Genomic DNA, 118268 nt, shown 5'->3' with positions numbered 1-118268 from the left:
TTGACCTTCGACGCCTCAATGCTAAAACCAAGACAATTGAGAAACTGATCCTAGAGGCCCTCTTTGCCGACGACTGTGCCCTCATGGCTCATACAGAATCCACCCTCCAGCTCATTGTCGAAAAGTGTGCTGAGGCATCCCGCCTATTTGGCCTCACCATTAGCCTGGGAAAAACAGAAGTGCTGTTCCAGCCCAGTCCTCTCACAACAGACCACCGCCCATCTATCTCTATCGAGGGAACAGAACTGAGGACTGTAGAGGAATTCAAATACCTCGGCAGTGTCATTTTCAGCGACGGCTCCCTTGACAAAGAGATTAACGCCAGGATCTGTAAGGCAAGCCAATCCCTGGGCAGACTGCGAGCTCGTGTGCTGAACCAACACAACATCCAGCAGTTTACTAAGCTCGGGATCTACAAGACAGTTGTCCTCACCAGTCTCCTCTATGGTTGTGAGACCTGGACCCTATACAGAAGACACATCAAACTGCTGGAGCGCTTCCACATGCGGAGCTTGCGCTCAATCCTGGGCATCAAATGACAGGACATGATCACAAACCTTGAGGTCTTGGACCGTGCAGAAACCACCAGCATTGAGGCTATGATTCTCAAAGCCCAGCTCAGATGGACGAGGCATATCATCCTAATGGACAGTGACAGAATCCCAAAGCAACTCCTCTACGGAGTGCTCAGTAAGGGAAAGAGAAAGCAAGGCAGGCCACTGAACCGCTTTAAAGACTGCATCAAGGCCAAAATCGCCTACACTGGCATCGCAACAAAGCAGCTTGAGGAGTGTGCACAGGATCGCACTGGATGGCGTGCATGACATGCGAATCAACAAAAGCCTTCGAAGCACACCGGCGAGCCAATGTCACTGAGGCTCGCGCTAAAAGGAAGGCAGCAGCAGAGACACCCAAACCTCCAGGCCAGTTTCCCTTCTCCCACTGCGGACGTGTTTGCCGTTCCCGCCTTGGACTCCTCAGTCATCAACGAACCCAGCCACGCACATAGACGTCATCATCGAAACCGATGGACCACCGATGATATTACATAATCTGAATTCTATTGGTTAGCACACCTTAACCGCAGTCACTTGACTATTTATATATTTATCATTGTATATTAAGTTCATCAGTATTCTAAAAAAGCAATTGTGCAGAGCACTTGATCTGTGCACGCATTACTCTATAGTAGTATATATTGAACCCTAATACACAACAAGGTGTTTCGGAACGCTTTCACTTCCTTATCAGATTCAGAGTTAACCAATTCCTGGACTTTTAATTGAGGTTTCCTATGCTTTATAATCAACAAGTTTGAAGAATGTTAATAACCTGATTGTGAACTGATTGACTGAACGGACAATGTGGAGAAACGAAACTCAGAAAATTCGCTTAGCCTGACGGGAGGAAAGAAATTCGTCACTAATTTTCATATACCTGGGATTTGTGGCAAGTGGACCTCTCGTCTTCAATACTTCACAATACCTCCACATAATGTCATTACATCAGTGCAAATGATGCATAGAGAATCCTGGTTGCCAAATCTTAGATGATAATTTAAGTTACAGTTTTAAGCCTTCTTTTTAACATTATTCTTATGTATATGTGCACGATCCTTCGCAGTAAAGCACTATTTAAGCAATAGTGAAAATCAGACCTGAAAAAAATTCAGGCCTGTACGGGATTCGAACCACTGACCTCTGCGATACTAGTGCAGCGCTCTAACAATTGAGCTAACAAGCCAACTGCGAGCAGGCCATCAAATTAATTCGACATAAACCCGTAGATGATAAATCAAACAACAAACATATGAAATACATATATATGAACTGCGGTTATGAAACGTATATGTGCACGATCCTTCGCAGTAAGCACTATTTAAGCAATAGTGAAAATCAGACCTGAAAAAAGTTCAGGCCTGTATGGGATTCGAACCACTGACCTCTGCGATACTAGTGCAGCGCTCTACCAATTGAGCTAACAAGCCAACTGAAAAAAATTGCGTACAGGCCTGAAAAAAATTCAGGCCTGTACGCAGAGGTCAGTGGTTCGAATCCCGTACAGGCCTCAATTTTTTTCAGGTCTGATTTTCACTATTGCTTAAATAGTGCTTTACTGCGAAGGATCGTGCACATATACGTTTCATAACCGCAGTTCATATATATGTATTTCATATATTTGTTGTTTGATTTATCATCTACGGGTTTATGTCGAATTAATTTGATGGCTTGCTCCCAGTTGGCTTGTTAGCTCAATTGGTAGAGCGCTGCACTAGTATCGCAGAGTTCAGTTGTTCGAATCCCGTACAGGCCTGAATTTTTTTCAGGTCTGATTTTCACTATTGCTTAAATAGTGCTTTACTGCGAAGGATCGTGCACATATACGTTTCATAACCGCAGTTCATATATATGTATTTCATATGTTTGTTGTTTGATTATTCTTATGGTTACGCGAACAATGAATCAGTCCATCCCACTAAAAGTTACTTTCAACACTTACATTTCATAAGTCTTCGCTGTCGTTAAAAAAACAAAAACAAAAAAAATTTCAGACAGTTCAGTGAAGTAATTCATGTTGCAGGCGGTTTTTATGCATAAACTTGAGAACGTTAACATAAGGCTACTCTTCTTTTACTGGTTTGTCGGTATGAATTGTATTGAAGGTTATCAGCTGAAGAAAAGTTCAATTTATTTGCTTACTGAGGTAGGCCTAGTGCAGTTGAAGTTCAAATCATTTCCTTGCCGTTCCCTCTAACGTAGACAGCATCCTATGCCTCCGTTCTTACTCTCATCACAGTGCGTTTTAGTTAGCAATGATGGCCCCTGAAAGTGTACCAGTTGACTTCATTAGCATAAGAGGCATGGGAGCTGTTGAGATACAATCCGTTCAGATTGGAGTAATGGCGCTTAGCGTACCACCAGGCTCCATTGTAAGGTTGGGCGCAGCTCACCAAGTTAAGAAGATCCTTGTCTTGATCTTTTTTAGAAAAGGGCATGTTACTGAAATGAAACAAATTTTCGTGTAAGCATCTCTGCACCATACGTATGTAGGGAAATTTTTGTTCAAAATCTATGCACCTTATTGTAATAGAGTTACTTGGAGGAATTTTCATTGAGACAGGAGCGATATGGACCCAGTAAGAAACACAAATAGACAATATAGGACTCTACTCCCTATTTTAAAAATCTTTTTTGTTTCTCAGTCTATTGTATTTTCAAAATCAGCTCGCATTGTAATAGACTCTTTATTTTGTTATTTTTGTATTTCAGCTTTCAAACGGCTATATAAAACCCATTCGTTTAAACGTCAAATTTTAAACAGCCGTATGGCTTCTGTTTCAATAGAAATATCTTGAAATTTCACAACATAACATCTTTTTCTTGACAATTCAAGGAAACTAGAGTTTTTCTCATGATGATAGGCGCAGCAAAAAGGAAACCAAATACAGCGGAGATAGAGAGAGAGATAACCTGAAAGCCGTGCAGTTTTTTGTAGGGCGTAAATCCCCGGCACGTAGTTGTAGTTGCAATTTTCGAAATTGTCTGGAAATTAAATGGGAGACATGAAACTTCCAAAATAAACATGACTTTTTGTGCGAACGTAAAATCTCTTCAGGTACACAATAGCTGTGATTACACTCACCTCTTTCCTGAGTTAACCCAGTGGTTAATAATCTTGGGTTGGGATGGGTTTGGGTTTCCGGTTAGGTTTAATCCTCCGGTTACGTCGCAAAAAATTACCAGAGGTCAACTTTTGACCTAGCAGTGTTTGGCGAGAAATTAATTCATCATGGAGAACACAAACCGCGAAACTTATGGTTTTTATCGGAGTATTCAGTGCAAAGACGAGTGAAACATACTTAATGTGAACCTCGAAAGTTGGCCATGTTTGATGCCGCGTGTCTTGAATTTGGTACTTGCGAGGATATTTGCCGCGATTTCAGCGCAACACCACAAAAATGCCCAGCATGTGCTGTGGTTTCCGGATTTACTATTTTCTTCCATCCGACTGGTTGAACTACTCTTGTGGTTAGATAAACCACTGCTAAACCCTACGACTTGGTTCGGGAAACGTCATGGGTAATTCTTTTGTTCTTTTTTATGTATCCATAGCGATTTCCCATGGGCAGTTTCACTGCGGGAATAGAGGTCACACACAAAACACAGACTTCCCGTGGGTAAGGTCTCACATTCTCGTGGGCAAAAGGTCTAGTGTAACCACAGCTAATAGCTCTGTAACCACAGCTAATAGCTGTCGAAATCGCTGTGGATATGGTTATTACCCACAGGGTAATAACCATATCCATAGCGATTCTGTGGGTAATAACCCACGGTTATTACCCACGGGGTTACCTCGGGAAGGAGGTGAGTTAAACCACAGCTAAAACAATCGAAGCCTGATAAGTGTTTAAGTTTCCTTCGGTGTCAGTTTACTAACGATCTACCCGCTAATTACAACGTGCTCTCCTCAGCTAGTGAGGAATACTTTCTTTGTTAACATGAACACCGTTGTCATCTATGGTATGCCATTGACTCACCAGCCATACATATGACATCCACTCTTTGAGGTTCATGATTTAAATTTTAAAAATAAATTTACACTAAACTTATTAACTGAGGGTTTCTTATTGTGATGCAAATGATCCAGAATCGCCAGCCGTGCCACTGTATCCTCCAATCAAAAGTCGGTACTTATCAGCCTCGTTTGTCACCTTAAAACTCATGTACTCAGCGTAGATGACTGTGTCATCAGTCTTCCAGCTCAACTCTCATTATGACGTCATCAGCGGCCGTTAAACGATGAAGATTATCGCTTCCGAGCCAGAACTCGCCACTCAGATTTCCAAAGCCGTTTTTCTATGAATCCCATCCAAGATAGAAGTCAAAGGAGCCGGTCCATTCTCCACCATCCGTGGTCATGTCACATAGCACTTGGATTGGGCCGTCACCATCAGGATTGATGGTGTATACGCGACTGGAATTCCAACCGTTTTGAAGGATCTTGATGCAACTTTCTGGCTTTAAAGCAGCTAGATGTGCAAACAAGTAAACGTTAAGCAATAACACGAAAAAGAAAAAAAGGAAAACCTTGCTCAACGGTAGGGCGCCGGATTCGCAAATTACAACTTAAAGCTTTTCAAAGATTGTCCCTAAGATCGTGGTTTCTATCGACTCTTTACATAACAAAACAATACGAATACTTACCGTAGCATCTTAAGCTACCGCCGCCTTGATCGTCAGGGATGCAGATTCCTTTTTTGCCGCAAATATTACCACTCGTCTCACACGACCTCTCTATCTGTGTAGGCTATCCCATGGGGTCGAATAAAATTAGAGGTTAAAATTATTTGTGTTTTCAGAAGTTGTAGAAAACACACCCGATTATTTGTTATCAATACAAAGGGAAGAAGAAGATCAAAACACACGCTCTAAGAAGTCATTTCAGAGTTCACGCAGCTTCAACGAACTGTAAAAGGCAGAAATTAGCTCCATAAAATTACATTTTTGCACAACAACGCCAAAACAATGAAACCAGCCCTGCTAACAAAACGTTCGCCGTCAGTGAGTTTATAAAATTTGAGGCAAAGTTAAAACGTCTAAAGTTCGAGTAATTTTTCCCAGGGCAGATGTAAAAATCATTGAAAAATGCCCTTTGTCTCAACCATGTTACTTGCGCAACACGTTTCATTTTTGTTGTTTAGTTAATACTTGTTATCAGTTTTGTTACTTTTAAGCTTTATTATCCACGCCATGATTGCCAGGAATCAAATTTCGTTACATAACCTTTGAAATCGCTATAATCAGCCACTATTACTTTTTATCTGTTAAGTTACGGGATCCGTCGTCCTCTCGCTGTCGAAAGTTCCTAAAGCTATCTTTCTATCGATTGCTATTCGCAGGAGTACGATCAAATTCGGACCAGACAACTACAACCTCTATTTTGTCATCTATTTGATTCGCCGCTTCTTCCAATAAACATTCTGATTGATTTAACTTGATTTCTGTGGAATTATTCAAACAATCAATGTGTGTTAGATTGTTCAAGCTCCTGGGGTTAAATCCCCCTCAATTGACACTGCATGTGACTTCGCCCTGAAAGGTCACAAACCAATCCTCATTCAGTAATTTTTCCCTCTTTATGTCAAAAAAAAAACCAACTTAAAGGTACATAGTAACAGCTATGAAGTTTCACACCAAACGAGATAAAATTTGAAAAATCGACAGCCTAATAAAGTGTCCTTTTCTCCTATCCAAAAGACCTTTTGCGTAAGGAAACAAGTATTAAATATTGATTACTCAGGCGGCTCTGAAAATTGTACCGTTAGGCTTTTCTTACAGGAGATATGACTTTGGTGCTAAGATATTTTGATATTGACATGTTCATGTCTTTTAATGAAAGTTGAGTGCTAAGGCTACCAAAACTTGTAAAATATACTTCAAATCTGGTGAGACTGTTTATGAGAAATAAATAATGGCTAAAACCTTTTCTTTCTTCAATTGTTTTCTTTGATATTGTACCAAGTTACGTAATACCTGTATTCCCCAGTACAAAAATTCGTCATCTTGAATAAAATTATCCACTGCAAGAAATCGATCAGAGTCGCTTAGTTGACATTTAAATCTCCTCCAGTCTTCTGCTGGTCCAAAGTTGTAAGAAAGGCAACGGCTTTTAGCCACACATTGCAGCTGGCATTTATCTACTGAATCCACTTCTGTCTCCTCAATAACCCTTCCAATAAGTTTATGTCCTCTGACCTCCACTGCAAAGTTTATGGCATATAAATCATTTGTATTTACCCGAACAAGTCCTAATACCATCGTTGCTGGCAAAGAGATTGAGAGCCAGAACAAGAACATAGTTTGTGTTCTTTTAGTTCTTTTCAAGTTAGTAGCGTCAAGTTTGCCAAATTAGCTTAAGAAAAAACGCAGCACTTCCTCTTTCAGAAATGATTTGAGAAATTATTTTATTGATTCTTAGAGAGACATTGATTCTTTTGAGGTTACATTGCAATGTTTTATTCTATATACTCTATTTATATTTGTTTTTAATAGTTACTTTGTTAGGCTAGTTCCAATTTTAATTCTAGACTTGCACGTATTACTTACTAATCCTTAGTTTTGAGGGCCACTGGTTTGTCAGCGTAAGCTGTTATGTGCACACCCTCTTTAAATAAAGTTGATTTGCTTACTTGACTTAGTTCGATGTTGACACAACCCTCGAATTTTGCGTTTTGAATCTGTTATTCTTGTTCCGGGTGGACTCACAGGATTTATTCATCGTTAAGGTTTTCATAATGAACTGCTGGTTCACCAATCATAACTATAAAGAACTTAAACCATTCAATTTTTGAGTGTAATGTAAGGTTGCTCTATAAACACGCCACCCTCACGACATAAACCCTAACAAATGCATTTAAAAGAAGAATATGTATGTCACATCTCTTTTCAAAGCTCGTTTCTAAATTGAAATAGTAAGTTGATGAGAAAATGAACTTGGCAAGGTGCTGATAATTGTTTGTTTCTGCCAGCTGGAATCCTTAAAATCTAATTACTGTCTCAAAATAACAGAGATAGTAGACTAAATATTTCTTTTCATTCGTAAGGTTTTTCAGTTCTTTTTTTTTTAATTTTTTACTCCAACATAACTACAATTTTCTAAGCACGCAAATGAAGATCTTTCTTACGTCACATCTATCTACATTCTTGCATCAATTTGTATATACCTTTCACGAGTATAAAACATCAAAGTATAGTGTTATCACTCGCATGGCTGACACTGTGGAATGTCCAGGTGCAATTTGATTCATAACATTCTAAGCCTGTGCTTTGAAGCAGGTGCTTCAACAACGATTTACGGAAAATCATTCTCTTTGTAATTTAAATGTTAGTAAATTCTTCATTAGATATATGTATGCCGTGCACATCTAGCAAGCCATCAGCAATCTCGCCGCAATTCTTAGATCTAAAGGAACATTATGTAAAAGGCCGATCCAAGCAGTATGCAGGAAGCATGTGATATATGAACTTCATAATGGACCTTGCTTACGTACCATAGAGTCTCTGTGGCTCGGTGGTAGAGCGTTGGAGCACGAAATCCGAAGGTCTGAAGTTCGATTCCTTTTTCATGCTGAAAGTTGAAATGAATGGCTTGGAAAAATTGAATCCGAATACATAGAACCTCAATTGGAAATACAATTAATCTGGACTACTTTTTTTATTATTATTGTGTATGCCCTAGCCATTCAGTACTTTTTTTAGAATCTTTGCGAGAGACGTCTCCCAATGGACACACATACGAGACCCTCTACCATTAGTTTACATTGATAATTTGCTAGGGGTGGGTTCGTTAATAGAACAACAAATAGTCGATTATGTTTCTTCTTAACGAAGTGTGCGCACTTCTAGCTGACCCTTTTGTGATTTTGTTCTCTGATACAATTAGTATATCTATTTCTCTATAAATACGTGCTGACGCAGGTTTGACGCTAGTTCAAGTTCAAATCCTTTCATTGTCCGACCGTTTTTATTTTCATCTCGGTACGTTTTAGTGAGTAGTTATAACCCCTGAAAGTGTACCAGTTGACTCCATCAGCAAGGGAGGCATGGGAACCATTGAGATACAATCCGTTCAGATTGGACGAATGGCAGTCGTTGTACCACCAGGCTCCCTTGTAGTTTTCAGCGCAGTTGGACACGTGTTGACCAAGATCATTATCTTGGTCTTTCGTAGAAAATTGCATATTGCTGAAATGAAATGACATCTTATGTAAGCTTGTTTGTACCATATTCTTAATCTACGTATGCTAAGTTACTCTGATAAATTGCATAAAGTCAGTAACGGTAAACACTCAGTTGTAATTAACTGAAGCATCGGTATTTTTCCCATACGGCGATCTATAATGAGGAGAAAGCACCTTTATTACGCAACCCAGAACAGATTTATTCAACTTCTCATCTCCGTTATCAGCATTTTAACTGAAATTTTGATCGCTGCTAGCCATCAGCTTCAAAGTATCACCAGCCAATATTGTCTACAGTTGCACGTGGATCAGTTTAGTTTCTTTGTGACGTAGGAAAGTCTCTTTTAATTATCCGTTGACTGAATTTTTTAAAGGGTGTTCTTAAAGGCGAGGAAATGAAGAATGGGAAATGGGAAATGGGAATTAGGAGAATAATTTTTCTTTTAAGATTTACTGCTTTTTTATTCATAGTTACCTATTTCTTAAATTTTATTTCAAATTTTAAAAAGAGTGATTCGTTTAATCCATCCAGATATCTATCATGCGTTGTATAAGTTCTATGGTCCCTCTATCCACTGTGTACCTTCAAATTTCAATAACGAAAGCGTTAATGGGTTTGTTATTTATTGATACGGGGACTCCTCTCATGATAATGGTAGTTGTAACCAGAGAGTCATCTAGAACGCTGGGAGAGAGAGAAGCAACCTGGCAACTTTGCAGTTTTTGTTGGTCTTATTTAATTATGCAGAACGATTCGAACCTAACACGGAGAGGAACACCAGTAAGATGGCGAACTTCCAAACTAAACAAAAACGTCTGAGATTTTATTTTATTATTTTTCGAATGTAAAAGCTCTTCAGCTGCCAATCCAATCTAGCACCGATAAGTCGTTAAGGTTCCTTTAAAAGGTAAATTCAAACTAGACTTGGAAATTAAGGGTTTCTTACTGTGTTTGATGTGGTTCTGTACCCATAGAGTCGCCAGCAGTGCCACTGTATCCTCCAATCTTGAGCCGGTACTTATCACGTTCATCTGCCACCATAAAAGTCGTGTACTTTGCGTAGGTAATGGTCCCTTCAAAGTCCTCTAGGTCAACTCTCAAAATGACGTTATCAGCAGATGTTAAGCGATGAAGGTTGTCGTTTCCGAGCCAGAACTCACCACTCAGATTTCCAAAGCCATTTTTGTACGATTCCCATCCAAGATAGAAGTCTACGGAGCCGTCGAAACGTCTCTGAAAAACGGTCCAGCCTCCACCGTCCGTTTTCATGTCACATAACACTTGGATTGGACTGCCGCCAACAGGATTGATGGTATATACGCCACTGGAATTCCAGCCATCCCGAAGAAGTTCGGTGCAGCTTTCTCGCTCTAACAAAATACAGACAAACGAAAACTAAGAGAGGCTTACCGCATTTTCTCCATCAATTATCAACGTAGGTTTAGTCAAGAAAGTTTGTCAATCGGCTAGCTGTATCCCACTCATGAACGATAGAGCTGAAAAATTTGACCTTGTGTTAGGCACCAAACCTAGATAATAAGAAGAGGGATTACTTTATAGTCCATCTGCAACAAAACTCACAAACTATTCACCTTCGCATAGAAACCCATCGCCTTTATATCCATCCTTGCACCAGCAGCTATACGACCCTTCAGAATTGTAGCATAAGGCGTTCATGTGACAGGTATGATTTCCTTCTGTGCACTCGTCCACGTCTGCAAAATATTTTAAAAGCTACCTCTAGCATTACTGATCCGTTGAGTCAATGAAATTGAGTTTTTATATTCCCCCTCCAACCCATTTTAGATCAGGCGTAATTTGTGAAGCAACGGAGTGTTCTCCGTGTTATATTCTCAGTCGGGGGCGAGGGGGGGGGGAATTATTCATTTATTGTAGATGCTATAAAGCTCGTCAAAAAACTATTCGAAAAGAACGAAAGGATCACAGGATTCTGTAATCGGCGATGCCAAACTTATCTCTATCACTCACCTGTTTCACACTTGTCCCCAGTAAATCCCGGTGAACAAACGCAGAGATAAGTTTCGTGTTCAAAATCTGAATAACATCGTGAGTTTGGAGAACACTGAGCGGTAGCACATGAATTCTTTAATAGGATAAAAAATAAAATAATGCGTAGATTAAACAAAAAACCAAATTATTGGCCTTTTCGAAAAAATGTTCAGAGGACACTTTTTTATATAAATAAAGGAACAAAGACAGAAAAGACGGAAATAGCCTTTTCCATTGTTTGTTTTATGTTTCTAGTTAAATGTCGAACATTTTCCAAATATTATCGTGCACGCAACTCTTGCTAGGATGAGAGCAATATCTTTCATAACTGCTAAGTTTACGCTTCGTCTACCCTAGCCCAATCGCCTCTCCAAACGCTTTATGATGACCGCAAGTCACTATAGTGACCATGTTTTGGGAGCTTGAGGCAAGCAACAACGAAATACAAAGTTAGAGAAACTCTGTTGATGTAAAATAACAACGAAACTGAGCTACTAAATGCAAAATCTATCGTTGTCAAGAGGCTTCTCTGAGATATGCGAGGTTCTGAGCCATTTCTTGTCGCAAAAAAAAATCAACAAACTCATGTTATGCTTTTCTCCACACTCCCTCTCCACGATACCTTTGTTGCGTGATAGAGGAAGTCCTGCCGTGTGACCAGGTCACCTGGATCTCTGACATCATCAGAATCACTCAGCTCACACACATGATCACCCTCCTCGTTTGGACCAAAGTTGTATGATTCACAAGTGACTTCCATGAAACATTGTATTTCACAACTTTCTGCTGTCTTTGCTCTCGGTGTGCTGATCACGTGATTTAGGAGAGCCTTGTTTGCAAGTGGCTCTTGAAACTCCTTTGTTATGCATGGAACTATTCAAATTGACAACACCGAACACCTATCAATTATTGATTTCAAACAATCGTGAAAAATGTATGATTTCTTTTATGGTATCTTTATTAATAGAAACGTTTCGATTTTATTTGACAACAAGGCAATAATGTTTAAAAGCCCAAATTTCAGTTTTTGACATCTAGCCGGTGCACCGATTTTGTAAAGTTCAGAAAAAATCACCCAATCATGATTTGGTAAAAACCGGCTAAAAAGAGAAATAAAATAAAATTGAATATATTATGATTTGAGTTAAAGGTTCGCTTTCGAAAGGCCTCCTTATTCAATCTTTTTTTTATTAAAAACTACTAGTTATCATTCGAGATCAGATGGAAGATAAAAAACAGTATGCTAGTGAAAATAGATTCAAAATAATTCACAAATGGTAGCATGAAACATGAAACTCAAAAAACTAAAAACCTGTACTTATCTTTCGATCGGTATGTTGTCATCGTAGACTTAACTTTATCTATATGGAAATAAAAAGTTGTGTAGAAAAATAAAATCACGATCCTCCTACCTATATTTGAGAGGACAATCCACGAAAGCCTCTCCAAAACCACGAAAAGAAAAATTATCCATAACTGAAAACAATTCATGGAGGCAAGGATGTATTGTAAGTAGCTAAAGGAAACTTCACCTTCGTAGCCCTACAGGTTCAATATTATTCCTTTATTGCCGTAAGGCTCTATTGTGATGCATAACCGACAAGGTTTGTCTGTGATAAGACTGGCTGGTATATTAAAATTTAGTTATCATAATGATGCATTTTCTTTTATATTTCCAAGCACATTCATGCTACGCCTCCGGGGGAAACTTTACTCCCATGCTGGGTCCCTGGAAAACAAAATAAAAAAATGTATATATATTACAAAGTTTTCTTTTCTTGTCACGAACAAACGACAAAGCAAAAATTCTGAGTCTTCCTTAAAAAATCGAACATCGAGTCGGATTCCGCTCTACGATGCTCTGAACTACGGACTCTCTATAATGGGCTTGGTTATTACTAGTTTCACATTTGACGCGCGTCCAACACATAGCTACGATCAGCCATCTCGAAATCGTCATGTCTGAAAATGAAATACGAAAATCACCCAAAAACCACGAAAAATTATCTTCACTCTTAAATTGTCTTTCAGCACTCATTCGCACCAACTCACAAAGACAGTCAACTCACAAAGACAGTCAACTCACAAAGACAATCTTTTCAAAGACACGTTTTTGGCGAGTGTTTCACTTGAAAACGTCACGTTTTCGAGTGAAACACTCGCCAAAAACGTGTAGCTTTGAAATTCGTGCACTTTAAACTCAAACTCAGCGGGTCTACGCCTTTGTTGAGTAATGAGCATAAATTCTCATTCACAGGCAAATCAATACTTTGTTTCTATGAAATCTTTTCAAGCATATCTCATTAAGCTTAAACGGGTATCCCGTCAAAACTACTTGTATTTAGAATTTTAGAATTTAGAATTTAATTCATTCGCCACGGGAATGGCAGGAGAAAGGAACAGAAGTTTCGTCCCAATTGACCTTTGTACCCACCATCCACCCCAGGGGAGGACATCCACCACACAGTAATCTCGTGAGTGGGAAATTGACGTCTCCTACCCCTAACTCTGCAGGAGAAGGGACCTCCATTTATCCGTCCCTATAAATTTACCACTTGTAGTGGTAAATCCCTCTGGTAGAGTATGCATCTCTGAACGGCATTTCTATTCTGTAACTTTATGTACAGTATGGCATTTAGCTGCATCTTAGAGCCAGACTTAAAGTACGGCTGTTAATTTTTCTAACAGCATAGATGGGCGAAAATTGAACGGAAGTATGACTAAAAAAGAAACAGAAACGAATTTGGAAAGTTCTTGTTGGGATGACTGTGTGGATGAAGAGCGATGCCAGTCTTAAAAAACTTCACAGAACCATGAAGGGTGGCTCAGAGAAATTGTAATGATAACTGAGTGAGTCTGATTGATTGGCTGAATTTGTTAATTCACTGACGATGACGGTTTTAATTTACACTGGAATTAAGTTGATGTAAACAATAGAAATATAAATTGATTCAGTTTGCCAGTGACAAAACATACACGTGGATTATCCTTCTCTGGACCTTTCAGAAAACGATCTCGCGTTCAAAACAGATGTTGAGATTATTTTGCATCATTTTTTACTTGAAACAAGGGCAGACAGCTTTAGCTAAAGTCAGTTTTGCCAATTTCTTTTGGCCTAAGCTTGGAAAATACCGGACACGAACCGCTTTGGAATGAGGTTAAGTTTACTGATTGTGATCCTCACTGGTAAAAATCAAAGAGGCTACTCATATAAGACTTCACCCAGAAAACATTAACCAGGACAATGGAATAGAAATTCCTGAAGCATGGATGCCCACGATCAAAAAGCACAGCCGACTGGAGTGCCGTGCGACAGCGAACCGCCGAGGGAACGACTCACGAACGAGGAGGATAAAACGAACCGACCACAGCTGTGGAAACCAACCAATTACAGCGGAAAATCCTGCTTTATAACAAGACCCGAAACCAGTCGACTTATCGCCTGATGAAAACTAGGAGCATGCAGTCGAAACGTCGTGATTCATATCATAAGTGTCCACATCGTCACACAAGCAATGATACTTTATTATTATTGTACTTCAGCACCTTGAACAAACAGCCTTTTTTAACGAAACTTGATTCAAAAGTTTTAGAAAGAGGTTGCTGGTCATTCTATGAACGACAAGCAACATTAAAATGAGGGCGAGGGGAGATAAATAAAAGTACCAGAGAAGTGTGAACAATCGTGGAGAGTAACAAGACCTTTGCTCTCAAATTTAACAGATGAATACATGAGTGTTCTTAAGTATAGCAACTTTTGGTTTTGTTCTGATTGTATTCAAGTTTTACATTGAAATTTGGATTATCGAAACTTTACCAAGGGTGAAACAAAAAATTATAAGGCGAAAAGGGAAGGACTTTCAATTAACTTCTTAGAGATTCATTAAAGATTAATATTTCATTGGAGGTGAGCCAGCTAATTTTGCCACTCCTTGTAGATATTTTTGTGCATGAACTGCATCCAATGCGAATTAAATATGTTTATTTTAAATTATTAAGTCAAATAAATCAGCACAGAATGGCTCTAGACTTTAGAACTCACTCACAGAGAAACAAGAATAAACGTTTAGAATCGAGGTGGCCTTAATTTCATCTCAGCTTTTTTAAGTGAATAGTAATATCCCCTCCAGTGGAACTAGTTAACTCTATTCGCAAACGTAGAATGCTCACCACGAAGATAAAGACCATTGAGATTGCTTCCATGGCAGTCATTGTACCATCAGCCTCCTTTAAACGTCTGGGTACAGCTTTTTTCATACTTGTTGTTGTTTTTGTCTTTTGTGGAAAACTCCATGCCACTAAAAGCTAAAGATGAATAAAGAGAGGCTACGGTGACAACAAATGCTAACTTAAAACTGAAGAAAAGATTTTATAACTCTCAAACCTTAAATCTTGTTTTCCATTTCTCATCGAGTCACCAGTGGTGCCGTTATTGTACTTTCCCATCAAAAGCCGGTACATATCTTCCTCATCTGCCACCTTAAAAGTCTCGTACTCAGCAAATTTGATATTATATATTCCCTTCAAAATATTCAAGGTCAACTCCCAGCATGACGTCATCAGCGGCTTTTAAATGGTGAAGGTTATCGTTCTCAAGCCAGAACTCACCGCTCAAATTCCCAAAGCCGTTTTTGTAGGATTCCCATCCAAGATAGAAGTCAACAGAGCCATCCAAACGTCTTTTAAAAACGGTCCAGCCTCCACCTTCCATTTTCATATCACACAACACTTGAGTTGGATCATATACCCCACTGTTATTCTGGCCTTAGTAGTTCGGAGCAGCTGTTTAGCTCTAAAAAGAACACAAACAACCAAGAAAGAAACGAGAGATGTTCACCATGTTTACTCCATCATTTATAAACCAAGGTTTTAGCATTCGCTTGAATTGGTTATGGCATCCAGCAAGTAAAGAGAATTTTTACAAGGGAAGAAAATGGAAGTGAAGGAAGTTAGTCAGTCGGCTCACTGTATCCCGTTTATGATCTATAGAGCTCTGAAAACATTATACCAAACCTAGATAATGAGGGAAGAGATTAATTTACATTCCAACTGGAGAAAACACACTAAATATCCACCTTCACGCAGAAACCCATCGCCTTTATATTCATCCTTGCACCAGCATCTGTGCGACCCTTCAGTATTGTCACATAAGGCGTTCACGTGATAGGCATGATTTCCCCCTGTGCACTCGTTCACATCTGAAGTATTAAGTTTCATAAGTACCACTGATATCTTGAGTCAATGAAACTTTTTAATCCTCTAGAGTTTCCATCCAACCCATCTTTGATTGGGAGTGTTTTCCAATTTAATCTCGAAATCCTATAATATTCTGGGGAAGTTTTTACGCATTATTTCCAAATTATACAATGATGTAAAAAAGAGCATTTCTTCTGAAAACCAAAAAGGGGAAAAGATATCAGGTTTCTGCCATGGACGTAGTCATGTGCATTACACTTACCTGTTTCACGCTTGTCTCCAGTAAATCCTGGTGGACGTACACAGAGATCATCGTCGTGTTAAAAATCCGAAAAGCATCGAGAGTTCACAGGGCACTGGGCGGTACCGCATGGATTCTTATGTAAGATCTAAAAGAAGATAATGTTTAGAGTATATAAAGAGACAACTAGTTGGCTATCTCATGGGATGCCTAAAAGACTAGTAGACATTCATTTTGAAAATGGTGATAAAATTCATTAGTATATACTAAAACAGTGGATAGCGTTGAAGGCGCGCTCTGATTGGCTAGTCAAACTCCGAATATCCTTTGCTATTTACCTCCGAGCAACTCGGGGAAAAATGGCGTCCCGGTTTGCATCCGTGACAAGCGAACAAATCACTCAAATCAATTTTTGATGCTATATATTATCTCACTGTTTTAGTATATACTAAACAACTATTCACCTCAGTGTAGGTGGTTAGCAGTGGATATTTACCTCGCCGCTTTGCGGCTCGGTAAATATCCACCACTAACCACCTCCACTTCGGTGAATAGTTGTTAACTATCAATTGGTCAAAGATTCCAGTTAAGTGGCAAAATATCCCAATCTTAATATATACACAACTCTTGGCAGGTTTAGAATATTAGCACTATCGTCAAAAAACATCCTTGCAGTTGATAACTACGATGTTATATTATTACAAAACGTCTAACCAATCGCAATTGGCTTCTAGGCGCTATTACATGATTATATTGGACTCTGGTCTAACTTATAATGAGCATGTCACCGAACTGGTTGTGTCGAAATGCTCTGCCAGCCGACGTCAGATAAATCGAGTGAAACACATTCTTGATAAGCAGTCTCTGATAAAATTGTAAATGCTTTAGTTTTCAGTAGGCTGGATTATTGCTCATTTGCACAGTTGCAGTTGCATTTGAAACAGTTGCACTGGCTCCTAGTGCGTCAGATGCTAAGATTAAGAGAAGCTGTTATGGCCTTTAAGTGCCTCGAAGATCCAGCTCCATCGTAGGTGACCAACAGCTTTATCACAACATCGGAAATCCACGGCCGCAACACTAGAGATAAGATTCTGTTGTAGATGTTGAAGTACTGGTCATCTGCAGGTCAGCGCAGTTTCCTGTATAGAGCAGTTACACTCTAGAACAATCTTCCCTAGAATGTTAGATATACTGACTCTTTTCCAAGTTTTAAACTAGTTTTAAAGAATATTTTTAAAGAGCTTTGATATAGTTTTTAGATATAATTATTATATGCATTATAATATTACTATAATTCTTTAATTCTTTTAATATCATTTCTTACATTAATAGTGATTAAACTCGGAAGAGAATATAATAGAGTGTTATCATATCACAACTCACTACAAGAGACACGCGAATACAAAAATAAGCGTAATTTTCTTGAAATAAAGTCACGACGTAACCTTATACATGTAGTTTTCATAGCTGTCGCGAAAGTTTAATCAAACATTTCGTCTTTTAAACAACAAGAAATTCATTTTTGTACTTAAAAAACAAATTTTCCCTATTTTTGTGTTTTGCTTGAAACACACTCTCTCCATAACACCTTTGTTGCGCGATAGAGGAAGTCCTGCCGTGTGGCCAGGTCATCTGGATCTTTGACACCATCAGAATCACTCAGCTCACAGACGTGATCACCAACCTCATTTGAGCCAAAGTTGTATGACTCGTGGCTTTAATAAAACATTGTAGTTTGGCGATGGCATCATGCATGCAGGTCAATAACGGTAATTTTGCAAGGAAAAGATACGAAAAAACTTTGTCAATTGGATCGCTGTATCCCATACATAAACGATAGAACTGAAAACTTTGAAACAGGTATCAAATCTCGATAATAAGAGCAGATATTACTATGTATTCGAACGTAAAGAAAACAAACTAAGAATTCACCTTCACATTGAAACCCGTCGCCTTTATATCCATCCTTGCACCAGCATCTATGCGACCCCTCAGTGTTGTTGCATAAGGCGTTCTTGTGACAGGTGTGTTTTCCTTTTGCAAAATATTAAGCTTTCTTTAGTACCACTGATCCCATGAGTCAATGAAACTTGTTAATCTTCTATAGTTTCCGTCCAATCCATCTTTGATTAGGAAAAGTGAAAGTGAAGGTGAAAGTGAATGATTCGATACCTTAATAGCAGCATAGGCTGAATTGCTAAGGTCTACAGTGTTACTAAGGTTGAGATCGGACGTCAGCATTATCAGGCGCCTCTGGCAGCCGCTTTAGTCCATGTAACGACCTCACCTTTTCCCCCACACATCCCACCCCAGGGGAGGACATCCATCACACAGTAATCTCGTGTGTGGGAAATTAACGTCTCCTACCCCTAACCCTGCAGGAGACGGGACCTCCATTTATTCGTCCTTATCCGAGAAGACTAGAATATCTAACCATTTCATTGATGTTATAGAAAGGTAGCAAATTCTCCTCAGTTATTTTAAGACCATGAGTATTGGTCCGGCCGGGGCTCGAACCCTCGACCTCCCGCACAACACAATCCGGCGCTCTAACCAATTGAGCTAACCAGGAGGCGGAGTGTTTTCCATTTTCATTTCGAAGTCCTATAATATCCTGAATGAGTTTTTACTCACTATTTCCAAATTATAGAATTAAGTAAAAAAGATCATCCCTTTTGGAAGCCAAAAAGGGGAAAATATGTCAGATTTCTGCCATGAATGCCCTATGCATTGCACTTACCTGTTTCACACTTGTATCCAGTAAATCCTGATGGGCATACACAAAGGTAAATGTCGTGTTCAAAATCCGAAAATCATCGGGAATTCACAGGGCACTGGGCGGCACCGCATGGACTCTTATGTAAGATTGAAAAGAAGATAATGTTTAGAATATGTAAAGAGACAACTAGTAGGCTATTTCGAGGCATGCCCAAAAGACCAATAGACATGAATTTAAAAAAAAGGTAGTAAAATTCACTTGGTGGACGAAAACAATAGATATCTCATTGGCTCCTTTTGTTCGTCCACTAGCATTTGTTCCTTTCACCATTGATACCTGTGTCTCTAGAGATTGGTTGCAAAACACCTATACATCTACTATTGAAACCACGACTCTACCCAACACCGAGATTTGATCTATGAGCGAGGCAAATTGTCAAATCCTCGATATCTTTCGGCGTCTTGAAGATGCCGGCTAGTGACAAAATCAGATCAACTTCTTTTTCTGGATATGAAAACTTGCAACTCCGCAAGTGGCTTGAAATGCCTTTTTTACAACTAGGCAAGGGAACGACTTCAGATTTACAACTTCGATCTTCTCGATAACTAAAGACACAAGTTCCACCAGCGAACGATTTAAATGAACAGCAAATCTCCATGTTAGTATGTAAGATGAGACGCTTATATAACAGATCAACACGTTAACTCAGTATGTAGCTTTTTAATCAAATTGACTTTCGTAAACATTCTCTGACTTTCGCCGGCAAAGGAATCATTGATGAATCTGGACATTTTAGTTTTCTGAATACAGAAATTCCTGGAAGGTTTTTCTAGATATCATGCAAAGACGAAAAGAAAACAATCAATAAGATGGAGAAGATATATAAACTAGAACTCAGCTCTGGCTTGAGAATAGGTTTACACTAGAGGAAATTGTTCCGGATTCGTGATGAATCCGAAACGTTTTGGTACCGGATTGATTTTGCCGTTTACACGAAAGTGGACGTATCCGAAATAAAAACTACCCGGTTTGGTCGTGTCTCCGGAGATTTTGAATCCGGAATTTAAAGTGGGAACATTGAATCCGATAACTTTTTAATCCGGAAAGTGTTTTTCACGTAACCGCTTTTTTTCTCGAATCCGGATATTATTTCCGCCTGCAATCTTTTGAGTTTGCGGTGAAACCAAAATGGAGCACCCGGTGCTAACATTGCTGGCGGTCTCCGGTTGGCAACCGGCGGTTGCCTAATCTTGTTGCAGGTTCAGGCGATAAATTTTATCATACGTACCGCGGTATTTCTGAGGAAACGCAAGTTATTACTGCAAGGAAGTTTAACGTCAGCCACACTTAATCGCCGACGACGTAGATGGCTTGGCATCTGTCCAACTCAAATTTGCCTCGATGGCATCTGGATCTACCCTAGCCTTTTTTGGGGGAGGCACTTTCACTTGGTAACCATTCCATTTGGAATGTTCCCGGAGTTTTCATTGTGTTTAAACAGTCAGGAATCCGAATATCCTTTCAGCGTAAACGCTTACGAATCCGAATACTCCAAAATTGATGAATCCGGAAACATTTACGAATCCGGAAAACTCCCCTCTAGTGTAAACTTAGTCTGAATGTGTTAGAGCATGACGTTATCATCGAAACAGCTATTAAAATCCTAAATAACTATGCTAAGAGTGTTACGTTAGATATTTTTTCGAAAATTGTAGTGATTTATGCTAGTAAACGGTGGCGATAAGTAGGCATCATGTATATTTCATAGTCGCTGGCAAGTAAATTTTGCCCGTCTTTGAGCTCGTGTCACGTTAGAACAACACAAATACACATTACAGTAACTTTATAACCATCCTTTTGTATTTTAAAAGCTAAAAGCTCAGTAGGTTCTGTCATATCGGTTATTGTTAAAACTGTCATTGTTAAATATTTCTTTGTCAGCTTCAGTAATGACAGGGGATTACGTTTAGATGATAAAACAAAGGATTATGTTGTCACAAATACCGGAGGTCAAGTATATTGGTTACAAGCCCACAACTCTGGTAATATTTACGGTGAAAATTTGCATCTTCAAGCAGTCGAACTAAAAACATCATTTCTCGAAAACAAAAATATGTTTTCACAAACAAGCTACATCATAATCATTAAGATATATTTGGCTACAAAATATGAAAGTAGGAGTGAAAGCAAACTTTGGGTGACTTGCCCTGCTTGTCTGATGCTTGTTGACATTAGCTCTTAAGGTTACCGTGCACCTTCAGGGGTGTCTCGCGTGCAAGCGATGTAGCGCGTCCGGTTTAAACTGTAGATATCTAAACCCCATATCAAATTAAAGGTTATAGGACTGGCTATCAGACTATACCAAAAATTTTGAAAAACAATGAATTGTCGAATTTTTCACGACTTCTAAATGCGAGCGCCCGAATCACCTTATAAGAGCTACAAGTCAAAGGGAGTTTGTCCGATTGCTCTCAAATTTTGACAGTAGCTAGTTTTACAGATAAACAACAACCACGTGTCTCCGAAATTTTTATTTCTGAATACTTTTTTTTCAAGAGCGATTTTTGTACGATCACTCCATATTTTCTTAATCCTATTTCAAAAATGTTCTGTAACTTTTTACTGAAATTAAATATGGCAAATCGCAGACACGTTTTTTTAGAAGTCGTGAAAAATTCGACAATTAATTTTTCTTTCAAACTTTTCGGTATAGTCTGATAGCCAGTCCTATAAGCTTTAATTTTATGTAGGGGTTTAGATATCCACAGTATAAACCGGACGTGCTACATCGCTTGCACGCGAGACACCCCTGAAGGTGCACGGTAACCTTAAATAGATCAGTTGCAAGTTTCTCTGTTTTTCTGGGCATTCTTCTGTCATTTTTCACTTGAAAACTAACTGCAATTTCATTTCATAGCCCAAAATAAATACCATTCTTAAGCATTCATAAAATGTCTGATTTCTTGCCAAATTTTACGTACCTTTCCCGAGGATAAAACATAAAAGCAATGCCATCGCCAACACCTCCATCGTGGGAACTCAGGTTGGCTGATGTTAGTGAAGATTCAATTCCTTCTTATTTCTTGAATATTTAAAGCCCTGGATTTAAGCAGGTACATCAATAACGAATGAGAAAAAATCATTTACCATGTAATTTAAATTTCAGCGGCCACTTAATTAGACCTTCGCATTCAGTCTTATATTCAAAAAACAAACCTTCTCTATGTTTGTTTATGTTTGTTTTGAACACACTCCCTCTCCATGATACCTTTGTTGCGCGGTAGAGGAAGTCTTGCCGTGTGACCAAGTCACCTGGATCTCTGATACCATCAGAATCACTCAGCTCACACACGTGATCGCCATTCTCGTTTGGACAAAAATTGTATGATTCACACGTGACTTCCGTGAGACATTGTATTTGAAAAATCTTTGCTGTCTCTGCCTTAGGTGCTGATCACGTGATTTCCGAGAGCCTTGTTTGCAACTGGCTCTTCAAACACCGAAAAACTAGTTGATTAGAGATAGATTGAGTTAAAACATCAGATTAACAGTCATGGATTGCTAAGAATTGCGCAGAATATAGCCATATATGTGGTTTCTTCCAAGGCCTTCACTTGACAGAGAGCTCCATTGCGAGACAAAAAGGCTGAGAGCCTATGTTGCAGTTTTTGACGCTGGTTCATTGACTTCATGAAGTAATTTAAGAGTAACGTATAAATAGTTAGATGATGTGGCAAGAAAACCATGAAACGTCAAATAAAATTCCCACTGATACCAAAAGATAGTTAACTGAGGTAAAGGCTTAGCTTTCAAGACGTCTACTCATTTCTTTTTTCATTCGGATAGAAGATGTTATCAGAGAAAAGGGTTTGATGTGAAAGTTATAACCTGTGGCGATAAAACTGTATATTCGGTTAAATGATTTGCAAATAGTTTTCATCCGGCTTATATGGAACTCGGAAACCAAAAGCTGTACCTATCCATCGATTAGACGTTATCGTGGAGCTATGTGGGTCTATAGAAATATGTAATTGCGAAGGAAAATAAAATCAGATATCTCCTACCTATATCTGACAGACCATTCCACAAAAGCCTCTCCAAAACCACGAAAACAAACATTAAACCTAACTGAAAACGACTCATGGGATCCAGGAGCAATTGCAGATAGCTAAAGGATACCTTCCCTTTGAGGCTCTACAGGAAAAATGATGATTCTGTTATTGTCGCAAGATTTTATTATGATGCATAACCGACAACTCTTAACTGTGATATGACTCTCGTTTATATTACAAAGCATACGGAAACTGATAAATATTCAATAACCTCGACACCCTAATGGGAGATTAGATAAGAGATAAGATAAGATAAGAGAGCCTTCCGTATAGCACACAAAAAAAAAACCTTAGACATAGCCTGTGCTGCTACTACCACAAATGACATTACTTCTTCTGTAAAGTTTAAAATATTAGATAAAAATTTGGAAGCCGGTTACTTTGACCTAAGATTGCAGGTGTGATTGCCCTCGAAAATTAATTGTCAAGCACTGTTCAAATGTTATACAAAATATTTAACTTTCCTTTGCAGGCTCATTGTATACCTAGTGATTTCGTCACTTACTTTTTTTGCACTGGTATCGACTTCTACACAAAGGATTAAAACAACGATTAGAATTTGGAAAACAGCTCCAACCACTGAGGAATTTAATGAACCTTTTGGTTCAAGAAATGCAATCTGGAGCAATCTCGATGGCCTTTATTTCCGTGATAATCACTCCACTTTTACGAATCATGAAGTCAACTGCTTACACTTGAGAGGATATCGATACTCACTTATACGAACTTAAATGAAATTAAAGCAATATTAAGAGATTTTAATTTTTGTTCTGACCATTTCTCTGGATTATATATTTCAAGTTTAGATTTCCAGTGAGGAGGTGATAGTTTCGAGGAACAACATTTGCTCGAGGATGTATCTGACTAACTAGGGTGTGGACTTCTACCAGAGTATTTTCGACAATCATGCCCTCTGATATAATCAATCTATCTACCTCAGAAGTGCTCTTAAAATTTCTAAATATTGCGAATGTTTCATGCATAAGGTAATGGAAAGAAGAAACAAAAATGCAGTTAATTAGTTAATTATTAGCGTTTCTGCACTTAGTTAGCGAAGCACGAATTTATTTAACAAGGATGTAGCCGTTGGCTTTAATGTGCTTCGCTCCGTTGTCTGGTTTGAAAGCTCCTGCCTCATTTCCACATGAATGGGTACCATCCATTCCACCTCTAGTGCCACCCGAACCAAGTCCAATCCTTGAGTTACAGGAATTGCAATCTTCTTCGTTGTTACTGATAATTCCAATTCTAGTCAAAGTCGAGTCGTCTTTTGCGGTTGGATACTCCACATTGAAACCTTCCATGTTGCATTCCTGTTGAAGAGAGGATTCATCGATAAGCGATTTCCATTTATTTCGACCAAGAGTTGTCGGTTTGTGGATATTTTCTGCAATTAATGAATGCAGTGAGGTTGCTTGCAAGTCGATAGTTAGCCATTTTGTTAGCGCCGACCCTCATTCCAAGGCAAATTTGAGTGAAATTATTACTCCAGTAGCTCGGCATCTTTGTTTCCTCAAGGTCAAATCCAGTTGTGCCCGAAACTTCGGGGCACAGCCCACGCATATTTGGAAAAGGCATCTACCACGATTAAAATGTAGCGGTTGCCTTTATTTTCTTTTGCAATCGTCTGTACTTCGATTAAATCGGCCACCCATTGTTCATGAATGTCAAAGACTACCACGGGTGCAAACTCTCCTCGGCGACGCCGCGGTTTGTGAAGGGTGTAGGCTAAATTTCTTTCCAATTCTTTTTAGGCTTGACATAGGGGAATTTTTTGGGCTTTGGCATACGGTTGAATACCTTCTAGACTCCCAATATGTCCAGGCTATTCGTATTCAACGCATTCAGTTTTTGTCTTGAACTCTGCATTCCGAAATAGACTTTGAGAAGTATGAACGTCATCCGCACTTTGGCGCAGTAGTAAGTCGTCCAATACTTACAAAGGTACTGCGAGTACAGTTCACGATAGACTCTATATGTATATTTACCCCGATACCATCTCATGAATAACATCAAGTGAGACACTCTTTGCGACAGGGAAAAGGTGGTCTCACTACGTAATTGAACAAGGTAGGTTCGCATCCATGAGGAACCCACCCATACGATATCCGACTTTGTTTGGTCGTGTCTACGATATTTTTTATTCTCCGACAAAAGAAGGAGAGTAGAGAGTAATGAACGTAAAGTAGTTTCGACCACAGAGACATGTGAAACACTGATGAGATTTGTGGACGCCTTTTCTTATAATGATTCACATTATCGACGATCCCTTTCAAAGCTTGTTTTCCTAATAGGGTACCGAGTTTTCCGAATCCGGGCGCGGGACCCGATAAAAACATACTGGCTGTATATGCTATCTTATCGGTGAGAGAAGGGCCTTTCCTAAGCCATTGATTGACTTTTCTGATAGAAGCACCCCCTCGTTTTTTCTTAGATTTCCTTTTTCTTCTTCGTCTGCTTTTCCCCATGATTCGAATAAAATGACAGACAACTCTTTACAACACTCATTTTATTTATCAATCACGATACATCCAATCAGATACTTCTAAAATATCACTACTTATCTAAGATTTCTTCGTACAAGTCTAGATCGCGTTTAATACATCGTAATTCGTCTTCGGTGACGTTTAACCTACTGGATACTTTCTTAAACTTGGAAAATCCTATCAACTGTGCAATTTCAAAGATGTCTTCCTTAGTAAGTTCTTCCAGCTTAGTCGCGTTACCCATGGCATAGGCTATTTCTAGTCCCTCTTGACGATCTATAAAAATTAATCAATCAAACTGCTACACACGTGTTGACAAATAAAAAATTCAAGTCGTCTCGTAACATATGTCCTACTTGCACTCTTATGGTGATTAAATCTTAGACTTCAGTGGTGTCCTGAGTCACAGAGTCTACAGAAAGAAATACAATTAACGGGTGAGAATCGCCATGTTTCTTTCTTTGGGGAGGAATCGCCACCATTGAAATAATTTACAATAATTTCTAAGACATCGTAGATACAATTGATTGAAATTTTTTTCAGACTTGGACATGCCCAATGTAGGAGTCTCGCTGCACTCGCACTTCATAACAGCAATCTTGTCGATGGTAAACCACTCGTGACCCTGCCTGCGGCATTGGTGGTAGTAGCTGCTGAAATCCTTCAGATCCATGAAGACTGGACAATTGTCGATGGGATAGGTGTGGTAGACGTTTTGTATCCATTCTTTCTGGGAATGTACTTCATCCATTCCCACGTTATGAATGGGACAGGGGTAGCAGACTCCTACATCGGCCAGTAATTCCTCCAAAGTACCATATTGAAAATTACCTGCTTCGGATATCTCGCCTTCCTTCATGACTTCCTCTTTCCTCTGTACTTGGGGTGGTACTTGCAGCTGTACCTGGGGGCACTCTTGCACGTACTCGGGTTTAATCGAGTCCACCAAATTAGCGAGCTGTCTCAACGGTTCTTCTGATGTCAATTCAGAATTTGGGGAGCCCGAAGGATGCAATATTATAATAGGGGTCTGCATGACTGGCACTGAAGAATTCAAATCCAAGGAAAGATTTTTGACATTTTTGTTCTTTACCCAGTTTTTCTTGGGCTCTTCATTCTTAGAATGCACTCCGTCTATCGTGACGGGACCGGGATGATTCTTCCTCCGTTCTTTCTTGAATTCCGGTAGTCCTTCTTTCTTGACTTCTAGTAAAACTTCTTTTTTGCCGTAGGGATGATTTCTCTTGCCTTTGACTCCCTTGGTAGGTTTCTTCATTGGTGTTTCCATCTTGTACATCTGAACTGCTGCTTCTAGACTGTGTGAAGTGTTGGAGTCGCTCTAGCTTTGTGCACTCGAGAACAATACCTCACTATTTTGATTGACAACCATTGTTTTACAAGAGACGCGACGCTAACTAAAAGAGACGCGACGCTATCTAAAAGGGATGGAACGCTATCTAAAAGGGATGCGACGCAATCTAAAAGAGACGCGACGCTATCTATTGAGTGATTTTCCTATATATCGACTGGTACTGGAATGACACATGTCTCATTCACCATGAACCCTACTTTGGAAACGAACCCTAAACTTGGCGCGTTAGCGATGGATGAGTTGCTAGATGTCATGGAGTTTCACTCTGACGATAATTCCTTGAGAAGAGTGATTCGAGATGCCGAGCAGTACTTAATCGACTTTGCACCCGACGAGAACGATTACGATAGAAGAACCTGGGAATTACGCAGTAAGGTGATGCAGGCCTTCTTGGACTTTGTGCGATACCATCACGAGAATGACATATCCTCTTGTAAGAAACGTCTGCTATTCACGGATCAAGAAACCACGCCTACGCGTGGTTGACAGCTGGTTTTTATAAAACACTACTGCTACCTACTCTTTTAGGCATCTTTCTAGACGCTTTTAGGCATCCTTCTAGACGAAGTCCTGTCTTGTGTAGATGAACAAGTCAAGATGGATGATCTTGAAAAAATCAAATCCCGAATTCATCATTCCATGCTGTGTGATTCCTACGGTATCGGTGAAGACGAGAAACAATTCAGTAAAGTCTACAACGATATGATGACAGCTTTCCTGGAATTTGTTCCTTATTGTGAAGATAAAGCTCTCCTTAGAGATTCGTCTGACTGCAGTACTTCTGACGACGATCAAGACCGGTGATTGACAAGCTACCTCTCTATTAAAAGACTTCCCTCACAGAACCACCTATCATTTCAGAACAGACAGAGCTTACTTCAACGTGTTCGAACATTTGGAAGACAACCCTAACTGGTCTGGAGATACTTTAGATGACTTACTACGCATCGTAGAGAAAAATGCAGACTATGATGACTACTGTCGAATGCAGAGGCATGTCAATAGCTACATACAAGCCTATGAACCTACACAAGTAGTAAACGACGATGATAAATTGTTTAAACTGTAGGCAGATGTCATGAAAGCTTTCCTCACTTACACGCAACATTGTGAACAGCTATACACACATCGTTTGGCAGTCGAACAAAGCAGCGACGAAGATGAAGTGTTTGTGACACCCGAGAAGAAAGAGGACATTAAGGAACAGGAAACCACTGATCCTTTTCCAGAACATTTAATAGCCATTATGAACTCTTAAACGCACATTGTATGTGGACACGTGACGTGACAATAAAATTTGTTGTATGCAAAAACAATCTTGTACTTTATCCCTTCGCTATCTAGGATTTCTTTGTTCCCTCTGTACTTTTTTGTACGGTTATTTTTAAAAATGTGGTGCAGAAAACCCCTACGCACGAACCTACGCGATATCTAACCCTAGCCCCCAACAACCCTAAACCCCAAGCCCTACCTCTACAACCTATCCCTAAACCCCTCATGCATCAACGCGGATTTAATTATACCCTAAAAAACCCCTCGTGCACTTACGCGGTATGAATATTTAATTAGACCTCACTCGGCCGAATCACTTGAACCCAGACCTCGCGGTTGTTTCCATAAAGGCGCCACAAACTACTTGCACGCAAGTCAACTACAAGGGTTTTTGGCTGAAACATTCTCTGCCACACCTCACGGAAAAAAATCCACGCTAAAGCAAAATGAAAAGGGTTCAGCAATTACAATCAACTTTTCCTTTCAAGTCTTATTCATATTGGTAATACCTATCTCACATGTTTTTCCTGTAAATCCACGTGGACAAACACACCGGAAACTGTTGTCGACAGCAAAGTTTGGTATGCAGGTTGATCCTTCTGCACAAGGAGTACGACTTCATGGATTCTGTAATTGTTAAGAAGAAAGCTTTGTTTAAAATCTATCAACAGTGATATCAGTTTCATTCTGGCAAACTCTGACGGCATTAAGCAAAATAATGTTTCAAGAGACTGTAAGAACACAGATAGAATATGTATCTGTACCATTATTAATGGAAGAATGAAAGATAGATAACAAACAAGTTCTTTAAAGATTGAAGAATATTTGAAAATGCAGTTCTTCACCTCCGTTGCATAATAAATAAAACTTTCTGCCGCAATGAGACTCTGTGGATTTTGTTTTTCGTCTGTATCGCTCAATTCACATTTCCACGTACCACTAGCAACGTTTGGGCTGACGTTGATTGATTGGCAGACTTCATCCAAAAAAAAGTGAATCTTACAAATCTCTTGGTCGGGCACATAGAGGGTCTTGACCACATGTCCTCGCAAAGCCCTCCCTTTAATAACGGTTGCAAATTCTTTGATCACGCAACCCTCTGGAAAAAAAAAGGACTAAATATTCAATTTCTCCAACATCACTTCTAACTGTATTTTTGCTAATATCCTATTCTTCAATTTTGGTTTATTTCCAAACTCTCTCCGGTCAGTTCCACAAATTTCGGGAATGGCGGCTTCTACTTTTCTTTCTATTTTTACCAACGCGTAAGTTGAACAGAGACATTATTGGCAAGAACTGAAATCGAATCGTAGGGTATCATAAGATAGCTAGTGAATATCAGCCTATTCAATTTCAAGTAGATATGAAGCCCTATGTTTATAAACCATCTTCAAGATATAGCGGCTTATTTCCAAGAATTAAAGTGTCTATACGGCCAACAGGGTATTTACAGTTTTGGTATGTATTTAACTCGTAAAAAGGCGCAACTGTGAGAAATCTAGCAGTACGTATTGCGGAGCATTCAAATCCTACTCACACCTCTGAACCCGCAAAACACTTGCGGCAAAATCCATCACATTCTTTCACTTGGCGTGTTCCCTCCTCAGCAGAAACATTACACAAGCGTAGGATCTTCGAGGGGCTAATGATCCAACAATTCCGCCCCAGTTTAAACAAACAAGTCATTTCTTATGTCTCCAAACTTTTCCCGTCGGGAATCACATAAGATATATATGTATGTACAGACGGTCAACACTTTCAACCCTGATGATGACAAACAGCCTAAAACGTTTGGTTTTAACATTTTAATAATTTTTCTTAATCTTTTTAGCCTTGTATATATAATATATTTTATTAAGCGAACATTATGGACATAAAAAGTTATTCTTAAATAAAAATTGAATTCTGACGAATCTTCGCCGGGAAACTTCTCGCTTTTGCCACACCCATTGAAGGTGACCGTAAGTCGGGGCAAAAAAGAGATTGGGTTTAGAATGGGTCGTGACGTCAAGTCAGGAACGCGCCAAATCCCGCCAGTGGTTCATTTCACTGTTTTTTTTTAGTAAGGTAAAGAGTTTTCGGCGACATAAACTTGCCCGATAGATGTGTTGTAAAAGTACTGCGGTTGTCAAGCAAAGTAACAACACGACGCTCGAGACACTCCTGGAGTGACGTCGCTCATCACCAATCTTCCCTTACGCGCTCAACTTCATTGGGCGTGGCCGAAGCGGGAACTTTAAAGCCCGATTTTAGGGTGAAAAGGCGTCAGAATCAAAATTTTTTTTGAGAATACTTTTTTACAGGTTAAAGAGATACCAAAACAATGAAAACCCTGTTGGCCGTATAGACACTTTAAGTTTGTATTTCGTTTAGCATTTACACTAACAACGCACTATACCCTCTTAGATCGTTGAAGTATGACTAATCAGCAGCGGCGTTGTTTAACCTCGTATCACCATCAATCAATATATATAGATGAAACTTCCTTATTCATTGGCCGTTTTTCACTTTGACAAGTAACATTTCTCCCTCTTTTTGCATGTACTTTGCGAAGGAAAAGGTGTTATTCTATTTATACTGTGTAAAATTTGCACAGGGTGACTTAGCCTTTTCATTCATGTTTAAGTCACCGTATTATGCGGAATGCTTGGAATATGAGAACAATGCAACTGTTCGTTGCACCATCAGCGGTCAATTATCGCTGAATGTTTTGAGAGAAGATGTCAGCATCCATTAAACAAATTTGAAATATTGTGGCAAGTCGCTGAAAATTCGTTTTCTCTCCTACTTTCATAGGTTGTAGCCCAATATGTCCTAATGATTGTGGTGTAGCTTTTTGTGAAAAAATATTTTAGTTTTCGAGAAACGATTTTTTTCGTTCGACAGCTTTAATATGCAAATTTTCATCGTGAATATTACCCGAGTTGTGTGACCTCATGTAACTAATACACTCCACCTCCGGTATTTCTGCCAAAATAATCCTTTGTTTTATCATCTAAACTTAATCCCCTGTCATTATTGAAGGTGGCTAAAAAAAAATTTTTTTTTTTTGGTGAATATTTTTGTCCGACATAATTTTTCTATGTCGAAAAGTAGCATCCAGACAAAGACAGTTTTGACAATGACCGATATGACAAAATCTACTGAGCTTCTAGCTCTTAAGAGACAAAAGGATGGCTATGAAGTTACTGTAAAGATTTTCTTGTGTATTTGCGTTGTTCTATCTTGAGACGAACTTAAAGTCGGGCAAAATTAACTTGCTGGCGACCATGAAATATACATGGTGTGCCTACTTGTCGCCTCCGTTTACTGGCATAAATCACCACAATTTCTAAATAAATTTAATATAACATTCTTACCTTATTTAATTATGATTTTAGTAGCTGTTTCGATTATCATATTACGTTTGGGTTTTACTTTTTTCTAGCAGAAGCCCTGGTTTTGCATTGTGTTCTCCCCTCATATTATAAGCTTGTCACGCAATAATTGGTACCGACACAAATGAATATTTACCCTGTCTAAAGCATTTTGTTTATGTTGAATGGAAAATATTAGAATGTGTGCTTTTTGTGGTCACTAACCGTAGTTTCAGTGACGGTGAAGCAGTTAAAGCGGGTTGTTGCTTCAACGCTATCGAAATTTATAGTATACAGACAGGAGAGCAAAGCGAGAGGCTCTGGGAATAAAAATGTTACATGGATTGAGTTTTGTTCAAGAACGAGTTTATCCCGGTTGCCACATGATACCAGGGTAAAAATTTATTCGAAACGAGTAATTTTTTAACAAGTTTATTGGGGTTTTCATTTCAGAACGACACATTCATTCTGAGCGACCTTTTGTACCTGAATGATGTGAACGCTATACGACACTCATATCTGCAGAGAAAAAGACAGAAAAGGACATAGATACTTGTTTTTACAGGCTAAATTATCTCGCATGTAAACGCAGTACCTTAACTACTTTGCACTATCTGTTAATATTCTTTGCATTGTAATACCATCGAAACAATTATGTACAAATAAAACAAGACTCAGGATTTACAGGGAAAGTTCTCCACCAAAGATTCAATTAGCATAATATTTAGTCTCTTGCGCTTTACTTTAATAATGGAGATGTCAAGCTGAAGGGATGAACAGATATCTTGAAGGAAAAGGATGGAGAGTTTGTCCAATTTCTTGTTGGAGGCATAATCACAGAGGTTGTGATTGCCGTGCATGATTGGATGACAGATGGATATGGAATCCATGACGTCCTTCTGAAGATCTTGCAAGACCTTTTCTTTTTCCACAACCCATTGGTCTTTCTGGGTTTCAGTTTCGACATTTTGAGTGTCTTTTTCTCTGCTGTCGCCCGCGAAGAAAAACTTGCTATTTGCTGAGATGTCAGGTATTCGTCTACTTTAAAAATTGGTTCGCCACCTGGGAGTCTTGCCTTTTCACGAAAATCGTCTTCTCATTCGTTCTTGATGTAGTTCATAATCCTGTTTAAAAGTAAAGGTACACAGACATTTAAGATTTTGAAATAATTTTTCATCAAGATAAAAACGCCAAAATTTAAAAAAACATTGTGAACTCACCTTTGGGCTAGTACGAGTTTCGAAGCTGTCAATCAAGCACATATATCCATCTTTGACAGTTCCTTTACGATACGAAAGCCCCTCTTTGGCCCTTTTTTCCGTAAAATCACGTAAAAATTACCGCCTGTCATTTTCACTTTCTCTTCGGCTGACAAAAACGCTGATTTTGGAAATAGTTTAACATTTTCGACGTCCATGCCTATAACTGACCTCGCAGGTCTTGGAAACTTCAGAAAAGCTTGACCCGATAGCCTTGCTTTCGCGTACGCTTATATAAGGAACCGCTGTCCAACTAAACCACGCACGCACAACGCTATTTGTCCACATTAATGCCTTTCTTACTTATGGAATCTCAAAGAGTCACCAGCTGTGCCACTGTATCCTGCAATCAAAAGCCGGTACTTCTCAGCCTTGTCTGCTACCTTCAAAGTCGTGTACTCAGCGTAGGTGACGTTGCCATCAAAGTCTTCCAGGTCAACTCTCAACATGACGTCATCAGCGGCTGTGAAACGGTGAATGTTGTCATTTCCAAGCCAGAACTCGCCATTCAGATTTCCAAAGCCTTTTTTGTAGGACTTCCATCCAAGATAAAAGTCAACAGAGCCGTCCAAGCGCTTTTGCAAAACGGTCCAACTTCCACCGTCCGTTTTCATATCGCACAACACTTGTATTGCTTTGCCGCCATCTGGATTGACGGTAAACACCCCACTCGAATTGAGACCATCTTGGAATAGCTGAGAGCAGCTTCTCGCTTCTGTTGGCAAGAAAACGAAGAGAATTTAGAAATTGATTTTATAGATAATTAAACAATAACTGATGTCGAAACAACAAAATATCTAACTCCTCAGCTTACTGCAGGGTTTTCCCGTATAGTCATCGTCACATTTGCATCGTACGCTGCCATCTTTATAGTTGGGAATGCAGATTCCTTTTTTGCCGCATTGAAAACTGTCTTCCTCACAAGCACTCTTTGAACAAAAAAATCTTGGATTAACTATTTTTATTCCCTAAATATGAATTATAATAGTTCGAATTAGAGGCTTTTAAAGGACAAGTACGGATTCTTTTGAGTGCTTCTCAAACTTTCTTCAACTGATTTTAAAAAGAGATGAAAGGAATCGACATTTTTTTCGTCGATGAAACGTTCCAAAAGGTTGAAGCCGGGTAAAAGCGCGAAAACGCTCTCGAGCAAGATTGATGTCAACACCAAAATCAATATCAGTTCCAAAGGCCTTTTGAAGAGCGTTTTTTCCGGTTATTGTCTGGGATCTTGATTTTCATAGTTAGTTTGCATCGCTGCGGTGTCTTGCACCGCACAACAGTAGGGAATATCTGTCACATTTCGCAAAACATTGAGAAATAAAATCTTCATCTAATGGTAAACGAGGGCAGTAACCTTTGGTAGAATCGAAGAGAAAGCCCTGTCCACACTAACTGACGGCGGACTTTTCCTGTTCTCTAACTCTTTTTTCCCATTTTTCCTTTCATTTCCTGTTCCCAATGAATTTTTGGACTTTGCTTTTATTAATGTAAATTCATGTTCCCTGCTGTGGTCGCGAAATGATCTTTCTTGCGAGTTTCAATGAACATAGCCTAAATGAGGCGTGGAAACTGTAAACAGGACCAAAATGATACAAATATTAAATATTAATAACTGGGAAAGCTCTAAAAATTGTACTGTTTGGCTTTGTTTACAGAAGGAAGAATTTTTAATCTATAATCTTTTTACCGATAAGTTCAAGGAAAGTGAGTGGTACAACTTGAAAAATTGTTGAGGCATAATATCAAATCAGAGAAGATTTTTTATGGGAAATAAATGCTTGTCTGAAAACTTCTCTTTTTCTTTTCTCACTTGTATTTTCCTCCATTATGCCCAATTTTGCAATACCTGTATTCCCCTGTAGGAAAATTCGTCCTCTTGAATAAAATTTTCTAACGCAGCAAATCGATCAGAGTCGCTTAGCTGACATTTAAATATCTTCCCATCTTCCGCCGGTCCAAAGTTGTAAGACAGACAACGGCTTTCGTCCACACATTGCCACTGGCATGTGTCTTCTGAATCCACTTTTGTCTCTTCGATAACCCGCCCAATAAGCTTACGTACTCTGATCTCTGCCACAAAGTTTACAGCATGCAAATCTTTTGTACTCATCCGACCAAGTCCTGATACCATAGCTGTTGGCAAAGAGACTGAGAACCAGAACAAGAACATATTTTGTGTCCCGTTAGTTCGATCTTAACACAAAGTTCGACTTATGCGTTATGAATCCCTTATTCTAATTCCGGGCGGACCCACATGATTTATTCATCGTTGACACAGAGATTGAGATCGGAACAAAAACATGTTTTGTTTTCGTTGAGTGGGATATTGACACAACGTTCGGCGTATGCAATATGAATCATTGACTATAATTCCAGACTGCCTCACATGATTTATTCATTGTTATGATCTCAATAACTGCAGGTTCAACAATCATGTATATAAAAAACTCGAACTTTTCGTTTTTTAATCGACTTACAACGGTTTTCAAAGAATTCTCATAAGATTACGTTAGGCTACGCCCTTCTGTAGACAGAAATTTGAACAAATGCATTTGAAAGAAGTGAGATCTCTCTCTAAAGAGAATAAGACATAAAATTGTGCTATGTTCGTGAATTTCCTAATTTGAGCAACTTATTTCATGAATATTAAAGCCCAGGATTAAAGGAAATGCTTCAACAACGAATTGGAGTAAATCATTCAAAGTGTTATTTAAATTTCAGCAACCTCCTGATTAGAAAAACGTATTCCCTGCAGATATCGATCAGATATCAGCAATTTCACTGCAATTACAAACTACATGTCAATGAACATAATCGGCTTCAAAATCAAGTCGATTACAGATGGCCAAATAACTTTTATCATTGATTCTAGAATTAAATTTTTCAACAACATACAAGGTTTCAATGTTGGTTTACGTCTCTACTCAATCTTTTTTTAAGGAAATCATATTAATCAATTACCGAATAATTTCGCTCAATTTGTGCTTTCTCGAATCTTTATCTGAATACCTATTCATAGTTCAGTATTATCCACTTCTGTTTTTCTGTCCCGATTTATATTTATATTTTAGAGGTGGCTTTAATTTCCGCAACATTCTAGGTGTAACTTGATTAAAAAAAAAAAAAACTCTTTTAACTAATTTGGGGTACTATAAACGAAACATATTAATTAAGAATCCTTTCCCCTCTAAAATAATTTTAGGGAGTCTAATAATATTATGATTTTGCGAGACCATACTCACATGTAGCATGGAGCATGCTCCTTATACCTTTAAGTGCAGGTGACGTTGAAATTTTATCTCGCTTGAAATACTACAAAAAATGCATCTAATCTTAACAATACAAGCTAGAGGTAAGGGAGCTTGCATGTAGCTGGCTGTCACTAGAACGGAGTATTCCTCGCATCTTTGGCCTTGTGAAATCAATCAAAAGACATATCAGAATATCGGAATAACCTTGACGCAATTTTTATCTTCAGGTAAGAGTCGAGTGTTCAAAAGTAAGGATTATAGCATTTCCAAAGTAAAGCGCGTGCTCTGATTGGTCGATTCAGTGTCCACTATTTGGCCATAGGTGTACGCTGCTGACGTGAGCAAATGCAAGGACCAGATTCCGAGTGCTTTTTTTCTGGTCACTTGAGATTTCAGTGTTAAATAAAGGGGTACTCCTTCGCCCCAATGAATCAATGTTATGTTATAAAACAAATGGTAAACACCATAGTGTACAATATTGAGTTATAGATGCACTTGGGAGGTTTGCTCAGCGATCAAGAGGCTAGAGTCGCTGTTGGCTATTGCCTCGTGCGACTCTTACGCTTCTTTCGTGCTTAGCAACCTCCCGCGTGCACCATAACCTAATAGTGTACGCTGCGGTGTTTACCATTTGTTAATTATTGTCTGCTATCGGCATAATAGCTATTTTAATAAACATCTTCTTACAAAATGAATCAAATTACGTCAGTTATACGTGAAAGTTTTTTTTTCTCAAAAATGGCATTCTATAGATAAGGCACCTATACTATAGCGGTAAAGCAAGCCAATTGGCTTTGAAAGATCTTTTTACAGATACTTGGACTTTATCAACGCCAATAATCGGCTTTGCTACGTTGTATTGAAACGAATCTTGTTCCTCTTCCAGACAATGTTCATTTTCTTGAACAATTACTGTTACAGTACCAATACACAGAAAGAGTGCACAATTATTGTTTATTCATGATATGGGATCAGAGATTTAAGATAATAATAATAATAGCAATAATAATAATAATAATAACAATAATGAACTAAAATTTATATAACGCTTATTGCAAGCCTCTAAGCGCTTAACAATGTTTTGCGGGGGACTTAAGAGACTGCTTGCAGCAGTTAACAATTTTTTGTGGACTAATTTTTAACAGATGCCCCCAATTTCAGTGAACAGGCCAGACCACAACACCGGGAGCTACGCGTACGTTCCCTACTCTTTGAGATAAGTGTGTGGGTTCTTTAACGTCCCCTGCTAACCAGTACAGAGAATATGCAGGAGACGGGGCCTACGGTTTTTCGTCCTTATCCAAGAGTTCTAAAATGTATAAACATTTGCAGATATCGTAGCAAAGGCAGCACATTTCCTCACTTATTTTAAGACCCTGAGTGTTGGTCCGGTCTGGTGCTCGAACCCTCGGCCTCATCACACGGCAGTCCGGCGCTCTACCGCTTGAGCTAACCAGGCAGATTTAACTTTGTGCGCTTAAGTGAGTATTGAAAATTTTTAAATCGTTTCCCATAAATTCCGTGGACGCGTAATGTAAATGCCACTGTGATAGATACCGTTGAGATTGGAATGATGGCAAATATTGTTCTGAAGCACCATGCAGTCCAAACGGTCCAACCTCCACCGTCCCTGATCATGTCACACAACACTTGGGTTGACTTGCCACCATCTGGATTGATGATGTATACGCCACTGGAAACCCAACCATCTCGAAGCTGTTCGACGTAGCTCCTTCGTTCTATAATTGTAAAAATGGTAGGGGAAAAAGCCAACAAATAAAAAACAAATAAGAGACCTTTCTTAATTTTTTTCCATGCCTTAAAGGGAATCTTAAATGGATTTTTTTTGTGTGAAAAGGTCAAGTTTTCTCGGTTTTGCTTAGTTTTGTTTCGTTCTGATTTTTTTTTTCCATCCACTGTAATAATAAGTTTATGGTTCAATTATTTTTCTTTGGGTTCTCCTTCATCTCAGGGGGCAATGATACAGAAAAAATTCTAATTTCAGTCGCCTTCAGTTTTCAGGTCACAAGGAGCCAAAACAGTCTTCTCGGGTACAACCGAAGAAAACAAGTATTTGCCGCTGACCGCTAAACCTCCTTCACTCATTTTGAGTTCCTGGCAAGTCTCCGCGGGCAGCTCAGAAATAAAACTAAGAGCGACTGGAAGAAAATAGCCTTGTAAAAGTTGTATTATGTGGCTAATGTATCATAAGCTATGGATTTTATTGGTTGCATGGCGGAAAAAGCTTCTCAATTAATTTTCAAGCAGTAAAATAACGAGAAGAGTTATATCAGTCAAGGAATATGGTTTGATTGAACGACAAATTCATGAAGCCAAAAGGATGCGAAATGTATGGAAGTCAGAGGAGAGAATTTATATCTAGGGCTTGACTGGCTTACCTCTGTTAAGATCTCGTTTGAATACCGTTCGAGGTTCGGAACATAATCGTCGGGCCTGGCCTCCTTGGTGCTATTATTTAATTCACAGAACTTTTGGGTAAAAACGTTGTTGAAACTTTGACATCGGATGTCAGTGATACACTCACGGTAACAAACGTCCCCAGGGCAGCTCCCGTGATCCTCTTAAAGATGTGACGTTGGAGCATCATACCAACTTTGTAGACACCCCTAAATTTAGATTTCTACATCGAGTCAAATAAAAATCGCTTAAGAGCTGAATAGATCGCTCATGGAAAAAAAAGAAATGAAATACGCGATGGCGCTCGATCGGTGCATTACCATTAGCTGCTAACAAATGCCATTGAGTTGTTTTCCAGTTCTAAAATTTAGCATGTGCCGAGTTCATCCCGCGGTCCTCAGTTCTGCAGCTTAGCTTACCTTGGCAACTAATGATGCTCGCTTACAAAACTGTTATCTCTAAATAAATAGCGTTTTAAATAGAAAAAATAAAATCCTACTTACGTTTAATCTTCGTAATCTGCTCACTTTTTGTGTCTTGAACTTCATGTTGATACGGTCCAAACTGAGATATGTATCTACAAGGGAATGACTATTTTACCTCTGTCAATGAAAAGTAGGCGTCTGAATACATTGGTCCTGTACAGTGGTTAATATATACCTTGCAAATACAAGAATGCTTACTCATGGCGTTGTTTTTTATCAAGACCTTCGACTTACAGAGCAAGGTGAGCGAAATGATAAAATAGTCATTGGTAACCTCCTGGATAAAAAATTGCTATCGGGAAATCACTTCATCTATTCTGTTTAAAAGTTTCAATCAAAGTGACATCAAAATAGGAAAAAAGTTTATCTCTAATTTTATGGGCTTCTTTAAAAGAAGTTATGTCAACAAAGAGTTTTCAAATTAAAGGTTTTTGTACAATAAAGCTTATCCAAGACAAGTGACGTCCTTTAACCGCAGGGGTCGAAAATACAATAAGGACTTTTAGCAGTAAGGAAGGCAACGCTAAGGAAGACATCCAATATTAAAAAGTGAATTTATGTGTTTAGGTAGCATTTCGCGAATGGGTGGATGTGTTTACCGTCCGTATGCATAGGACTGCTAAAAAAATTTACGAAGTTTTAAATCGCACGTGCTGAACTTTGGTTCTGCCCATCAGACCTTTTTTCCCCGCGTCCTCGTTGCCGTCGTTATCGTGATCTGCTTAAGGTCCGTAACATTGCTAATTACAACGTCTACACTGTTATAAATCCCTCTCTTTTCCGCTCCTATAAAGTAAAAGCTAAGATAAAAAAAAAAAACAGTTAAGAAATGATGACTCTATATTGACGGTTACACTGCATTATTGCCAGTTTCCATTGTGACAGTGAGCCGTGAAACATGCTCTGAGTTATTGAACCTGTAATTCGCCTCTGCATCTTAATTGAAAATTTCACTCGGAGATATGAAATGTCCTTTCCAAGCCTGAGGATGACATGCCTAGAGACCGTTTCTGTAAAGATCAAACAGCTTGCCTGAGAAAACTGTACGTATTTATTCATTTAAGGCAAGCTTTTCTTGCTTTTGTTGTTGTTGTTTTTTGTTAAGTCAAAAGCTCTTTCGAATTTAGATTCTAACGATTAGGTTGTAAAACATCTGCCGCTTTTGGGCTGAGTTCATTAAACATTTACCTTGTTTACCCCCTTATTACAAACTGGACAAGCTAATGTAAAAAAGTCCTTATTTGTGCATCACTTATTGGCTCTATAACGTTCCATCCGTTGCAATATTAATGATGGAAATGCGATGCTTAGCCCTTCTATCAGCTGTTCCTCGTTAGTTCACAACATTCTGACCACTGCGATGACAAATATCGTTGTCAATAAGAGTAAAAATCACGCTAAACCACTGTTAATGCGTTAAATACCACACAAGTAAATATCTCCCGCGCTGATTGGCTTGCTCGATAGTCTAGCGAGTACCATTTACCTCCGAGCATCCGAAGAGACAAAATTGCGTTTCATGAGTTTAATTTCCGACCAATTTTTCGGTATATTGATAGAAATAATCTTATTTTTCGGTATCTTTGTAATATATACTAAAATAGTTATTCAGCTGCACTTCGGTAAATAATTGTTCTACGTGAAAGTTCCTCTTTTTTCTCAAAAATGGCATTGCATGGATAAGGCACTTGAAGTATAACGTAAAGCAAGCCATTCCGCTTTAAAGCATCTTTTTACAGATACTTGTACTTTATTAAAACCAATAATCGGCTTTGCTACGAATCTTGTTCCTTCTTAACACAGTGTTTGTTCATTGTCTCTAACAATGACTGTACCAGAACACAGAAAGAGTGCACAATTATTGTTTATTCATGATATGAGATCAAAGATTTATCTCTGTACTCTTAAGTGAGTATTGCAATCCTTTAAATCGTTTCCAGTAAACTGTATCGGCGTATAACGTATATGGCTCACTGTGATAGATACTTTGAGATTCGAATGATGGCAACTGTTGCAACACGAATCACCTTTGTTCCTCAAAGCACAGCGTAAAAGAGAGTGAAAAAAAATCACAGCTGACTGAACCATGAACTTAGTGAGAAGTTCTAGTCAAGTACTTATCTGTGCACCATTGCCAGCAGCACTCCACCTCCTTTCTTTTGGCAAGCGCAAAACTGCTATAAGAATTCGTTCTTTGTTGGGATAATTAATGCCTGGAATAGCCTGCCTAGTAAGGGAGAACAGGTGCACGCTAGATAACTGCCTCTATTTGGAACAAGACTTTCATAGACGTTAAGTGAACTTTAGAATATTCTTAGCTTAATATGTAAATGTCTTACAATTTTCAACCTATAGACTAATTGATATTGCATTTTAATATAGCTTGTAAATAGGTCTTAGATTGTACACGTCATTTACACTTTTTATTTATGGGAATTGTCTCGCACAGGCTTAAACTCTCGATTTCCATTTCAATAAAGAGGACTTTTTTTATTGTTATTTGTATCTCCTGAATAAATGATAAAATAATTAAGGTTAAGCTGTAATAAAAATTGTAAGGGAAATCATCCTATTCTTAGAAAATACTCCATACTCCATCAGGGGCTTTCCCATTTTGCCATTTAGTGCTTTTTATTTTTGACACCAGAACTTAAAGAGCAGAGATTTTGATCTGAACAATCGCATTGTAAAGTCATAACTGGAATACGAATTCACTTTTTTTGAAAAAAAATTGCTACGTTGGTTGTTCTGATCAGAAGCTGGTATGGGGGACCACTGACGAGTAATCCGTGCAGGTTGTCATGTTTATGATGTATTGCTTACGGGTGTCGCAGCCAGATAGCCAGGTAGAAAATAAGAGAGCCGAGAAGACTTTGTTAATCATAGAACCTATGTATATATAAAGAATAAGAAAGATGGTAAGTTTTGAGCCCGGTAAAGAAATGTAGAATGATGTTTTTTCGTCCAGCTACGAGCGTAAGACAAAGATAAAATTCTTAGTTCCCTTGAGGAATCGCGCTCCGATGCTCTACCACTGAGACAGAGACTCCATGCTAAGAAAGACGCTCATATCTGACACGCCTCTTTGCATACTGCTAAGATCGGCAATGTAGAATCGCCATAATTTGGATATATCAACAAAGTTGAAGTGGTAAATTGGCCACCGTAACGATTACAAAAGCTGACGTTTCGAGCGTGAGCCCTTCGCTCCGACGAAGGGCTAACGCTCGAAACGTCAGCTTTTGTAATCGTTACGGTGGCCAATTTACCATTTCAACTTTGTTGATATATCCAAATTATTTCGTTACTCCCATCGACGCAGCCCCGAACAGTTTCTTTCGAAACTATCAGCCTTTATATAATCGCCATAGTTTGTAACGAATAAGAAAGATGATAAGTTTTGAGCTCGGTAGAGAAATTTAGAGGGATCGATGTTTTTTTCGTCTAGTCTAGACAAGCTAGACTAATAAAAACATATTTCTACAATGTATATATACTTTTACGATATAATTCATACAACCCTGACAATTTTATTAAATAAAGTGTACTATAATCGTTCAAAGGAGCGATTCCTATAGGCAATACTCTTAAAGAGCAATTGCGTAATTACTAAGTCAAAGCCAGAACAGTTCAGTATTTTCTGATACGTTCAGAAAATAATTAGGGAAAAACTGAGAGGAACTGTGACGGGACCTTTTTGCTTTTGCACTATTGTGACGATGATAATTAAATTCAGGAGGATAAATTTGAACTTTGTTGTTTGATGAACTGTGAAGTGATTGCTTGAACAAACAATGTTGGGAAACAAACTGAGAAAACTTATTTCCATATACATATACCGGGAATCTGCGGCAACTGGATCTCGGACAAACCAAGAGAATTGTCTCATGAATTTTTTCTTACTCGTTTCATGCTTTGCAATACTCTCGAATACAAGTCAATGTAAATCCCCTATGTTAATGGGGAAGAGAGCGCCTGTCATGTGACCAAACAATGGCTGCGAAGGAGACTGCAATGCAAATGGTTGCAAGTTTGAAAAGTTAATCGAAGTTACACTTGAAGGTTTTTACGCGAGCAATAAATCCGGTGAGCAACCAATGAGCTTTGCGCACTAGTCCAGCCCACTGAAAGTCAATACATATGCGTTATTATTCAAGCGTGAGGTCAAGATGACTGGATATTGGCCGAGCTATTTTTTCGCATTTTTGTGGACCGAGACGAAGTCAAGGTCCACAAAATGCGAAAAAAAAAAAAACCAGGCTAATATTCAGCTGTCTCGAGCGAACAGTCTCGGTTAATTCAATTTTATTCATGCGTGGGATCAATGTGGGCAATCCCGAGCGGGCAAGATGGGTTCATCTTGCCCGCAGGGGTAGCCAATCAGAACACAGGATTTGCTTCATCTTGCCCACGGGCGCTGCGAGCGATGTAATAACAACACTTACAATGAATTGTATTGAAGCTATCGAAAAAGTTTAATTTAAAGGTGTCGTCGTGCATAATTATTTACTTGCTAAGATAGCTTAGTTTCTTGATCGGGTACTCTTCGATAGACATCGCCTTATATCTTGGTTTTCAATTTTATCTCGGTGCGTTTCAGTGAGTAGTAAAAACCCCTGAAAGTGTACCAGTTGACTCCATCAGCATAAGAAGCATGGGGACCAGTAAGATATAATCCATTCAGATTTGAGTCATGGCAGTCTTTGTACCACCAGGCTCCCTTGTATTGTTGGGCGCAGTTGGACACGTGTTGACCGAGATCATTGTCTTGATCTTTGGTAGAAAACTGCATATTGCTGAAATGAAATAAAATTTCATGTAAGCCTGTCTCAATCAAACTCAAATGTGTGGAGAATGTTTTCCGACTTAAAGGCTCTGCAACTTAGTCTGCTTTTAGGATTACGTGGAAAAATTTGCAGAGACAGTAGAGATAGACATCTACTGAGACAAATAGATGGACAAGGATTGATCGTTAACTTTATTTGTTTGCGATATGAAATTCGTTCAGTATATTTAGAGGTAAAATATCTTTGTAACCTCACTTATAAAATAGTAGAAAACCTATCATATCCTAAGGATGTACTGTCTCGCTAGTAAGCTATCATGATGAAGTCTCCGTTGCAGTTCACTTAAGGAAGCTACAGAACGCAGAACTTGGCCGGTTCACACAGAACTTAGCTGGTTCACGTTTCAGCTCCTCGGTATCAGAAAATTATTTTTAAAAAATTGGTGTGGGGCTGTGTAAGTGCCGATTTGTTTTTGGAAGGAAGTAATGTCATTTCGCAGTACAAATGGAGATCTTAGAATTTCGGGAGTCATACCGCGCAGTGCCTTGAACGGCCTTTGATGATTTGTTGTGCCGACCAAGCGCACGGATAAGCTCATCGTTATCAAGCTCATTGCTTGTTTCATTTTAATTTCACCAAAATTAATCTTTTCAAAAATAATCTGTATGTGGTGCCCAGTTAGTCCACACGATACCTTTCTTACCTTGGGCTTTTCATAGAATCACCAGCTGTGCCATTGTATCCTCCAATCAAAAGCCGGTACTTATCAGCCTCGTCTGCCACCTTAAAAGTCGTGTACTCAGCGTAGGTGACGTTGCCATCAAAGTCTTCCAGGTCAACTCTCAACATGACATCATCCGTGACAGTAAAACGGTGAATGTTGTTGTTTCCAAGCCAGAATTCGCTATTTAGATTTCCAAAGCCTTTTTTGTAGGATTCCCATCCAAGATAAAAGTCAACAGAGCCGTCCAAGCGTCTCTGCAAAACGGTCCAACCTCCACCGTCCGTTTTCATGTCGCACAACACTTGTATTGCTTTGCCGCCATCTGGATTGACGGTAAACACCCCACTGGAATTGAGACCATCTTGGAACAATTGAGAGCAGCTTCTCGCATCTGTTAGGAAGAAAACGAAGAGAATTTTGAGATTTTACTTAGAAGATGATTAGGCAGTGATTGATGTCAATGAAATATCTAACACTTTAACTTACCGCAGGGTTTTCCCGTATAGCCGTCATCACATTTGCATCGTACGCTGCCATCTTTATAGTTGGGAATGCAGATTCCTTTTTTGCCGCATTGAAAACTGTCCTCCTCACAAGCACTCTGTGAAAAAATAATCTCTTGGATTACCTGATCAGTTCTCCTCATATGAACTATAATAGTTCCGAAGAAAAGCAAGGGGTTTTAAAGGACATATATGGATTTTTTAAGTCCTTTTCAAACTTTCTTAAACTGATTTAACGAAGAGATGAGAGGAACCGGAGTTTTTCGTCGATAAGACGTTCCAAACGGTTTACGCCGGATAACAAAACGCGGAAACGTTCTCGAGCAAAATCTATGTCAAAAAAATAAGATCAAGGTTTGTTATTTAACGCATGAATAGTGCCATCAATCGTGGACAACACCTTGCAACTTTCTATAGGGACTTCTGCAGGGTCCTTATTCATAGATACATTAAAACATGGGTACTGAGTAACTTTTGTGAGGGGTTCAGCAGCGAATAAAAGCATGAACATTTAAGGGACAGATGGATATCGATGATCAACCAGAAGGGTGAAGCTCACCTAGTCAAGTCAGAAGAGATTTAGCGAAAGGCGTTGTCGTGTCTTTTCCCGCCAATAGTAATTATTTTAATGTAATTCATTGTTTTCTTTGGTCACGTTGATTTTTTAGTCTTTCGCAGTCAGTCACGAAATTTTAAGCTTTGCTTTGCTTTACTTTGCCTTTCGTTTTCTTGTCCTTTTGTGGAGTTGATTTAGAGTTTTTCGAGCTTAACTGTTGCGGTGGCACAGTTATTCTGAGTCGAATAAGTATAGGCCGAGTGTTCCGCTTGTGAGCGCTGAACTGGCCGATCGAGGAATAAAGAACGACAAAGAACTAGAGGTTTGTAACTGATCTCGTGTCTAAATTTACATACATCACAGGTGCCATAACATTTTCAATCCCAACGGCCTCTTAAAGAGCATTTATTACTTCTTTACATCGCGTCTTGCACCTCACAACAGAAGCAAATTTCTGTCACAGTTTGCAAAACGGTCTCAACGAGAGGAGTCGGCAGGAGTCAAAGATAAAGCCCGTTGCAAAATAATTGAGAGCAGATTTTTCCTTTTCTCTAACTTTCTTTGCCCCCTTTTCCTTTCGTTTCCTTTTCCCAATGAATTTTCGGACCTCGCCGTATCAAATGTAAATTTATGTTCCCGCTGAGGTCGCGAAATGACCTTTCCCGCGAGTTCCAACGGACTAATAGTAAACGAGGAGCAAAAACTGTAAATTTCTTTGAAGGCCGAGAACTACAGGTACGTTTTTACGAGAATTACCTCTACTCAACTTTTTAAAGGATCAATAGAGTAGATAGAATTTGAATAGAACAGAACTTGCTGGATTTTGATGTAACTTTGGCAGAATATTCGTCAGATATCAACGCACCAACGTGTGTGAGGAATTTACGACGAAGTATGAGTGCAACGGAAATATTTTCCATCGTCCAACTTTAGAATAACATCACACATTTCTTTAGCCTATCATCTGTTGAGTGATGCTGTCCAGTTTGTTTAGATGTCCGCGATAACGCGGAGGCTGGTGATTCAGTTAAGCAAAGACCGTCAGTTTTGTGTCAAAGGCTCGCGTGTGCCTAACTGTGGTTTGTTATTTTCAGAATCTACACTTTATAAGCTTAACAATACTACATAGTTTTGTACGGTTTCCTCTAAAGTAGAGCGTGTAAGACGATTTTAATTTCCAATGCCAGAAGATACCCGATTTAGTTGATAGTGAATAAAAGTTAATTTATTTCATTGAACAGTAACTGTCACTGGGACATTGTGATCGTGACAAGTTCATTTTAATTACCTTTATTCCTCTGTAAGTGAAATCATCATCCTCTGTAAAGTTAGCAAATGCAGCAAATCGATCGGAGTCACTTAGTTGACACTTGAATTTCCCTGAGTCGCCCTTAATGGTTCCAAAGTTGTAAGACTGACATCGCTCCTCATCCACACACTCAAACTGACAGGAACTTTCCGAATCCACCTCTGTTTCTCTTATTAGGCTTCCGTTCAGCTTTTGTCCTGTTATTTTGTCGGCAAAGTAAACAGCCTTGAAATTTGGTCCTGAAATACGGCTTATGCCGTCCACAACGGCATAAAGAAGGAATAGTATGCAGAGATGCATGTTTAATCTTCACCGTCAGAAAATTTATGAAGAAATTTACCCACCCCTGTTTTTAAATTTCTACTTATTGCTTGACTATGCTGGCAGGTGCAAAAAAATTGCAAATCAGTTAAGAGTGGTCGCGAAAAACGTTTTGCCTGCTGAATAATTAATTTTGAAATTGATGATAGAAATTCAAAGAAGACTAGAAAATATGAAACGTAAAATAAACCAAATACAACCGAAAGCTATCTAATCTATAACAAGATGGAGATATAGGTTTCGTTAACCAGAATTTTTAATAACTGAATCTTGAAGAAGAATTGTGCCAACTCATTAAGTATTGATAGTTTTGAGGTGCCCTTTACAAAATTTATAGCTGTTCCTTTCAGTCAGAAAAGTAAGGAAGAACAAACTGAAAGGAACTGTGGCGAGGAATTTATGCTTCTACACTACACCTTTTGCTGTTCATTACGAGAAAATACGCATTCATTTGCGTTAAAAGGCGAATAATTGCGTGAAAAGACAATCATCAGAGACAAAAAAATCTCCGTAAAGTGGTACCATCGCGCCCTTATGCGAAATTTCAATAAAAATAAAAATATAAAATGCGAATAGACGAAATACAACGGAAAGCTACCTGAGGTGGGTAAAACATGACTCAGATGAAGGTTTCGTTTTCAAGAATTTTTAATGACTGAATCTTGTAAAAGAATAGTGTCATTACTGATTAAGTATTAATAGTTTTAGGCGCTCCTTTCAAGTTTTATTTCTTTTCCTTTCAGTCAGAAAGTAATCAAGAACAAACTGAAAAGAACTGAGGCGAGAAATTTATACTTCTACACTACTATAGCGTTTATTTTCGACTGGGAGGTAAATTCTCACTTGGTTGGGTGATAACTTTGCTTAACTTGCTAGACCAAATGAACTATGTAGGGAAACTAAACTCGCTTGTATAGTAGGAAGGCAGAGAAACAAGACTAATTTTCTTATACCAGGGATCTATATTTAGCAACTGAACTTAGAATAACCCAGAAACATTTCGCTTGACTTGCTTACATTCGTCTTTACACTCCACTATACTCACGAGTGTAATTAGTCAATGTAAATACTCTTTGCAAAGTGTATGTAGAATCCTGGTTGTAAATCTCGATCGTGAATCGAAGTTGCAGCTTCAGAGTCTATCTCTTGGGGTTCTTACTTAAGGTGGCTCGTACCAGTTTTCTCGCGCGGGGAACAGGTCACTCTTGCTTGACGCGCGCGAGAGAAACGAGCGAAAGAAGCGCGAGATCAAAAGATGAAAATTCAAAACAAAGATGGCGGCGTGTGGAATTTTTTCTACTTTTGTGAGAGGTTTACCTAAGAGCTTGTATTTGATGTGTTGAGCGGCTACTGTGAATGTACGAGATAGAAACTAAGATAAAGAAGACGATTTTTGGAGAAGTAAAGGTTGCTTCACTTCACATTTAAAAGAAATATTCAATCGATATGAAATCTTGCGACGGCGAAAAAAGAAGAACTCAAGTGAAGGATAGTCTACCTGAAGTGGAAGAAGACTTTGAAACTTAAAGGAAAATAATATGATATAGCCAGAAGTCGTGTGTAGGATTTTTAAGATGAGCCCGGGAGGCTATCTTTGACAGCTGTTTAATGATTTTCTTAATTAGCACTAAACGTCTGTAAACATCAGATCGTAGGCGCGCGCGCGAGCACACGCAATTGTCAGCGGTAGCTATAACAGATCATGAGCAAATGTCGATCTTATAGAATCCAGATTTTTAAATGCGCGAGAACGCGCGCGGAAATTGCTAAACTCACGAAAGCTATCCTTGGGTTTCACCCACGTGACCAATACCTTAGCAACGGCTACTATCCGCCATCTTGGTGTCCCTCGAGCGTAAACAAACCGCATCTAACGAAGAGTTCATGTGAGAAAGAAGGGATGGTTTTATGCATTGTTGTTGGCTGTTCGAGCAAAAGTGGAAAGCATAAAGACTAAGGATTTTTTCGTATAATAATTTAATAATTTTATTATTTCTATAGCGCAAAATTCATTAGATATATGATCTAACGCGCTATACCTAAGATCATTACAAATCAAGAGGAAGAACAGGAGGAACTAGAGGCTGTTGTATGGTTCGAGGCTTGCGGCTGTTGTAGATCCTCGATTTTTTGGTCGAGATTTTCTTTGAGCTTCTTAGCCGATGAGAAATCGATGTCTTTAGCCCTCGCATACGGCAATTCATTGACATATGTCGGCAAAATCCATGAGCAATTTACCTGAGTGCAAGTAAGCTTGGGGTGTCACGAAAACTCACACTCCGAAAACATGAAACCCAAAAACTAAACAGCTGTACTTAAATTTCGACCGGTAAGTTGTCATCGTTGACAAAGTCATGCATAGACTAAACAACTTGAAAAAAAAAGCTTGTTGGCTTATTCGAAAGATGTTGAGAAGACGAACACTTCTTTATGTGAATAAAGAAAACAAAGGCAGAAAAGATGGAAGTAACCTTCTCTATTGGTTGGCTTAGGTTTCTAGTTAAGTGTTGAACACGCAACCCTCAGCAGATTAAGAATGTTAGAAATATTTCTCATATCTAGCCCAATCGCCTCTCCAAGCGCCATAAGTCACTGTATATTATTGTATTTACCGTGTTGACAAACTCGAAGTATGCAACAACGAAATACAAAGTTAGAGAACTTTTCTTGATGTAGAATAAAAATGTACTAAGCTAACATATGCAAAATCCATCGTTTTTCCAAGCTTTGAGAGGTTTTAAGCCAACATTTCGTGTCTCAAAAATGAGCAAATTCAGTCTTTATCAAAAGTAATTCTACATATTCGTGTTATTCGTTTCTCCACACTCCCTCTTCCTATCCGTGATACCTTTGTCGCGCGGTAGAGGAAGTCCTGCCGTGTGACCAAGTCGTCTGGTTCTCTGACACCATCAGAATCACTCAACTCACACACGTTATCACCATCCTCATTTCGACCAAAGTTGTGTGATACACACGTGACTTCAATGAAACATTGTATTTCACAACTCATTGCTGTCTTTGCTCTCGGAGTGCTCATGACGTGATTTAGAAGAGCCTTGTTTGTAACTGGCTCTTGAAACTCCTTTGTTATGCATGGAACTATTTAAAAATCACAACACCGAACAACTACCAATTATTGATTTCTAAGAATCGCCAAACACTGTCTGATTTCTTTTATCGCTTCTTTGTGATTGAAAACATTTCAATTTTTTTTGACAGCGAAACAATAATGTTTAAAAGCCCAAATTTCAGTTCTTGACAGCTGCTGCACCGACTTTATGAATCACGTAATCATAATTTGGAAGTGAAATTATAATGAAAATATTATAATTTCAGGGCTTCGCTTTCCATAGATTCGCTCATTAAATCTCTTTTTTTATTAAAAAAAAAAGTAATAGTTATCATCAGAGATTAGATAGGTGACGAAAAACAGAATACTTGGTAAAATAGATTTTCAATAATTTGCAGACGGTAGCCATCATTTGCATGAAACCCAAAAACTAAACAGCTGTACTTAAATTTCGACCGGTAAGTTGTCATCGTTGACTTAACTTGGTCTTTATGGAAATAAGAAGTTGTGTAGAGAAATAAAATCATAATCCCCTACATGTTTTTGAGAGGACATTCCACGAAAGCATCTCCAAAATCAGGGAAAGATAAATTATCCATAACTGAAAACAATTCATTGAGACAACGATATGTTGCAAGCAGCTCCAGGAAGCCTTCCCTTTGCAGCCCAGCAGGCTCAATAACTATTCCTTTACTGTGGTAAGGCTCTATTGTGATGCAAAAGCGACAAGCTTTGTCAGTGATAAGACTGGCTGATATATTAATCTCACTAAACATACCTAGAACGTTTAGAATAATAGTGCGTTCTCATTTTTTGTTGCTAAGCATATTCATACTAATTAATATTTGATGACCTCTACGTCCCAATGGGGAACTTCGCTCCCATACTTTGGGTCCCTGGAAAACAAAATAAAGGAAAAAACTCTCGCAAAGCAACAATTTTGAGTCCTCCATGAAGAAAATCGAACCTCCAATCGAATTCTGCACTTCGATTCTCTGAACCACAGACTCTCCATAGTGGGCTAGATTTTTATTAGTTTAACATCTGACACGTGTCCTGCTAAGGTCAGCCATCTCGAAATCGTCAGGTCTGAAGATGAACTACGGAAAACCATTCAAAGCCACGAGAAGGATGTCTTCATTCTTAAATTCTCTTTCAGCACTTATTCGCACCAACTCCCAAAGACAGTTAACTCGCAAAGACATTCCCTTCAAAGACATGTTTTTGGCGAGTGTTTCACTCGAAAACGTAGCTTTGAAATTCGTGCAGTTTAAACTCAGCGGGCCTACGCTTTTGGTGAGTAATGTGCATTCATTCGCATTAACAAATCAAATCAATACTTTGTTTTGATGAGATATTTTCAAGCATATCTAACTTAAACTGGTATCCCGTCAAAAGTACTTGTGGTGGTAAGTCCCTATGGCAGAAGATTCATCTCTGGACTGCATTTCTTGTTTGTAAACTTATGTAAGGCATTAGCCGCATTTTAAAACCAGACATAAAAGCTGTCAATTTTGCTGACAGTATAGGTGGGCGAAAGTTGGACGAAAGACTGACGAGAGAAACGGAAGTGTAAATGTCTGGATCGGAATAGCGATAAAGCAGAAGCATGAAGGGTGGCTGAGAGAAATTCTGGTGATAACTAGGTAAATCTAGTCGATTTGCTGGATTTTTTAACATCACCCACGATGAAGGGTTCTACTCACAATGGCTGAGAGGCGATGTAAACAACAGATATAAACAAACTGAGTTTGCCAGTGACAAAACATATACGTTATGCCTTGTTACCTTTGTACAATTCTTATATTTTTAAAGCGAATTTAGGGATTACTTTGTCTACAAAAACGACTAGAAAATCCCCATTATCCTTCTGTGGACCCATCAGAAAGTGATGTCGCATTCAGAACAAATGTTGAGAATTTTTTCATCATATAGTTGAAACAAGGTCAGACAACTTCAGTGAAAGTCACTTTTGGCCAATTTCTTTTAGCTTAAGCTTGGTTCATGTAAGAAAGTACCTGGTACGTATGATGAACGATCCTCGCAGTAGATAGCGCTATTTATGCAATAGCGAAAATCAGACCTGAAAAAAATCAGGCCTGTACGGGACTCGAACCACTAATGAATATGTCAGCTTTCTTGACAAGAAAACGCGTTTAACAAAATTTCATTGATTCCTTAATACAAATATTTTTTATTAAACAAATTGGCCCAAATTTTATTTTTATTCGACGGTCAAAGGTTCGAGTCCCGTACAGGCCTGATTTTTTTCAGGTCTGATTTTCGCTATTGCATAAATAGCGCTATCTACTGCGAGGATCGTGCATCATACGTATCTAATACCGCAGCTCAAAATATATGAACTTCATGATATATTCATTGTATCTCAAAGTACCTGGTGTTTGTCACAAGGGATTGCCTGTTTTGGCTAAGCAAAAAAAAAAAAACACTAAAACTCACGACTAATAATGAAAATATCTGGATCTTATTAATAAGAATATTAGAAAGGAATGAAAGGTGAACTGATTTAACGAAATACATCAGAGGGCTATAAAAGTGCAACATGATGAAGACAAAAGTTTTTTCACAGATTATTTAATATCTGCATACTATATAAAACAAATGTGTTCTTACTCATCAAGTATTGATAGTTTTGTGAATCGAAATTGGTGCTTCCATAAACCAATTAAATTACAAGTAGGGTAAGATCTCGGTTCTGACTAAATTTACCCTTCAAATAATAGAGTTTTTAGTTTTATATGAAGTTTTAGAGTTTTTTAATAGATTAAACTGGGAAGGTAAACGGAATTGATAAATATGTCAGCTTTCTTGACAAGAAAACGCGTTTAACAAAATTTCATTGATTCCTTAATACAAATATTTTTTATTAAACAAATTGGCTCAAATTTTAATTTATTCGACGGTAAGAAATCCGTTATTTTTATCAAAATTGTTCAGCCTATCAGATCGATCAGATTCGCTCAGTTGAAGTTTTATACAATTTCTTGCCGTTACTGCATTCAAAGTTGTTCGACAGACATAAACGTTTTTCAGCACTTTGCAGTCGAAGATAATTCAATAAATCTTCTTCTATTTTCCTCTTAAATCTCTAAGAAAGTTAACGGCCTCAAAGTTTACTGTTATCATTCGAGCGTCTCTGTTTATAGCAATAGTTGTCACAGAGGCTAAAAGGGGCGTTATGTAAGTACATCCTTTTTTTGTGAGCTAGTCTGATTAATGGTGGCTACAATGGCTGAACACAGCATCCATTAATTGAAATCGATAATACAAAAAACAAAACAAAACAAACAAACAAAAAAAAAACAAAAACAAAGCATCAGCCTATACCTGTTTGAGGCGCGTGTGGTGTTGTTCTCATCGGATATATACCATAGTTATTACATAATCTTAATTCTATTGGTTAGCACACCTTAACCGCAGTCACTTGACTATTCATATATTTATCATTGTATATTAAGTTCATCAGTATTCTAAAAAAGCAGTTGTGCAGAGCACTTGATCTGTGCACGCATTACTCTATAGTAGCATATATTGAACCCTAATACACAACAAGGTGTTTCGGAACGCTTTCACTTCCTTATCAGATTCAGAGTTAACCAATTCTTGGAGTTTTAATCGAGGTTTCTTATGCTTTATAATCAACAAGTTTGAAGAATTTTAATAACCTGATTGTGAACTGATTGACTGAACGGACAATGTGGAGAAACGAAACTCAGAAAACTCGCTTAGCCTGACGGGAGGAAAGAAATTCGTCACTAATTTTCATATACCTGGGATTTGTGGCAAGTGGACTTTTCATCTTCAATGGTTCACAATACCTCCACATAATGTTATTATATCAGTGCAAATGATGCATAGAGAATCCTGGTTGCCAAATCTTAAATGATAATTTAAGTTACAATTTTAAGCCTTGTTTTTAACATTATTCTTATGGTTACGCGAACAATGAATCAGTCCATCCCACTAAAAGTTACTTTCAACACTTACATTTCATAAGTCTTCGTTGTCTTTAAAAAAACAAACAAAAAAAAAATTCCAGACAGTTCAGTGAAGTAATTCATGTTGCAGGCGGTTTTTATGCATAAACTTATGAGAACGTTAACATAAGGCTACTCTTTTTTTACTGGTTTGTCGGTATGAATTGTATTGAAGGTTATCAGCCGAAGAAAAGTTCAATTTATTTGCTTACTGAGGTAGGCCTAGTGCAGGTTGAAGTTCAAATCATTTCCTTGCCGTTCCCTCTAACGTAGACAGCATCCTATGCCTCCGTTCTTACTCTCAACACAGTGCGTTTTAGTTAGCAATGATGGCCCCTGAAAGTGCACCAGTTGACTTCATTAGCATAAGAGGCATGGGAGCTGTTGAGATACAATCCGTTCAGATTGGAGTAATGGCGCTTAGCGTACCACCAGGCTCCATTGTAATGTTGGGCGCAGCTCACCAAGCTAAGAACATCCTTGTCGTGATCTTTTTTAGAAAAGGGCATGTTACTGAAATGAAACAGATTTTCGTGTAAGCTTCTCTGTACCATACGTATATGTAGGGAAATTTTTGTTCAAAATCTATGCACCTTAGTGTAATAGAGTTACTTGGAGGAATTTTCATTGAGACAGGAGCGATATGCACCCAGTAAGAAACACAAATAGACAATATAGGACTCTACTCCCTATTTTAATAATCTTTTTTGTTTCTCAGTTTATTGTATTTTCAAAATCAGCTCGCATTGTAATAGACTCTTTATTTTGATATTTATTTATTTCAGCTTTCAAACGGCTATGTAAAACCCATTCGTTTAAACGTCAAATTTTAAACAGCCGTATGGCTTCTGTTTCAATAGAAATATCTTGAAATTTCACAACATAACACCTTTTTCTTGACAATTCAAGGAAACTAGAGTTTTTCTCATGATGATAGGCGCCGCAAAAAGGAAACCAAACACAGCGGAGATAGAGAGAGAGATAACCTGAAAGCCGTGCAGTTTTTTGTCGGACGTAAATCCCAGGCATGTAAATGTAGTTGCAATTTCCGAAATTGTCTGGAAATTAAATGGGAGGCATGAAACTTCCAAAATAAACATGACTTTTTGTGCGAACGTCTAATCTCTTCAGGTATACAATAGCTGTGATTACACTCACCTCCTTCCTGAGGTAACCCAGTGGTTAATAACCTTGGGTTGGGATGGGTTTGGGTTTCCGGTTAGGTTTAATCCTCCGGTTACATCGCAAATAATTACCAGAGGTCAACTTTTGACCTAGCAGTGTTTGGCGGGAAATTAATTCATCATGGAGAACACAAACCGCGAAACTTATGGTTTTTATTGGAGTATTCAGTACAAAGACGAGTGAAACATACTTAATGTGAACCTCGAAAGTTGGCCATGTTTGATGCCGCGTGTCTTGAATTTGGTAATTGCGAGGATATTTGCCGCGATTTCAGCGCAACACCACAAAAATGCCCAGCATGTGCTGTGGTTTCCGGATTTACTATTTTCTTCCATTCGACTGGTTGAACTACTCTTGTGGTTAGAAAAACGACTGCTAAACCCTACGACTTGGCTCGGGAAACGTCATGGGTAATTCTTTTGTTCTTTTTGATGTATCCATAGCGATTTCCCTTGGTAAGTTTCACTGTGGGAATAGAGGTCACACACAAAACACAGACTTCCCGTGGGTAAGGTCTCACATTCTCGTGGGCAAAAGGTCTAGTGTAACCATAGCTAATAGCTGTGTAACCACAGCTAATAGCTGTCGAAATCGCTATGGATATGGTTATTACCCTGTGGGTAATAACCATATCCATAGCGATCCTGTGGGTAATAACCCACGGTTATTACCCACAGGGTTACCTCGGGAAGGAGGTGAGTTGAACCACAGCTAATACAATCGAAGCCTGATAAGTGTTTAAGTTTCCATCGGTGTCAGTTTACTAACGATCTACCCGCTAATTACAACGTGCTCCCCTCAGCTAGTGAGGGATACTTTCTTTGTTAACACGAACACCGTTGTCATCTATGGTATGCCATTGACTCACCAGCCATACATATGACATCCACTCTTTGAGGATCATGATTTAAATTTTAAAACTGAATTTATACTAAAATTATTAACTGAGGGTTTCTTATTGTGATGCAAATGACCCAGAATCGCCAGCCGTGCCACTGTATCCTCCAATCAAAAGTCGGTACTTATCAGCCTCGTTTGTCACCTTAAAACTCATGTACTCAGCGTAGATGACTGTGTCATCAGTCTTCCAGCTCAACTCTCATTATGACGTCATCAGCGGCCGTTAAACGATGAAGATTATCGCTTCCGAGCCAGAACTCGCCACTCAGATTTCCAAAGCCGTTTTTCTATGAATCCCATCCAAGATAGAAGTCAAAGGAGCCGGTCCATCCTCCACCATCCGTGGTCATGTCACATAGCACTTGGATTGGGCCGTCACCATCAGGATTGATGGTGTATACGCCACTGGAATTCCAACCGTTTTGAAGGATCTTGGTGCAACTTTTTGGCTTTAAAGCAGCTAGATGTGCAAACAAGTAAACGTTAAGCAATAACACGAAAAAGAAAAAAAGGAAAACCTTGCTCAACGGTAGGGCGCCGGATTCGCAAATTACAACTTAAAGCTTTTCAAAGATTGTGCCTGAGATCGTGGTTTCTATCGACTGTTTACATAACAAAACAGTACGAATACTCACCGCATGTTGGCCCTGTGTGGCCATCTTCACATTTGCATCTTAAGCTACCGCCGCCTTGATCGTCAGGGATGCAGATTCCTTTTTTGCCGCAAACAGAACCACTCGTCTCACACGACCCCTCTATCTGTGTAGGCTATCCCATGGGGTCGAATAAAATTAGAGGTTAAAATTATTTGTGTTTTCAGAAGTTGTAGAAAACACACTCGATTATTTGTTATTCATACAAAGGGAAGAAGAAGATCAAAACACACGCTCTAAGAAGTCATTTCAGAGTTCACGCAGCTTCAACGAACTGTAAAAGGCAGAAATCAGCTCCATGAAATTACATTTTTGCACAACAACGCCAAAACAATGAAACCAGCCCTGCTAACGAAACGTTCGCCGTCAGTGAGTTTATAAAATTTGAGGCAAAGTTAAAACGTCTAAAGTTCGAGTAATTTTGCCCAGGGAAGATATAAAAATCAATGAAAAATGCCCTTTGTCTCAACCATGTTACTTGCGCTACACGTTTCATTTTTGTTGTTTAGTTAATACTTGTTATCAGTTTTGTTACTTTTAAGCTTTATTATCCACGCCATGATTGCCAGGAATCAAATTTCGTTACATAACCTTTGAAATCGCTATAATCAGCCACTATTACTTTTTATCTGTTGAGTTACGTGATCCGTCGTCCTCTCGCTGTCGAAAGTTCCTAAAGCTATCTTTCTATCGATTGCTATTCGCAGGAGTAAGATCAAATTCGAACCAGACAACTACAACCTCTATTTTGTCATCTATTTGATTCGCCGCTTCTTCCAATAAACATTCTGATTGATTTAACTTGATTTCTGTGGAATTATTTCAAACGATCAATGTGTGTTAGATTGTTCAAGCTCCTGGGGTTAAATCCCCCTCAATTGACACTGCATGTGACTTCGCCCTGAAAGGTCACAAACCAATCCTCATTCAGTAATTTTTCCCTCCTTGTGTCAAGAGAAATAAACCAACTTAAAGTTACACAATAACAGCTTTGAAGTTTCACACCAAACGAGATAAAATTTGAAAAATCGACAGCCTAATAAAGTGTCCTTTTCTCCTATCCAAAAGACCTTTTGTGTAAGGAAACAAGTATTAAATATTGATTACTCAGGCGGCTCTGAAAATTGTACCGTTAGGCTTTTCTTACAGAAGATATGACTTTGGTGCTAAGATATTTTGATATTGATATGTTCATGTCTTTTAATGAAAGCTGAGTGCTAAGGCTACCAAAACTTGTAAAATATACTTCAAATCTGGTGAGACTGTTTATGAGAAATAAATAATGGCTAAAACCTTTTCTTTCTTCAATTTTTTCCTTTGATATTGTACCAAGTTACGTAATACCTGTATTCCCCAGTACAAAAATTCGTCATCTTGAATAAAATTATCCACTGCAAAAAATCGATCAGAGTCGCTTAGTTGACATTTAAATCTCCTCCAGTCTTCTGCTGGTCCAAAGTTGTAAGAAAGGCAACGGCTTTTAGCTACACATTGCAGCTGGCATTTATCCTCTGAATCAACTTCTGTCTCCTCAATAACCCTTCCAATAAGTTTATGTCCCCTGACCTCCACTGCAAAGTTTATGGCATGTAAATCATTTGTATTTACCCGAACAAGTCCTAATACCATCGTTGCTGGCAAAGAGACTGAGAGCCAGAACAAGAACATAGTTTGTGTTCTTTTAGTTCTTTTCAAGTTATTAGCGTCAAGTTTGCCAAATGAGCATAAGAAAAAACGCAGCACTTCCTCTTTCAGAATTGATTTGAGAAATTATTTTATTGATTCTTAGAGAGACATTGATTCTTTTGAGGTTACATTGCAATGTATGTTTTATTCTATATATTCTATTTATATTTGTTTTTAATAGTTACTTTGTTAGGCTAGTTCCAATTTTAATTCTAGACTTGCACGTATTACTTACTAATCCTTAGTTTCGAGGGCCACTGGTTTGTCAGCGTAAGCTGTTGTGTGTACACCCTCTTTAAATAAAGTTGACTTGCTTACTTGACTTAGTTCGATGTTGACACAACCCTCGACTTTTGCGTTGTGAATCTCTCATTCTTATTCCGGGTGGACTCACAGGATTTATTCATCGTTAAGGTTTTCATAATGAACTGCTGGTTCACCAATCATAACTATGATGAACTTAAACCATTCAATTTTTGAGTGTAATGTGAGGTTGCTCTATAAACACGCCACCCTCACGACATAAATCCTAGCAAATGCATTTAAAAGAAGAATATGTATGTCACATCTCTTTTCAAAGCTCGTTTCTTAATTGAAATAGTAAGTTGATGAGAAAATGAACTTGGCAAGGTGCTGATAATTGTTTGCTTCTGCCAGCTGGAATCCTTAACATCTAATTACTGTCTCAAAATAACAGAGATAGTAGACTAAATATTTCTTTTCATTCGTAAGGTTTTTCAGTTCTCTTTTTTATTCTTTAATTTTTTACTCCAACATAACGACAATTTTCTAAACACGCAAATGAAGATCTTTCTTACGTCACATCTATCTACATTCTTGCACCAATTTGTATATACCTTTCACAAGTATAAAACATCAAAGTATAGTGTTATCACTGGCATGGTGTTATCACTGGTATGGTGTTATCACTGGTTATCACTGTGGAATGTCCAGGTGCAAATTGATTCATAACATTCTAGGCCTGTGCTTTGAAGCAGGTGCTTCAACAACGAATTACGGAAAATCATTCCCATTGTAGTTTAAATGTTAGTAAATTCTTCATTAGATATATGTATGCCGTGCACATCTAGCAAGCCATCAGCAGTCTCGCCGCAATTCTTAGATCGAAACGAACATTATGTAAAGGCCGATCCAAGCAGTATGCAGTAAGCATATGATATATGAACTTCATAATGGGCCTTGCTCACCATATATTCTCTGTGGCTCAGTGGTAGAGCATCGTTGCACGAAATCCGAAGTTCTGAAGTTCGATTCCTGATTCATGCTGAAAGTTGAACTGAATGGCTTGGAAAAATCGAATCCGAATACATAGAACCTCCATTGGAAATATAATTAATCTGGACTACTTTTTTTATTATTATTGTGTATGCTCTAGCCGTTCAGTACTTTTTTTAAGAATCTTTGCGAGAGACGTCTCCCAATGGACACACATACGAGACCCTCTACCATTAGTTTACATTGATAATTTGCTAGGGGTGGGTTCGTTAATAGAACAACAAATAGTCGATTATGTTTCTTCTTAACGATGCGTGCGGACTTCTTGCTGACCCTTTTGTGATTTTGTTCTCTGATACAATTAGTATATCTATTTCTGTCTAATTACGTGCTGACGTAGGTTTGGCGCTAGTTCAAGTTCAAATTGTTTCATTGTCCGACCGTTTTTATTTTCATCTCGGTACGTTTTAGTGAGTATTTATAACCCCTGAAAGTGTACCAGTTGACTCCATCAGCAAAAGAGGCATGGGAACCATTGAGATACAATCCGTTCAGATTGGACGAATGGCAGTCGTTGTACCACCAGGCTCCCTTGTAGTTTTCAGCGCAGTTGGACACGTGTTGACCAAGATCATTATCTTGGTCTTTCGTAGAAAATTGCATATTGCTGAAATGAAATGACATCTTATGTAAGCTTGTTTGTACCATATTCTTAGTCTACGTATGCTAAGTTACTCTGATAAATTGCATAAAGTCAGTAACGATAAACACTCAGTTGTAATTAACTGAAGCATCGGTATTTTTCCCATACGGCGATCTATAATGAGGAGAAAGCACCTTTATTACGCAACCCAGAAAAGATTTATTCAACTTCTCATCTCCGTTATCAGCATTTTAACTGAAATTTTGATCGCTGCTAGCCATCAGCTTCAAAGTATCACCAGCCAATATTGTTTACAATTGCACGTGGATCAGTTTAGTTTCTTTGTGACGTAGGAAAGTCTCTTTTAACTATCTGTTTACTGATTTTTTTAAAGGGTGTTCTTAAAGGCGAGGAAATGAAGAATGGGAAATGGGAAATATGAGAATAATTTTTCTTTTAAGATTTACTGCCTTTTTATTCATAGTTACCTATTTCTTAAATTTTAATTCAACTTTTAAAAAGAGTGATTCGTTTAATCCATCCAGATTTCTATCATGCGTTGTATAAGTTCTATGGTCCCTTTTTCCACTGTGTACCTTCAAATTTCAATAACGAAAGCGTTAATGGGTTTGTTATTTATTGATACGGGGATTCCTCTCATGATAATGGTAGTTGTAACCAGACAGTCATCTAGAACGCTGGGAGAGAGAGAAGCAACTCGGCACTTTGCAGTTTTTGTTGGTCTTATTTAATTATGCAGAACGATTCGAACCTAACACGGCGAGGAACACCAGTAAGATGGCGAACTTCCAAACTAAACAAAGACGTCTGAGATTTTTTTTATATTATTTTGCGAATGTAAAAGCTCTTCAGCTGCAAATCCAATCTAGCACCGATAAGTCGTTAAGGTTCCTTTAAAAGGTAAATTCGAACTAGACTTGGAAATTAAGGGTTTCTTACTGTGTTTGATGTGGTTCTGTACCCATAGAGTCGCCAGCAGTGCCACTGTATCCTCCAATCTTGAGCCGGTACTTATCACGTTCATCTGCCACCATAAACGTCGTGTACTTTGCGTAGGTAATGGTCCCTTCAAAGTCCTCTAGGTCAACTCTCAAAATGACGTTATCAGCAGATGTTAAGCGATGAAGGTTGTCGTTTCCGAGCCAGAACTCACCACTCAGATTTCCAAAGCCATTTTTGTAGGATTCCCATCCAAGATAGAAGTCTACGGAGCCGTCGAAACGTCTCTGAAAAACGGTCCAGCCTCCACCGTCCGTTTTCATGTCACATAACACTTGGATTGGACTGCCGCCAACAGGATTGATGGTATATACGCCACTGGAATTCCAGCCATCTCGAAGAAGTTCGGTGCAGCTCTCTCGCTCTAACAAAATACAGACAAACGAAAACTAAGAGAGGCTTACCGCATTTTCTCCATCAATTATCAGCGTAGGTTTAGTCAAGAAAGTTTGTCAATCGGCTAGCTGTATCCCACTCATGAACGATAGAGCTGAAAACTTTGACCTTGTGTTAGGCACCAAACCTAGATAGAAGAGGGATGACTTTATAGTCCATCTGGAACAAAACTAACAAACTATTCACCTTCGCATAGAAACCCATCGCCTTTATATCCATCCTTGCACCAGCAGCTATACGACCCTTCAGAATTGTAGCATAAGGCGTTCATGTGACAGGTATGATTTCCTTCTGTGCACTCGTCCACGTCTGCAAAATATTTTAAAAGCTACCTCTAGCATTACTGATCCGTGGAGTCAATGAAATTGAGTTTTTATATTCCCCCTCCAACCCATTTTAGACCAGGCGTAATTTGTGAAGCAACTGAGTGTTCTCCGTGTTATATTCTCAGTCGGGGGCGAGGGGGGAATTATTCATTTATTGTAGATGCTATAAAGCTCGTCAAAAAACTAATCGAAAACAACGAAAAGATCACAGGATTCTGTAATCGGCGATGCCAAACTTATCTCTATCACTCACCTGTTTCACACTTGTCCCCAGTAAATCCCGGTGAACAAACGCAGAGATAAGTTTCGTGTTCAAAATCTGAATATCATCGTGAGTTTGGAGAACACTGAGCGGTAGCACATGAATTCTTTAATAGGATAAAAAATAAAATAATGCGTAGATTAAACAAAAAACCAAATTATTGGCCTTTTCGAAAAAATGTTCAGAAGACACTTTTTTATATAAATAAAGGAACAAAGACAGAAAAGACGGAAATAGCCTTTTCTATTGTTTGGTTTATGTTTCTAGTTAAATGTCGAACATTTTCCAAATATTATCGTGCACGCAACTCTTGGTAGGATAAGAGCAATATCTTTCATAGCTGCTAAATTTACGCTTCCTCTACCCTAGCCCAATCGCCTCTCCAAACGCTTTATGATGACCGCAAGTCACTATAGTGACCATGTTTTGCGAGCTTGAAGCAAGCAACAACGAAATACAAAGTTAGAGAAACTTTGTTGATGTAAAATAACAAAGAAACTGAGCTACTAAATGCAAAATCTATCGTTGTCAAGAGGCTTCTCTGAGATATGCGAGGTTCTGAGCCATTTCTTGTCGCAAAAAAAAAATCAACAAATTCATGTTATGCTTTTCTCCACACTCCCTCTCCACGATACCTTTGTTGCGCGATAGAGGAAGTCCTGCCGTGTGACCAAGTCATCTGGATCTCTGACACCATCAGAATCACTCAGCTCACACACATGATCACCCTCCTCGTTTGGACCAAAGTTGTATGATTCACAAGTGACTTCCATGAAACATTGTATTTCACAACTTTCTGCTGTCTTTGCTCTCGGTGTGCTGATCACGTGATTTAGGAGAGCCTTGTTTGCAAGTAGCTCTTGAAACTCCTTTGTTATGCATGGAACTATTTCAAATTGACAACACCGAACACCTATCAATTATTGATTTCAAACAATCGTGAAAAATCTATGATTCCTTTTATGGTATCTTTATTAATAGAAACGTTTCGATTTTACTTGACAACAAAACAATAATGTTTAAAAGCCCAAATTTCAGTTCTTGACATCTAGCCGGTGCACCGATTTTGTAAAGTTCAGAAAATAATCACCCAATCATGATTTGGTAAAAAACCGGCTAAAAAGAGAAAGAAAATAAAATTAAATATATTATGATTTGAGTTAAAGGTTCGCTTTCGAAAGGCCTCCTTATTCAATCTTTTTTTATTAAAAACTACTAGTTATCATTGGAGATCAGATGGAAGATAAAAAACAGTATGCTAGTGAAAATAGATTCAAAATAATTCGCAAATGGTAGCATGAAACATGAAACTCAAAAAACTAAAAACCTACACTTATCTTTCGATCGGTATGTTGTTATCGTAGACTTAACTTTATCTATATGGAAATAAAAAGTTGTGTAGAAAAATAAAATCACGATCCTCCTACCTATATTTGAGAGGACAATCCACGAAAGCCCCTCCAAAACCACGAAAACAAAAATTATCCATAACTGAAAACAATTCATGGAGGCAAGGATGTATTGTAAGTAGCTAAAGGAAACCTCACCTTCGTAGCCCTACAGGTTCAATCGTATTCCTTTATTGCCGTAAGGCTCTATTGTGATGCATAACCGACAAGGTTATGCATCACAAAAAAAAATAAATGAATAAAAAAAAATATATGAACTTCATATATTTATTGAATCGACAAGGTTTGTCTGTGATAAGACTGGCTGGTATATTAAAATTTAGTTATCATAATGATGCATTTTCTTTTATATTTCCAAGCACATTCATGCTAGGCCTCCGGGGGAAACTTTACTCCCATGCTGGGTCCCTGGAAAACAAAATAAAAAAATGTATATATATTACAAAGTTTTCTTTTCTTGTCACGAACGAACGACAAAGCAAAAATTCTGAGTCTTCCTTAAAAAATCGAACATCGAGTCGGATTCCGCTCTGCGATGCTCTGAACTACGGACTCTCTACAATGGGCTTGGTTATTACTAGTTTCACAGTTGACGCGCGTCCTACACATAGCTACGATCAGCCATCTCGAAATCGTCATGTCTGAAAATGGAATACGAAAATCACCCAAAAACCACGAAAAAATATCTTCACTCTTAAATTGTCTTTCAGCACTCATTCGCACCAACTCACAAAGACAGTCAACTCACAAAGACAGTCAACTCACAAAGACAATCTTTTCAAAGACACGTTTTTGGCGAGTGTTTCACTTGAAAACGTCACGTTTTCGAGTGAAACACTCGCCAAAAACGTGTAGCTTTGAAATTCGTGCACTTTAAACTCAAACTCAGCGGGTCTACGCCTTTGTTGAGTAATGAGCATAAATTCTCATTCACAGGCAAATCAATCCTTTGTTTCTATGAAATCTTTTCAAGCATATCTCATTAAGCTTAAACGGGTATCCCGTCAAAACTACTTGTATTTAGAATTTTAGAATTTAGAATTTAGTTCATTCGCCACGGGAATGGCAGGAGAAAGGAACAGAAGTTTCGTCCCAATTGACCTTTGTACCCACCATCCACCTCAGGGGAGGACATCCATCACACAGTAATCTCGTGAGTGGGAAATTGACGTCTCCTACCCCTAACCCTGCAGGAGACGGGACCTCTATTTATTCGTCCCTATAAATTTACCACTTGCAGTGGTAAATCCCTCCGGTAGAGTATGCATCTCTGAACGGCATTTCTTTTCTGTAACTTTGTGTACAGCATGGCATTAGCTGCATCTTAGAGCCAGACTTAAAGTACGGCTGTTAATTTTTCTAACAGTATAGATGGGCGAAAATTGAGCGGAAGCATGACAAAAAAAGAAACAGAAACGAATTTGGAAAGTTCTTGTCGATAAGAATGTGTGGATGAAGAGCGATGCCAGTCTTAAAACTTCACAGAACCATGAAGGGTGGCTCAGAGAAATTGTAATCATAACTGAGTGAGTCTGATTGATTGGCTGAATTTGTTAATTCACTAACGATGACGGTTTTAATTTACAGTGGAATTAAGTTGATGTAAACAATAGAAATATAAATTGATTCAGTTTGCCAGTGACAAAACATACACATCGATTATCCTTCTCTGGACCTTTCAGAAAACGATCTCGCGTTCAAAACAGATGTTGAGATTATTTTGCATCATTTTATACTTAAAACAAGGGCAGACAGCTTTAGTTAAAGTCAGTTTTGCCAATTTTTTTTGGCCTAAGCTTGGAAAATACCGGACACGAACCGCTTTGGAATGAGGTTAAGTTTACTGATTGTGATCCTCACTGGTAAAAATCAAAGAGGCTACTCATATAAGACTTCACCCAGAAAACATTAACAAGGACAGTGGAATAGAAATTCCAGAAGCATGGATGCCCACGATCAAAAAGCACAGCCGACTCGAGGGCCGTGCGACAGCGGACCGCCGAGGGAACGACTCACGAACGAAGAGGATAAAACGCACCGACCACAGCTGTGGAAACCAACGAATTACAGCGGAAAATTCTGCTTTATAACAAAACCCGAAACCAGTCGACTTATCGCCTGATGAAAATTAGGAGCATGCAGTCGAAACGTCGTGATTCATATCATAAGTGTCAACATCGTCACACAAGCAATGATACTTTATTATTATTGTACTTCAGCACCATGAACAAACAGCCTTTTTTAACGAAATTTGTTTCAAAGTTTTGGCAAGAGGTTACTGGTCATTCTATGAACGACAAGCAAAATTAAAATGAGGGCGAGGGGAGATAAATAAAAGTACTAGAAAAGTGTGAACAATCGTGGAGAGTAACAAGACCTTTGCTGTCCAATTTAACAGATGAATACATGAGTGTTCATGGGTATAGCAACTTTTGGTTTTGTTATGATTGTATTCAAGTTTTACATTGAAATTCGGATTATCGAAACTTTACTAAGGGAGAAACAAACAATTATAAGGCGAAAAGGGAAGGACTTTCAATTAACTTCTCAGAGATTCACTAAAGATTAATGTTTCAGGAGAGGTGAGCCAGCTAATTTTTCCACTCCTCGTAGATATTTTTGTGAATGAACTGCATCCAATGCGAATTAAATATGTTTATTTTTTGAGTTATGAAGTCAAATAAATCAGCACAGAATGGCTCTACATTTTAGAACTCACTCACCGAGAAACAAAAATAAACGTTTAGAATCGAGGTGGCCTTAATTTCATCTCAGCGTTTTAAGTGAATAGTAATATCCCCTCCAGTGGAACTAATTAACTCTATTCGCAAATGTAGAATGCTCACCACGAAGATAAAGACGATTGAGATTGCTTCCATGGCAGTCACTGTACCATCAGCCTCCTTTAAACGTCTGGGTACAGCTTTTTTCATACTTGTCGTTGTTTTTGTCCTTTGTGGAAATCTCCATGCCACTAAAAGTTAAAGATGAGTAAAGAGAGGCTACGATGACAACAAATGTTAACTTAAAACTGAAGAAAAGATTTTATAACTCTCAAACCTTAAATTATGTTTGCCATTTCTCATCGAGTCGCCAGTGGTGCCGTTATTGTACTTTCCCATCAAAAGCCGGTACATATCTGCCTCATCTGCCACCTTAAAAGTCTCGTACTCAGCAAATTTGATATTCCCTTCAAAATATTCAAGGTCAACTCTCAGCATGACCTCATCAGCGGCTGTTAAATGGTGAAGGTTGTCGTTCCCAAGCCAGAACTCGCCGCTCAAATTCCCAAAGCCGTTTTTGTAGGATTCCCATCTAAGATAAAAGTCAACAGAGCCGCCCAAGCGTTTCTGCAAAAACGGTCCAACCTCCACCGTCCGTTTTCATATCACACAACACTTGGATTGGACTGCCGCCATTAGGATTGATCATATACCCCACTGTTATTCTAGCCTTCTTGTAGTAGTTCGGAGCAGCTCTTTAGCTCTAAAAAGAACACAAACAACCAAGCAAAAAACGAGAGATGTTCACCACGTTTACTCCATCATTTATAAACCAAGGTTTTAGCATTCGCTTGAATTGGTAATGCATCCAGCAAGTAAAGAGAATTTTTACAAGGGAAGAAAATTAAAAGCGAAGGAAGTTAGTCAGTCGGCTCACTGTATCCCGTTTATGACCTATAGAGCTGTGAAAACCTTATATCAAATCTAGATAATGAGGGAAGAGATTAATTTACATTCCAACTGGAAGAAAACACACTAAATATTCACCTTCACACAGAAAACCATCGCCTTTATATCAATCCTTGCACCAGCAGCTGTGCGACCCTTTAGTATTGTTACATAAATCGTTCACGTGATAGGCACAATTTCCCCCTGTGCACTCGTTCACATCTGAAGTATTAAGCTTCATAAGTACCACTGATGTCGTAAGTCAATGAAACTTTTTAATCCTCTAGAGTTTCCGTCCAACCCATCTTTGATTGGGGGTGTTTTCCTATGTAATCTCGAAATCTTATAATATTCTGGGGGAATTTTTACTCATTATTTCCAAATTATAGAATGAAGTAATAAAGAGCATTCCTTCTGAAAACCAAAAAGGGGAAAAAATATCAGGATTCTGCCATGAGCGTAGCCCTATGCATGACACTCACCTGTTTCGCACTTGTCTCCAGTAAATCCTGGTGGACATACACAGAGATCATCGTCGTTTTCAAAATCCGAAAAGCATTGGAAGTGCACAGGGCACTGGGCGGTACCGCATGGATTCTTATGTAAGATCTAAAAGAAGATAATGTTTAGAGTATATAAAGAGACAACTAGTAGGCTATTTCATGGGATGCCATTTTGAAAATGGTGATAAAATTTACTATCAGTTGGTCAAAAATTCCAGTTAAGTGGCAAAATATCCCAATCTTAATGTATACACAACTCTTGGCAGGTTTCAAATATTAGCACTATCGTCAAAAAACATCCTTGCAGTTGATAACTACGATTTTATATTACAAAACGTCTAACCAATCGCAATTGGTTTCTAGGCGCTATTACATGATTATAATGGACTCTGCTCTAACTTATAATGAGCATGTCACCGAACTGGGAATTCACAGGGCACTGGGCGGCACCGCATGGACTCTTATGTAAGATTGAAAAGAAGATAATGTTTAGAATATGTAAAGAGACAACTAGTAGGCTATTTCGTGGGATGCCCAAAAGACCAATAGACATGAATTTAAAAAAAGGTAGTAAAGTTCACTATTAACTAGCCAAAGTTTTCAGTTAAGTAACGAAATATTCCAATATTAATGTATACACAACTCTTGGCAGGTTTAAAATATCAGCAATATCTTCAAAAAAACAGCCTTACATCCAATTGGCTTTTAAGCACTTTTGCAGAATCATATTGGACTCTATCTTATAAAGAGCATGCCACTGAATTTTTGTCAAATGCACCACCAGTGTAAGTCAGATAAGTCGAGTGAAATACATTCTTGATTAGCAGTCTTATAAAAGTTGTAAATGCTTTAGTTTTCAGTAGGCTGGACTGTTATTCCTCTGTATGGTGTAACACATCAAGGAAAATCGCTACAAAATTACAAAACGTGCAAAACTTTGCCGCATGTGTTATAACTAAGATTACGAAATACGATCATATAACGCCAGCTTTAAAACGGTTGGTCTGGCTTCCAGTGCGTCAGATGCTAAGAGCAAGAGATGTTGCCATGGCTTCTAGTGTCTCAAAGGTCTAGCTCCGTCGTACAGGTTTATCATTAGATCTGACATCCACGGCCGCAACACTAAAAATAAGAATCTGTTGCAGATTCAGAAGCACTGCTTACCTGCAGGTCAGCGTAGTTTCTTTTATAGAGCTGTTGGAGTATGGAATAATCTACCCGAGAGCGTCAGAAGTATTGACTCTTTTCCAAGTTTTAAACTAGTTTTAAGGAGTATTAAGGAGTACCAATATATTTTTAAATATAATGATTATGTGCATTATGATATTGCTAGAGTTTTGTTCTTTTAAAATAATTTCTTAAATTGTAATTAAATTCTGGAAAGCCTCAACAGGATAACTTGATAAAGCATTATTACATTATAGCTCACTATATTTCCCGAATTTTGCAAGCAAGAGAGAAATGAGCAAAGGCTAAATATAAAAATAAGCAAAAGTTTTCTTAAACTACACACACGACTTAAGTTTATACATGTAGTTTTCATAGCTGACAGTTAAAGTTTAGAATTTAACAATGACTTGTCAGATATAGTTAGCACTCATATTTGTAAATAGCTACTGAAAAACCTTTTTTTTTGGGAGTATTTATCATTAAAGTTTAAGTTTAAGTTTAAGCTGTCGCAAAAGTTTAAGCAAACTTTCCGTCTTTCAAACGATAAGAATTTCAGTCTTATATTCAATAAACAAATCTTCTCTATGTTTGTTTATGTTTGTTTTCAACACACTCCCTCTCCATGATACCTTTGTTGCGCGGTAGAGGAAGTCTTGCCCTGTGACCAAGTCACCTGGATCTCGGATACCATCAGAATCACTCAGCTCACACACGTGATCACCATTCTCGTTTGGACCAAAATTGTATGGTTCACACGTGACTTCCGCAAGATATTGTATTTGAAAACTCTTTGCTGTCTCTGCTCGGTGCTGATCACGTGATTTCCGAGAGCCTTGTTTGCAACTGGCTCTTCAAACTCCGAAAAACTAGTTGATTAGAGATAGATTGAGTTAAAACATCAGACTAACAATTATGGATTGCTAAGAATTGCGCAGAATATAGCCATATATGTGGTTTCTTCCAAGGCCTTCACTTGACAGAGAGCTCCATTGCGAGACAAAAAGGCTGAGAGCCTATGTTGCAGTTTTTGACGCTAGTTCATTGACTTCATGAAGTAATCTAACGTCAAATACAATTCCCACTGATATCAAAAGATAGCTAACTGAGGTAAAGGCTTAGCTTTCAAGACGTCCACTCATTTCTTTTTTCATTCGGATAGAAGATGTTATCAGAGAAAAGAGTTTGATGTGAAAGTTATAACCTGTGGCGATAAAAAAAAGTATATTCGGTTAAATGATTTGCAAATAGTTTTCATCCCTTATATGGAACTCGGAAACCAAAAGCTGTACCTATCCATCGATTAGACGTTATCGTGGAGCTATGTGGGTCTATAGAAATATGTAATTGCGAAGGAAAATAAAATCAGATATCTCCTACCTAATCTGACAGGCCATTCCACAAAAGCCTCTCCAAAACCACGAAAACAAACATTAAACCTAACTGAAAACGATTCGTGGGATCCAGGAGCAATTGCAGATAGCTAAAGGATACCTTCCCTTTGAGGCTCTACAGGAAAAATGATGATTCTGTTATTGTCGCAAGATTTTATTATGATGCATAACCGACAACTCTCATCTGTGATATGACTCTCGTTTATATTACAAAGCATATGGAAACTGATAAATATTCAATAACCTCGACACCTTAATGGGAGATTAGATAAGAGATAAGGTAAGATAAGAGAGCCTTCCGTATAGCACACAAAAAAAACAACGTTAGACATAGCCTGTGCTGCTACTCCCACAAATGGCATTACTTCTTTTGTAAAGTTTAAAATATTAGATAAAAATTTGGAAGCCGGTTACTTTGACCTAAGATTGCAGGTGTGATTGCCCTCGATAAGTAATTGTCAAGCACAGTTCAAATGTTATACAAAATATTTAACTTTTCTTTGCAGGCTCATTGTATACCTAGTGATTTCGTCACTTACTTTTTTTGCACTGGTATCGACTACACAAAGGATTAAAACAACGATTAGAATTTGGAAAACAGCTCCAGCCACTGAGGAAATTAATGAACCTTTTGGTTCAAGAAATGCAATCTGGAGTAATCTCAATGGCCTTTATTTCCGTGATAATCACTCCACTTTTAAGAATCATGGAGTCAACTGCTTACACTTGAGAGGATATCGATACTCACTTAGACGAACGTAATTGAAATTAAAGCAATATTAAGAGGTATTAATTATTGTTCTGACCATTTCTTTGGATTATATATTTCCTTGCGGGACACTCTTCAATCAGTTTAGATTTCCAGTGAGGAGGTGATAGTTTCGAGGAACAACATTTGCTCGAGGATGTATCTGACTAACTAGTTTGTGGACTTCTACCAGGGTATTTTCAACAATCATGCCCTCTGATATAATCAATCTATCTACCTCAGAAGTGCTCTTAAAATTTCTAAATATTGCGAATGTTTCATGCATAAGGTAATGGAAAGAAGAAACAAAATGCAGTTTATTAGTTAATTATTAGCGTTTCTGCACTTAGTTAGCGAAGCACGAATTTATTTAACAAGGATGTAGCCGTTGGCTTTAATGTGCTTCGCTCCGTTGTCTGGTTTGAAAGCTCCTGCCTCATTTCCACATGAATTGGTACCATCCATTCCACCTCTAGTGCCACCCGAACCAAGTCCAATCCTTGAGTTACAGGAATTGCAATCTTTTTCGTTGTTACTGATAATTCCAATTCTAGTCAAAGCCGAGTCGTCTTTTGCGGTTGGATACTCCACATTGAAACCTTCCATGTTGCATTCCTGCTGAAGAGAGGATTCATCGATAAGCGATTTCCATTTGTTTCGACCAAGAGTTGTCGGTTTGTGGATATTTTCTGCATTTAATGAATGCAATGAGGTTGCTTGCAAGTCGATAGTTAGCCATTTTGTTAGATCGCCGACCCTCATTCCAAGGAAAATTTGAGTGAAATTATTACTCCAGTAGCTCGGCATCTTTGTTTCCTCAAGGTCAAATCCAGTTGTGCCCGAAACTTCGCTAAATGTGTTCTTGTCGCTCCAGTAGTTTGAACGGTACGAGAAGGTATCCTTTCGAAGAAACACAAGATTGTGTATAAACCTTATTACTCGATAATGCAAAGTAAAAACAAATACATTTCTTCATTTAGAGACCAAATTTTTTTTGTTTTCATTTGCTTGTTTTTTCATTTCTTCATAAATAAGAACTTTAAGATATTTGATGAAATGATACATGTCGTTGGATTGGTATTACGATTTGGCGGATGGAAACAATATCGGTGGGCGACTAAATTAATGGGGACAAACAGTTTTCTGTGTAAGATGAATTCGTCAAAATGTTTCACAGTGACTGAAACTCGAAAGATATCAACATTTTCAATCATTTGTCACAACGGATATAATGGGAAGTCAACGAAAGGGAAAATGTTTCTTGTACCAACCTTGTTGCCATCAATCTTCATGACTAGCGTCCAACCTCCTCTCCCACATTCAGGAATGACATCCATATGACAATAGGTGTGAGCTACCCCTCCCTGCTCCGTTTTGAGATAATAAGCACCACTTCTAGGATCTCTGAAATAAGACATACTCATGCCTAAAATTGTATTTGGAGGATGAAATGGATATTACCTCACTTTGGACAACTATCATGAATGGTCGTAGCTACAGTTCTACTCTTTTGTCTCTAGTTGTCGTGTTGGACAATTACTTTTAGTTCTTCCAGCCCTTTCAATCGTTTTTCAATCATTCTCTTACTCCCCGCAAATGTGAATAAACTTACGGTCTGTTTGCTAAGATATCTTCACAGGAAATGGCTGGATTCTCTGCTTCATAACTTTTAGGTGCTGCCACAGCTTAGGAAAAACATTTAAGAGAGAGAGATATTAATCTCGTTACCCTTAATATGACCTCCCAAACCTTCCCTTGTTTGATTTTCTCTTTACAGTGTCTAACACAGACACTTTTACGCTATAGAATATCCTTAAATCCTTAAACGCTTAAAGATAACATGCACCCTCGGATATTGTACGTATCAGTCCAAAGGTGTAAACTCGAACCAATCTTTGTAATGACAAATCTCATTGAACAAAAGAAGAGGAGTTTCTACTGATACACCCTCTTCTTATAACTGCACGAGTAGTATGTAGTATCTCTTTTTATTCTTGCTGCGATGAAAGGTGTTGTTATATTGATGGAGAAGTTCGGGCAGGGCATCGGTATATTTCAAGGTATTGGCGGCAGTGAAATAGCGATACAGTTTAGATTTTAAGGTGCGAGTGAATTGTTCGGCGATACTCGCTTTAGCATCTCCGTGCGTGGAAAAATGGTGAATGTGTTGTGCGGTGAGCCAAGCTTGAAAGGTCTTATTGTAAAATTCTTTTCCGGCATCTGTTTGTAATTTCTGGGGTTTCCTGCCTTGTTTTACGATTGTGGTAAACGCGTCCGTCACCTCTTTCCCCGTTTTCTTTTTAAGGGGCACAGCCCACGCATATTTGGAAAAGGCATCTACCACGATTAAAATGTAGCGGTTGCCTTTATTTTCTTTTGCAATCGTCTGTACTTCGATTAAATCGGCCACCCATTGTTCATCAATGTCAAAGACTACCACGGGTGCAAACTCTCCTCGGCGACGCCGCGGTTTGTGAAGGGTGTAGGCCAAATTTCTTTCCAATTCTTTTTTGGCGTGAGATAGGGGAATTTTTTGGGCTTTGGCATACGGTTGAATACCTTCTAGACTCCCAATATGTCCAGGTGATTCGTATTCAACGCATTCAGTTTTTGTCTTGAACACTGCTTTCCGTAATAGACTTTGAGAAGTATTAACGTCATCCACACTTTGGCGCAGTAGTAAGTCGTCCAATACTTACAAAGGTACTGCGAGTACAGTTCACGATACACTCTATATGTATATTTACCCCGATACCATCTCATGAATAACATCAAGTGAGACAGTCTTTGCGACAGGGAAAAGGTGGTCTCACTACGTAATTGAACAAGGTAACTTCGCATCCATGAGGAACCCACCCATACGATATCCGACTTTGTTTGGTCGTGTATATGATATTTTTTATTCTCCGACAAAAGAAGGAGAGTAGAGAGTAATGAACGTAAAGTAGTTTCTACCACAGAGACATGTTAAACACTGATGAGATTTGTCGACGCCTTTTCTTATAGTGATTCACATTATCGACGATCCCTTTCAAAGCTTGTTTTCCTAATAGGGTACCGAGTTTTCCGAATCCGGGCGCGGGACCCGATAAAAACATACTGGCTGTATATGCTATCTTATCGGTGAGAGAAGGGCCTTTTCTAAGCCATTGATTGACTTTTCTGATAGAAGCACCCCCTCGTTGTTTTTTCTTAGATTTCCTTTTTCTTCTTCTTCTGCGTTTCCCCATGATTCGAATAAAATGACAGACAACTCTTTACAACACCCCTTTTATTTATACATCCATTCAGATACTTCTAAAATATCACTACTTATCTAAGATGTCTTCGTACAAGTCTAGATCGCGGTTAATACATCGTAATTCGTCTTCGGTGACGTTTAACCTACTGGATACTTTCTTAAACTTGGAAAATCCAATCAACTGTGCTATTTCAAAGATGTCCTCCTCAGTAAGTTCTTCCAGCTTAGTCGCGTTACCCATGGAATAGGCTATTTCTAGTCCCTCTTGACGATCTATAAAAATTAATCAATCAAACTGCTACACACGTGTTGACAAAAAAAAAATTCAAGTCGTCTCGTAACATATGTCCTACTTGCACTGTTACGGTGATCAAATCTTGGACCTCGGTGGTGTCCTGAGTCACAGAGTCTTCAGAAAGAAATGCAATCAACGGGTGAGAATCGCCATGTTTCTTTCTTTGGGGAGGAATCGCCACCACTGAAATAATTTACAATAATTTCTACGACATCGTAGATACAATTGATTGAAATTTTTTTCAGACTTGCCCAATGTAGGAGTCTCGCTGCACTCGCAGTTCATAACAGCAATCTTGTCGATGGTAAACCACTCGTGACCCTGCCTGCGGCATTGGTCGTAGTAGGTACTGAAATCCTTCAGATCCATGAAGACTGGACAATTAATTGTCGATGGGATAGGTGAGGTAGACGTTTTGTATCCATTCTTTCTGGGAATGTACTTCATCCATTCCCACGTTATGAATAAGACGGGGGTAGCAGACTCCTACATCGGCCAGTAATTCCTCCAAAGTACCATATTGAAAATTACCTGCTTCGGATATCTCGCCTTCCTTCATGACTTCCTCTTTCCTCTGTACTTGGGGTGGTACTTGCGGTTGTACCTGGAGGCACTCTTGCACGTACTCAGGTTTAATCGAGTCCACCAAAGTAGCGAGCTGTCTCAACGGTTCTTCTGATGTCAATTCAGGGTTTGAGAAGCCCGAAGGATGCAATATTATAATAGGGGTCTGCATGACTGGCACTGAAGAATTCAAATCCAGGAAAGATTTTTGACATTTTTGTTCTTTGCCCAGTTTTCCTTCGGTCCTTCATTCTTAGAATGCACTCCGTCTATCATGACGGGACCGGGATGATTCTTCCTCCATTCTTTCTTGAATTCCAGTAGTCCTTCTTTCTTGACTTCTAGTAAAACTTCTTTTTTGCCGTAGGGATGATTTCTCTTGCCTTTGACTCCCTTGATAAGTTTCTTCATTGGTGTTTCCATCTTGCACATCTGAACTGCTGCTTCTAGACTGTGTGAAGTGTTGGAGTCGCTCTAGCTTTGTACACTCGAGAACAATACCTCACTATTTTGATTGACAACCATTGTTTTACAAGAGACGCGACGCTAACTAAAAGAGACGCGACGCTATCTAAAAGGGACGCAACGCTATCTAAAAGGGATGCGACGCAATCTAAAAGAGACGCGACGCTATCTATTGTGTGATTTTCCTATATATCGACTGGTACTGGAATGACACATGTCTCATTCACCATGAACCCTACTTTGGAAACGAACCCTAAACTTGGCGTGCTAGCGATGGATGAGTTGCTAGATGTCATGGAGTTTCACTCTGACGATGATTCCTTGAGAAGAGTGATTCGAGATGCCGAGCAGTACTCAATCGACTTTGCACTCGACAAGAACGATTACGATAGAAGAACCTGGGAATTACGCACTAAGGTGATGCAGGCCTTCTTGGACTTTGTGCGATACCATCACAAGAATGACATATCCTCTTGTAAGAAACGTCTGCTATTCACGGATCAAGAAACCTCGCCTACGCGTGATTGACAGCTGGTTTTTATAAGACACTACTGCTACCTACTCTTTTAGGCATCTTTCTAGACGCTTTAGGCATCTTTCTAGACGCTTTTAGGCATCCTTCTAGACGAAGTCCTGTCTTGTGTAGATGAACAAGCCAAGATGGATGATCTTGAAAAAATCAAATCCCGCATTCATCATTCCATGCTGTGTGATTCCTACGGTATCGGTGAAGACGAGAAACAATTCAGTAAAGTCTACAACGATATGATGACAGCTTTCCTGGAATTTGTTCGTTATTGTGAAGATAAAGCTCTCCCTAGAGATTCGTCTGACTGCAGTACTTCTGACGACGATGAAGACCGGTGATTGACAGGCTACCTCTCTATTAAAAGACCTCCCTCACAGAACCACCTATCATTTCAGAACAGACAGAGCTTACTTCAACGTGTTCGAACATTTGGAAGACAACCCTAACTGGTCTGGAGATACTTTAGATGACTTACTACGCATCGTAGAGAAAAATGCAGACTATGATGACTACTGTCGAATGCAGAGGCATGTCAATAGCTACATACAAGCCTATGAACCTACACAAGTAGTAAACGACGATGATAAATTGTTTAAACTGTAGGCAGATGTCATGAAAGCTTTCCTCACTTACACGCAACATTGTGAACAGCTATACAGACATCGTTTGGCAGTCGAACAAAGCAGCGACGAAGATGAAGTGTTTGTGACACCCGAGAAGAAAGAGGACATTAAGGAACAGGAAACCACTGATCCTTTTCCAGAACATTTAATAGCCATTATGAACTCTTAAACGCACATTGTATGTGGACACGTGACGTGACAATAAAATTTGTTATATGCAAAAACAATCTTGTACTTTATCCCTTCGCTATCTTGGATTTCGTTGTTCCCTCTGTACTTTTTTGTACGGTTATTTTTAAAAATGTGGTGCAGAAAACCCCTACGCACGAACCTACGCGATATCTAACCCTAGCCCCCAACAACCCTAAACCCCAAGCCCTACCTCTACAACCTATCCCTAAACCCCTCATGCATCAACGCGGATTTAATTATACCCTAAAAAACCCCTCGTGCACTTACGCGGTATGAATATTTAATTAGACCTCACTCGGCCGAATCACTTGAACCCAGACCTCGCGGTTGTTTCCATAAAGGCGCCACAAACTACTTGCACGCAAGTCAACTACAAGGATTTTTGGCTGAAACATTCTCTGCCACACCACACGGAAAAAAATCCACGCTAAAGCAAAATGAAAAGGGTTCAGCAATTACAATCAACTTTTCTTTTCAAGTCTTATTCATATTGGTAATACCTATCTCACATGTTTTTCCTGTAAATCCACGTGGACAAACACACCGGAAACTGTTGTCGACAGCAAAGTTTGGTATGCAGGTTGATCCTTCTGCACAAGGAGTACGACTTCATGGATTCTGTAATTGTTAAGAAGAAAGCTTTGTTTAAAATCTATCAACAGTGATATCAGTTTCATTCTGGCAAACTCTGACGGCATTAAGCAAAATAATGTTTCAAGAGACTGTAAGAACACAGATAGAATATGTATCTGTACCATTATTAATGGAAGAATGAAAGATAGATAACAAACAAGTTCTTTAAAGATTGAAGAATATTTGAAAATGCAGTTCTTCACCTCCGTTGCATAATAAATAAAACTTTCTGCCGCAATGAGACTCTGTGGATTTTGTTTTTCGTCTGTATCGCTCAATTCACATTTCCACGTACCACTAGCACCGTTTGGGCTGACGTTGATTGATTGGCAGACTTCATCCAAAAAACAGTGAATCTTACAAATCTCTTGGTCGTGCACATAGAGAGTCTTGACGACATGTCCTCGCAAAGCCCTCCCTTTTATAACGGTTGAAAATTCTTTGATCACGCAACCCTCTGGAAAAGAAGGACTAAATATTCAATTTCTCTAACATCACTTCTAACTGTATTTTTGCTTATATCCTATTCTTCAATTTTGGTTTATTTCCAAACTCTCTCCGGTCAGTTCCACAAATTTCGGGAATGGCGGCTTCTACTTTTCTTTCTATTTTTACCAACGCGTAAGTTGAACAGAGACATTATTGGCAAGAACTGAAATCGAATCGTAGGGTATCATAAGATAGCTAGTGAATATCAGCCTATTCAATTTCAAGTAGATATGAAGCCCTATGTTTATAAACCATCTTCAAGATATAGCGGCTTATTTCCAAGAATTAAAGTGTCTATACGGCCAACAGGGTATTTACAGTTTTGGTATGTATTTAACTCGTAAAAAGGCGCAACTGTGAGAAATCTAGCAGTACGTATTGCGGAGCATTCAAATCCTACTCACACCTCTGAACCCGCAAAACACTTGCGGGAAAATCCATCACATTCTTTCACTTGGCGTGTTCCCTCCTCAGCAGAAACATTACACAAGCGTAGGATCTTCGAGGGGCTAATGATCCAACAATTCCGCCCCAGTTTAAACAAACAAGTCATTTCTTATGTCTCCAAACTTTTCCCGTCGGGAATCACATAAGATATATATGTATGTACAGACGGTCAACACTTTCAACCCTGATGATGACAAACAGCCGAAAACGTTTGGTTTTAACATTTTAATAATTTTTCTTAATCTTTTTAGCCTTGTATATATAATATCTTTTTTTAAGCGAACATTATGGACATAAAAAGTTATTCTTAAATAAAAATTGAATTCTGACGAATCTTCGCCGGGAAACTTCTCGCTTGGCCACACCCATTGAAGGTGACCGTAAGTCGGGGCAAAAAAGAGATTGGGTTCAGAATGGGTCGTGACGTCAAGTCAGGAACGCGCCAAATCCCGCCAGTGGTTCATTTCACTGTTTTTTTTTAGTAAGGTAAAGAGTTTTCGGCGACATAAACTTGCCCGATAGATGTGTTGTAAAAGTATTGCGGTTGTCAAGCAAAGTAACAACACGACGCTCGAGACACTCCTGGAGTGACGTCGCTCATCGCCAATCTTCCCTTACGCGCTCAACTTCATTGGGCGTGGCCGAAGCGGGAACTTTAAAGCCCGATTTTAGGGTGAAAAGGCGTCAGAATCAAAATTTTTTTTGAGAATACTTTTTTACAGGTTAAAGAGATACCAAAACAATGAAAACCCTGTTGGCCGTATAGACACTTTAAGTTTGTATTTCGTTTAGCATTTACACTAACAACGCACTATACCCTCTTAGATCGTTGAAGTATGACTAATCAGCAGCGGCGTTGTTTAACCTCGTATCACCATCAATCAATAAATATAGATGAAACTTCCTTATTCATTGGCCGTTTTTCACTTTGACAAGTAACATTTCTCCCTCTTTTTGCATGTACTTTGCGAAGGAAAAGGTGTTATTCTATTTATACTGTGTAAAATTTGCACAGGGTGACTTAGCCTTTTCATTCATGTTTAAGTCACCGTATTATGCGGAATGCTTGGAATATGAGAACAATGCAACTGTTCGTTGCACCATCAGCGATCAATTATCGCTGAATGTTTTGAGAGAAGATGTCAGCATCCATTAAACAAATTTGAAATATTGTGGCAAGTCGCTGAAAATTCGTTTTCTCTCCTACTTTCATAGGTTGTAGCCCAATATGTCCTAATGATTGTGGTGTAGCTTTTTGTGAAAAAATATTTTAGTTTTCGAGAAACGATTTTTTTCGTTCGACAGCTTTAATATGCAAATTTTCATCGTGAATATTACCCGAGTTGTGTGACCTCATGTAACTAATACACTCCACCTCCGGTATTTCTGCCAAAATAATCCTTTGTTTTATCATCTAAACTTAATCCCCTGTCATTATTGAAGGTGGCAAAAAAAAAAATAATTTTTTTTTTGGTGAATAGTTTTGTCCGACATAATTTTTCTATGTCGAAAAGTAGCATCCAGACAAAGACAGTTTCGACAATGACCGATATGACGAATCTACTGAGCTTCTAGCTCTTAAGAGACAAAAGGATGGCTATGAAGTTACTGTAAAGATTTTCTTGTGTATTTGCGTTGTTCTATCTTGAGACGAACTTAAAGTCGGGCAAAATTAACTTGCTGGCGACCATGAAATATACATGGTGTGCCTACTTGTCGCCTCCGTTTACTGGCATAAATCACCACAATTTCTAAATAAATTTAATATAACATTCTTACCTTATTTAATTATGATTTTAGTGGCTGTTTCGATTATCATATTACTTTTGGGTTTTACTTTTTTCTAGCAGAAGCCCTGGTTTTGCATTGTGTTCTCCCCTCATATTATAAGCTTGTCACGCAATAATTGGTACCGACACAAATGAATATTTACCCTGTCTAAAGCATTTTGTTTATGTTGAATGGAAAATATTAGAATGTGTGCTTTTTGTGGTCACTTACCGTTGTTTCAGTGACAGCGAAGCAGTTAAAGCGGGTTGTTGCTTCAACGCTATCGAAATTTATAGTATACAGACAGGAGAGCAAAGCGAGAGGCTCTGGGAATAAAAATGTTACATGGATTGAGTTTTGTTCAAGAACGAGTTCATCCCGGTTGCCACATGATACCAGGGTAAAAATTTATTCGAAACGAGTAATTTTTTAACAAGTTTATTGGGGTTTTCATTTCAGAACGACACATTCATTCTGAGCGACCTTTTGTACCTGAATGATGTGAACGCTATACGACACTCATATCTGCAGAGAAAAAGACAGAAAAGGACATAGATACTTGTTTTTACAGGCTAAATTATCTCGCATGTAAACGCAGTACCTTAACTACTTTGCACTATCTGTTAATATTCTTTGCATTGTAATACCATCGAAACAATTATGTACAAATAAAACAAGACTCAGGATTTACAGGGAAAGTTCTCCACCAAAGATTCAATTAGCATAATATTTAGTCTCTTGCGCTTTACTTTAATAATGGAGATGTCAAGCTGAAGGGATGAACAGATATCTTGAAGGAAAAGGATGGAGAGTTTGTCCAATTTCTTGTTGGAGGCATAATCACAGAGGTTGTGATTGCCGTGCATGATTGGATGACAGATGGATATGGAATCCATGACGTCCTTCTGAAGATCTTGCAAGACCTTTTCTTTTTCCACAGCCCATTGGTCTTTCTGGGTTTCAGTTTCGACATTTTGAGTGTCTTTTTCTCTGCTGTCGTCCGCGAAGAAAAACTTGCTATTTGCTGAGATGTCAGGTATTCGTCTACTTTAAAAATTGGTTCGCCACCTGGGAGTCTTTCCTTTTCACGAAAATCGTCTTCTCATTCGTTCTTGATGTAGTTCATAATCCTGTTTAAAAGTAAAGGTACACAGTCATTTAAGATTTTGAAATAATTTTTCATCAAGATAAAAACGCCAAAATTTAAAAAAACATTGTGAACTCACCTTTGGGCTAGTACGAGTTTCGAAGCTGTCAATCAAGCACATATATCCATCTTTGACAGTTCCTTTACGATACGAAAGCCCCTCTTTGGCCCTTTCTTCCGTAAAATCACGTAAAAATTACCGCCTGACATTTTCACTTTCTCTTCGGCTGACAAAAACGCTGATTTTGGAAATAGTTTAACATTTTCGACGTCCATGCCTATAACTGACCTCGCAGGTCTTGGAAACTTCAGAAAAGCTTGACCCGATAGCCTTGCTTTCGCGTACGCTTATATAAGGAACCGCTGTCCAACTAAACCACGCACGCACAACGCTATTTGTCCACATTAATGCCTTTCTTACTTATGGAATCTCAAAGAGTCACCAACTGTGCCACTGTATCCTGCAATCAAAAGCCGGTACTTCTCAGCCTTGTCTGCTACCTTCAAAGTCGTGTACTCAGCGTAGGTGACGTTGCCATCAAAGTCTTCCAGGTCAACTCTCAACATGACGTCATCAGCGGCTGTGAAACGGTGAATGTTGTCATTTCCAAGCCAGAACTCGCCATTCAGATTTCCAAAGCCTTTTTTGTAGGACTCCCATCCAAGATAAAAGTCAACAGAGCCGTCCAAGCGCCTTTGCAAAACGGTCCAACTTCCACCGTCCGTTTTCATATCGCACAACACTTGTATTGCTTTGCCGCCATCTGGATTGACGGTAAACACCCCACTCGAATTGAGACCATCTTGGAATAGCTGAGAGCAGCTTCTCGCTTCTGTTGGCAAGAAAACGAAGAGAATTTAGAAATTGATTTTATAGATAATTAAACAATAACTGATGTCGAAACAACAAAATATCTAACTCCTCAGCTTACTGCAGGGTTTTCCCGTATAGTCATCGTCACATTTGCATCGTACGCTGCCATCTTTATAGTTGGGAATGCAGATTCCTTTTTTGCCGCATTGAAAACTGTCTTCCTCACAAGCACTCTTTGAAGAAAAAAATCTTGGATTAACTATTTTTATTCCCTAAATATGAATTATAATAGTTCGAATTAGAGGCTTTTAAAGGACAAGTACGGATTCTTTTGAGTGCTTCTCAAACTTTCTTCAACTGATTTTAAAAAGAGATGAAAGGAATCGACATTTTTTTCGTCGATGAAACGTTCCAAAAGGTTGAAGCCGGGTAAAAGCGCGAAAACGCTCTCGAGCAAGATTGATGTCAACACCAAAATCAATATCAGTTCCAAAGGCCTTTTGAAGAGCGTTTTTTCCGGTTATTGTCTGGGATCTTGATTTTCATAGTTAGTTTGCATCGCTGCGGTGTCTTGCACCGCACAACAGTAGGGAATATCTGTCACATTTCGCAAAACATTGAGAAATAAAATCTTCATCTAATGGTAAACGAGGGCAGTAACCTTTGGTAGAATCGAAGAGAAAGCCCTGTCCACACTAACTGACGGCGGACTTTTCCTTTTCTCTAACTTTTTTTTCCATTTTTCATTTCATTTCCTGTTCCCAATGAATTTTTGGACTTTGCTTTTATTAATGTAAATTCATGTTCCCTGCTGTGGTCGCGAAATGATCTTTCTTGCGAGTTTCAATGAACATAGCCTAAATGAGGCGTGGAAACTGTAAACAGGACCAAAATGATACAAATATTAAATATTAATAACTCGGAAAGCTCTAAAAATTGTACTGTTTGGCTTTGTTTACAGAAGGAAGAATTTTTAATCTATAATCTTTTTACCGATAAGTTCAAGGAAAGTGAGTGGTACAACTTGAAAAATTGTTGAGGCATAATATCAAATCAGAGAAGATTTTTTATGGGAAATAAATGCTTGTCTGAAAACTTCTCTTTTTCTTTTCTCACTTGTATTTTCCTCCATTATGCCCAATTTTGCAATACCTGTATTCCCCTGTAGGAAAATTCGTCCTCTTGAATAAAATTTTCTAACGCAGCAAATCGATCAGAGTCGCTTAGCTGACATTTAAATATCTTCCCATCTTCCGCCGGTCCAAAGTTGTAAGACAGACAACGGCTTTCGTCCACACATTGCCACTGGCATGTGTCTTCTGAATCCACTTTTGTCTCTTCGATAACCCGCCCAATAAGCTTACGTACTCTGATCTCTGCCACAAAGTTTACAGCATGCAAATCTTTTGTACTCATCCGACCAAGTCCTGATACCATAGCTGTTGGCAAAGAGACTGAGAACCAGAACAAGAACATATTTTGTATCCCGTTAGTTCGATCTTAACACAAAGTTCGACTTATGCGTTATGAATCCCTTATTCTAATTCCGGGCGGACCCACATGATTTATTCATCGTTGACACAGAGATTGAGATCGGAACAAAAACATGTTTTGTTTTCGTTGAGTGGGATATTGACACAACGTTCGGCATATGCAATATGAATCTTTGACTATAAGTCCAGATTGCCTCACATGATTTATTCATTGTTATGATCTCAATAACTGCAGGTTCAACAATCATGTATATAAAAAACTCGAACTTTTCGTTTTTTAATCGACTTACAACGGTTTTCAAAGAATTCTCATAAGATTACGTTAGGCTACGCCCTTCTGTATACAGAAATTTGAACAAATGCATTTGAAAGAAGTGAGATCTCTCTCTAAAGAGAATAAGACATAAAATTGTGCTATGTTCGTGAATTTCCTAATTTGAGCAACTTATTTCATGAATATTAAAGCCCAGGATTAAAGGAAATGCTTCAACAACGAATTGGAGTAAATCATTCAAAGTGTTATTTAAATTTCAGCAACCTCCTGATTAGAAAAACGTATTCCCTGCAGATATCGATCAGATATCAGCAATTTCACTGCAATTACAAGCTACATGTCAATGAACATAATCGGCTTCAAAATCAAGTCGATTACAGATGGCCAAATAACTTTTATCATTGATTCTAGAATTAAATTTTTCAACAACATACAAGGTTTCAATGTTGGTTTACGTCTCTACTCAATCTTTTTTTAAGGAAATCATATTAATCAATTACCGAATAATTTCGCTCAATTTGTGCTTTCTCGAATCTTTATCTGAATACCTATTCATAGTTCAGTATTATGCACTTCTGTTTTTCTGTCCCGATTTATATTTATATTTTAGAGGTGGCTTTAATTTCCGCAACATTCTAGGTGTAACTTGATTAAAAAAAAAAAAAAAAACTCTTTTAACTAATTTGGGGTACTATAAACGAAACATATTAATTAAGAATCCTTTCCCCTCTAAAATAATTTTAGGGGGTCTAATAATATTATGATTTTGCGAGACCATACTCACATGTAGCATGGAGCATGCTCCTTATACCTTTAAGTGCAGGTGACGTTGAAATTTTATCTCGCTTGAAATACTACAAAAAATGCATCTAATTTTAACAATACAAGCTAGAGGTAAGGGAGCTTGCATGTAGCTGGCTGTCACTAGAACGGAGTATTCCTCGCATCTTTGGCCTTGTGAAATCAATCAAAAGACATATCAGAATATCGGAATAACCTTGACGCAATTTTTATCTTCAGGTAAGAGTCGAGTGTTCAAAAGTAAGGATTATAGCATTTCCAAAGTAAAGCGCGTGTTCTGATTGGTCGATTCAGTGTCCACTATTTGGCCATAGGTGTACGCTGCTGACGTGAGCAAATGCAAGGACCAGTTTCCGAGTGCTTTTTTTCTGGTCACTTGAGATTTCAGTGTTAAATAAAGGGGTACTCCTTCGCCCCAATGTATCAATGTTATGTTATAAAACAAATGGTAAACACCATAGTGTACAATATTGAGTTATAGATGCACTTGGGAGGTTTGCTCAGCGATCAAGAGGCTAGAGTCGCTGTTGGCTATTGCCTCGTGCGACTCTTACGCTTCTTTCGTGCTTAGCAACCTCCCGCGTGCACCATAACCTAATAGTGTACGCTGCGGTGTTTACCATTTGTTAATTATTGTCTGCTATCGGTATAATAGCTATTTTAATAAACATCTTCTTACAAAATGAATCAAATTACGTCAGTTATACGTGAAAGTTTTTTTTCTCAAAAATGGCATTCTATAGATAAGGCACCTATACTATAGCGGTAAAGCAAGCCAATTGGCTTTGAAAGATCTTTTTACAGATACTTGGACTTTATCAACGCCAATAATCGGCTTTGCTACGTTGTATTGAAACGAATCTTGTTCCTCTTCCAGACAATGTTCATTTTCTTGAACAATTACTGTTACAGTACCAATACACAGAAAGAGTGCACAATTATTGTTTATTCATGATATGGGATCAGAGATTTAAGATAATAATAATAATAGCAATAATAATAATAATAATAATAACAATAATGAACTAAAATTTATATAACGCTTATTGCAAGCCTCTAAGCGCTTAACAATGTTTTGCGGGGGACTTAAGAGACTGCTTGCAGCAGTTAACAATTTTTTGTGGACTAATTTTTAACAGATGCCCCCAATTTCAGTGAACAGGCCAGACCACAACACCGGGAGCTACGCGTACGTTCCCTACTCTTTGAGATAAGTGTGTGGGTTCTTTAACGTCCCCTGCTAACCAGTACAGAGAATATGCAGGAGACGGGGCCTACGGTTTTTCGTCCTTATCCAAGAGTTCTAAAATGTATAAACATTTGCAGATATCGTAGCAAAGGCAGCACATTTCCTCACTTATTTTAAGACCCTGAGTGTTGGTCCGAACCCTCGGCCTCATCACACGGCAGTTCGGCGCTCTACCGCTTGAGCTAACCAGGCAGATTTAACTTTGTGCGCTTAAGTGAGTATTGAAAATTTTTAAATCGTTTCCCATAAATTCCGTGGACGCGTAATGTAAATGCCACTGTGGGATACCGTTGAGATTGGAATGATGGCAAATATTGTTCTGAAGCACCATGCAGTCCAAACGGTCCAACCTGCACCGTCCCTGATCATGTCACACAACACTTGGGTTGACTTGCCACCATCTGGATTGATGATGTATACGCCACTGGAAACCCAACCATCTCGAAGCTGTTCGACGTAGCTCCTTCGTTCTATAATTGTAAAAATGGTAGGGGAAAAAGCCAACAAATAAAAAACAAATAAGAGACCTTTCTTAATTTATTTCCATGCCTTAAAGGGAATCTTAAATGGATTTTTTTTTGTCAAAAGGTCAAGTTTTCTCGGTTTTGCTTAGTTTTGTTTCGTTCTGATTTTTTTTTTCCATCCACTGTAATAATAAGTTTATGGTTCAATTATTTTTCTTTGGGTTCTCCTTCATCTCAGGGGGCAATGATACAGAAAAAATTCTAATTTCAGTCGCCTTCAGTTTTCAGGTCACAAGGAGCCAAAACAGTCTTCTCGGGTACAACCGAAGAAAACAAGTATTTGCCGCTGACCGCTAAACCTCCTTCACTCATTTTGAGTTCCTGGCAAGTCTCCGCGGGCAGCTCAGAAATAAAACTAAGAGCGACTGGAAGAAAATAGCCTTGTAAAAGTTGTATTATGTGGCTAATGTATCATAAGCTATGGATTTTATTGGTTGCATGGCGGAAAAAGCTTCTCAATTAATTTTCAAGCAGTAAAATAACGAGAAGAATTATATCAGTCAAGGAATATGGTTTGATTGAACGACAAATTCCTGAAGCCAAAAGGATGCGAAATGTATGGAAGTCAGAGGAGAGAATTTATATCTAGGGCTTGACTGACTTACCTCTGTTAAGATCTCGTTTGAATACCGTTCGAGGTTCGGAACATAATCGTCGGGCCTGGCCTCCTTGGTGCTATTATTTAATTCACAGAACTTTTGGGTAAAAACGTTGTTGAAACTTTGACATCGGATGTCAGTGATACACTCACGGTAACAAACGTCCCCAGGGCAGCTCCCGTGATCCTCTTAAAGATGTGACGTTGGAGCATCATACCAACTTTGTAGACACCCCTAAATTTAGATTTCTACATCGAGTCAAATAAAAATCGCTTAAGAGCTGAATAGATCGCTCATGGAAAAAAAAGAAATGAAATACGCGATGGCGCTCGATCGGTGCATTACCATTAGCTGCTAACAAATGCCATTGAGTTGCTTTCCAGTTCTAAAATTTAGCATGTGCCGAGTTCATCCCGCGGTCCTCAGTTCTGCAGCTTAGCTTACCTTGGCAACTAATGATGCTCGCTTACAAAACTGTTATCTCTAAATAAATAGCGTTTTAAATAGAAAAAAGAAAATCCTACTTACGTTTAATCTTCGTAATCTGCTCACTTTTTGTGTCTTGAACTTCATGTTGATACGGTCCAAACTGAGATATGTATCTACAAGGGAATGACTATTTTACCTCTGTCAATGAAAAGTAGGCGTCTGAATACATTGGTCCTGTACAGTGGTTAAAATATACCTTGCAAATACAAGAATGCTTACTAGTGGCGTTGTTTTTTATCAAGACCTTCGACGTACAGAGCAAGGTGAGCGAAATGATAAAATAGTCATTGGTAACCTCCTGGATAAAAAATTGCTATCGGGAAATCACTTCATCTATTCTGTTTAAAAGTTTCAATCAAAGTGACATCAAAATAGGAAAAAAGTTTTATCTCTAATTTTATGGGCTTCTTTAAAAGAAGTTATGTCAACAAAGAGTTTTCAAATTAAAGGTTTTTGTACAATAAAGCTTATCCAAGACAAGTAACGTCCTTTAACCGCAGGGGTCGAAAATACAATAAGGACTTTTAGCAGTAAGGAAGGCAACGCTAAGGAAGACATCCAATATTAAAAAGTGAATTTATGTGTTTAGGTAGCATTTCGCGAATGGGTGGATGTGTTTACCGTCCGTATGCATAGGACTGCTAAAAAAATTTACGAAGTTTTAAATCGCACGTGCTGAACTTTGGTTCTGCCCATCAGACCTTTTTTCCCCGCGTCCTCGTTGCCGTCGTTATCGTGATCTGCTTAAGGTCCGTAACATTGCTAATTACAACGTCTACACTGTTATAAATCCCTCTCTTTTCCGCTCCTATAAAGTAAAAGCTAAGATAAAAAAAAAAAACAGTTAAGAAATGATGACTCTATATTGACGGTTACACTGCATTATTGCCAGTTTCCATTGTGACAGTGAGCCGTGAAACATGCTCTGAGTTATTGAACCTGTAATTCGCCTCTGCATCTTAATTGAAAATTTCACTCGGAGATATGAAATGTCCTTTCCAAGCCTGAGGATGACATGCCTAGAGACCGTTTCTGTAAAGATCAAACAGCTTGCCTGAGAAAACTGTACGTATTTATTCATTTAAGGCAAGCTTTTCTTGCTTTTGTTGTTGTTGTTTTTTTTTAAGTCAAAAGCTCTTTCGAATTTCGATTCTAACGATTAGGTTGTAAAACATCTGCCGCTTTTGGGCTGAGTTCATTGAACATTTACCTTGTTTACCCCCTTATTACAAACTGGACAAGCTAATGTAAAAAAGTCCTTATTTGTGCATCACTTATTGGCTCTATAACGTTCCATCCGTTGCAATATTAATGATGGAAATGCGATGCTTAGCCCTTCTATCAGCTGTTCCTCGTTAGTTCACAGCATTCTGACCACTGTGATGACAAATATCGTTGTCAATAAGAGTAAAAATCACGCTAAACCACTGTTAATGCGTTAAATACCACACAAGTAAATATCTCCCGCGCTGATCGGCTTGCTCGATAGTCTAGCGAGTACCATTTACCTCCGAGCATCCGAAGAGACAAAATTGCGTTTCATGAGTTTAATTTCCGACCAATTTTTCGGTATATTGATAGAAATAATCTTATTTTTCGGTATCTTTGTAATATATACTAAAATAGTTATTCAGCTGCACTTCGGTAAATAATTGTTCTACGTGAAAGTTCCTCTTTTTTCTCAAAAATGGCATTGCATGGATAAGGCACTTGAAGTATAACGTAAAGCAAGCCATTCCGCTTTAAAGCATCTTTTTACAGATACTTGTACTTTATTAAAACCAATAATCGGCTTTGCTACGAATCTTGTTCCTTCTTAACACAGTGTTTGTTCATTGTCTCTAACAATGACTGTACCAGAACACAGAAAGAGTGCACAATTATTGTTTATTCATGATATGAGATCAAAGATTTATCTCTGTACTCTTAAGTGAGTATTGCAATCCTTTAAATCGTTTCCAGTAAACTGTATCGGCGTATAACGTATATGGCTCACTGTGATAGATACTTTGAGATTCGAATGATGGCAACTGTTGCAACACGAATGACCTTTGTTCCTCAAAGCACAGCGTAAAAGAGAGTGAAAAAAAATCACAGCTGACTGAACCATGAACTTAGTGAGAAGTCCTAGTCAAGTACTTATCTGTGCACCATTGCCAGCAGCACTCCACCTCCTTTCTTTTGGCAAGCGCAAAACTGCTATAAGAATTCGTTCTTTGTTGGGATAATTAATGCCTGGAATAGCCTGCCTAGTAAGGGAGAACAGGTGCACGCTAGATAACTGCCTCTATTTGGAACAAGACTTTTATAGACGTTAAGTGAACTTTAGAATATTCTTAGCTTAATATGTAAATGTCTTACAATTTTCAACCTATAGACTAATTGATATTGCATTTTAATATAGCTTGTAAATAGGTCTTAGATTGTACACGTCATTTACACTTTTTATTTATGGGAATTGTCTCGCACAGGCTTAAACTCTCGATTTCCATTTCAATAAAGAGGACTTTTTTTATTGTTATTTGTATCTCCTGAATAAATGATAAAATAATTAAGGTTAAGCTGTAATAAAAATTGTAAGGGAAATCATCCTATTCTTAGAAAATACTCCATACCCCATCAGTGGCTTTCCCATTTTGCCATTTAGTGCTTTTTATTTTTGACCCCAGAACTTAAAGAGCAGAGATTTTGATCTGAACAATCGCATTGTAAAGTCATAACTGGAATACGAATTCACTTTTTTTGAAAAAAAATTGCTACTTTGGTTGTTCTGATCAGAAGCTGGTATGGGGGACCACTGACGAATAATCCGTGCAGGTTGTCATGTTTATAATGTATCGCTTACGGGTGTCGCAGCCAGATAGCCAGGTAGAAAATAAGAGAGCCGAGAAGACTTTGTTAATCATAGAACCTATGTATATATAAAGAATAAGAAAGATGGTAAGTCTTGAGCCCGGTAAAGAAATGTAGAATGATGTTTTTTCGTCCAGCTACGAGCGTAGGACAAAGATAAAATTCTTAGTTCCCTTGAGGAATCGCGCTCCGATGCTCTACCACTGAGACAGACTCCATGCTGAGCAAGACCCATTACGACGCTCATATCTGACACGCGTCTTTGCATACTGCTAAGATCGGCAATGTACAATCGCCATAATTTGGATATATCAACAAAGTTGAAGTGGTAAATTGGCCACCGTAACGATTACAAAAACTGACGTTTCGAGCGTTAGCCCTTCGTCGGAGCGAACAAGCTGACGTTTCGAGCGTTAGCCCTTCGTCGAGCGAACAGGCTCGGTTAATTCAATTTTATTCATGCGTGGGATCAATGTGGGCAATCCCGAGCGGGCAAGATGGGTTCATCTTGCCCGCTCGGGTAGCCAATCAGAACACAGGATTTGCTTCATCTTGCCCACGGGCGCTGCGAGCGATGTAATAACAACACTTACAATGAATTGTATTGAAGCTATCGAAAAAGTTTAATTTAAAGGTGTCGTCATGCATAATTATTTACTTGCTAAGATAGTTTAGTTTCTTGATCGGGTACTCTTCGATAGACATCACCTTATATCTTGGTTTTTAATTTCATCCCGGTGCGTTTCAGTGAGTAGTAATAACCCCTGAAAGTTTTCCAGTTGACTCCATCAGCAAAAGAAGCATGGGGACCAGTAAGGTATAATCCATTCAGATTTGAGCGATGGCAGTTTTTGTACCACCAGGCTCCCTTGTATTGTTGGGCGCAGTTGGACACGTGTTGACCGAGATCATTGTCTTGATCTTTGGTAGAAAACTGCATATTGCTGAAATGAAATAAAATTTTATGTAAGCTTGTCTCTATCAAACTTAAATGTGTGGAGAATGTTTTCCGACAAAAAGGCTCTGCAACTTAGTCTGCTTTTAGGATTACGTGGAAAAATTTGCAGAGACAGTAGAGATAGACATCTACTGAGACAAATAGATGGACAAGGATTGATCGTTAACTTTATTTGTTTGCGATATGAAATTCGTTCAGTATATTTAGAAGTAAAATATCTTTGTAATCTCACTTATAAAATAATAGAAAACCTATCATGTCCTAAGGATGCATTGTCTCGTTAGAAAGCTATCATGATGAAATCTTCGTTGCAATTCACTTAAGGAATAGAATAAATATATGAAAATCATATATTTTGAACTGCGGTATTTGATACGTATGATGGACGATCCTCGCAGTAGATAGCGCTATTTGAGCAATAGCGAAATTCAGACCTGAAAAAAATCAGGCCTGTACGGGACTCGAACCACTGACCTCTGCGATACTAGTGCAGCGCTCTAACCAATTGAGCTAACAAGCCAACTGAGAGCAGGCCGTTAAGTTGATTCGTAATGAACCCGTGAAAGTGATAAATGAGATAGAATAAATATATGAAAATATATTTATTCTATCTCATTTAGCGCTGCACTAGTATCGCAGAGGTCAGTGGTTCGAGTCCCGTACAGGCCTGATTTTTTTCAGGTCTGAATTTCGCTATTGCTCAAATAGCGCTATCTACTGCGAGGATCGTCCATCATACGTATCAAATACCGCAGTTCAAAATATATGATTTTCATATATTTATTCTATCTCATTTATCACTTTCACGGGTTCATTACGAATCAACTTAACGGCCTGCTCTCAGTTGGCTTGTTAGCTCAATTGGTTAGAGCGCTGCACTAGTATCGCAGAGGTCAGTGGTTCGAGTCCCGTACAGGCCTGATTTTTTTCAGGTCTGAATTTCGCTATTGCTCAAATAGCGCTATCTACTGCGAGGATCGTCCATCATACGTATCACTTAAGGAAGCTACAGAACGCAGAACTTGGCCGGTTCACACAGAACTTAGCCGGTTCACGCTTTAGCTCCTCGGTATTAGAAAATTATTTTTAAAAAATTGGTGTGGGGCTGTGTAAGTGCCGATTTGTTTTTGGAAGGAAGTAATGTCATTTCGCAGTACTAATAGAGATCTTAGAATTTCGAGAGTCATACCGCGCAGTGTCTTCAACGGCCTTTGATGATTTCTTGTGCCAACCAAGCGCACGGAAAAGCTCATCGTTATCAAGCTCATTGCTTGTTTCATTTTAATTTCACGAAAATTAATCTTTTTAAAAATAGTCTGTATGTGGTGCTCAGTTAGTCCACACGAATGCCTTTCTTACCTTTGGTATATCATAGAATCACCAGCTGTGCCACTGTATCCTGCAATCAAAAGCCGGTACTTATCAGCCTCGTCTGCCACCTTAAAAGTCGTGTACTCAGCGTAGGTGACGTTGCCATCAAAGTCTTCCAGGTCAACTCTCAACATGACATCATCCGTGACAGTGAAACGGTGAATGTTGTCGTTTCCAAGCCAGAACTCGCTATTTAGATTTCCAAAGCCTTTTTTGTAGGATTCCCATCCAAGATAAAAGTCAACAGAGCCGTCCAAGCGTTTCTGCAAAACGGTCCAACCTCCACCGTCCGTTTTCATATCGCACAACACTTGTATTGCTTTGCCGCCATCTGGATTGACAGTAAACACCCCACTGGAATTGAGACCATCTTGGAACAATTGAGAGCAGCTTCTCGCATCTGTTAGGAAGAAAACGAAGAGAATTTTGAAATTTTTCTTAGAAGATGATTAAGCAGTGATTGATATCAATGAAATATCTAACACTTTAACTTACCGCAGGGTTTTCCCGTATAGCCGTCATCACATTTGCATCGTACGCTGCCATCTTTATAGTTGGGAATGCAGATTCCTTTTTTGCCGCATTGAAAACTGTCCTCCTCACAAGCACTCTGTGAAAAAATAATCTCTTAGATTAACTAATCAGTTTTCCTCATATGAATTATAATAGTTCCGAAAAAAACAAGGGGTTTACAGGACATGTATGGATTTTTAAGTCCTTTTTCAAACGTTCTTAAAATGATTTAACAAAGATATGAGAGGAATCGGAATTTTTCGACGATAAGACGTTCCAAACGGTTTACGCCGGATAACAAAACGCGAAAACGTTCTTGAGCAAAATTGATGTCAAAAAATAAGATCAAGGTTTGTTATTTAACGCAGGAATAGTGCCATCAATCGTGGACAACACCTTGCAACTTTCTATAGGGACTTCTGCAGGGTCCTTGTTCATAGATACATTAAAACATGGGTACTGTGTAACTTTCGTGAGGGGTTCAGCAGCGAATAAAAGCATGAAAATTTAAGGGACAGATGGACATTGATGATAAACCAGAAGGGTGAGGCTCATGTAGCCAAGTCAGAAGAGATTTAGCGAAAGGTTTCATAACATTTTCATAATCCCAAAGGCCTTTTAAAGAGCGTTTATTACTTCTTTACATCGCGTCTTGTACCTCACAACAGAAGCAAATTTCTGTCACAGTTTGCAAAACGGTCTCAAGGAGAGGAGTCGGGAGGAGTCAAAGATAAAGCCCGTTGCAAAATAATTGAGAGCAGATTTTTGCTTTTCTCTAACTTTCTTTGCCCCCTTTTCTTTTCGTTTCCTTTTCCCAATGAATTTTCGGACCTCGCCGTATCAAATGTAAATTCATGTTCCCCGCTGAGGTCGCGAAACGACCTTTCCCGCGAGTTCCAACGGACTTCTGGTAAACGAGGAGCGAAAACTGTAAATTTCTTTTCAGGCCGAGAACTACAGGTACGTTTTTCGAGAATTACCTCTACTCAATTTTTAAGGGATCAATAGAGTAGATAGAATTTTAATAGAACAGGATTTGTTGGATTTTGATGTAACTTGGGCAGAATATTCGTCAGATATCAACGCATCAACGTGTGTGAGGAATTTACGACGAAGTATGAGTACAACGGAAATATATTCCATCGTCCAACTTTAGAATAACATCACACATTTCTTTAGCCTATCATCTGTTGAGTGATGCTGTCCAGTTTGTTTAGATGTCCGCGATAACGCGGAGGCTGGTGATTCAGTTAAGCAAATACCGTCAGTTTTGTGTCAAAGGCTCGCGTGTGCCTAACTGTGGTTTGTTATTTTCAGAACCTATACTTTATAAGCTTAACAATACTATATAGTTTTGTACGGTTTCCTCTAAAGTAGAGCGTGCAAGACGATTTTCCAATGCCAGAAGATACCCGATTTAGTTGATAGTGAATAAAAGTTAATTTATTTCATTGAACAGTAACTGTCACTGGGACATTGTGATCGTGACAAGTTCATTTTGATTACCTTTATTCCTCTGTAAGTGAAATCATCATCCTTAGTAAAGTTAGCAAATGCAGCAAATCGATCGGAGTCACTTAGTTGACACTTGAATTTCCTTGAGTCGCCCTTAATGGTTCCAAAGTTGTAAGACTGACATCGCTCCTCATTCACACACTCAAACTGACAGGAACTTTCCGAATCCACCTCTGTTTCTCTTATTGGGCTTCCGTTCAGCTTTCGTCCTGTTATTTTGTCGGCAAAGTAAACAGCCTTGAAATTTGGTCCTGAAATACGGCTTATGCCATCCACAACGGCACAAAGAAGGAATAGTATGCAGAGATGCATGTTTAGTCTTCACCGACAGAAAGTTTATGCAGAAATTTTAAAACTTTGTTTTCAAATTTCTACTTATTGCTTGACTATGCTAGCAGGTGCAAAAAATTTGCAAATCAGTTAACCGTCAGCATATCGGTGTTTAATTTCCCCTTTTTTCACCCAGGCCCTGTTTTTGCGGAGTGAGGGTCAACTCAGTCGCCTTCTCCATGTAGTGAGCCTGGTTAGAACATAAAACGAGTTTGTTCACTTAAAAGAATGCAGCTCAACAAACAATAACATTATTCAGAGTGGTCGCGAAATACGTTTTGCCTGCTGAGTAATTAATTTTGAAATTGATGATAGAAATTCCAAGAAGACTAGAAAATATGAAACGTAAAATAAACCAAATACAACGGAAAGCTATCTAATCTATAACAAGATGGAGATATAGGTTTCGTTGACCAGAGTTTTAATTAAATAACTGAATCTTGAAGAAGAATTGTGTCAACTCATTAAGTATTGATAGTTTTGAGGTGCCCGTGTACAAAATTTATAGCTGTTCCTTTCAGTCAGAAAAGTAAGCAAGAACAAACTGAAAGGAACTGTGGCGAAGAATTTATACTTCTACACTACACCTTTTGCTGTTCATTACGAGAAGATAGGCATTCATTTTCGTTAAAAGGCGAATAATTGCGTGAAAAGACAATCATCAGAGACAAAAAAGTCTGCGTAAAGCGGTACCATCGCGCCCTTTTGCGAAATTTCAATGAAAATAAAAATATAAAATGCGAATAAACGAAATACAACGGAAAGGTACCTGAGGTGGGTAAAACATGACTCAGATGAAGGTTTCGTTTTCCAGAATTTTTAATGACTGAATCTTGTACAAGGATAGTGTTATAACTGATTAAGTATTAATAGTTTTAGGCGCTCCTTTCAAGTTTTATTTCTTTTCCTTTCAGTCAGAAAGTAATGAAGAACAAACTGAAAAGAACTGAGGCGAGAAATTTATACTTTTTCACTACTGTAGCGTTTATTTTCGACTGGGAGGTAAATTCACACTTGGTTGGGCGATAACTTTTCTTAACTGCTAGACCAAATGAACTATGTAGGGAAAATAAACTCGCTTGTATAGTAGGAAGGCAGAGAAACAAGACTAATTTTCTTATACCAGGGATCTATATGTAGCAACTGAACTTAGAATAACCAAGAAAAATTTCGCTTGACTTGCTTACATTCGTCTTTACACTCCACTATACTCACGAGTGTAATTAGTCAATGTAAATACCCATTGCAAATCGTGTATGTAGAATCCTGGTTGTAAATCTTGATGTTGAATCGAAGTTGCAGCTTCAGAGTCTATCTCTTGGGGTTCTTACTTAACATAAATTATCACGACGAAACAAACACGCGAGTTATTTCTTTTCAAAGAAGTAGTCGGATCCACTAACGCCATTAATTCAGAGAGATGTGGAAAATTTGGAAAAAAACTGACTGCTTTAAATCAGCCAAACTTACTGATTGGGAAAACAAATGGACTAAACTAAATATTTTCAAGACCTACAACTGTTAGCTTAAATAAATGTTAATCACAAAAGTGGTAATCGATCATGAAACTATTGACCACAGTTTTCAGCACCATTTAGTCATTTCCAATTTGAAGGTCGCATCTTCATCTCGGTACGTTTCAGTGAATACATATATCCTCTGAAGGAATTCCAAGAAACACCATCTGCAGGCGAATCACTGAATGGGCCTCCATGATACAAGCCGTTGAGGTTAGAATGATGACAATTGTTGTACCACCAAGCACCTTTGAACAAAAGTGCACAGTTGTCACCGCTCAGGTCGTTGTCCATATCTTTCGTCGTAAACGACATATTACTATAATCAATCAATCAATCAATCAGTCAATTAGCCAATCAGCCAATCAGCCAATCAGCCAATCAGCCAATCAGTCAACCAGTCAATCAGTCAATCAATCAATCAATCAATCAGTCAATCAGTTAATCAGTCAATTAGTCAATCAGTCAATCAGTCAATCAGTCAGTCAGTCATTCAGTCAATCAGTCAGTCAGTCAGTCAGTCAATCAGTCAATCAGTCAATCAGTCAATCAGTCAATCAGTCAGTTAGGCAATGAGTAAATTCATAACTCAATCAATCAGTCAATCAAAAATTTATTCAGTCAGTCTCCTTATCATTAATAAAGGCTGATAGTTTCTAAAGAAACTGTTTGCGGTTGCGTCGGTGGGGGTAACGAAATAATTTGAATATATCAACAAAGTTGAAATGCTAAATTGGCCACCGTTACGATTATAAAAGCTGACGTTTCGAACGTTAGCCCTTCGTCGGAGCGAATAGAGGAATTGTGGGTTGTGTGTGCTTTTAAAGGCAGAAAATGGTGCTACGTTATTGGTGGGAACATGGCAGCGAGAAAAACACGAATAAATTAGTGGAATGAAAAGCTTTCGTTGATACCTGTGGGATTTAGACTGCCGGTTTGAAAGATGAGCTTTTGTTTAAGAGTTTTACGGCTTTCCTTGCTATCTAAGTGTAAGGAAAGACCGCAGATTGCCATATGTTGTTAGAATGGTTAGGTAAATTAAAATGTCTAGTGACTGGTTTCGATGTGTTCTTGTCATTCCTCTCCACGTCGCGAAGGTGTTCTCGGAATCGTAACAGTGGCCAATTTACTATTTCAACTTTGTTAATATATTTCAATTATTTTCTTATCATTAAGTCCATTACTGTTGTATTAATAATCTCATCATTTAAACAACTAGTCCACCAGTTTATAAAATGGTCATATCCATAGGGTTAGGGTTTGATCAATAAGTCAGTCAGTAATCGATGGCAAACACCGAATTGGGATACTAAGTATTCCAGTGCACTTTGTGTTACCGACTTCACATACCTTAGCGGTTCTCCTTCAGTCATAGAGTCCCCAGCAGTACCGGTGTATCCTCCAATCAAAAGCCGGTACTTGTCAGCCTTGTCTACCACCTTAAAAGTCGAGTACGCAGCGTAGGTGATGTTCCCTTCAAAGTCTTCCAGGTCAACTCTTAATATGACATCATCAGCGGCTGTCATATGATATAGATTGTCGTTTCCAAGCCAGAACTCTCCATTAAGATCCCCAAAGCCGTGTTTATAAGATTCCGATTCAAGAAAGAAGTCAACAGAACCGTCCAAGCGTCTCTGAAAAACTGTCCAACCTCCACCGTCCGTGGTCATGTCACACAACACTTGAACTGACTTGCCACCATCTGGATTGATAGTGTATACGCCATTGGAATTCCAACCATCTCGAAGCAGTTCGGCGCAGCTTTTTCGTTCTATAATTGTAGAATAGTAGGAAAAAAAATTAAAAAGAAACAGACAAACGATACCACTTTCCTCATCATTTTGGTAACCTAGGTTTTATTATTTGCCGTTTTCCATTCATAATAGCATCATTCAGGTTGAGGTTATTTTTCTTAGAAAAAAGATACAAAGCGAAGTAAGTTTGTGAATCGGAAACTGAACCCTATTCATAAAAGACCGAGCTAAACAACTTGTTTTAAGTGCGAAACCAGTTCACGAAATAGGAGCCTATAGGCAAATTGAACAAACCTTATACCCACGCGTCAGTGCCTTGGGCTAAGAAACCTCAGACATTCAGGAAGCCAGCTTCAAATGCAAGGTAATGTTAAACGCGCTTAGCTTCTAGGCTTCAAGTTGTCTCGCAGAACCATTCTTAAAAAAGAGTAGCACTTCTAGATAGGATCTCAGGGCTCCTCTACCTCACTGTAGCTGCCTTAATCAAAATAGAATCTCTCCTTACTAGAGTAGAGACTGCTTTATACTCCAACTGGAACAAAACTTAATATTCACCTTCACATAGATACCCATCGCCTTTATATCCATCCTTGCACCAGCACCTGTATGACCCTTCAGAATTGTTGCATAAGGCGTTCACGTGACAAGCATGAATTCCTTCTGAGCACTCGTCTACGTCTGCAAAATATTTTTAAAGCTATCTCCAGGATATCTGATCTGTTTAGTCAATTAAATTAATTAACTTTTGATATTCCCCCTCCAACCCGTGTTTGATCAAGGGTGATTTCTGGAAAAACTGAGTGTTTTCGATGCCTTACTCATTCACTCAAAATGCTATAAATCTCCTCGAAAAGAAACTCTCTTCGAAAACTAAAAGAGGAAAGGATCAGAGTATTATGTAATTGGAAATGTCAAACTAATCTCTCTCACTCACCTGTTTTACACTTGTCTCCAGTGAATCCCGGTGAACAAACGCAGAGATGAGTTTCGTGTTCAAAATCTGAATAACATCGCGAATTCGGAGGACACTGAGCGGTAGCACATGGATTCTTTAATAAGGTTTAAAAGAAAGTCATGCATAGACTAGACAACTTGAAAAAAAAAAGTTGTTGGCTTCTTCGAAAGATGTTGAGAAGACGAACACTTCTTTATGTGAATAAAGAAAACAAAGGCAGAAAAGATGGAAGTAACCTTCTCTATTGATTGGCTTTGGTTTCTAGTTAGTTGTTGAAGACGCAACCCTCAGCAGATTAAGAATGTTAGAAATATCTCTCACATCTAGCCCAATCGCCTCTCCAAGCGCTATAAGTCACTGTATATTATTGTATTTACCGTGTTGACAGACTCGAAGCAAGTGACAACGAAATACAAAGTTTGAGAACTTTTCTAGATGTAGAATAAAAACGTACTAAGCTAACATCTGTAAAATCCATCGTTTTTCCAAGCTTTGAGAGGTCTTAAGCCAACATTTCGTGTCTCAAAAATGAGCAAATTCAGTCTGTATCAAAAGTAATTCTACATATTCGTGTTATTCTTTTCTCCACACTCCCTCTCCCTATCCATGATACCTTTGTCGCGCGATAGAGGAAGTCCTGCCGTGTGACCAAGTCGTCTGGTTCTCTGACACCATCAGAATCACTCAGCTCACACACGTTATCACCATCCTCGTTTCGACCAAAGTTGTATGATACACACGTGACTTCAATGAAACATTGTATCTCACAACTCATTGCTGTCTTTGCTCTCGGTGTGCTGATCACGTGATTTAAAAGAGCCTTGTTTGTAACTGGCTCTTGAAACTCCTTTGTTATGCATGGAACTATTTAAAAATCACAAGACCGAACAACTATCAATTATTGATTTCTATGAGTCGCCAACTGTCTCATTTATTTTATCGCTTTTTTATGAATGAAAACATTTCAATTTTATTTTACAGCGAGACAATAATGTTTAAAAGCCCAAATTTCAGTTCTTGACATCTGCTGCACCGACTTTGTGAATCACGTAATCATAATTTGGAATTGAAATTAAAATTAAAACATAATTTCAGGGCTTCGCTTTCCATAGATTCGCTTATTACATCTTTTTTTTTATAAAAAAAAAAAAGTAATAGTTATCATGAGAAATTAGATAGGTGACGAAAAACAGTATACTTGGTAAAATAGATTTTCAATAATTTGCAGACGGTAGCCATCATTTGCATGAAACCCAAAAACTAAACATCTGTACTTAAATTTCGACCGGTAAGTTGTCATCGTGGACTTAACTTGGTCTTTATGGAAATAAGAAGTTGTGTAGAAAAATAAAATCATAATCCCCTACCTGTTTTTGAGAGGATATTCCACGAAAGCATCTCCAAAATCAGGGAAAGATAAATTATCCATAACTGAAAACAATTCATTGAGACAACGATATGTTGCAAGCAGCTACAGGAAATCTTCCCTTTGCAGCCCAACAGGCTCAATAATTATTCCTTTACTGTGGTAAGGCTCTATTGTGATGCAAAAGCGACAAGCTTCGTCTGTGATAAGACTGGCTGATATATTAATTTCACTAAACACATATAGAACATTTAGGATAATAATGCGTTCTCTTTTTTGTTGCCAAGCATATTCATGCTGTTTAATATTTGATGACCTCTACGTCCCAATGGGGTTCTTCTCTCCCATACTTTGGGTCCCTGGAAACAAAATAAAGGAGAAAACTCTCGCAAAGCAACAATTTTGAGTCCTCCATGAAGAAAATCGAACCTCCAATCGAATTCTGCACTTCGATTCTCTGAACCACAGACTCTCCATAGTGGGCTAGATTTTTATTAGTTTAACATCTGACACGTGTCATACTAAGGTCAGCCATCTCGAAATCGTCATGTCTGAAGATGAACTTCGGAAAACCATTCAAAGCCACGAGAAGGATGTCTTCATTCTTAAATTCTCTTTCAGCACTTATTCGCACCAACTCCCAAAGACAGTTAACTCGCAGAGACATTCCCTTCAAAGACATGTTTTTGGCGAGTGTTTCACTCAAAAACGTAGCTTTGAAATTCGTGCAGTTTAAACTCAGCGGGCCTACGCTTTTGGTGAGTAATGTGCATTCATTCGCATTAACAAATCAAATCAATACTTTGTTTTGATGAGATATTTTCAAGCATACCTAACTTAAACGGGTATCCCGTCAAAAGTACTTGTGGTGGTAAGTCCCTGTGGCAGAAGATGCATCTCTGGACTGCATTTCTTGTTTGTAAACTCATATAAGGCATTAGCCACATTTTAGAACCAGACATAAAAGCTGTCAATTTTGCTGACAGTATAGGTGGGCGAAAGTTGGACGAAAGACTGATGAGAGAAACAGAAGTGTAAATGTCTGGATCGGAATAGCGATAAAGCAGAAGCATGAAGGGTGGCTGAGAGAAATTCTGGTGATAACTAGGTAAATCTAATCGATTTGCTGGATTTTTTAACATCACCCACGATGAAGGGTTCTACTCACAATGGCTGAGAGGCGATGTAAACAACAGATATAAACAAACTGAGTTTGCCAGTGACAAAACATATACGTTATGCCTTGTTACCTTTGCACAATTCTTATATTTTTAAAGCGAATTTAGGGATTACTTTGTCTACAAAAACGACTAGAAAATCCCCATTATCCTTCTGTGGACCCATCAGAAAATGATGTCGCATTCAGAACAAATGTTGAGAATTTTTTCATCATATAGTTGAAACAAAGTCAGACAACTTCAGTGAAAGTCACTTTTGGCCAATTTCTTTTAGCCTAAGCTTGGTTCATGTAAGAAAGTACGTGGTGTTTGCCACAAAGAATTACCTGTTTTGGCTAAGCAAAAAAAAAACACTCACGACTAATAATGAAAATATCTGGATCTTATTAATAAGAATATTAGAAAGGAATGAAAGGTGAACTGATTTAACGAAATACATCAGAGGGCTATAAAAGTGCAACATGATGAAGACAAATGTTTTTTCACAGATTATTTAATATCTGCAATAAAACAATTGTGTTCTTACTCATCAAGTATTGATAGTTTTGTGAATCGAAATTGGTGCTTCCATAAACCAATTAAATTACGAGTAGGGTAAGATCTCGGTCCTGACTAAATTTACCCTTCAAATAATAGAGCTTTTAGTTTTATTTGAAGTTTTAGAATTTTTATAGATTAAACTCGGAAGGTAAACGGAAATGATGAACATGTCAGCTTTCTTGACAAGAAAACGCGTTCAACAAAATTTCATTGATTCTTTAATACAAATATTTTTTATTAAACAAATTATCTCAAATTTTATTTTTATTCGACGGTAAGAAATCCGTTATTTTTATCAAAATTGTTCAGCCTATCAAATCGATCAGATTCGCTCAGTTGAAGTTTTATACAATTTCTTGCCGTTACAGCATTCAAAGTTGTTCGACAGACATAAACTTTTTTCAGCACTTTGCAGTCGAAGATAATTCAATAAATCCTCTTCTATTTTCCTCTTAAATCTCTAAAAAGGTTAACGGCCTCAAAGTTTACTGTTATCATTCGAGCGTCTCTGTTTATAGCAATTGTTGTCATAGAGGCTAAAAGGAGCGTTACGTAAGTACATCCTTTTTTAGTGAGCTAGTCTGATTAATGGTGGCTACAATGGCTGAACACAGCAGCCATTTATTGAAATGGATAATACAGAAAACAAAACAAACAAAAACAAAACAAAAACAAAGCATCACCCTATACCTGTTTGAGGCGCGTGGTGTTTGTTCCCATCGGATATACACCATAGTTATTACATAACTATGGTACTGTTTAACCTCTTCTATGGTAGTGTTTAACCTCTTCTTCGTCTGCGTTCTCATTCATGCTGTCAGAGACATCGAGGACGGAGTATATATAAGGTACAGACTGGACGGATCTCTCTTTGACCTTCGACGCCTCAATGCTAAAACCAAGACAATTGAGAAACTGATCCTAGAGGCCCTCTTTGCCGACGACTGTGCCCTCATGGCTCATACAGAATCCACCCTCCAGCTCACTGTCGAAAAGTGTGCTGAGGCATCCCGCCTATTTGGCCTCACCATTAGCCTGGGAAAAACAGAAGTGCTGTTCCAGCCCAGTCCTCTCACAACAGACCACCGCCCATCTATCTCTATCGAGGGAACAGAACTGAGGACTGTAGAGGAATTCAAATACCTCGGCAGTGTCATTTTCAGCGACGGCTCCCTTGACAAAGAGATTAACGCCAGGATCTGTAAGGCAAGCCAATCCCTGGGCAGACTGCGACCAACACAACATCCAGCAGTTTACTAAGCTCAGGATCTACAAGACAGTTGTCCTCACCAGTCTCCTCTATGGTTGTGAGACCTGGACCCTATACAGAAGACACATCAAACTGCTGGAGCGCTTCCACATGCGGAGCTTGCGCTCAATCCTGGGCATCAAATGGCAGGACATGATCACAAACCTTGAGGTCTTGGACCGTGCAGAAACCACCAGCATTGAGGCTATGATTCTCAAAGCCCAGCTCAGATGGACGGGGCATATCATCCTAATGGACAGTGACAGAATCCCAAAGCAACTCCTCTACGGAATGTTCAGTAAGGGAAAGAGAAAGCAAGGCAGGCCACTGAAGCGCTTTAAAGACTGCATCAAGGCCAACATCGCCTACACTGGCATCGCAACAAAGCAGCTTGAGGAGTGTGCCCAGGATCGCACTGGATGGCGTGCATGACATGCGAATCAACAAAAGCCTTCGAAGCACACCGGCGAGCCAATGTCACTGAGGCTCGCGCTAAAAGGAAGGCAGCAGCAGAGACACCCAAACCTCCAGGCCAGTTTCCCTTCTCCCACTGCGGACGTGTTTGCCGTTCCCGCCTTGGACTCCTCAGTCATCAACGAACCCAGCCACGCACATAGACGTCATCATCGAAACCGATGGACCACCGATGATATTACATAATCTGAATTCTATTGGTTAGCACACCTTAACCGCAGTCACTTGACTATTTATATATTTATCATTGTATATTAAGTTCATCAGTATTCTAAAAAAGCAATTGTGCAGAGCACTTGATCTGTGCACGCATTACTCTATAGTAGTATATATTGAACCCTAATACACAACAAGGTGTTTCGGAACGCTTTCACTTCCTTATCAGATTCGGAGTTAACCAATTCCTGGAGTTTTAATCGAGGTTTCCTATGCTTTATAATCAACAAGTTTGAAGAATGTTAATAACCTGATTGTGAACTGATTGACTGAACGGACAATGTGGAGAAACGAAACTCAGAAAATTCGCTTAGCCTGACGGGAGGAAAGAAATTCGTCACTAATTTTCATATACCTGGGATTTGTGGCAAGTGGACCTCTCGTCTTCAATACTTCACAATACCTCCAGATAATGTCATTACATCAGTGCAAATGATGCATAGAGAATCCTGGTTGCCAAATCTTAGATGATAATTTAAGTTACAGTTTTAAGCCTTCTTTTTAACATTATTCTTATGTATATGTGCACGATCCTTCGCAGTAAAGCACTATTTAAGCAATAGTGAAAATCAGACCTGAAAAAAATTCAGGCCTGTACGGGATTCGAACCACTGACCTCTGCGATACTAGTGCAGCGCTCTAACAATTGAGCTAACAAGCCAACTGCGAGCAGGCCATCAAATTAATTCGACATAAACCCGTAGATGATAAATCAAACAACAAACATATGAAATACATATATATGAACTGCGGTTATGAAACGTATATGTGCACGATCCTTCGCAGTAAAGCACTATTTAAGCAATAGTGAAAATCAGACCTGAAAAAAGTTCAGGCCTGTATGGGATTCGAACCACTGACCTCTGCGATACTAGTGCAGCGCTCTACCAATTGAGCTAACAAGCCAACTGAAAAAAATTGCGTACAGGCCTGAAAAAAATTCAGGCCTGTACGCAGAGGTCAGTGGTTCGAATCCCGTACAGGCCTGAACTTTTTTCAGGTCTGATTTTCACTATTGCTTAAATAGCGCTTTACTGCGAAGGATCGTGCACATATACGTTTCATAACCGCAGTTCATATATATGTATTTCATATGTTTGTTGTTTGATTTATCATCTAAGGGTTTATGTCGAATTAATTTGATGGCCTGCTCCCAGTTGGCTTGTTAGCTCAATTGGTAGAGCGCTGCACTAGTATCGCAGAGGTCAGTGGTTCGAATCCCGTACAGGCCTGAATTTTTTTCAGGTCTGATTTTCACTATTGCTTAAATAGTGCTTTACTGCGAAGGATCGTGCACATATACGTTTCATAACCGCAGTTCATATATATATATTTCATATGTTTGTTGTTTGATTATTCTTATGGTTACGCGAACAATGAATCAGTCCATCCCACTAAAACTTACTTTCAACACTTACATTTCATAAGTCTTCGTTGTCGTTAAAAAAACAAAAACAAAACAAATTTCAGACAGTTCAGTGAAGTAATTCATGTTGCAGGCGGTTTTTATGCATAAACTTGAGAACGTTAACATAAGGCTACTCTTCTTTTACTGGTTTGTCGGTATGAATTGTATTGAAGGTTATCAGCTGAAGAAAAGTTCAATTGATTTGCTTACTGAGGTAGGCCTAGTGCAGTTGACGTTCAAATCATTTCCTTGCCGTTCCCTCTAACGTAGACAGCATCCTATGCCTCCGTTCTTACTCTCATCACAGTGCGTTTTAGTTAGCAATGATGGCCCCTGAAAGTGTACCAGTTGACTTCATTAGCATAAGAGGCATGGGAGCTGTTGAGATACAATCCGTTCAGATTGGAGTAATGGCGCTTAGCGTACCACCAGGCTCCATTGTAAGGTTGGGCGCAGCTCACCAAGTTAAGAAGATCCTTGTCTTGATCTTTTTTAGAAAAGGGCATGTTACTGAAATGAAACAAATTTTCGTGTAAGCATCTCTGCACCATACGTATGTAGGGAAATTTTTGTTCAAAATCTATGCACCTTATTGTAATAGAGTTACTTGGAGGAATTTTCATTGAGACAGGAGCGATATGGACCCAGTAAGAAACACAAATAGACAATATAGGACTCTACTCCCTATTTTAATAATCTTTTTTGTTTCTCAGTCTATTGTATTTTCAAAATCAGCTCGCATTGTAATAGAGTCTTTATTTTGTTATTTTTGTATTTCAGCTTTCAAACGGCTATATAAAACCCATTCGTTTAAACGTCAAATTTTAAACAGCCGTATGGCTTCTGTTTCAATAGAAATATCTTGAAATTTCACAACATAACATCTTTTTCTTGACAATTCAAGGAAACTAGAGTTTTTCTCATGATGATAGGCGCAGCAAAAAGGAAACCAAATACAGCGGAGATAGAGAGAGAGATAACCTGAAAGCCGTGCAGTTTTTTGTAGGGCGTAAATCCCCGGCACGTAGTTGTAGTTGCAATTTTCGAAATTGTCTGGAAATTAAATGGGAGACATGAAACTTCCAAAATAAACATGACTTTTTGTGCGAACGTAAAATCTCTTCAGGTACACAATAGCTGTGATTACACTCACCTCTTTCCTGAGTTAACCCAGTGGTTAATAATCTTGGGTTGAGATGGGTTTGGGTTTCCGGTTAGGTTTAATCCTCCGGTTACGTCGCAAAAAATTACCAGAGGTCAACTTTTGACCTAGCAGTGTTTGGCGGGAAATTAATTCATCATGGAGAACACAAACCGCGAAACTTATGGTTTTTATCGGAGTATTCAGTGCAAAGACGAGTGAAACATACTTAATGTGAACCTCGAAAGTTGGCCATGTTTGATGCCGCGTGTCTTGAATTTGGTACTTGCGAGGATATTTGCCGCGATTTCAGCGCAACACCACAAAAATGCCCAGCATGTGCTGTGGTTTCCGGATTTACTATTTTCTTCCATCCGACTGGTTGAACTACTCTTGTGGTTAGATAAACCACTGCTAAACCCTACGACTTGGTTCGGGAAACGTCATGGGTAATTCTTTTATTCTTTTTTATGTATCCATAGCGATTTCCCATGGGCAGTTTCACTGCGGGAATAGAGGTCACACACAAAACACAGACTTCCCGTGGGTAAGGTCTCACATTCTCGTGGGCAAAAGGTCTAGTGTAACCACAGCTAATAGCTCTGTAACCACAGCTAATAGCTGTCGAAATCGCTGTGGATATGGTTATTACCCACAGGGTAATAACCATATCCATAGCGATTCTGTGGGTAATAACCCACGGTTATTACCCACGGGGTTACCTCGGGAAGGAGGTGAGTTAAACCACAGCTAAAACAATCGAAGCCTGATAAGTGTTTAAGTTTCCTTCGGTGTCAGTTTACTAACGATCTACCCGCTAATTACAACGTGCTCTCCTCAGCTAGTGAGGGATACTTTCTTTGTTAACACGAACACCGTTGTCATCTATGGTATGCCATTGACTCACCAGCCATACATATGACATCCACTCTTTGAGGATCATGATTTAAATTTTAAAAATAAATTTAAACTAAACTTATTAACTGAGGGTTTCTTATTGTGATGCAAATGATCCAGAATCGCCAGCCGTGCCACTGTATCCTCCAATCAAAAGTCGATACTTATCAGCCTCGTTTGTCACCTTAAAATTCATGTACTCAGCGTAGATGACTGTGTCATCAGTCTTCCAGCTCAACTCTCATTATGACGTCATCAGCGGCCGTTAAACGATGAAGATTATCGCTTCCGAGCCAGAACTCGCCACTCAGATTTCCAAAGCCGTTTTTATATGAATCCCATCCAAGATAGAAGTCAAAGGAGCCGGTCCATTCTCCACCATCCGTGGTCATGTCACATAGCACTTGGATTGGGCCGTCACCATCAGGATTGATGGTGTATACGCGACTGGAATTCCAACCGTTTTGAAGGATCTTGATGCAACTTTCTGGCTTTAAAGCAGCTAGATGTGCAAACAAGTAAACGTTAAGCAATAACACGAAAAAGAAAAAAAGGAAAACCTTGCTCAACGGTAGGGCGCCGGATTCGCAAATTACAACTTAAAGCTTTTCAAAGATTGTCCCTAAGATCGTGGTTTCTATCGACTCTTTACATAACAAAACAATACGAATACTTACCGTAGCATCTTAAGCTACCGCCGCCTTGATCGTCAGGGATGCAGATTCCTTTTTTGCCGCAAATATTACCACTCGTCTCACACGACCTCTCTATCTGTGTAGGCTATCCCATGGGGTCGAATAAAATTAGAGGTTAAAATTATTTGTGTTTTCAGAAGTTGTAGAAAACACACCCGATTATTTGTTATCAATACAAAGGGAAGAAGAAGATCAAAACACACGCTCTAAGAAGTCATTTCAGAGTTCACGCAGCTTCAACGAACTGTAAAAGGCAGAAATCAGCTCCATAAAATTACATTTTTGCACAACAACGCCAAAACAATGAAACCAGCCCTGCTAACAAAACGTTCGCCGTCAGTGAGTTTATAAAATTTGAGGCAAAGTTAAAACGTCTAAAGTTCGAGTAATTTTTCCCAGGGCAGATGTAAAAATCAATGAAAAATGCCCTTTGTCTCAACCATGTTATTTGCGCAACACGTTTCATTTTTGTTGTTTAGTTAATACTTGTTATCAGTTTTGTTACTTTTAAGCTTTATTATCCACGCCATGATTGCCAGGAATCAAATTTCGTTACATAACCTTTGAAATCGCTATAATCAGCCACTATTACTTTTTATCTGTTGAGTTACGGGATCCGTCGTCCTCTCGCTGTCGAAAGTTCCTAAAGCTATCTTTCTATCGATTGCTATTCGCAGGAGTAAGATCAAATTCGGACCAGACAACTACAACCTCTATTTTGTCATCTATTTTATTCGCCGCTTCTTCCAATAAACATTCTGATTGATTTAACTTGATTTCTGTGGAATTATTCAAACAATCAATGTGTGTTAGATTGTTCAAGCTCCTGGGGTTAAATCCCCCTCAATTGACACTGCATGTGACTTCGCCCTGAAAGGTCACAAACCAATCCTCATTCAGTAATTTTTCCCTCTTTATGTCAAAAAAAAAACCAACTTAAAGGTACATAGTAACAGCTATGAAGTTTCACACCAAACGAGATAAAATTTGAAAAATCGACAGCCTAATAAAGTGTCCTTTTCTCCTATCCAAAAGACCTTTTGTGTAAGGAAACAAGTATTAAATATTGATTACTCAGGCGGCTCTGAAAATTGTACCGTTAGGCTTTTCTTACAGGAGATATGACTTTGGTGCTAAGATATTTTGATATTGATATGTTCATGTCTTTTAATGAAAGTTGAGTGCTAAGGCTACCAAAACTTGTAAAATATACTTCAAATCTGGTGAGACTGTTTATGAGAAATAAATAATGGCTAAAACCTTTTCTTTCTTCAATTGTTTTCTTTGATATTGTACCAAGTTACGTAATACCTGTATTCCCCAGTACAAAAATTCGTCATCTTGAATAAAATTATCCACTGCAAGAAATCGATCAGAGTCGCTTAGTTGACATTTAAATCTCCTCCAGTCTTCTGCTGGTCCAAAGTTGTAAGAAAGGCAACGGCTTTTAGCCACACATTGCAGCTGGCATTTATCTACTGAATCCACTTCTGTCTCCTCAATAACCCTTCCAATAAGTTTATGTCCTCTGACCTCCACTGCAAAGTTTATGGCATATAAATCATTTGTATTTACCCGAACAAGTCCTAATACCATCGTTGCTGGCAAAGAGATTGAGAGCCAGAACAAGAACATAGTTTGTGTTCTTTTAGTTCTTTTCAAGTTAGTAGCGTCAAGTTTGCCAAATTAGCTTAAGAAAAAACGCAGCACTTCCTCTTTCAGAAATGATTTGAGAAATTATTTTATTGATTCTTAGAGAGACATTGATTCTTTTGAGGTTACATTGCAATGTTTTATTCTATATACTCTATTTATATTTGTTTTTAATAGTTACTTTGTTAGGCTAGTTCCAATTTTAATTCTAGACTTGCACGTCTTACTTACTAATCCTTAGTTTTGAGGGCCACTGGTTTGTCAGCGTAAGCTGTTATGTGCACACCCTCTTTAAATAAAGTTGATTTGCTTACTTGACTTAGTTCGATGTTGACACAACCCTCGAATTTTGCGTTTTGAATCTCTTATTCTTATTCCGGGTGGACTCACAGGATTTATTCATCGTTAAGGTTTTCATAATGAACTGCTGGTTCACCAATCATAACTATAAAGAACTTAAACCATTCAATTTTTGAGTGTAATGTAAGGTTGCTCTATAAACACGCCACCCTCACGACATAAACCCTAACAAATGCATTTAAAAGAAGAATATGTATGTCACATCTCTTTTCAAAGCTCGTTTCTAAATTGAAATAGTAAGTTGATGAGAAAATGAACTTGGCAAGGTGCTGATAATTGTTTGTTTCTGCCAGCTGGAATCCTTAAAATCTAATTACTGTCTCAAAATAACAGAGATAGTAGACTAAATATTTCTTTTCATTCGTAAGGTTTTTCAGTTCTTTTTTTTTTAATTTTTTACTCCAACATAACTACAATTTTCTAAGCACGCAAATGAAGATCTTTCTTACGTCACATCTATCTACATTCTTGCATCAATTTGTATATACCTTTCACGAGTATAAAACATCAAAGTATAGTGTTATCACTCGCATGGCTGACACTGTGGAATGTCCAGGTGCAATTTGATTCATAACATTCTAAGCCTGTGCTTTGAAGCAGGTGCTTCAACAACGATTTACGGAAAATCATTCTCTTTGTAATTTAAATGTTAGTAAATTCTTCATTAGATATATGTATGCCGTGCACATCTAGCAAGCCATCAGCAATCTCGCCGCAATTCTTAGATCTAAAGGAACATTATGTAAAAGGCCGATCCAAGCAGTATGCAGGAAGCATGTGATATATGAACTTCATAATGGACCTTGCTTACGTACCATAGAGTCTCTGTGGCTCGGTGGTAGAGCGTTGGAGCACGAAATCCGAAGGTCTGAAGTTCGATTCCTTTTTCATGCTGAAAGTTGAAATGAATGGCTTGGAAAAATTGAATCCGAATACATAGAACCTCAATTGGAAATACAATTAATCTGGACTACTTTTTTTATTATTATTGTGTATGCCCTAGCCATTCAGTACTTTTTTTAGAATCTTTGCGAGAGACGTCTCCCAATGGACACACATACGAGACCCTCTACCATTAGTTTACATTGATAATTTGCTAGGGGTGGGTTCGTTAATAGAACAACAAATAGTCGATTATGTTTCTTCTTAACGAAGTGTGCGCACTTCTAGCTGACCCTTTTGTGATTTTGTTCTCTGATACAATTAGTATTTCTATTTCTCTATAAATACGTGCTGACGCAGGTTTGACGCTAGTTCAAGTTCAAATCCTTTCATTGTCCGACCGTTTTTATTTTCATCTCGGTACGTTTTAGTGAGTAGTTATAACCCCTGAAAGTGTACCAGTTGACTCCATCAGCAAGGGAGGCATGGGAACCATTGAGATACAATCCGTTCAGATTGGACGAATGGCAGTCGTTGTACCACCAGGCTCCCTTGTAGTTTTCAGCGCAGTTGGACACGTGTTGACCAAGATCATTATCTTGGTCTTTCGTAGAAAATTGCATATTGCTGAAATGAAATGACATCTTATGTAAGCTTGTTTGTACCATATTCTTAATCTACGTATGCTAAGTTACTCTGATAAATTGCATAAAGTCAGTAACGGTAAACACTCAGTTGTAATTAACTGAAGCATCGGTATTTTTCCCATACGGCGATCTATAATGAGGAGAAAGCACCTTTATTACGCAACCCAGAACAGATTTATTCAACTTCTCATCTCCGTTATCAGCATTTTAACTGAAATTTTGATCGCTGCTAGCCATCAGCTTCAAAGTATCACCAGCCAATATTGTCTACAATTGCACGTGGATCAGTTTAGTTTCTTTGTGACGTAGGAAAGTCTCTTTTAATTATCCGTTGACTGAATTTTTTAAAGGGTGTTCTTAAAGGCGAGGAAATGAAGAATGGGAAATGGGAAATGGGAATTAGGAGAATAATTTTTCTTTTAAGAGTTACTGCTTTTTTATTCATAGTTACCTATTTCTTAAATTTTATTTCAAATTTTAAAAAGAGTGATTCGTTTAATCCATCCAGATTTCTATCATGCGTTGTATAAGTTCTATGGTCCCTTTATCCACTGTGTACCTTCAAATTTCAATAACGAAAGCGTTAATGGGTTTGTTATTTATTGATATCGGGGTTCCTCTCATGATAATGGTAGTTGTAACCAGACAGTCATCTAGAACGCTGGGAGAGAGAGAAGCAACCTGGCAACTTTGCAGTTTTTGTTGGTCTTATTTAATTATGCAGAACGATTCGATCCTAACACGGAGAGGAACACCAGTAAGATGGCGAACTTCCAAACTAAACAAAAACGTCTGAGATTTTTTTTATATTATTTTGCGAATGTAAAAGCTCTTCAGCTGCAAATCCAATCTAGCACCGATAAGCCGTTAAGGTTCCTTTAAAAGGTAAATTCGAACTAGACTTGGAAATTAAGAGTTTCTTACTGTGTTTGATGTGGTTCTGTACCCATAGAGTCGCCAGCAGTGCCACTGTATCCTCCAATCTTGAGCCGGTACTTATCACGTTCATCTGCCACCATAAAAGTCGTGTACTTTGCGTAGGTAATGTTCCCTTCAAAGTCCTCTAGGTCAACTCTCAAAATGACCTTATCAGCAGATGTTAAGCGATGAAGGTTGTCGTTTCCGAGCCAGAACTCACCACTCAGATTTCCAAAGCCATTTTTGTAGGATTCCCATCCAAGATAGAAGTCTACGGAGCCGTCTAAACGTCTCTGAAAAACGGTCCAGCCTCCACCGTCCGTTTTCATGTCACAAAACACTTGGATTGGACTGCCGCCAACAGGATTGATGGTATATACGCCACTGGAATTCCAGCCATCTCGAAGAAGTTCGGTGCAGCTTTCTCGCCCTATCAAAATACAGACAAACGAAAACTAAGAGAGGCTTACCGCATTTTCTCCATCAATTATCAGCGTAGGTTTAGTCAAGAAAGTTTGTCAATCGGCTAGCTGTATCCCACTCATGAACGATAGAGCTGAAAACTTTGACCTTGTGTTAGGCACCAAACCTAGATAATAAGAAGAAGGATTACTTTATAGTCCATCAGGAACAAAACTCACAAACTATTCACCTTCGCATAGAAACCCATCGCCTTTATATCCATCCTTGCACCAGCAGCTATACGACCCTTCAGAATTGTAGCATAAGGCGTTCATATGACAGATATGATTTCCTTCTGTGCACTCGTCCACGTCTGCAAAATATTTTAAAAGCTACCTCTAGCATTACTGATCCGTTGAGTCAATGAAATTGAGTTTTTATATTCCCCCTCCAACCCATTTTAGATCAGGCGTAATTTGTGAAGCAACTGAGTGCTCTCCGTGTTATATTCTCAGTCGGGGGCGATGGGGGGAATTATTCATTTATTGTAGATGCTATAAAGCTCGTCAAAAAACTATTCGAAAAGAAAGAAAGGATCGCAGGATTCTGTGATCGGCAATGCCAAACTTATCTCTATCACTCACCTGTTTCACACTTGTCCCCAGTAAATCCCGGTGAACAAACGCAGAGATAAGTTTCGTGTTCAAAATCTGAATAACATCGTGAGTTTGGAGAACACTGAGCGGTAGCACATGAATTCTTTAATAGGATAAAAAATAAAATAATGCGTAGATTAAGCAAAAAACCAAATTATTGGCCTTTTCGAAAAAATGTTCAGAGGACACTTTTTTATATAAATAAAGGAACAAAGACAGAAAAGACGGAAATAGCCTTTTCTATTGTTTGGTTTATGTTTCTAGTTAAATGTCGAACATTTTCCAAATATTATCGTGCAAGCAACTCTTGGTAGGATAAGAGCAATATCTTTCATAGCTGCTAAATTTACGCTTCGTCTACCCTAGCCCAATCGCCTCTCCAAACGCTTTATGATGACCACAAGTCACTATAGTGATCATGTTTCGGGAGCTTGAAGCAAGCAACAACGAAATACAAAGTTAGAGAAACTCTGTTGATGTAAAATAACAACGAAACTGAGCTACTAAATGAGAAATCTATCGTTGTCAAGAGGCTTCTCTGAGATATGCGAGGTTCTGAGCCATTTCTTGTCGCAAAAAAAATCAACAGATTCATGTTATGCTTTTCTCCACACTCCCTCTCCACGATACCTTTGTTGCGTGATAGAGGAAGTCCTGCCGTGTGACCAAGTCATCTGGATCTCTGACACCATCAGAATCACTCAGCTCACACACATGATCACCCTCCTCGTTTGGACCAAAGTTGTATGATTCACAAGTGACTTCCATGAAACATTGTATTTCACAACTTTCTGCTGTCTTTGCTCTCGGTGTGCTGATCACGTGATTTAGGAGAGCCTTGTTTGCAAGTGGCTCTTGAAACTCCTTTGTTATGCATGGAACTATTTCAAATTGACAACACCGAACACCTATCAATTATTGATTTCAAACAATCGTGAAAAATCTATGATTTCTTTTATGGTATCTTTATTAATAGAAACGGTTCGATTTTACTTGACAACAAGACAATAATGTTTAAAAGCCCAAATTTCAGTTTTTGACATCTAGCCGGTGCACCGATTTTGTAAAGTTCAGAAAAAATCACCCAATCATGATTTGGTAAAAACTGGCTAAAAAGAGAAATAAAATAAAATTGAATATATAATGATTTGAGTTAAAGGTTCGCTTTCGAAATGCCTCCTTACTCAATCTTTTTTTATTAAAAACTACTAGTTATCATTCGAGATCAGATGGAAGATAAAAAACAGTATGCTAGTGAAAATAGATTCAAAATAATTCGCAAATGGTAGCATGAAACATGAAACTCAAAAAACTAAAAACCTGTACTTATCTTTCGATCGGTATGTTGTCATCGTAGACTTAACTTTATCTATATGGAAATAAAAACTTGTGTAGTTAAATAAAATCACGATCCTCCTACCTATATTTGAGAAGACAATCCACGAAAGCCTCTCCAAAACCACGAAAAGAAAAATTATCCATAACTGAAAACAATTCATGGAGGCAAGGATGTATTGTAAGTAGCTAATGGAAACTTCACCTTCGTAGCCCTACAGGTTCAATAGTATTCCTTTATTGCCGTAAGGCTCTATTGTGATGCATAACCGACAAGGTTTGTCTGTGAGAAGACTGGCTGGTATATTAAAATTAAGTTATCATAATGATGCATTTTTTTTTATATTTCCAAGCACATTCATGCTACGCCTCCGGGGGAAACTTTACTCCCATGCTGGGTCCCTGGAAAACAAAATAAAAAAATATACATGATATATATTACAAAGTTTTCTTTTCTTGTCACGAACAAACGACAAAGCAAAAATTCTGAGTCTTCCTTAAAAAATCGAACATCGAGTCGGATTCCGCTCTACGATGCTCTGAACTACGGACTCTCTATAATGGGCTTGGTTATTACTAGTTTCACATTTGACGCGCGTCCAACACATAGCTACGATCAGCCATCTCGAAATCGTCATGTCTGAAAATGGAATACGAAAATCACCCAAAAACCACGAAAAAATATCTTCACTCTTAAATTGTCTTTCAGCACTCATTCGCACCAACTCACAAAGACAGTCAACTCAGAATGACAGTCAACTCACAAAGACAGTCAACTCACAAAGACAGTCAACTCACAAAGACAATCTTTTCAAAGACACGTTTTTGGCGAGTGTTTCACTTGAAAACGTCACGTTTTCGAGTGAAACACTCGCCAAAAACGTGTGGCTTTGAAATTCGTGCACTTTAAACTCAAACTCAGCGGGTCTACGCCTTTGTTGAGTAATGAGCATAAATTCTCATTCACAGGCAAATCAATACTTTGTTTCTATGAAATCTTTTCAAGCATATCTCATTAGGCTTAAACGGGTATCCCGTCAAAACTACTTGTATTTAGAATTTTAGAATTTAGAATTTAATTCATTCGCCACGGGAATGGCAGGAGAAAGGAACAGAAGTTTCGTCCCAATTGACCTTTGTACCCACCATCCACCCCAGGGGAGGACATCCATCACACAGTAATCTCGGGAGTGGGAAATTGACGTCTCCTACCCCTAACTCTGCATGAGACGGGACCTCCATTTATCCGTTCCTATAAATTTACCACTTGTAGTGGTAAATCCCTCTGGTAGAGTATGCATCTCTGAACGGCATTTCTATTCTGTAACTTTATGTACAGTATGGCATTTAGCTGCATCTTAGAGCCAGACTTGAAGTACGGCTGTTAATTTTTCTAACAGCATGGATGGGTGGAAATTGAACGGAAGTATGACTAAAAAAGAAACAAAAACGAATTTGGACAGTTCTTGTTGGGATGACTGTGTGGATGAAGAAAGATGCCAGTCTTAAAAAACTTCACAGAACCATGAAGGGTGGCTCAGAGAAATTGTAATCATAACTGAGTGAGTCTGATTGATTGGCTGAATTTGTTAATTCACTAACGATGACGGTTTTAATTTACACTGGAATTAAGTTGATGTAAACAATAGAAATATAAATTGATTCAGTTTGCCAGTGACAAAACATACACGTGGATTATCCTTCTCTGGACCTTTCAGAAAACGATCTCGCGTTCAAAACAGATGTTGAGATTATTTTGCATCATTTTTTACTTGAAACAAGGGCAGACAGCTTTAGCTAAAGTCAGTTTTGCCAATTTCTTTTGGCCTAAGCTTGGAAAATACCGGACACGAACCGCATTGGAATGAGGTTAAGTTTACTGATTGTGATCCTCACTGGTAAAAATCAAAGAGGCTACTCATATAAGACTTCACCCAGAAAACATTAACCAGGACAATGGAATAGAAATTCCTGAAGCATGGATGCCCACGATCAAAAAGCATAGCCGACTGGAGTGCCGTGCGATAGCGGACCGCCGAGGGAACGACTCACGAACGAAGAGGCTAAAACGAACCGACCACAGCTGTGGAAACCAACCAATTACAGCGGAAAATCCTGCTTTATAACAAGACCCGAAACCAGTCGACTTATCGCCTGATGAAAACTAGGAGCATGCAGTCGAAACGTCGTGATTCATATCATAAGTGTCCACATCGTCACACAAGCAATGATACTTTATCATTATTGTACTTCAGCACCATGAACAAAGAGCCTTTTTTAACGAAATTTGTTTCAAAAGTTTTAGCAAGAGGTTACTGGTCATTCTATGAACGACAAGCAACATTAAAATGAGGGCGAGGGGAGATAAATAAAAGTACTAGAGAAGTGTGAACAATCGTGGAGAGTAACAAGACCTTTGCTCTCAAATTTAACAGATGAATACATGAGTGTTCTTAAGT

General features: G+C 38.6%; 12 protein-coding genes and 5 pseudogenes across 16 annotated transcripts; 2 read left to right on the top strand and 15 right to left on the bottom strand.

Annotated features, from left to right (window-relative positions):
* Nucleotides 1–4624: 4624 nt before the first annotated feature.
* Nucleotides 4625–6857, bottom strand: LOC148743143 (uncharacterized; annotated as a pseudogene).
* Nucleotides 6858–6947: 90 nt separating this feature from the next.
* On the bottom strand, nt 6948–12709 carry LOC148743142 (microfibril-associated glycoprotein 4-like). Its single transcript, XM_088762833.1, has 6 exons — nt 12164–12709; nt 11374–11624; nt 10731–10845; nt 10334–10456; nt 9688–10111; nt 6948–8744 (listed from the first exon to the last, which is right to left on the bottom strand). Exons 1-6 carry the CDS (start codon nt 12240–12242, stop codon nt 8507–8509), a joined length of 1230 nt encoding a protein of 409 aa, XP_088618959.1. The 5' UTR covers nt 12243–12709; the 3' UTR covers nt 6948–8506.
* Nucleotides 12710–23135: 10426 nt separating this feature from the next.
* Nucleotides 23136–24582, bottom strand: LOC148743141 (putative skeletal organic matrix protein 5; annotated as a pseudogene).
* Nucleotides 24583–31946: 7364 nt separating this feature from the next.
* On the bottom strand, nt 31947–40011 carry LOC148743140 (ryncolin-1-like). 4 transcript variants are annotated; one of them, XM_088762940.1, is made up of 6 exons: nt 39601–40011; nt 38940–39013; nt 34614–34915; nt 33579–33693; nt 32726–33479; nt 31947–32629 (listed from the first exon to the last, which is right to left on the bottom strand). In XM_088762940.1, the coding sequence occupies exons 3-5, from the start codon at nt 34896–34898 to the stop codon at nt 33064–33066; spliced, it is 816 nt and encodes a 271-aa protein (XP_088619066.1). In that variant the 5' UTR covers nt 34899–34915; nt 38940–39013; nt 39601–40011; the 3' UTR covers nt 31947–32629; nt 32726–33063. The 4 variants fall into 4 exon arrangements, 3 of the variants coding, with proteins under 3 accessions (XP_088619066.1, XP_088619060.1, XP_088619063.1); XM_088762934.1 differs by lacking the exons at nt 38940–39013; nt 39601–40011 and having other exon boundaries at nt 34614–34979; XR_016002402.1 differs by lacking the exons at nt 31947–32629; nt 32726–33479; nt 33579–33693; nt 34614–34915 and adding exons at nt 37416–37757; nt 38418–38659.
* A 2420-nt stretch (nt 40012–42431) lies between these two features.
* Nucleotides 42432–47163, bottom strand: LOC148743139 (microfibril-associated glycoprotein 4-like). The gene is made up of 4 exons (XM_088762895.1): nt 46780–47163; nt 44919–45033; nt 44412–44823; nt 42432–43717 (listed from the first exon to the last, which is right to left on the bottom strand). The coding sequence occupies exons 1-4, from the start codon at nt 47098–47100 to the stop codon at nt 43483–43485; spliced, it is 1083 nt and encodes a 360-aa protein (XP_088619021.1). The 5' UTR covers nt 47101–47163; the 3' UTR covers nt 42432–43482.
* Nucleotides 47164–56329: 9166 nt separating this feature from the next.
* On the bottom strand, nt 56330–58595 carry LOC148743138 (uncharacterized; annotated as a pseudogene).
* A 108-nt stretch (nt 58596–58703) lies between these two features.
* LOC148743137 (ficolin-2-like) lies at nt 58704–64420 on the bottom strand. Of its 2 annotated transcripts, none has more exons than XM_088762957.1 (6): nt 63924–64420; nt 63132–63382; nt 62488–62602; nt 62095–62217; nt 61453–61876; nt 58704–60516 (listed from the first exon to the last, which is right to left on the bottom strand). In XM_088762957.1, the coding sequence occupies exons 4-6, from the start codon at nt 62177–62179 to the stop codon at nt 60279–60281; spliced, it is 747 nt and encodes a 248-aa protein (XP_088619083.1). In that variant the 5' UTR covers nt 62180–62217; nt 62488–62602; nt 63132–63382; nt 63924–64420; the 3' UTR covers nt 58704–60278. The 2 variants fall into 2 exon arrangements, with proteins under 2 accessions (XP_088619083.1, XP_088619088.1); XM_088762962.1 differs by having other exon boundaries at nt 64044–64420.
* Nucleotides 64421–66671: 2251 nt separating this feature from the next.
* On the bottom strand, nt 66672–70643 carry LOC148743136 (microfibril-associated glycoprotein 4-like; annotated as a pseudogene).
* Nucleotides 70644–70792: 149 nt separating this feature from the next.
* Nucleotides 70793–75001, bottom strand: LOC148743135 (putative skeletal organic matrix protein 5). The gene is made up of 2 exons (XM_088762968.1): nt 72660–75001; nt 70793–72288 (listed from the first exon to the last, which is right to left on the bottom strand). Exons 1-2 carry the CDS (start codon nt 72810–72812, stop codon nt 71755–71757), a joined length of 687 nt encoding a protein of 228 aa, XP_088619094.1. The 5' UTR covers nt 72813–75001; the 3' UTR covers nt 70793–71754.
* Nucleotides 75002–81083: 6082 nt separating this feature from the next.
* Nucleotides 81084–84073, bottom strand: LOC148743134 (ryncolin-2-like). Its single transcript, XM_088762929.1, has 4 exons — nt 83750–84073; nt 82716–82830; nt 81863–82616; nt 81084–81766 (listed from the first exon to the last, which is right to left on the bottom strand). The coding sequence occupies exons 1-3, from the start codon at nt 84071–84073 to the stop codon at nt 82201–82203; spliced, it is 855 nt and encodes a 284-aa protein (XP_088619055.1). The 3' UTR covers nt 81084–81766; nt 81863–82200.
* Nucleotides 84074–86229: 2156 nt separating this feature from the next.
* Nucleotides 86230–89492, bottom strand: LOC148743133 (uncharacterized). Its single transcript, XM_088762978.1, has 4 exons — nt 88728–89492; nt 88066–88139; nt 87544–87613; nt 86230–86884 (listed from the first exon to the last, which is right to left on the bottom strand). The coding sequence occupies exons 2-4, from the start codon at nt 88108–88110 to the stop codon at nt 86646–86648; spliced, it is 354 nt and encodes a 117-aa protein (XP_088619104.1). The 5' UTR covers nt 88111–88139; nt 88728–89492; the 3' UTR covers nt 86230–86645.
* Nucleotides 89493–89730: 238 nt separating this feature from the next.
* Nucleotides 89731–95832, bottom strand: LOC148743132 (microfibril-associated glycoprotein 4-like). The gene is made up of 4 exons (XM_088762886.1): nt 95228–95832; nt 93704–93818; nt 93197–93608; nt 89731–91823 (listed from the first exon to the last, which is right to left on the bottom strand). Exons 1-4 carry the CDS (start codon nt 95546–95548, stop codon nt 91589–91591), a joined length of 1083 nt encoding a protein of 360 aa, XP_088619012.1. The 5' UTR covers nt 95549–95832; the 3' UTR covers nt 89731–91588.
* A 542-nt stretch (nt 95833–96374) lies between these two features.
* Nucleotides 96375–101441, bottom strand: LOC148743131 (microfibril-associated glycoprotein 4-like). The gene is made up of 6 exons (XM_088762850.1): nt 101160–101441; nt 100406–100656; nt 99772–99886; nt 99393–99515; nt 98434–98854; nt 96375–97402 (listed from the first exon to the last, which is right to left on the bottom strand). Exons 1-6 carry the CDS (start codon nt 101236–101238, stop codon nt 97165–97167), a joined length of 1227 nt encoding a protein of 408 aa, XP_088618976.1. The 5' UTR covers nt 101239–101441; the 3' UTR covers nt 96375–97164.
* Nucleotides 101442–103647: 2206 nt separating this feature from the next.
* Nucleotides 103648–104136, top strand: LOC148743130 (uncharacterized). Its single transcript, XM_088750075.1, has one exon. It carries the CDS (start codon nt 103648–103650, stop codon nt 104134–104136), a length of 489 nt encoding a protein of 162 aa, XP_088606201.1.
* Nucleotides 104137–104236: 100 nt separating this feature from the next.
* LOC148743129 (uncharacterized) lies at nt 104237–104557 on the top strand. The gene has a single exon (XM_088750062.1). It carries the CDS (start codon nt 104237–104239, stop codon nt 104555–104557), a length of 321 nt encoding a protein of 106 aa, XP_088606188.1.
* Nucleotides 104558–108358: 3801 nt separating this feature from the next.
* On the bottom strand, nt 108359–110591 carry LOC148743128 (uncharacterized; annotated as a pseudogene).
* Nucleotides 110592–110681: 90 nt separating this feature from the next.
* Nucleotides 110682–117110, bottom strand: LOC148743127 (microfibril-associated glycoprotein 4-like). Its single transcript, XM_088750037.1, has 6 exons — nt 117074–117110; nt 115105–115382; nt 114463–114577; nt 114069–114191; nt 113423–113846; nt 110682–112478 (listed from the first exon to the last, which is right to left on the bottom strand). The coding sequence occupies exons 1-6, from the start codon at nt 117108–117110 to the stop codon at nt 112241–112243; spliced, it is 1215 nt and encodes a 404-aa protein (XP_088606163.1). The 3' UTR covers nt 110682–112240.
* Nucleotides 117111–118268: the final 1158 nt, after the last annotated feature.

The sequence above is a fragment of the Stylophora pistillata genome, chromosome 1 (genome assembly GCF_964205215.1).
Source record: "Stylophora pistillata chromosome 1, jaStyPist1.2, whole genome shotgun sequence".
Taxonomy (NCBI): domain Eukaryota; kingdom Metazoa; phylum Cnidaria; class Anthozoa; order Scleractinia; family Pocilloporidae; genus Stylophora; species Stylophora pistillata.
Note: the sequence above shows the minus strand (reverse complement) of the source record. Positions and strands in the feature narration are given on the sequence as shown.

Bases quoted from the DNA above. Each gene is read 5' to 3' on its own strand.
- LOC148743135 (XM_088762968.1), bottom strand. From the start codon at position 72,812: ATGAGTATGTCTTATTTCAGAGATCCTAGAAGTGGTGCTTATTATCTC. The intron at 72,289-72,659 runs GTTGGTACAAGA...TTTCTTCGAAAG, and splicing joins TGAAGATTGATGGCAACAAG to GATACCTTCTCGTACCGTTC.
- LOC148743137 (XM_088762957.1), bottom strand. From the start codon at position 62,179: ATGAACGCCTTATGCTACAATTCTGAAGGGTCGTATAGCTGCTGGTGC. The intron at 61,877-62,094 runs GTGAATAGTTTG...GTATTTTGTTAG, and splicing joins CGATGGGTTTCTATGCGAAG to AGCGAGAGAGCTGCACCGAA. The intron at 60,517-61,452 runs GTAAGAAACCCT...ATTTCATTTCAG, and splicing joins ACAGAACCACATCAAACACA to CAATATGCAATTTTCTACGA.
- LOC148743130 (XM_088750075.1), top strand. From the start codon at position 103,648: ATGGTAGTGTTTAACCTCTTCTTCGTCTGCGTTCTCATTCATGCTGTC.
- LOC148743127 (XM_088750037.1), bottom strand. From the start codon at position 117,110: ATGCATACTCTACCAGAGGGATTTACCACTACAAGTG. The intron at 114,578-115,104 runs GTATCGTGGAGA...ATCCTATTAAAG, and splicing joins TCCTCTATCACGCAACAAAG to AATTCATGTGCTACCGCTCA. The intron at 114,192-114,462 runs GTGAGTGATAGA...AATATTTTGCAG, and splicing joins TGGGGACAAGTGTGAAACAG to ACGTGGACGAGTGCACAGAA.
- LOC148743140 (XM_088762937.1), bottom strand. From the start codon at position 34,937: ATGTTCTTGTTCTGGTTCTCAGTCTCTTTGCCAACAGCTATGGTATCA. The intron at 33,694-34,613 runs GTATTGCAAAAT...TTTTGTTCAAAG, and splicing joins TTTCCTACAGGGGAATACAG to AGTGCTTGTGAGGAAGACAG. The intron at 33,480-33,578 runs GTAAGCTGAGGA...TCTTGCCAACAG, and splicing joins CTATACGGGAAAACCCTGCA to AAGCGAGAAGCTGCTCTCAG.
- LOC148743129 (XM_088750062.1), top strand. From the start codon at position 104,237: ATGCGGAGCTTGCGCTCAATCCTGGGCATCAAATGGCAGGACATGATC.
- LOC148743142 (XM_088762833.1), bottom strand. From the start codon at position 12,242: ATGAATTGTTTTCAGTTATGGATAATTTTTCTTTTCGTGGTTTTGGAG. The intron at 11,625-12,163 runs GTAGGAGGATCG...CAATTTGAATAG, and splicing joins GATTGTCCTCTCAAATATAG to TTCCATGCATAACAAAGGAG. The intron at 10,846-11,373 runs GTATCGTGGAGA...ATCCTATTAAAG, and splicing joins TCCTCTATCACGCAACAAAG to AATTCATGTGCTACCGCTCA.
- LOC148743134 (XM_088762929.1), bottom strand. From the start codon at position 84,073: ATGTTCTTGTTCTGGTTCTCAGTCTCTTTGCCAACAGCTATGGTATCA. The intron at 82,831-83,749 runs GTATTGCAAAAT...TTTTCTTCAAAG, and splicing joins TTTCCTACAGGGGAATACAG to AGTGCTTGTGAGGAAGACAG. The intron at 82,617-82,715 runs GTAAGCTGAGGA...TCTTGCCAACAG, and splicing joins CTATACGGGAAAACCCTGCA to AAGCGAGAAGCTGCTCTCAG.
- LOC148743133 (XM_088762978.1), bottom strand. From the start codon at position 88,110: ATGAAGTTCAAGACACAAAAAGTGAGCAGATTACGAAGATTAAAC. The intron at 87,614-88,065 runs GTAAGTAGGATT...ATTAAATAATAG, and splicing joins GCAGATTACGAAGATTAAAC to CACCAAGGAGGCCAGGCCCG. The intron at 86,885-87,543 runs GTAAGTCAGTCA...TTACAATTATAG, and splicing joins CAAACGAGATCTTAACAGAG to AACGAAGGAGCTACGTCGAA.
- LOC148743132 (XM_088762886.1), bottom strand. From the start codon at position 95,548: ATGCATCTCTGCATACTATTCCTTCTTTGTGCCGTTGTGGATGGCATA. The intron at 93,609-93,703 runs GTAAGTTAAAGT...TCTTCCTAACAG, and splicing joins CTATACGGGAAAACCCTGCG to ATGCGAGAAGCTGCTCTCAA. The intron at 91,824-93,196 runs GTAAGAAAGGCA...ATTTCATTTCAG, and splicing joins GATTCTATGATATACCAAAG to CAATATGCAGTTTTCTACCA.
- LOC148743131 (XM_088762850.1), bottom strand. From the start codon at position 101,238: ATGAATTGTTTTCAGTTATGGATAATTTATCTTTCCCTGATTTTGGAG. The intron at 99,516-99,771 runs GTGAGTGAGAGA...AATATTTTGCAG, and splicing joins TGGAGACAAGTGTAAAACAG to ACGTAGACGAGTGCTCAGAA. The intron at 97,403-98,433 runs GTATGTGAAGTC...GATTGATTATAG, and splicing joins ACTGAAGGAGAACCGCTAAG to TAATATGTCGTTTACGACGA.
- LOC148743139 (XM_088762895.1), bottom strand. From the start codon at position 47,100: ATGCATCTCTGCATACTATTCCTTCTTTATGCCGTTGTGGACGGCATA. The intron at 45,034-46,779 runs GTAATTAAAATG...ATTTTTTCACAG, and splicing joins TCACTTACAGAGGAATAAAG to AGTGCTTGTGAGGAGGACAG. The intron at 43,718-44,411 runs GTAAGAAAGGTA...ATTTCATTTCAG, and splicing joins GATTCTATGAAAAGCCCAAG to CAATATGCAGTTTTCTACCA.